Source organism: Helianthus annuus, chromosome 7 (assembly GCF_002127325.2).
Source record: "Helianthus annuus cultivar XRQ/B chromosome 7, HanXRQr2.0-SUNRISE, whole genome shotgun sequence".
NCBI lineage: Eukaryota > Viridiplantae > Streptophyta > Magnoliopsida > Asterales > Asteraceae > Helianthus > Helianthus annuus.
In genome coordinates this window covers 13,104,101-13,248,279 of record NC_035439.2, presented here as the reverse complement: position 1 = coordinate 13,248,279, position 144,179 = coordinate 13,104,101, and the positions used below count along the sequence as shown (strand labels likewise).

General features: G+C 38.0%; 3 protein-coding genes and 2 long non-coding RNA genes across 12 annotated transcripts; all 5 read right to left on the bottom strand.

The window, feature by feature from the left end:
- Positions 1–29,933: 29,933 nt before the first annotated feature.
- Positions 29,934–34,283, bottom strand: LOC110867781. 8 transcript variants are annotated; one of them, XR_002551889.2, is made up of 9 exons: positions 34,115–34,281; positions 33,758–33,860; positions 33,293–33,409; positions 33,164–33,213; positions 32,832–32,885; positions 32,553–32,732; positions 32,361–32,472; positions 31,171–32,015; positions 29,934–30,365 (listed from the first exon to the last, which is right to left on the bottom strand). It is a non-coding gene; the product is annotated as an uncharacterized LOC110867781 (long non-coding RNA). The 8 variants fall into 8 exon arrangements; XR_004862252.1 differs by having other exon boundaries at positions 31,171–31,240; positions 31,385–32,015; positions 32,553–33,213; positions 34,115–34,283; XR_002551886.2 differs by having other exon boundaries at positions 32,832–33,213; positions 34,115–34,282.
- Positions 34,284–47,766: 13,483 nt separating this feature from the next.
- LOC110867782 lies at positions 47,767–49,182 on the bottom strand. Its single transcript, XR_002551891.2, has 5 exons — positions 48,943–49,182; positions 48,806–48,849; positions 48,504–48,577; positions 48,218–48,389; positions 47,767–48,141 (listed from the first exon to the last, which is right to left on the bottom strand). It is a non-coding gene; the product is annotated as an uncharacterized LOC110867782 (long non-coding RNA).
- A 24,788-nt stretch (positions 49,183–73,970) lies between these two features.
- On the bottom strand, positions 73,971–74,431 carry LOC110866204. The gene is made up of 2 exons (XM_022115477.2): positions 74,137–74,431; positions 73,971–74,042 (listed from the first exon to the last, which is right to left on the bottom strand). The coding sequence occupies exons 1-2, from the start codon at positions 74,423–74,425 to the stop codon at positions 74,026–74,028; spliced, it is 306 nt and encodes a 101-aa protein (XP_021971169.2). The 5' UTR covers positions 74,426–74,431; the 3' UTR covers positions 73,971–74,025.
- A 20,684-nt stretch (positions 74,432–95,115) lies between these two features.
- LOC118480155 (uncharacterized mitochondrial protein AtMg00810-like) lies at positions 95,116–95,572 on the bottom strand. Its single transcript, XM_035974864.1, has 2 exons — positions 95,234–95,572; positions 95,116–95,127 (listed from the first exon to the last, which is right to left on the bottom strand). Exons 1-2 carry the CDS (start codon positions 95,570–95,572, stop codon positions 95,116–95,118), a joined length of 351 nt encoding a protein of 116 aa, XP_035830757.1.
- Positions 95,573–95,624: 52 nt separating this feature from the next.
- Positions 95,625–124,471, bottom strand: LOC118480154. Its single transcript, XM_035974863.1, has 8 exons — positions 124,213–124,471; positions 123,488–124,095; positions 99,329–99,786; positions 98,168–98,540; positions 97,341–97,817; positions 96,300–97,238; positions 96,111–96,233; positions 95,625–96,053 (listed from the first exon to the last, which is right to left on the bottom strand). Exons 1-8 carry the CDS (start codon positions 124,469–124,471, stop codon positions 95,625–95,627), a joined length of 3,666 nt encoding a protein of 1,221 aa, XP_035830756.1.
- Between the last annotated feature and the right edge of the window lie 19,708 nt (positions 124,472–144,179).

Below are 144,179 nucleotides of genomic sequence, written 5' to 3'. Positions count from 1 at the left end.
TGTGCCTATCTCGGTTGTTCAGTACTTTCGTGATAATAAAACAAGCAGACATTGATTTTGCCAAGATTGAAGGAAAGAATCTGGCCATAAGCGTTGTGGATTCTCAGCGTTATTCGAATCTAAGATTGAAGGAAAGAATCTGGCCATAACAATATACGACCCGTATACATCGTTCGTATACATTGTATACGATCGGTAAAAAAAAATTTACTGAGAGTATACGGCCGTATAAAACGTATACGGCCCGTATACATAGGGTAAAATCCTCTGTAATGTTTATATAGTGTGTGATTTGACCGGTCGTATTAAGTTATCTCCGTAAATGAAGAGAAATCAATTGTATTTTTTAGTTGCTTCTCTTGTTAAGTTTCTGAACTAACCGAAATCCACAAATTCCAAAAGTTTCTTCGTTTTTACACAACTGAAGGTTCAGTGCACGAAAAGTTTCTTACTCAACAACTTGTGAGTGGGAATATGGCTATGAATACGTGTCGGGTTCTGCTAGTTATTCGGAATGTTTCGAATCATCACAGAAGACGTGTCGGGTTCTGCTAGTTATTCGGAATGTTTCGAATCATAACAGAAGACGGATGCAGTTTGCAAATTCAATCTTCGTTGCTTCATTAAAATTACACCCTGTGTGAGCATTGGAAACCCGACAAACAGTCTTGACAACTGTGACAGCTTATCGTTGTTAACTATCAAAAGAATGCATACACAAATAGTTCTAGTGGACGAAGCAAAGAGACCGTTGTGTATCTGAATCAGGTTCTCAGACAACTCTCCTATATCAACACACTCTTCTCCAGATGATAATGGCTGATGGTTTTTCGTTGAGGAAACCAAACGTAGACGGAGATGATAGGCCTGGTAACCGGAAGAGAAATCAATTGTATTTTTTTTAGTTGCTTCTCTTGTTAAGTTTCTGATCCAACCGAAATCCACAAATTCCAACAGTTTCTTCGTAGATTTCGTACAGTTTCCAAACTCTTTCACTCATAGTTAATATTTCACTGTGGTGGATGCAAGCATAAAGTTAGAAAAATACTCAATAAGATTGGTGTTTTGGTAGGTTGAAAGAGGTGAATGGTCCTTGTTTTTCCATGTATGTGACAAAACAACGATCGTTCTAATCATCACAGAAGACGTGTCGGGTTCTTCTGCTAGTAGTATGAGTCTGAGTCCATTGTGGTTCGTGAACGTATTGTTGAAATCGTCCATCACTTAAGATAAAATGCTTTATATAGTGTGTGATTTGACCATTGTGGTTCGTGAATGTCTCGAATCATCACAGAAGACGTGTCGGGTTCTTGCAACTTAAATCCACAATCAACGTATACAGATGCAAGAGAATGACGAGTTATTTTCAGTTATTTCTGTTGATCCACAATCAACGTATACAGATGCTTTAAGAAGATCAACTAATTTTTCTTTTTCTACGCTACTTAATTTAGATGAAATAATTACAGGTAAATTACCATCTTTGTCTAGAAAAGCATATTCCAAACCTTTAGGAAGTTCTTTGAGCTCAATGGGTGGGTCTTTAGAAAACACCTTATTTTGTGGCTCATCTAGATCAAGAACCTTAAAAGTTTGTTCTATGGCGACCTCTTCTTCAACAAAGTGGTCATCTTCTTCAGTTGTATCGGGTGGCTCATCTTCATCTTCAAATAGGGGGTCATTATTGCCAAAAGGATATTTCATTGAACGCTCAAGATCTATGCTCCTTTTGAATGCCCCTAATTGAAGATGTAGATTGTTAAATTTCTGGTTTTTCAAAGCTTCATGAGTTTTCACAAAAGGTTTTCCCAAGACTAGAGGAGCGTCATCGAGGATGACAAAGTCGGTTGGAATAACCATTTGATTTGTTTGAACCAAGACATCCTCAACTACACCGATTGATTTTATTACCTTCCGATCGGATAGAAAAATGGGTATTTGAAGTGGAGAAAAATCACTAATACTTAATTTTTCAAAAATATAGTTAGGCATTATGTTAACACAAAGATCTTTATCAATGGTGATATTACTAATAAAGGAATTTTGAAAGAAACATGGAACCGGTGTGATGATAATTTCAAAAGGATCTTCTTTTATTAGCGAGGTTTGATTATTAGTTAACTTAACACTTATCATTTCCTCAATCTTAGTATTAGTGTTTAGCTCTTTTAAAAACTTAGCATGAGGGGTTACTAAACAATGATTTTCAAAAGAAGGTGACAAGAGACTAATTTCTTCAAAATTGGACTCTTCTTGTAATTTAACGTTATCGTCCTCACCTCTCTCGTCGTTTAACTCATGTGTCGGTTTTTCACTTTCTCGTTCTTCCATTTTTACATTTTCAACTATCTCTACGTTATTATTACAATTTAATTCTTCTCTTGCGCGGGACTCCTCTTCCCTTGCGCGAGATTCTTTTATGCAACGTTCGATAGTTTTAATGTGTTCTAATATCCTATTGGTCACTTCGGTGATAGAAAAAGGATTGGGATCCTCAAAGCTTGAATCCGGTTGTTCGATCCTTGGTTCCTCATAGCACCCATATGAAGTATATGGTTCACACCATTGTTCTTCATTGTAAGTATATGATGGATAAGGGTCGAAATTTTGTTCTTCATAGTACTCATATGAGGTGGGTTGTTCACGCCATGGTTCCTCATAATAAGTGTATGAAGGTGGTGGCTCATATGTTGACTCTTCAAAGTATGAGTATGAAGGCTCACACCTCGGTTCATCAAAATATGAGTATGAGGGAGAAGGTTCATACCTTTGGTCTTCATAGGATGTGTATGAAGTTGATGGCTCGTACCTGGGCTCCTCATAATGGTTGTATGAAGTGGATGGTTGAAACAAGTTACAATATTGTACCGAGTGCGGGTTTCCACAATTAGTGCAATAGTCTCATATAATCATCCTCCTCATAGGTGTAGTTGTAACCTCCTGAGTATTGATCCATAAGAATCACTCAGCAACTACAACTGAGTCTCGGGACCAGAAAACAAAAACAAAGACGGAAACAGAAGCTGGACACGGCCCCGTGTTGGGTGAACATGGCCACGTGTTCAGGGTCTGTATCTGGGCGTTTTAATTAAAGTTATTGGTCATGTTGGACACGGAGGCGTGTTCTGTGAGCACGGCCCCGTGTTCAGACTCTGTATCTGGGTATCTAACCAAAAAATATGCAGCACGGGGGCGTGTTCAGTGGACACGGCCCCGTGTTCAGGCTACTGTAAATGCAAACTAAACTAAAATGCAGAAAAATGTGCGCGCATTTTAAAAAGGTTTTGAAAAACTGATTAGGCCGTCGATTTTAAGCTTTCTTAAAATCCTTGTGTCCCCGGCAACGGCGCCAAAAACTTGATGTGCGTGAAGTGTGTTATATTTTAGATGTATATTTAAGCCCTTTTTTACACTTTTAGCCAAGTTTTAAATTTATAAAACACGATATTTACTAACACTAAACACACATATGGGCAAGTGCTGTCACACCCCAACCGATGGCGGAAACATCGGGATGAGACGAAGTGTGTATAGATTGCTAGAGACTTCATAACACTATGTGACAATATTTAATTAAATTCAAATTTCATTGCAAGTGCTAAATTATCATACAATATTCAAAACAAAATACAACATTGTTTCAACAAATAACATAACATTAAAAGATAAATAGATTAAAGGTGTGTATCTAGTCCACCCTAAACTTGTTTCATCATTCATCCATACTTCAATAATCAACCTGCAACATGTATTAAAATAGAGTTTCAATGCAAAAGCATGAGCGAGTATACAAGTTTGTTTACATAGCATAATAGAATAAAAGGCTCAAATCCAACATGATTCATAATATGTGAATTACTAGCATGCAATTTTGGCGTACACTATGATCAAACCCAAGAATCCAACACATAAAATAACCTAATCCCAATTGATAGCGGGATGGTAAATGTTTAACTTAACAATACCCCAAGTTTAACGGGCGGTGCGTAAATCCTATAGCGCTATAATTGTTAAGGTGGGCTAGCAAAGTTAATGAGCATATACGTTCCAAATCGTTCAAATAGAGCATACAAGAATCATAAGTAAAGCACAATAGTTTCACGTTTGTACAAGGATTGAGTATGTTTAGTTTAGTTTAAAGATGTTTGCATAATTATACATGTTGCATCCCAAAGTGTAAAGGGGAAAAAGGGATCGAGTATACTCATGGTTTACAAGTCTTGACTTGAAGGTCCGAGAGTAAGTTTGGAGTGGATTAAGTTGGAGCACCTAGCCCTTCTACACGGGGAAACATAGGTGTGTGAGTTTGGCGTTCAACGGAAGATTATAAATTTGGAGTTTAACATAACATAAAGTATGATATTAAAAGTAATCATCTTCAACTTATAACTCTTATATGACACTATGTAACCACTAGGGTTATATTGTATTTCATGGGTAGTACACCCATTAGAATCATATCTTAGATGATATCCTACTACTTTAACATATAAACACAAGTTTAACATTAAAGGTTCGAATGGGGGTATATATATTTAGGTTAAGTATTACGTATTATTTAGTCCAATAATTCATGTAGGAGGTAGAAGATTAGGATCTTCATTTAGGCACCTCGAGTTAACATGGATGTCATGTATCGGGTAGGAAGACAAGCTTCCATTTAGGAACCCCTTGAACGTTCACCACTTCACTTGATGTAAAGACAACCAAGGAGGGTCAAGAACTAGGATTAATACAAATATGTAAATAATCTAAACTAAGAGAAATCGTCAAATCATGTGAGGATTTTATGTTGGAGCAACCCAAGTTGTTCCACAATCACTCTACATCAAGATCTAAGCTCGAACATGACTTGTGGGTAAAATACCCTAATCAAAACAGAAAGTTATGAGGTTTAATCCTCTGATTTCAAGTGTCTCAACCTTGTTTTTAAGCTTAACCAACCATGAGATAGGTTGTAAGCATTGGGACATAGGTATGAGATGTGTTAGACACAAGTTGGATAAGTTTAAACAAAGATTTCATGAAAACAAAAACAATCAGTGGACTTTGGAGCCTTTTTGCCGGAGTTCCAGGGACTTATTTACTGTGAAAAACCCATGGAATCAAAGTTAAGGTCAAACCAAGCACATAGGAAAAAGAATGAGCAAAAACGGACAAGAAACGAGTGAGATATGCTCACTTTTGTGAAGATGCAACAATCTGCTCGAACCTTCTGAATTAACACGAATTTGGGACTGATTTGGAGGTTTGAGAGTGTTTAGAAAAGTGAAAATAGCTTGGATTAGGATTGGTATTTATAGGGAAAAAGTTAGGTTAAGTTTAGGTGAGTATTTAATGCCAAAATCGTGTTTAAAACTCAAAAAATGTCAAAATCGCGCTCAAACAGACCTGCTGGAGGGTCTGTTCGCGCTGATCAGGCTTGAGTGAGGGAGTGCTTAAGAATTAAATGTGCAGAATAGAAACCATGTGAAGGCAGTGGTGGAGTGGTGTGCGCGTGTGTATTTAAGCCGGGTGACCCGGGTTCGAGTCCTGGCATCCGCTTTTTATTGTTTTGATTTTTTAAAATAGTTTCAAAAATTGCAGAATCAGTCCCTGAAGTTTAGTTAACTGAATTAACTAGGTTTTAAACTCCACTAACTAGAATCCATTAACTAGTTTAAAATAATGTAAAAGAAAATTAACTTTGCAAATGATTAACTAATTAACTAAATAAATAAATAACTATTTTAATAATTAAAATAAAAAAAGAAAAAAAATGTTTCAACGGTAGTCTAATTCACGAAAATTTTCCGAGGTTTCAAAAATTAGGATCTAAAATTTAAAAACGAGTCGGATTTTGGGAATCAAATTTGACGGATGTTACAGTCTCCCCTACTTTAGGAGATTTCGTCCTCGAAATCTAAGAGGAAGATTTTTGAAAAGATGACATCTAAAGATTCAAAATAGAGTATAGATGAGACTTGATCATAATGTTTGTATAAGAAATTTGTTTTCATGAATGTGTCACATAGCATATAGTTTTCAAATAATTTCACATAGCGTAACATGAGTTTTCACATAGTGTAACATGTAAAATGAAAGTAACGTTCAAATATAAAGTTTAATTGAGAACAAAGAAGAGTTGGTAACTACGAAGAAGAGTTGGTCAACTAAGTGTGTTTACACGTAAGTAAGAATGGAAGATAGTTTAAAGCAAGGAAGTATTTTAGGTTTCGAATGTTTAAACAGACTTGATTACAAGCTGGGTTCGTATAAAAGACAAAGGATAACAGAGAATAGTGGGGGTATAAAAAGGGAACGATTGACTCTAATAGATGAATGTGAGTATAAGAATGCCATAAGCATCTGATAAACGAAAGTAGTGTGTTAAGAATGAGGTCTCGTCATGGATAATCGGATATAATGCGTTTGTGAGTTGTTTAAAGTTTGAATTAGGTCCAAAAGGTCTGCAAAACACTGAATTTCTCACGACACGTTTTACGAAAGTTTGGTAACATGGTGAAAACACTTATATATATAGGATGTACCAGCGGCGTATCCACCATGTTTCGACCATATTACGTCCGTTTCGTATTCGGTGTCATGTTACGTTCCGTGTCTTACCATTCGCAGTAGTACACTCTATGGTTCTCATACGCCCATCGCTATAATCCCGTGTGCACCCGCGATTATATTGATTGTCGCATGATCCGCATAGCTTGTACTAGTTGAGTATGAATCAGGGTATACATAAATTTTGAAAATAAAAATTGTATGTGTAGAGAAGTGTAGTATATAAGTGTGTTTGTGTTCCAAATAGTATAAGACCAACGCAAGCGAATCCCTCGTGTTTCATTTGCGTACAGGTGCGAGTGTATAAACTTTGTGTATAACTAAGGGCATGAGCATAGCATAAGTTTAAGTATGAATACGCATGTGAGTATAAACGTTAAACATCAGAATAAGAGCATGAGTATGAGTATAAATATAAGCATAAGCATAAATGTGTAAATATGCATATAAGTATAAATGTAAAATGCATGAGCACGAGTGTGAATTTGAATATAATATGAGTGTAATGGCATGAGCGTAAATATGAGTATAAATGTGAATATGTATATAATTGTAAACATAAGTGTATGAGTATAGATGTAAGTATAAACGTAAATTACATGAGCACGAATATAAGTGTAAACATAAGTGTATGCGTATAAATGTAAGTTCAAACGTAAATTGTATGAGTATAAATATGAACATGAATATAAGAGTAAACATAAGTGTGTAATTATGAATGAAAGGTGTGAGTAGGAACATAAGTGTAAACATGATTGTATAAGTATGAATAAAATGTATAGGTATGAATATAAGGGTAGACATAAGATGTATAAGTACGGATATGAATATGAGTGTAAGAAATAATGGTTTTGTATATGGTATTAATCGAAATATACGAATTTAAGCACGTAAAAGATTAAGAAGGTTCGAGTAAAAAGGAGAAGAAAACGAGTGGTATGCGTGTGATTGTTTGAGATATACACTAAAACATGTAAGATGATGTGCGTATATAGTTGTTTGAGCAAACTGTGAGGTTAAAATAGATTGAGTTGTCATGGAATGTAAAATCTAGTTTGTAAAAGTAAAGGGAGTATAAAACATCCATTGACTATGTGAATTTTACCTTGTAGACGAATGGGAATGCTACTATGGTTTTAGAAGGATTGATGTAGTTGAAAATCGTTGGTTTCTATGAAGTTTGCTTGCCCACGTGTTTAGAATTTAATTGACGTATCGAGTGAGGTTTTGAAAAGTTCTAGGGATTAATAAGTTTGTATTGTTTTAAGTAACTTTGCATAAGAAAAATTGAAGTTTAGAGATTCTTGTGAAAAATTTGTTCCTTAGAAAAAGGAATTTGGTACATGAACTTAGTGATTGTTGAAAAATGTTTCATTGGTTTTGAAAAGGAATTTTAGTAGATGATTAAATAATATTGGTAATATTTTATAGGTGTGTGCGAAAAAGTTGATTTGATTCTCAATTGAGAATAACAATCTCTAGTTTAATGGCGTGAGAGGAGCGTGTTTCAATGTTTACGTTGATTGGTGAATTTGTAGGCAACGGATTTATTAAACCGATTAGGCTGACAAGTAGTATTTCGTGAAATTTTTGAAATCAAGGAACACACGTTTATGGTAACATTTAAAATTTTTGTGTATGCGAGTGCTGTGAAAATAGATTATAGAATAAGAGGTACGTTTAAATAAATGAAGCATTTTGAAATACATGATAAATGATTTAGGTATAAACATGATCGTGTTTACGTAATATAGTCTATTAAAGAAAGTATTGGTAACGATCACCTAGGTAAGGGAATCACCCCAAATCCGTTGGTGAGGTCGTTGTAAGATGAGAAAAGAAGCGAAGTTAATCGTCAAGGTAAGGAAATCACTCCTATCTCGATGATATGTCTCTGCTCGTTGTTATGAAAGCGTAAATAAATTACGTGAAATTATGCATGCTAATAATGTATAATCGTGTGAAAGGTAAGAGTATGATGTTACGCAAAAATGAAATCTCGAAAAATTGTCCAAAATTGACAAAAATCGAAAATAATAAAGCGTAAGCTCGAATAAAACTTGGATGGTCCCAAACGGAACATTGACTAACCAAAGTGGTCGAAAGATCTTTTGAAATTAGGGAACATGCTTTGGCCTAATAGGTGGAATACTCTTACCCTTCCAGTTACTACATGTTCCCAATCCATCGAAAATTCGAGACTTGGCGGGATTTTCGAAAATCAAGGAGTGGAACTAGTCGACAAGGTGCGGGTTTCACCCCTAACTTGACGATTTCGTACCCTAAGTGTGGTTGGTACTCGTCGGGTCAAAATTTAATTTCGACACTTTGACGAGGGTCCACTAGAGTTTGAAATTCCCATTAAGATGTGGATTTCACTCCTAACTTAATGGTGAATTTCGTGCAAAAATAGAATCAAGCGGATGAGAGTCGTTTACCAAATTGTGGGTTTCACGCCTATTTTGGTAAACTCGTCTCGTTCGTATAAGATGAGTGTTGTCGGATTTAGAAGAATCAAACAAAAGCCTTAGAAAAACGTATGTTAAGAAAATAAACAAACAAGTAATAACACATAAGAAGCCTTGTCAGGAATAACACATAAGAATCAGATATTAAACAAGTGTCGACACATCATAAAACAAGTATTAACACATAATGAAACAAGTATTAACACATAAGGATGGCACGTCAAGTATAGTGCATAAAGTTAAGACGACATATGTACTTAAAAGTTTAAAGAGAATGGATAAGAAGCAAGTAAGTAGCATGCAAGTAGTTTCAAGTAAAACCTAAGAAATAAGGCTCTAAAACTATAGACTAGGTAAAAGCATTCCTACTTTTCCTAATTCCCTATAGTTATGGCTCTGATACCAATCTGTCACACCCCAACCGATGGCGGAAACATCGGGATGAGACGAAGTGTGTATAGATTGCTAGAGACTTCATAACACTATGTGACAATATTTAATTAAATTCAAATTTCATTGCAAGTGCTAAATTGTCATACAATATTCAAAACAAAATACAACCTTGTTTCAACAAATAACATAACATTAAAAGATAAATAGATTAAAGGTGTGTATCTAGTCCACCCTAAACTTGTTTCATCATTCATCCATAGTTCAATAATCAACCTGCAACATGTATTAAAATAGAGTTTCAATGCAAAAGCATGAGCGAGTATACAAGTTTGTTTACATAGCATAATAGAATAAAAGGCTCAAATCCAACATGATTCATAATATGTGAATTACTAGTATGCAATTTTGGCGTACACTATGATCAAACCCAAGAATCCAACGCATAAAATAACCTAATCCCAATTGATAGCGGGATGGTAAATGTTTAACTTAACAATACCCCAAGTTTAACGGGCGGTGCGTAAATCCTATAGCGCTATAATTGTTAAGGTGGGCTAGAAAAGTTAATGAGCATATACGTTCCAAATCGTTCAAATAGAGCATACAAGAATCATAAGTAAAGCACATTAGTTTCATGTTTGTACAAGGATTGAGTATGTTTAGTTTAGTTTAAAGATGTTTGCATAATTATACATGTTGCATCCCAAAGTGTAAAGGGGAAAAAGGGATCGAGTATACTCACGGTTTACAAGTCTTGACTTGAAGGTCCGAGAGTAAGTTTTGAGTGGATTAAGTTGGAGCACCTAGCCCTTCTACACGGGGAAACATAGGTGTGTGAGTTTGGCGTTCAACGGAAGATTATAAATTTGGAGTTTAACATAAAATAAAGTATGATATTAAAAATAATCATCTTCAACTTATAACTCTTATATGACACTATGTAACCACTAGGGTTATATTGTATTTCATGGGTAGTACACCCATTAGAATCATATCTAAGATGATATCCTACTACTTTAACATATAAACACAAGTTTAACATTAAAGGTTCGAATGGGGGTATATATATTTAGGTTAAGTATTACGTATTATTTAGTCCAATAATTCATGTAGGAGGTAGAAGATTAGGATCTTCGTTTAGGCACCTCGAGTTAACATGGATGTCATGTATGGGGTAGGAAGACACGCTTCCATTTAGGAACCCCTTGAACGTTCACCACTTCACTTGATGTAAAGACAACCAAGGAGGGTCAAGAACTAGGATTAATACAAATATGTAAATAATCTAAACTAAGAGAAATCGTCAAATCATGTGAGGATTTTATGTTGGAGCAACCCAGGTTGTTCCACAATCACTCTACATCAAGATCTCAGCTCGAACATGACTTGTGGGTAAAATACCCTAATCAAAACAGAAAGTTATGAGGTTTAATCCTCTGATTTCAAGTGTTTCAACCTTGTTTTTAAGCTTAACCAACCATGAGATAGGTTGTAAGCATTGGGACATAGGTATGAGATGTGTTAGACACAAGTTGGATAAGTTTAAACAAAGATTTCATGAAAACAAAAACAATCAGTGGACTTTGGAGCCTTTTTGCCGGAGTTCCAGGGACTTATTTACTGTGAAAAACCCATGGAATCAAAGTTAAGGTCAAACCAAGCACATAGGAAAAAGAATGAGCAAAAACGGACAAGAAACGAGTGAGATATGCTCACTTTTGTGAAGATGCAACAATCTGCTCGAACCTTCTGAATTAACACGAATTTGGGACTGATTTGGAGGTTTGAGAGTGTTTAGAAAAGTGAAAATAGCTTGGATTAGGATTGGTATTTATAGGGAAAAAGTTAGGTTAAGTTTAGGTGAGTATTTAATGCCAAAATCGTGTTTAAAACTCAAAAAATGTCAAAATCGCGCTCAAACAGACCTGCTGGAGGGTCTGTTCGCGCTGATCAGGCTTGAGTGAGGGAGTGCTTAAGAATTAAATGTGCAGAATAGAAACCATGTGAAGGCAGTGGTGGAGTGGTGTGCGCGTGTGTATTTAAGCCGGGTGACCCGGGTTCGAGTCCTGGCATCCTCTTTTATTGTTTTGATTTTTTAAAACAATTTCAAAAATTGCAGAATCAGTCCCTGAAGTTTAGTTAACTGAATTAACTAGGTTTTAAACTCCACTAACTAGAATCCATTAACTAGTTTAAAATAATGTAAAAGAAAATTAACTTTGCAAATGATTAACTAATTAACTAAATAAATAAATAACTATTTTAATAATTAAAATAAAAAAAGAAAAAAAATGTTTCAACGGTAGTCTAATTCACGAAAATTTTCCGAGGTTTCAAAAATTAGGATCTAAAATTTAAAAACGAGTCGGATTTTGGGAATCAAATTTGACGGATGTTACAAGTGCACCCATCGTGGACGTAGTATAGTGTTGGTAAGATACCGGGGTCGTCCAAGGACACAAGAGCTTTTAGTACCGGTTTATCCTCAACGTCTAATCAAATCAAAAATGTTAGAAAAGATTTTTAAACTAAGAAAATAAAAACTAACTAAATGCTAAAAAATAAAATAAAAATAAAAACAAATAGACAAGATGAATCACTTGGATCCGACTCGTGTATTAGTATAACCTTTGATTATTTTCGCACTTTTGCACTTGTTTAAGAGATTATCTTAGTTATTGTAGTAGGCCCCTCTTTTGAAAGATAATGAATTAAGTTATTAATGCAAATTATGGTAGGCCCCTCTTTTGGAGGTGACGTTACCCTCGACTAAGTAGTCTGAGTCAGCAGGGATAAAGTCCTAAATAGCCGTGTTATAGTATTAATAGTAGTTAACTTATGAGGGGGTCAAAGAGTTTGGATCCCCGCCATCCAATACCTATGGGTATTGAAGGAGATCCTACTAAATTTGACCCAGGTCCCTTGCAGGACCTCTAAACGCTGAACAAGGGCAAGACCATTACCAAACCGTTCCCTTAACCCCCGACCAGGTAGCCAACATACCTCCATATAGACCGTGGAGATATGAATGGTGAAAATCTTTTATTTTATATAGACAGTAAAATAATGCCAAGATACCACGGAGAAACGATATGGAAAGATCACCTTCAACATAAGCAACTAGTTATTAAAGTCATTAATACAAAACCAAATAAAAAGTGCAAAAGATTAAAAATAAAAAGTATTATACTAAACACTTGTCTTCACCAAGTGATGTAAGAGACTTAGGCAAACATGGCCTTGATTGTCAAGAACTCTTACGATCAATCTTGGATCCCGAGACGACTCACACACTCTATGATGGACAATGGATGATGGTGGTGGATGATGGTGTTGTGATGGTGGTGGGTGGTGGATGAAGTGTGAGAGAGGTGGTGTGCCAAGGGATGAGTTGCAATGAAACCAAGCACTCATATTTATAGGCTGAACAGAAGGCTGGGCACGGCCCCGTGTCCGCTGGACATGGCCCCGTGCCTGTCTAACACTCTCTCTCTTCATTAATTGTAATTCGCAATTACAATCAATGCGCCTGCTGTACTTTCGCCACGCCCCCGTGTTCACTGGGCACGGCCCCGTGGTGGGCAATAGAAGCTTCTATAGGTTTGTCTTTTCTGCTGCTTCTTGGGCACGGCCCCCTGCTGGCTGAGCACGGGGCGTGTTCAGTCTTCTGCCTTCTCTATTTTGCTTGGGAGGATGCTGTTGAGGGGTCGGGCAATCCACTTATGTTCCTTTTCTTGTATTTATGTTAGATTTAGCTGTCTTTTTGCTTCTTTTGTGAATTTGAGCTCATTTAATCCTGAAAATACAAAAGGAAGACAAAAACACTCTTTTTCCAACATTAGTACTTAAAAAGGGTTAGTTTTATGCCTCACTTGATGTAATTTATATGTTGCATTTTACACACATCAAATACCACCACACTTGAATTTTTGCTTGTCCTCAAGCAAAACTCTTTAATATGTGGCTTACTCTCCCAAATGGAATGGGTAGAAGAGAAGGTTTTGGCTTGTCATAGAGAGTCGGGAATCCAAGATCTTTTTGGTTTTATTTTTATTTATTTACAATCCTATTCGTTATGATTTATTTAGAACGTTTCATAGGATAAATTACTTATTTGGGCATAGCATGCCTTTTTAAAATTCCATTTATATACAAGTTCACATACCTCACGAGAGAAATCACTCACACTTGGCCGAAGGTGTATTTTTAGTGAATCACTAGAGAGCGGCGTGGAACTTACCCCTACCATAGGCTTGCCAAGCAATCAATCCTCCTCCTTTTTAACTTGTTACCTTTGTAAATATCAAGAGGACTTTTTGGGTAAAGGCTTGGGCTAAAGGTGGGTAGTTGGGTTAGTGGTTAGTAGAAAAGGGCGAAAAGCGTAAAAAGCGTCGGTTTTCGTAAAACATTTTGTTTTAGTGACTTTTTTTTAATGAAGTATTTCTTCAAACAAGCTTTTGTTTTACGAGCTTTGTTTCTAACTTCATAATTTTTCTTTTTAGTCACACGAAAACCGAGCTTGTTACTAAAATAAAGGGTAAAAATAAAAAGGGTTTTAGTGGGTAAAAGGGTTTTAGGGTAAAGAAATGAAAGGTTTAGGCTCAAAGGGGTTAACTAGGGGGAGTTTTTGGGTAGGTGAAAAGAAAAATGAAAATAATGGTTTTGAAAGAAAAAGGGTTAGTCCTAATGCGTCCATCATTTACTTACTTAGGTTTAAGTTGGTAAGGCCCGGGAATGAATCGTCGTGGCAAGTTCTAGAGTCGTAAGAACCAAGCGGCTATTCACACAAGAAACGAAAAATGAGCATTTAGTCTAAAGATGTGTATTTGTATGCTCAATAAAGGCTCAAAACTCACTTTTTGTGGGAATGGGTTTTTCTATGTGATCAAGTATATATAATCGAATTTTAACTAAGCTTGTCATGCCGTTTCATAATTTTCTGATGTTAGTTCTTTTTATCACGACACTATCGGTTGTAAACTTGTAAAAATATAACCTTTTTTAGAACTTGTTATTCCCAAATTAAACCAAGACAAGTAAAAAAAATTGAAAAGTTTTTGAAAAAATTTGGGGTGATTAGCGGTTCCAATAGAGTTTTGTGTAAGGCTTGTTATTAGGACTTGCAAAATTTCAAGGTTTAAGCATCCCCCCCACACTTAAATCACACATTGTCCTCAATGTGTCCGAAAAATAAATTTTTAGGTTGACTGAATGTGTAACATGGTGTTTAAAAGCAAAAATTAATGTTACTGGCAGTCTGGACACGGCCCCGTGTCCATTGGACACAACCCCGTGGTGAACTGCCAGTAATGAAAACGTACAGAAGGTGGCCACGGGGGCGTGTTGGCTAGACACGGCCCCGTGTCTGGCAAAAATCTGCAGGAAAGTAACCAAACAGCAGGTCTGGGAGGTGAGCACGGGGGCGTGTCGGTTGGACACGTCCCCGTGTGGACAGTCTGTAAGCCTGAAAAATAGGTTCCTTCCTCCGGTTTTTTCCATCCTGGCTTTATGAGTGCTAAGGCTTAGCACTCTAAGCCTCGGTTTGTACCTGTTTCATCACTAAATACCACACCAAGCAACACAAACATCCTACATTACCACAGTTAATTGTTCCAAGCATAAAGTAAAAGAAAAATAAAGCTAAAAATAAAAGTAGTCAAGGGAAATAAATTGTTCAACACTTGGCACGCAGGCCACAAACTGTTCGATAGATAAAGGGACTTTAACCATTGGGCTCGCCATCAACCTGCTCCTGCTCCGTCAACCCCCTAGTCCATGTCCTCATCGCTGTCATCACCTCCATCCCCATGACCCGCCATATACTCCCGGATGCTGCCGATATCGTCTTGTATATCGTTGATGTTTCGTTCGATAGCTCCGACCCGGTGGTATGTATTGTTGGCAAGGTTGTAGGCGTTCCTGGTACACATGAGGTTTTCCTGCAAAAGATCATGTAAGCTTTGAAAATTAGGAAAACCACCTCCTTGTGAGGAGGATTGACCCGGATCACCATGGGGTTGGTACTGGTAGTGAGGAGGTGGTGCGTGAAGAACTAGGGCCTCCTGCGGGTTCCATGCATAGCCTTGCGTCCTTTGGAAGCTCACTGACCCGTCTTCCGCCTCATAAAGTAAGTTCATGGCTCGGCAAATGTGATAGTCAACTCGTCCCGACCATGGGCTTCTCTCGAAGGATCTAGGGATTCGCGTGAAGTGCTTGAAGAGGCGGTACACCCATCCTCCAAAGAAGATAGGCGTTGGAGCACGAGCAAGGCGGTTGAGATGCATGTTTCGTAACAAGAGATATGGAACATCGAGAGGCTTTCGGTTGTGGATACAGTGAAGGACAACCAAATCTTTCAACCCTACAACGCCCGTACTATCGTGACGTTGGTTAAGAGAGTAGGCGAGGAGCCTGTGAATGTAGCGATACAGTGGGTCTCTCAGCTTGGTACTCTTGGTGCTGCTAGGGTTGTAGATTCCTTCTCCGATTTGGGCCCATGCGGCTTGACGTTCATTTTCATCCAAATCTCTTAATCCCCCGGTATTTCCCTCATTTCCCGATTCCTCTTCCCCGTACAGTCCCACTATAGCTCCAAACTGTGCCATAGAGATCGAGTACCTCGTCCCGCCACACCGAAATGCAACCCCTTCACTATCGAACGGGTCACACCTTGAAGTGAATGTAAAAGTACTATAGAACTCCATGGTGCATTGATGCACCGACCGAAGCCGAGTGTTCAACGCAACTGCTAGTGGTCCCGTAACGATGTTGTTGAATCGGTCTAGCTGGTTTACCAAGGTTAACAGGTCCGTGCATGCTTGTCTGGGTACTCTTCGGGCCTTGTTTGAAGTAACTCGTATCATGCCCTAGCATCGAGCTCACTTGCATTGAACCTTGTGAACTTTGCCATCTGAAAGAATACACCAAAAGTTAGCACGAAACAGTGAAATTCTGAAAGAAACTGCAAACAGTGGGCTGGACACGGCCCCGTAGCGGGCACGACCCCGTGTCCAGACGTCTGTAACCCGAAAACTTCATTTTTCGTCCCGGTCCCGTAAATCTGAAAATTTTTGGCCAAGTAAGTGCGGTTTCCCCCGAAAATGAAACCCCAAGTGCCGTTTTTCCCAAAACAACCCGTTTACCCTTTCAATTTCATCTTTTTCGGTTCAAAAACAAGGGTTTGAAGTTTTAGTGAGAAATCGGGCAAATCTATCAACAATTCAAGTGCACTTACTTCCCACTATACTAATCTAAACTAATACTAACAGATTACATCAAAAATTTTGGGTTTGATCCGGATGAACTTGAAGAACCCTAGATTTTTCCCCAAATTTGTGATGTTTTAACTACATGCAAGTAACTAATCTAACTACTAATGATGATAGAATCATACATTGATGTTGTTAAACGTGGAGGTAACGTCGGAAATCTGCGGAAAATCGCCTTGAACCAGAGCGTTTTCGGCAAAACGGGGCGTGTGGAATGAGGTAACTGTTATGAAATAAGGGTTTTATCCCGACAGTTGCGTCGACACGGCCCCGTGTCCAGCGGACACGGCCTCGTGCAGAGCAAAAGTTTTGAAAATGTTAATTTTTTTATGTGCTCTTGTGAGTGCCCCTTTTTCCGAAAACATGGTTAGAAGACTTACCGGTTTCGATGTATACTCTCTTGCTTGTAACATATCGGGTATGATGTGGTTGCTTTTCATTCGTTAACCGTTTGAAGCGAGATCTCCTCCTCTTCATCCTCAATGGATCCTCTGTAGAGTTTTAGCCGTTGGCCATTGACTTTAAATGGAATATCATTTCGAGCTTTAATTTCTACTGTACCATGAGGAAAAACATGGGTGACAGAAAAAGGTCCTGACCACCTAGATTTTAGTTTACCAGGAAATAATCGAAGTCGTGAATTAAACAACAGAACTTGGTCTCCTACTCGAAATTCATTAGGCTTAATATATTTATCGTGTAAATTTTTCATTCTTTCCTTATAAATTTCGGAGTTAGAGTATGCATAATTCCTTAATTCGTCTAATTCATTCATTTGACAGAATCGATTTTTACCTGCAGTTTCTAAGTCTAAGTTTACGCTTTTTATTGCCCAGTAGGCCCTGTGAGCTATTTCTACTGGCAAATGACAACTTTTTCCATAGACAAGCTTATATGGGGTTGTACCTATAGTGGTTTTATAAGCAGTTCGAAAAGCCCATAAAGCATCATCTAATTTATCAGCCCATTCCTTTTTGTTTAACCCTACGGTTTTTTCAAGTATTCGTTTTAAACCTTGGTTAGTCACTTCGGCTTGTCCATTTGTTTGAGGGTGATATGCTGTTGAGACCCGGTGATAGACCCCATACCTTGTTAAGATTTTTTCGAGTTGATGATTGCAAAAATGGGTACCCCTATCACTTATCAAAGCTTTTGGTGTTCCAAAACGAGAGAATAATTTTTTCAGAAATTTTACCACTACCCTTCCATCGTTCATTGGAAGAGCTTCGGCCTCTGCCCATTTAGACAAATAATCGACTGCCACAAGTATATATTTGTTTCCTTTTGACGGTGGGAAGGGTCCCATGAAATCGAGTCCCCACACATCAAAAATTTCACAAACGAGAATGCCATTTTGAGGCATTTCGTTTTTGGAAGAAATACTACCTGATCTTTGGCAAGCATCACATGCCTTTACAAGATCTTGTGCATCTTTGTAAATGGTTGGCCAATAAAATCCTGAATCAAATACCTATCGTGCGGTACTAGCGGCACCATGATGGCCTCCGTATGGACCTTCATGGCAATGACGGAGAATTCTTCGTGCTTCATTACCATGGACAGACCTTCGGATGAGTTGGTCGGCACACATTTTGAAAAGATAAGGGTCTTCCCAAAAGTAATGCTTTACATCAGCAATGAATTTCTTTCTTTGATGATGCGACCATCCTTTAGTGACTATACCGCTAGCTAAATAATTAGCATAGTCGGCATACCATGGTTCTTGTCTGCTCTCCATCATTTCCAAGGATTCTGTGGGAAATTTTTCGTTGATCTGCTCGTCCCTGGTTGCCTCCAAAGCTGGGTCTTCTAGGCGTGAAAGATGATCTGCAGCAGTGTTTTCTGCTCCTCGTTTGTCTTTAATTTCAATGTCGAACTCTTGGAGGAGTAGAATCCATCTGATCAAACGGGGTTTCGTGTCTTGTTTCTTGAAGAGGTATCGGATAGCTGCGTGATCTGTATAGACTACAGTTTTAGAAAGAACAAAGTAAGAACGGAATTTATCAAAAGCAAATACCACAGCTAGTAACTCTTTTTCTGTAGTTGTGTAATTTTCTTGTGCATCGTTAAGAGTTTTACTAGCATAATAAATTGGGTGGAAATGCTTCTCTTTTCGTTGTCCCAAGACTGCTCCAACAGCAAAGTCACTTGCATCACACATGATTTCAAAAGGAAATTTCCAATCAGGCGCTATCATGATAGGTGCATTGACTAGCATTTCCTTGAGGGTTAGAAACGCTTGATTGCATTCCTTGTCAAAGATGAAAGGTGCATCTTTTTCAAGTAATTTTGTTAGAGGTCTTGAAATTTTTGAAAAGTCCTTGATAAACCTTTTATAAAATCCGGCATGCCCTAAGAAACTTCTGATTGCCCTAACGGAGGATGGTGGAGGTAATCGAGAAATAGTTTCTATTTTTGCTCGATCAACTTCCATACCTTCGCTTGATATTTTATGACCGAGTACTATTCCCTCTGTTACCATGAAATGGCATTTTTCCCAGTTAAGGGCGAGGTTAGTTTCCTCACATCGGGATAGCATTCGTTCAAGGTTATCGAGGCATTGGTCATATGAGTCTCCAAAGATAGAAAAGTCGTCCATGAAGACTTCCATTGTCTTTTCTTTCATGTCATGGAAAATGGCTACCATACAACGTTGGAATGTTGCAGGTGCATTACATAGACCGAATGGCATGCGTCGATAGGCGAAAGTTCCGTAGGGGCATGTGAAAGTTGTCTTTTCTTAGTCTTCAGGTGCTATTGGGATTTGAAAGTAACCTGAAAAACCATCCAAGAAACAATAAAATTTATGACCGGATAGTCGTTCTAACATTTGATCAATGAAGGGCAAAGGAAAGTGGTATTTCCTTGTTGCTTCATTTAATCGTCTATAGTCTATACAAACTCTCCATCCTGTGACGGTTCTTGTCGGTATTAATTCATTCTTTTCATTAGTTATTACCGTCATACCTCCTTTCTTTGGGACTACTTGGACGGGACTTACCCATGGACTATCGGAGATAGGATAGATTAGTCCGGCGTCAAGTAGCTTGATGACTTCATTTTTAACCACTTCTTACACATTGGGATTTACTCTTCGTTGTGGTTGAATTACTGTTTTGTAGTCATCATTCATTAGAATTTTGTGCGTGCACATGGAAGGACTTATTCCTTTAATATCTACAAGCTTCCAAGCAATCGCATTTTTGTGTTTTTTAAGAAGATCAACTAATTTTTCTTTTTCTACGCTACTTAATTTAGATGAAATAATTACAGGTAAATTACCATCTTTGTCTAGAAAAGCATATTCCAAACCTTTAGGAAGTTCTTTGAGCTCAATGGGTGGGTCTTTAGAAGACACCTTATTTTGTGGCTCATCTAGATCAAGAACCTTAAAAGTTTGTTCTATGGCGACCTCTTCTTCAACAAAGTGGTCATCTTCTTCAGTTGTATCGGGTGGCTCATCTTCATCTTCAATTAGGGGGTCATTATTGCCAAAAGGATATTTCATTGAACGCTCAAGATCTATGCTCCTTTTGAATGCCCCTAATTGAAGAGGTAGATTGTTAAATTTCCGGTTTTTCAAAGCTTCATGAGTTTTCACAAAAGGTTTTCCCAAGACTAGAGGAGCGTCATCGAGGATGACAAAGTCGGTTGGAATAACCATTTGATTTGTTTGAACCAAGACATCCTCAACTACACCGATTGATTTTATTACCTTCCGATCGGATAGAAAAATGGGTATTTGAAGTGGAGAAAAATCACTAATACTTAATTTTTCAAAAATATAGTTAGGCATTATGTTAACACAAAGATCTTTATCAATTGTGATATTACTAATAAAGGAATTTTGAAAGAAACATGGAACCGGCGTGATGTTAATTTCAAAAGGATCTTCTTTTATTAGCGAGGTTTGATCATTAGTTAACTTAACACTTATCATTTCCTCAATCTTAGTATTAGTGTTTAGCTCTTTTAAAAACTTAGCATGAGGGGTTACTAAACAATGATTTTCAAAAGAAGGTGACAAGAGACTAATTTCTTCAAAATTGGACTCTTCTTGTAATTTAACGTTATCGTCCTCACCTCTCTCGTTGTTTAACTCATGTGTCGGTTTTTCACTTTCTCGTTCTTCCATTTTTACATTTTCAACTATCTCTACGTTATTATTACAATTTAATTCTTCTCTTGCGCGGGACTCCTCTTCCCTTGCGCGAGATTCTTTTATGCAACGTTCGATAGTTTTAATGTGTTCTAATATCCTATTGGTCACTTCGGTGATAGAAAAAGGATTGGGATCCTCAAAGCTTGAATCCGGTTGTTCGATCCTTGGTTCCTCATAGCACCCATATGAAGTAGATGGTTCACACCATTGTTCTTCATTGTAAGTATATGATGGATAAGGGTCGAAATTTTGTTCTTCATAGTACTCATATGAGGTGGGTTGTTCACGCCATGGTTCCTCATAATAAGTGTATGAAGGTGGTGGCTCATATGTTGACTCTTCAAAGTATGAGTATGAAGGCTCATACCTTGGTTCATCAAAATATGAGTATGAGGGAGAAGGTTCATACCTTTGGTCTTCATAGGATGTGTATGAAGTTGATGGCTCGTACCTGGGCTCCTCATAATGGTTGTATGAAGTGGATGGTTGAAACAAGTTACAATATTGTACCGAGTGCGGGTTTCCACAATTAGTGCAACAGTCTCTCATATAATCATCCTCCTCATAGGTGTAGTTGTAACCTCCTGAGTATTGATCTATAAGAATCACTCAGCAGACTACAACTGAGTCTCGGGACCAGAAAACATAAACAAAGACGGAAACAGAAGCTGGACACGGCCCCGTGTTGGGTGAACACGGCCCCGTGTTCAGGGTCTGTATCTGGGCGTTTTAATTAAAGTTACTGGTCACGTTGGACACGGAGGCGTGTTCAGTGAGCACGGCCCCGTGTTCAGACTCTGTATCTGGGTATCTAATCAAAAAATATGCAGCACGGGGGCGTGTTCAGTGGACACGACCCCGTGTTTAGGCTACTGTAAATACAAACTAAACTAAAATGCAGAAAAATGTGCGCGCGTTTTAAAAAGGTTTTGAAAAACTGATTAGGCCGTCGATTTTAAGCTTTCTTAAAATCCCTGTGTCCCCGGCAACGGCGCCAAAAACTTGATGTACGTGAAGTGTGTTATATTTTAGATGTATATTTAAGCCCTTTTTTACACTTTTAGCCAAGTTTTAAATTTATAAAACACGATATTTACTAACACTAAACACACATATGGGCAAGTGCACCCATCGTGGACGTAGTATAGTGTTGGTAAGATACCGAGGTCGTCCAAGGACACAAGAGCTTTTAGTACCGGTTTATCCTCAACGTCTAATCAAATCAAAAATGTTAGAAAAGATTTTTAAACTAAGAAAATAAAAACTAACTAAATGCTGAAAAATAAAATAAAAATAAAAACAAATAGACAAGATGAATCACTTGGATCCGACTCGTGTATTAGTATAACCTTTGATTATTTTCGCACTTTTGCACTTGTTTAAGAGATTATCTTAGTTATTGTAGTAGGCCCCTCTTTTGAAGGCGACGTTACCCTCAACCCAGTAGTTTGAGTCAGCAAGGATACAATCCTAAAGGGTCGGATTATTGAAAGATAATGAATTAAGTTATTAATGCAAATTATGGTAGGCCCCTCTTTTGGAGATGACGTTACCCTCGACTAAGTAGTCTGAGTCAGCAGGGATACAGTCCTAAATAGCCGGGTTATAGTATTAATAGTAGTTAAATTATGAGGGGGTCAAAGAGTTTGGATCCCCGCCATCCAATACCTATGGGTATTGAAGGAGATCATACTAAATTTGACGCAGGTCCCTTGCAGGACCTCTAAACGCTGAACAAGGGCAAGACCCTTACCAAACCGTTCCCTTAACCCCCGACCAGGTAGCCAACATACCTCCATATAGACCGTGGAGATATGAATGGTGAAAATCTTTTATTTTATATAGACAGTAAAATAATGTCAAGACACCACGGACAAACGATAAGGAAAGATCACCTTCAACATAAGCAACTAGTTATTAAAGTCATTAATACAAAACCAAATAAAAAGTGCAAAAGATTAAAAATAAAAAGTATTATACTAAACACTTGTCTTCACCAAGTGATGTAAGAGACTTAGGCAAACATGGCCTTGATTGTCAAGAACTCTTACGATCAATCTTGGATCCCGAGACGACTCACACACTCTATGATCGACAATGGATGATGGTGGTGGATGATGGTGTTGTGATGGTGGTGGGTGGTGGATGAAGTGTGAGAGAGGTGGTGTGCCAAGGGATGAGTTGCAATGAAACCAAGCACTCCTATTTATAGGCTGAACAGAAGGCTGGGCACGACCCCGTGTCCGCTGGACACGGCCCCGTGCCTGTCTGACACTCTCTCTCTTCATTAATTGTAATTCGCAATTACAATCAATGCGCCTGCTGTACTTTCGCCACGCCCCCGTGTTCACTGGGCACGGCCCCCGTGGGGGGCAATAGAAGCTTCTATAGGTTTGTCTTTTCTGCTGCTTCTTGGGCACGACCCCGTGCTGGCTGAGCACGGGGCGTGTTCAGTCTTCTGCCTTCTCTATTTTGCTTGGGAGGATGCTGTTGAGGGGTCGGGCAATCCACTTATGTTCCTTTTCTTGTATTTATGTTAGATTTAGCTGTCTTTTTGCTTCATTTGTGAATTTGAGCTCATTTAATCCTGAAAATACAAAAGGAAGACAAAAACACTCTTTTTTCCAACATAGTACTTAAAAAGGGTTAGTTTTATGCCTCATTTGATGTAATTTATATGTTGCATTTTACACACATCAGGTACCACTGTGAAAGTTGCATCAGGAAGCTCAACTTTAACGGACCGGTTATTCGACCAAGTAATCAATTGTATTTTTTAATTGATTCTCTTGTTAAGTTTTTCTGATCCAACCGAAATCCACAAATTCCAACAGTTACTTCGTTTTTACCGTCCGGTTTCCAAACTCTTTCACTCAAAGTTAATATTCACTGTGGTGGATGCAACCGACATGAACTTGTGTTGTAGAAACCGGTGATGAACTTGTGTTTTAGAAACCGGTGATGAACTTGTGCTGTAGAACCCGGTGATGAACTTGTGTTGCTTCATTAAAATTACAACACACGATAAATATTTCACAAAACAAGGACGGAATCAGGCGTTGGAAGGATTGTAGTAGTAGGACATTCGACCAAGTAATCAATTGTATTTTTTTTAGTTGATTCTCTTGTTAAGTTTTTCTGACCCAACCGAAATCCACAATAAGGATGTTGGGAATTAAACGCATGTACGTGACAAAACAAGGATCGTTCTAATAGATTAAAGAGAATAAAGCAAGGATGTTGTGAATTCTCATAAACATATATTCCTTTCATAACCTCCTCCTATAAATCAACCACAACTGACAAAGAGTCTGTATTAGAAACCATCCTATGTCTTTTACCAACCGAAGAGGCAGCAAGGACAGATAATACTTCATTTGTCGAGAAACCATACTGTCAAGAAACTAACATCTTTTACTCATAAACCCTTGAATCCCAACGCTTCTCTAAAAGAGCCTGTATTAGAAACCATCCTATGTCTTTTATCAACCGAAGAGGCAGCAAGGACAAATAATACTTCATTTGTCGAGAAACCATATTGTCAAGAAACTAACATCTTTTAATACTTCATTTGTAACCGTAAGGATGATGCAAATTTGTACGTAAAGATCTCTACACAAACTCTTCTACATCTTTTAACCAATTGTCCATCACTTAAGACCTTGAAAGATTTGTTGAAATCGAAGAAAAGAGTAACTAGCAGAAGACGTGTAAGGTTCTTCCAACAAACTGTGTATGTGCTTGTGCTGTAGAAACCGGGGATGAATTTGTGTATCTAAATCAGGTTCTCTGCCTTAGATCGGTCATTCCTTGTGATACATGAACGTTGTATTCTTGTCTTTCAGAAGAGTTGGTATTGAACCAAGAATACTTCAAACATTCTAAACCCTACTTGGAAACAAACCAACAAAATCTTCTACATCTTTTAACCAATTGTCCATCACTTAAGACCTTGAAACATTCACGAACCATAATGGACTCAGACTCATACTACTCACCCTCCCCTGAGGAAAAGTTTTCCCGACGACTCAAGACAAAGCAGTTGGTTTGGGTTCATATCACCCTGTGTAATCATTGCATTACATCCCCGTTGAAAACAAGTGATTAAAACGCTTCTCCTTACAACTCTCATCAAATGCCTCACCCTTCCTTTTATTACAGTCATACGACACGTTTTTTTTTTTTTTTTTTTTTTTTTTTGTTTTTCAGTCTTTGTTACTTGGGTAAAATCTAATTTCTTTTCATTCGGGCCGTATACAGTTATACGGCCCGTATACATTATTCGTTTCATTGTATACGACCAGGCAAATTATTTACACATGGTGTATACGGGCCGTATACAGTTATACGGCCGTATGGAATGAAAAAAAACTGACAAAGTCTGAAGGCACAGACTTTGTTAGTTTTATTTTATTATATACGGGCCGTATAACTGTATACGGCCCGTATACACCATGTGTAAATAAGTTTTTACCATGTATTAATATTAGGACCCATAAATAAATATCTAAAAATGAATTGTATTTCCCTGTATAATTTTTTATATTGAATCATTGTAAACAACATTAATACAGTTTTTTTTTTTTCTTATTATTTATGAATATATTTTTGTGCATAATCCATTTCTCTTTGTTAAGGTGTTTATAAAATTTTAAAACCGATCAAACTGTCAAAATCAAATCAAGTTGGTCGCTTGATTGAGATCTAATGGTTCAGTTCACAGTTCAATTTTAACAATTTAACAGTTTCATCTGATTTAATTTTGAAATTGCTTGTGTTAACCAAACCAACCACTTAACATTTCTTATATAATCATAGATTATCTTTATCATATAAAATTTTCAATAGCAATTAATGATTAAAAAAAACTTAGAAAAAATGTTTCAAATTAAAACTAAACTATTAAACTGCCAAATCGATAAAATGGCTATTTCAGTTTGTTGTTTCTCAAAACCGTAGTTAGTAATCCAGCTTACAATTTTTACCAAACCGATCAATTAGACCATTAACACCCCTAATCTTTTTCAATAATCATCCTCTCCTCAACAATTACTATCATGAGAAAGGACGCCAGCTAGTAATCTACAAGTCTTATGTTCTAAAAGGATTTTACATACTCGACATGCCTTTGAATTACTTGTGTATACGACTTTTTATTGCCTTGAATTACTTGTATATACGACTTTTTATTTGAATATATAGGATATTAATAATACTACATTTGGAAAATGTGAAAAAGGAGTTTAGGTACAACTTTAAAAAGAAGAAAGATTTATGAAAGAGAAAATTGGATCTTGTAGAATTACACCTACTTTGTCTTTAATACCAGAATGAGAAAGAAGCTAATTACTCTTATTATGTTGTAAACTAATGCCTAATGGGGCATTAGAACGCCCCTAGTATAATCTTTTTGGACGTTATACGAGTATGAAGAGGGAGAAACATTTTTAAAATAATGCCTAAAGAAGAGAAAAAAAATATGAAAAGTATTGAATGATATCGACATTAACCGATACACATTTTTAAAGGGCCTACTACGCATGGGGTAAAGGAATAAAATAATATTTAAAACTCTATAAATGAGCTTTACATGATTATACTTGTAGGGGAAGGTTCATTTGAGAAGAAAATTTAATTGAGAAGAAAAAGAACAAAGGGTAATTTTGTCAGACATTAAATAGTTTTTTCACTTATCTCATTTATTATCATTTTTTACTAATTAATTAGTCATAAAGACTATTATCCTTCACACTAACTTTTTTGCCTACACACATCAAAAGTTATCCTACATATTTCGAAATTCATCCTACACGTTTAAATTTATCCTACACAACTCGGAATTTATCCTACACAACTCGTAATTTATCTTACACTTTAAATTATTTTATTTTATTTTATTTTTTTGAAAAAATATATATTTTGAAGATAAGTAACAAAAAAATTGATGTATTAGCTATTAAACAGGAAGACTACAAATTAATGACCTATGTAAATTTACCATTGTACCCTTATAGTAACATTAAATACTTATATTAAATGAAGTAAGATAAAGCATTCTTATTGGTTGAAATTTGTTCTTTTTTATTCTTACAAAAAATTTCTTCTCATTTGAACTCTTCACTATACTTGTAATATGGCTATAAATTAATTATTGTAATTATTAATCTATAAAAGGGTTTAATCACATATAACTAACTAATTGACCATTTACATTTACATATAATAATATAGAGTAAGGTTTCAGTACAAATGAGTCTTAACATACAAATGCGTCTTAACGTAAGAAGCGAAAGAGAGATTTTTTTTTTCTTATCTTGTCAAGCATGTATTTTAGTCCCAATATATATATATATACACACACACACACACTAGTAGAGTAATTACGTTTGTACTCTAATAGAGTAATTAATTACTCTACTAAAGTAAATACATAATTATTACTCTACTGGCGGGGTGGTGGTTTAGTGGCAAACAATGGCGATGCTTGAGATTTCTAATCGGGGATCGAAAATGTATATACCCCAAATATTATATACGAAAACTACATACTCTCCAATAACAAGTGAAAAGTTGGAGGGTCGGCCGCCCCCTCCCGTCCCCACAAAGCTACGCTCTTGGTGGCAAAGGGAAAACCTTTAAACACATAGGGTTTGGGAGAGGGGGGAGGTCTTGAGCTCAACCCTAACAGATGACGGAAAATAAATAAATTACCTATTAAAAATTATAATTCTTACTCTACTAGAGTAAATATATAATTACTCTATTAGTGTAAATACACGATTTTTTTTTACTTTTTATTTTACATTTTGTAACTAAAGATCATGCTTAAGCAGATGAAAAAAAAAAAAAAAATCTTACTTCACTTCTTATATTAAAACTCATTTATATCTTAAGGCCATTTTGAATTTGATCTTTACACTAATAATATAAGTTAGTTTTTGTTCATCATACAACTATGTTAACAAGAAAATATGATTACTTTCAGTTGGTTTGCAATTACTCTTTAAGAAGGATAATATGATAGTTAAGTTGCAATTATATCTTTTGAAGAAGAAAAATATGAAAGTTAAGGCTAACGAGACTAGAACTTTTTATCACGTAATTTAAGTTTGGGTTAAGCGTGTTTGAATCGAGTTTTTTATGGCATAAAAACACAAGCTTAAATATATACGGAGCCACATTCAAACATATTTATATTTATATTTATTCTTACTAGTCTAAGTACCCGTGTAATACACGGGTGGCTAAACAACAAAAAAATTATACTTTAATACGTAAATACTTTATTACAGGTTCGTTCGAATATTATGATAAATAATATCTTATAAAAATTAATTAACGATTACATTTCTTAATAGATTTTAAGAAATATGAATAATTTGTTAGGATTATAGTGTGTCATGAGTTATCGATTTTAATCGCACGTCCCTAATACTAAGAACCAAAGTAGATATATATTATTTTGATTATAACAAAGAACCATGTAGTAATGATTTGAAACAGAGAAATACGCCAAATTATTTGATGTGGACAAAGCTGCTAATTGTCATCATCGTAAACTTGATACACAGTACGTTCACTATTATGAATTATCACCATCTCCTCCAAAACGTTTAAGTTTTGCTGTGTTAATTGTTGATCATCAAACTTATACAGTTCAATGAGTTCACGCGGGTTGAACATAATAATATGTTTTCGAGGTATGGATTCAAAGAACGTTATACGTTTATGATGATCTAATTTCTACGAAGGAAATAAATATATTGAATTATAACACTATCATGACTCATACCTAAACCTTACGTTGCAACCACCAGGCCAACACATCATTTGTTCAAAGTCTTATAATACCCACATGAACCAAGCTCAAAGGTTTTATTCTTGAATTAAATGCGCCTAAGTCCTTATTACTATAACTCCGCACCATAAATCAACGAAGCCTACACCAATGACCAATCAGCACCATAAATCATCACATTTCATGTTATTCCCTCCATTTAGAATCCTTACAAAAATAAATACCCAGTTTACATGCTTGTATACCTTGCCTTTCAAACCTAGTAGGATAGCAAGATGAATTACAGGTTTTCCAAGCGTTTAATCCCCTGATCGAGTGATCCCTTTATCCGCGACCATAATGTTTAATGGCCATCATAGCCTAAAAAATCCAGTCAAAAGTAAGGATCTCACTTATCCACAATATTCTATAATATATAAAGTAGAATAAAATAATAATACACATGGTAGTTATTCAAGGAGTGAAAACCCTACCCTTATCAAAGCAGCACCACATGAGTTGAGTGATAGTTGCCATATAAACATATGTGTGGAACAACTTAGTCTAACAATATAATTGCTTTGAATTTAGTTTAGCAATACTTGGAATTTAGTAAAGTTGGTCATTTTGACCCGTTTACTTAGAATGGCTCAAAGTCAACCAAAGTGGTACGTAATGCATAAAGCCCCACAAACTCCCATAAACTGTTGTTATAAAAAAAACAAACAAACTTAAATAGTTTAACTTATCGAATCATATCTAACATATTAATAAGTACAAAAATAATTAACTATCTTTAGCAAAGAGTACTTAATATCAAATAAACTTGAACTATTTCAACTCGAATAAAAATGTAATATATTTCCACCCGAACCCATTGTGATCAGTTATCCAATCTTCCCATTCATCTAATTAAGTAAACGAACTTACATAGATAGGCATAGTCACAATCATATTTAGATTGCATAGACCCATTATCTTAATAACCATCAAAGTGGCAGATGGCCTTAAATTTCTTCTCATAATAAAATATACTCCCTCCATCCCATTAAAAGTGTCCTATTTTGAATTTTCAAAGTCTTTATTTATAAACTTTGACCTTAAAAAATTTTGTTTGTGTTAGATAATAGTTGATGAAAGTTATATGATTTGAGTGTGTTTTACAAGTGTTTTTATCGGGTTAATTTTCATCAAGTTTTATATAACACAAAAAATATATAATTAAAGTCAAAGTTTATAAATAAAGACTTTGAAAATTCAAAATGTGACACTTTTAATGGGACGGATGTAGTACATATTAACATGATATGTGTTTTCAAATATGATTGAAGATGTAGTATATAGATGTAGTGAATTGGTCATGTTGTGTCGTAGGTCAAAATTGTTATTGGTACGCGATCTATGTTCCGGAACATCTACAGGTGCATTTATGGTTACGTTTCTTATGACGATTCAGTTGATGACGACTCGTTTAATTTAGCGCATTTTGAGGGTTGTGATTCCGAGGGTTCATGTTCTTCCTCTTGCTTCTCTGATGATGGTGACATAGCTTTTATCGGGCCGGGCTCTATTTTGGTTCGGGCTAGAGAACTCAAGATCTCATTCGTCAACTCGGTTTCTGATTTCTCTAGGGTGGATGAAGCGGGTTGGAATGCATCGATGCCAAACTTGCATTGCTTCTCAAATATCATCTGGAGGTATCTCCCTTGTTCTTCTATTCTCATCTGTAGATTCTTTTGAATCTGCATAAAAGATGGATGTTCATGTAGTAATGTTTGATTTGACATATTGGTCAAATGCCAAAAAAAAAAAAAAACTGATGTATGCTATTTTTGCTTAAACTTCTTGAAACATACTATAAATAGATTATGTTGGAAATATTCGAGTAAAATGTCGTTTGGGTCGCTGAGGTTTAGCCGGTTTTGCGACTTTTGTCCAAAGGTTTGTTTTTTCTACATCTGAATCCAAAAGGTTTGAAATCTTATCATTTTCATTCGGCTCGTTAACTCCGTCCATTTTTTCTCCTTTAAGTCATGGGTATTTTCTGTCTTTATTGTTAACTTAAAGGCCAATTCGGTCTTTTTCACTTTATGTAAAAAGACCGAATACCCCTGAAAAAAACTGAATTGCCCTTTAAGTTAACAAAAAAGACAGAAATACCCCCGACTTAATAGAGAAAAATAGATGGAGTTAACGGGCCAGATGAAAATGGCAAGATTTCAAACCTTATGGATTAAGATGCGGAAAAAAACAAACCTTTGGACTGAAGTTGCAAAACTGGCCAAACCTCAGGGGGGAAAATGACATTTTACTCTAAATATAAAATGGGAAATTTTGACCCGTTCACCCATTTCTTTGTAGCCAGTGTTTTTTTTACCTAATTGACTCTTAATAAAGCACAACCTTAGTTGACCCATTTGTAACTAAATGGGTCACAATTACCAATTTGTCATCTCTAATTCAACTTACTGATTATTGACATGAAAAAGAAAAACTGTAGAAAAAAAATAGTACCAGAAAGGAATCCCAAGTTATAAAAAAGTATACCTCAAGTTGCTCGTGTAGTCTTTTTTGAACTTCCACCTGTAGACGTAACGCTTAAGTCATCTCTGAACTCCTGTTGTATACGAAAGCTTGTTGACTTGTAAGCTTAATACAGTCATAAAAAAGTAACTGTAATAAACTACCTAACATAGTACATTAATGAGAGTAATCCTCAATTTCATGTGAATACATAAAGGTAAAGAAAAAACTAACTTACGTTTTCAAATCCAATGATGATAAATCATGCGTTAGGGGCCAGAAAGGTTAGAAAAAAAGACGTTTGGGGGGTAACCGATGTTAAAAAAAATTCTTTTTGGGGCTAAAAGGGTAAAAGTGATATAACCACAGGGGCCAAAATCGTAATTTACTCTAAAAAATACTTATATACATATGATAAAAATGAAATATTTTAAAATTAAATACATGTTATATCAAAGCAATATGTTCAAGGACAGTTATAAATACATGATCTAATTAGAAAGTTGCTCTTTGTAAGCAGAATACAAATATATGCTAAGATTAAAATTTTCGTTAATGAAAAGTTAATAAGTATAATAATTAATATAAATCTACAAATACGAAGTTTATCAAACCCATTTGTTAGCATTTGGAACGGGGGTCATCATCGAAGGAGGGTAAGATGTTCAGCTAACTCATGCAAGAGAAACTTAATGAAAATACTGGAATATGATGTGTCGCTTTTAGTTAGCCAAACATAAGAAAAACACCCCTGCTCCCATCTCCAAGGGTAAAATCACCAATATGAATCATGAAGCTGGGAATAATCTTGTAGAATGCACTTCCCTTGTAGTGAAGAGGCTTCCCGCTCTTTCTGATTACGTACTCCCCTGTCATGATTGGCAACAAACATAAAAAAATAAACACACATAATAAAATGGTGTTGATAAATATGCAGATTGTGATATGAAGTTAGAATATTGAGTGAATAAATAGTATTAGCATCTCTAAACAAAAGTCAAAACTTTTATGATATTAACAGAATACAAATTAGTAAAGAACAATCTTTCCTCAAAACAATTAAAAGAAAAGTTAGTGAATCCATACACCATCAAACTTGTTGTTTGGGAACTGTCTTTTCAAATAGACCAAATACAATTCTTTATCAAAATAAAGATATACATACATTTCACAACAATACGATTGCTAAAGACACATTAAAATTAGTTGTATACCTATTGATTATACGGTTGTGCCACTGCTATTAACATCAAAGAATAGTGGCAATCCACTTTCCAAAATATAAATACGCACACGGTTTGGTTGGTCCTAGACGGTTATCTGTACCTACAACATCAAAGAAAAAAATTACATCAATGAAAGTATTTCATATTATCGTTCAATTGAAGGAAGAATTGACTCGGTACCATCTTCCTTTCTCACATAACTTCACTGCCCACCAATCAATGAATAAATGGAATCTAACTTCATCATACTCTCATTGAGGAGAGGAATTGTGATGATAACTATGACGATCACGACGACTATGATGATCATCATGACCATGAAGATGGCGAGCCCTCTCCTTTAAGCAGTATCGTGAATAACTGTAACAGTTTTTTTTAAAGAAAAGAAACAAAGTTATTGCATAATTGTAGTAAACTATATGTTTTTGGAAGTAAAAAGTAGGATGCTTGCGAGTCAACATCGTTCGCTTTGCTAACAGATGAATCCCGACTCTTTTGGGAAGACTCAATCACCTGTTCAAGACATGTTATAGATTGATATAATGTGAAAATGATATATGAAATAAATAAGAACTTAAAGAAGTTTATGGCCAACGTGAAACAAAAATAACTTAAAGAAGCTTATTGGCCGATTGATGTGAAATTCGGTTGCCTCTGCCATGGGCTGCGAGGTACTCTTCATATGTTTGCGTAAACGCATGAATAGTGAGACCATCATAAACTACAGGTAATAAAATGTAAAATTGAACTAATGTGGGCATGCTTATACTAGTAAACAAAGAATAACATACCATATAAAGAATATCATCATCAGTAAGAACATTAGCATGTAGGCTTCTTTCTGCAGAAGTATATGCCATCCATCATATATGGAAGAACCATCTGTGATGATGTTTTAACAATCAAGTCTATAAACATACCCTTTTATATGATTCAGGGGACGATTCCATGGCGTCAATCGTCTTCAAAATGACTTGCAGAAATCCTTGATGTCCGAATAGATTTGAAATCCGCTTTGATGTCTCCAATCTAAAAATCTACAAAAATAATCTTAAAAAATTAGGAAATAACACAAAAAGCACCTAATTCATCATTTTTATCAAGTATACTTTTTTTTCTAAATGTATGTTTGAAGTATGAAGCATAGAACTGTTTAAAGAATTAAGTCTAGTGGTGTTACTTTGTTATTAGTTGTTCTTTTTTATATTTTCCACGGTTTCTTCTTCAAGAAAGACCCATCAAACCACAGCTTAACCCCAAACATACCAAATCAAACCATATTAAAAAAAAACAATATAAAAAAAACAAATTGTGCAAATGAAACCAAAAAACGTAAAAAATGATATTTCAATTGGGTAAAAACTAAAAATAACAAAGCAAATTACCAAATTGAGTATCTCTTCAACAGTTTCGAAGCCTTGTGTCCACATATTCTATAACAAAAAAAAATCATCAAAATGAAAGCTTTAAATGGTTGTTGTTGGTAACCTGCAAGCCATACAGATGCAACTTGTAATGTAAGTAATCATCAAGAAATAAAAATGTATTAAAAACATAATAAGCGCTAGATATGAACATCCTAATAAAATATAAAATATATATCATATATTAAAAAGTAAAAAACTTACCTTTGTGGCATAGCATAAACAGTTGAAGAAAAATCCATTACAAAGTAAAGGCAAGAAAATTATCTCTTCAAAATCAATGTTGTTAAGTAAATAATACGGAATTTGAAAGCTAACCTGAAGGATCTTGAATGTTCTATCTGAATAGAATGGTAGAGGAAGATTGGGATGCTTCTTGATTATAATTTTCTGATCAGAGACTATTAATTTGTTTGATATAAACAAAATCTGTAGCACATGGAGCGAGATAGTGATTAGCGTTAGGTAGATAAACTATTGAACACAATCAATAATTTACTGTATCTAATATTAAAAAGTTCAAATCATGAATATATCCAATACTGTTAGTGCACTACGTCTATTGACTTCGTCTTGTATCATGTAATATAATAGGATAGGATAGAATATCTTGTGCACGAGGTTCGAGAACTGAAAAGTGTTGGTTAAGCAAGGAGGTCCGCTTATATGGACATTGTCCATATAAGCGAACCACACACATCACATAGGTCTGCTCATATGACATGGTCACATAAGCGAACCACAAACACTATAAATAGTGCACTGGTTTGTTTCATTTGGCACGGATCTGAAAGTGTAACGAAGTGCTGCCAAATTGCTTCCAGGTTGTAAACATTGTCAAGAATCAATATAAGAAGCATTATATTTAGTTTGAGCGTCTGATTCACTGATTCCGCCTTTGAATTAGATAAACGACTCTTCTGATCGACTCATTCAGGGTCAACGACGATCCAACAAGTGGTATCAGAGCTCAGGAGGAAGAGTTTAGCTCAAATTGGATCCGTTTTCTGTCTTCTACACCTTCTTTTTCGATTTGGACAAGTTTCCACGGTTAAAATCGGACAAATTTTTCATAGAATGTGTGTTAGTGACTAATAACAAACCCTTGAAAGTTTCACATCATAATTCAAACTAAAAATGGACCAAATATCCTTCGATTGGAGATTCGCTCTTTTGGACAGTTGATAGGTCCGCTCGTGTGTTAACATAGATTCGCTCCAAAACATCTAGATCCGCTTCAGAGGTTCGCCTATTGTGTCACATTCAGACTAGTTTCGCTCAAAAGATTCGCTCGAACGGACACTTCCAGGTCCGCTCAAACATACATTGCCGGTCCGCTTATACGAACTGTTTCTGGTCCGCTTGAATAAACAGATTATAGTTCGCTTGAACAGACATTTACCAGATTCGCTCATCCGGTTATAACTTGGTCCGCTTATCCATACTTTAGTAGTTTCGCTTATTTGGTTAAACAGGAGGATCCGCCTATCTGTCCAATCAGTTTCGCTTATTCAGTTTAGTGGTGGTTCGCTCATTTGTCAAATTGTTTGTTTCGCTTATTCGGTCAAAGTGGTCCGCTTATTTGTCAAGTCTGGGTTTCGCTCGTTCGTTCAATCTGATTTCGTCCAAGTGTCAAGATCATTTCACGACAATCGAGTGTTATTGTATTTCAAATTACTTGATATTGTTTAAACTGATTAAGTTTGTTTGTTTGCTTCCAGGTCATTGAATTTCAGGTGATTCAAGATGTCAAACAATGGTGAAGAATTCTACAACACATTCTATAACGCGTTCACTTCCGGATCGTCAGATAGAAGATCTGAGTTGAAAGAATATTCGAGAGAAATTTCGGAGAATTTGAAGTTCGAAAACATGTATGGAAGTCAACAGAAGCCACCAAAGTTGATGAAAGTCGAAGACTATAATTGGTGGAAAAACAGGTTTGAAGGTTGGGTAAAAGCTTTCGTTCCTGAAAGCTGGTTAAAATTAGTGAGTGAATATAAAGCACCAGTGAAAGAAGGAGGAGAGTTAATAGATGAGAAAGATTTTATGGAAAAAGATATAAAAGAGGTTGTGACTGAATATAGAATGATAACGTTGATCAAACAGTCAGTGAGAGATGATATTATCTCGTTACTTGAACAAGAAAAAACTTCAAAGAGATTGTGGGAAGCATTATAGAAAAAGTGCGTTGGTAGTAATGAAATTGTTAAAAACAAAAAGAAATTGTTGCGTAAAGAGTTTGATGTGTTCAATTGCATGAAAAATGAATCTGTTTGTAAGATGATTGAGAGATTTGGATATCTGAAAATGGAGCTGGCCAGATATGAAATCTCATATCCTGAAGAAGAGATGGTGGATAAATTGTTTGATGCATTGCCCAATGATCAAGATTGGCAATATTTTGCTCTTATGCTAAAGAATACGATCAAGCCTGGTGATTTAAAGGTTGATTTGCTGATTGAAAGGCTTGAAAGCCATGAGTTGGAGATAAAAAGATCCAAAGTCAACAGTCCAGCTTATCAGCAGAATGTGGAACTTTACTACAGAGGAAATGCACCACAGGCTGATTCTCCAAAAACTGCGTTTTCTGCAGAAAGTTCAAATTCAGTGAACAATGAAAGTCTTCACAGTGGTTTTCACAGTGGATCTTCTTCAAACACTTCAGACCAATCTGCTTCAAAGAATCTATTCCAGTGTACTATCGCAGTTGATTTGAAGAATGGGCAGAACTTCAGCGAAGAATCGGCGAAACAACAGATGGTCTTCTTGGCATCTGTACTTGAATCGTATGAATGCCTCGTTGCAGCGAAGATTGGCAATACCAATTTGACGAAAGAAGATTATGATCAGCTAGACCCCGAGGATATGGAACTAATGGATATAAGATGGTGCATGGCCAGTGCGGTTCGTCGAGCACAGCGGTTCATGGAGATCACCGGGAGAAAGTCAATTGGGGGACCATCTACCAAACTGGGATTTGATAAATCCAAAGTGACATGCTTCAAATGCAAACAAAAAGGTCACTTCAAGCGCGAGTGCAGAAATGCGTATGCTGCGGATGATTCTGAGAACCCGTTCAACGAAGATTATTACAAGAAAGCGATTTACCATCAGAACAAGTCTGAGCCACCAAGATTGAAACAGCCGGAAGAAAAATCAAGGGCTCTTGCAGTTATATATGATGATGAAGGTTATGATTGGAGCAAAGAGGTTCTACCAGAAAAAGATGCAGTTGGATATGCATTTGTTGCAAATGATGATCATGATGCCTGGTGGAGAAGAGACAGTGCGAGATGGGAGATTAGAAAATTGAATGAACCATTTCAAGAAGCACAAAGAGCCAAGAGATGGAATGAAGAGTTGGAGTGTTACATGGATCCACAGGGTAATCCAGTAGTTGATCCGTCAAAAGTGGATTTTGATGCTGTAACCAATCTGTTTCCAAGTGAGGGAACTTTCAACACAAGAAGGCTTTCTGATAAAGGTTATCTACCAGATTTGATGAACAAGTTAAAGGAGGTTTTTGAAGCAAGTCTACCGAAGGTAGTAGAGATGAGAAAGAGAAAAGAAGAAGAATTGAAGAAGTTGATTGAAGAAGTGAAGGCTGATACGAAGACTGCTGCTGAAAAAGCACAGAAATCTGAAGAGAAAGGAAATGCTGAAGAGAAAGAAGGAAAAGAGGAGAAGGCAGTGGAAGATCAGAAAGCTGAGAAAGAAGATTTGGTGCTGAAAGAAAATGAGGTAAATAAATCTTCTGACTTATTAAATGTTGAGATTGTTGATAAAAATGAAAACAAGTGCAGGAATTGCATAGAAGTGTGCAAAGCCTGTACAAAAAAAGATGACATTATAAAAATAAAAGATAATGAAATGAATAAACTTGAAGATGTTTTAAAAATGAAATGTAAAGAAAGAATTGAAACAGAAGAAAGTTTAAAATTAAAAGTTGAGAAGTTAACACAGAAATGTCATGATTTTGAAGAAGAAAATAAGATTTTGAAAGAAAAATGTGCCGCAAAATGTGTTGACTGTGTTGAGAAAGAATCTAAATTTCAATGAGTTACAAAAACAATATGATTCTTTAAAATGGTCGAGTCAGAGAGTACAGGAAGCTTATGATACTTTGAAGAGCCAAGTCAAAAGTTTTGATCAAAGACTGTCTGAAACTTTAACAACAAAAGAAATGTATGAAAGAAAGTTTAAAGAAAAGCAAATTGAATTGAACAAGTGTGTTGATGAAATTGCTAATCTTAAACAAGTCTTGGCTGAAAAAGAAAAGATTGTTACAAAACTTCAAAGTTATCATAACTCTTCGTACATTCTCGAACGCATTTTCAATATCACACCGGATGACAAAGATACTAATAACTGTAAAAAGGGTATTGGTTCAGAATTTCATCAGGTACCGCCACCATTGAGAAACAATTATACTTTTTATGATGAAGAAAAGGTGGAAAAGGGTTTGAACATAGCTGACCAATTACCTGAAAGTATCGATGTGACTTACACCAAATCTGATGATGCTGATGATTCAGAGGTGGTAAGTAAGGTGGTTGATAGTGTTTTGAAAGATGAGTCTACAAAAGGTAAGTCTGAATCACAGGATGAAGATGAAGGAAATCTTTATGATGGATATCTGAAAGATACAGAATTCGAGAAGAATTTGAATGATGATTCAAAAGGATTGGTTTATACCATAATTGGATCGGACAAACTATTCTTAGATGTTATTTTCCCGATTCAGAATGTGATTTCAGAGAAAATTGACAAAGTTTTCAAGATGGTTGAAATTGAGAAATCTGAAATGTCGAAGTTTGCTGGTAAAGGTTACAAAGGTTCGTATAACAAACCTGGTTCTAAGAAGAAAAACATGAAGGCTGGTTTTGTGACAACTCGGACTTTAGACTTACTTTGTGTAACGACACGTGTTTATGAGAACGTTATTAATTGAATAACTATGTGATTATGTTATTATGTGCATGGTGCTATATGTTATGTGATTGTATTTATGTATGTTAAACGAGCCCAAACCGCACAACTTGATCCGATCGCACAACACTATACTCGAGCGCACAAGTCATTTGGGCCACACCTTGTACGCGGACCCATTAGGCAGCCGAGTAGGGCTCGGCCCACTCCCCACTCGCAAACACAAAACCAAGTGTAGGGATTTGATTTCATTGTTTTGCAAAACACATTAACACACACAAACCCTACTTGCTCTCTATCTCTCTCTCTCTCGTTTTGCTTGGAAACCCGACGGCACTCATTCAACCGATTCCTACATCTCGGTTAGTGTTTGTATTGTTTTGCTTATTGTATGATTACATGCTTAGACTTGAATGATTAGGATTGATGATTTGATGAACTATATGATCTAAGTATGTATGTTCTTGTAAATCGGCTATCATGAATTGATTTTATGTGATGATGATGTTATGATCTTAACGTAGAATCGGATGTATGAATATATATTCAGCTGTGATGTAATTACGTGTTAATCGGCTCACATGTATGGTTAATGTTCACAAGAATCGGATGGTATGATATAAATCAAATGGTAATCGTTGATGCATGAAAAACCAGTCGATGTGCTATATGTTCCGGGTTGAATGTGATGATGCATGTTAATGTAAATTGTTATGTTTTTAAGTGATGTTCATGTATGTTCCGGCTAGGGTTCATAAGGATTTGAGGATAAAAACCCATTTGATCGATAATATGTTGTATGATTTGTTGGAAACTGTTAATTGATTTGATAAACATGGAAACCAATTATGTTAATTGATTTGTGTAAATGCCTGTAACCGATCTGCATGAAATCAGGAAGATGGTTACGAGTTGATAGACTTAGCACGGTTGCGAGTCCAGTTGCGACTCGGAACCTCACACACAGCAGCACAACACGGGACCGAGGTTGCGAGTCCGGATTGCGACTCGAGACCACAGCAGCACGAGCCGCAACCACGGTTGCGAGTCATGTTGCGACTCGTAACTGGACCATGATGAGCCGAAACCACAGTTGCGACTCGTAATCTCATGTTGCGACTCGTAATCCCTTGTTGCGACTCGAGATCGCTGGTTGCGACTCGAGACCGGCTATGCACGTACACTGTTTTAGACCTACACTATCACGGGCCCAATTGATTGGGCCAAGTAATTGGACTTGTTTACATATCTGCTAATTGGACTGCTTATGTTAATTGGGTCGAGACCTTTATGTTGGACCTCTTATAAGTTGGGCCGGGTATAGTTCGGGCTTAGGCATTTGAATCGTACAAGTGGTGTACTTAACGTGCTGACTGTTTACGTGCATACGTGTTTGTTTTGATGTATACGTGCATTACTTGAACCGAACCTGACTTATGTGGTAACCCTGTTAGGACGTGGTTGACCACTGTTAGTTCAAGAGTCTTTTATTCGTGTATCTGCCGAGCAAACCAAGGTGAGTTCACACATCCAAGGCATGGGATTCCCGGGTGGGAATTGGGTTGGAATGATTTGATATGGAATGATTACTCGTACTTACGCAATCACTAGACTATAGACCATCGTCCTCAGGATAGTCAGGACACGTTACGTAAATCCTGCGTAACCCAGTAATTGCTAATTGTCTCCCGGGTCGGGAGGACACGTTACGTAAATCCTGCGTAACCCAATACCTTCTACTGTCTTCCGGGTCGGAAGGACACGCTGTGTAAATCCTGCGCAGCCCCCCACACGTACCACTGTCCTCGGGGAAGGGCACGTCACGTAAATCCTGCGTGACCCTGTACGTATTCCTGTTCTCGGGTTAAGAAGAACACATGGTTGGAAATAGTCTAGTAAGTACCATAATGGGAAGCCCCGTTATAAAGGATAAACGTGAGAATCCCTCACCAATAGAATATTCTTGCTTGGGAAGCCTTATTAGATGAACTTACGCATGATTATTACGAACTTACTTTCTGTGAACTCGCTCAACTAGTTGTTGATTATTTGCTGCATGCCTTGCAGGACCTTAGGTATTCTTGGAGCTTGCACAGGGAGGAGCAGGTCGTTGTGGGATATGGATCATGAACGATATTTGAACTTATAACTATTTTGGAGTTTACACTACTATGCTTCCGCTACTTAAACAATGTTTGGTTTTGAAACATCAATCATGTCATGATGAACTACCTTAATTACTTTTATTATCATTAAATGCTATGTTTGATATGATTGATGGCTTGATCCTGGTCATGTCACGCCTCCAAGCGGTGGTATTCCGCGTGTGGATTTTGGGGGTGTGATAGATGTGACACCCCAGGAAAATCAGTTTACCTAGCTTCCTCAGTGAGTGAATACCAAATTTCGGGACGAAATTTCCAATTAGTTGGGGATAATGTGACAACTCAGACTTTAGACTTACTTTGTGTAACGACACGTGTTTATGAGAACGTTATTAATTGAATAACTATGTGATTATGTTATTATGTGCATGGTGCTATATGTTATGTGATTGTATTTATGTATGTTAAACGAGCCCAAACCGCACAACTTGATCCGATCACACAACATTATACTCGAGCGCACAAGTCATTTGGGCCACACCTTGTACGCGGACCCATTAGGCAGCCGAGTAGGGCTCGGCCCACTCCCCACTCGCAAACACAAAACCAAGTGTAGGGATTTGATTTCATTGTTTTGCAAAACACATTAACACACACAAACCCTACTTGCTCTCTATCTCTCTCTCTCTCTCGTTTTGCTTGGAAACCCGACGGCACTCATTCAACCGATTCCTACATCTCGGTTAGTGTTTGTATTGTTTTGCTTATTGTATGATTACATGCTTAGACTTGAATGATTAGGATTGATGATTTGATGAACTATATGATCTAAGTATGTATGTTCTTGTAAATCGGCTATCATGAATTGATTTTATGTGATGATGATGTTATGATCTTAACGTAGAATCGGATGTATGAATATATATTCGGCTGTGATGTAATTACGTGTTAATCGGCTCACATGTATGGTTAATGTTCACAAGAATCGGATGGTATGATATAAATCAAATGGTAATCGTTGATGCATGAAAAACCAGTCGATGTGCTATATGTTCCGGGTTGAATGTGATGATGCATGTTAATGTAAATTGTTATGTTTTTAAGTGATGTTCATGTATGTTCCGGCTAGGGTTCATAAGGATTTGAGGATAAAAACCCATTTGATCGATAATATGTTGTATGATTTGTTGGAAACTGTTAATTGATTTGATAAACATGGAAACCAATTATGTTAATTGATTTGTGTAAATGCCTGTAACCGATCTGCATGAAATCAGGAAGATGGTTACGAGTTGATAGACTTAGCACGGTTGCGAGTCCAGTTGCGACTCGGAACCTCACACACAGCAGCACAACACGGGACCGAGGTTGCGAGTCCGGATTGCGACTCGAGACCACAGCAGCACGAGCCGCAACCACGGTTGCGAGTCATGTTGCGACTCGTAACTGGACCATGATGAGCCGAAACCACAGTTGCGACTCGTAATCTCATGTTGCGACTCGTAATCCCTTGTTGCGACTCGAGATCGCTGGTTGCGACTCGAGACCGGCTATGCACGTACACTGTTTTAGACCTACACTATCACGGGCCCAATTGATTGGGCCAAGTAATTGGACTTGTTTACATATCTGCTAATTGGACTGCTTATGTTAATTGGGCCGAGACCTTTATGTTGGACCTCTTATAAGTTGGGCCGGGTATAGTTCGGGCTTAGGCATTTGAATCGTACAAGTGGTGTACTTAACGTGCTGACTGTTTACGTGCATACGTGTTTGTTTTGATGTATACGTGCATTACTTGAACCGAACCTGACTTATGTGGTAACCCTGTTAGGACGTGGTTGACCACTGTTAGTTCAAGAGTCTTTTATTCGTGTATCTGCCGAGCAAACCAAGGTGAGTTCACACAGCCAAGGCATGGGATTCCCGGGTGGGAATTGGGTTGGAATGATTTGATATGGAATGATTACTCGTACTTACGCAATCACTAGACTATAGACCATCGTCCTCAGGATAGTCAGGACACGTTACGTAAATCCTGCGTAACCCAGTAATTGCCAATTGTCTCCCGGGTCGGGAGGACACGTTACGTAAATCCTGCGTAACCCAATACCTTCTACTGTCTTCCGGGTCAGAAGGACACGCTGTGTAAATCCTGCACAGCCCCCCACACGTGCCACTGTCCTCGGGGAAGGGCACGTCACGTAAATCCTGCGTGACCCTGTACGTATTCCTGTTCTCGGGTTAAGAAGAACACATGGTTGGAAATAGTCTAGTAAGTACCATAATGGGAAGCCCCGTTCTAAAGGATAAACGTGAGAATCCCTCACCAATAGAATATTCTTGCTTGGGAAGCCTTATTAGATGAACTTACGCATGATTATTACGAACTTACTTTCTGTGAACTCGCTCAACTAGTTGTTGATTATTTGCTGCATGCCTTGCAGGACCTTAGGTATTCTTGGAGCTTGCACAGGGAGGAGCAGGTCGTTGTGGGATATGGATCATGAACGATATTTGAACTTATAACTATTTTGGAGTTTACACTACTATGCTTCCGCTTCTTAAACAATGTTTGGTTTTGAAACATCAATCATGTCATGATGAACTACCTTAATTACTTTTATTATTATTAAATGCTATGTTTGATATGATTGATGGCTTGATCCTGGTCATGTCACGCCTCCAAGCGGTGGTATTCCGCGTGTGGATTTTGGGGGTGTGACAGGTTTGGGTTATAAGAAGAAACAAAGTCGAAACAGAACTAAAATACCAATTTGTCAGACCAAAATGAGTTTTATTCAAGGAAAAAGTTTCACAGAAGAGGAAAAACTCAAAATTGGACAACAGTCTAATGCAGAGTTTGAGGCTATGAAAAAGAAACAACATCAGGCCAAGGATGTGTCAAAGAAAGTGTGTTTTAAATGTGATCAAATAGGACATGTTGCACGAAAGTGTCCAAATCCAAAGCCTGCTGAGGTTAAAAAACAGACATCTGAAAGTGTGAAACCAAGGTCAACCAGATTTGATTCGAGACAAACTTGGAGGTATAATACAAACAAGTTTGCCTCAAATCAAAATTGGAAATCAAAACCGAACAGGTTCAATTCTAGACAGACCTGGAACTCTCACACACCCAGATTGAGAACAACACAGAGATGGAGAACATCTGTCGATATGACAAAACCTCAAGTGTTTTGGAAACCGAGTGTTGTTCAAAAACAGAAAATTGAAAAACAGACAAATTACAAACGAGGAACACCAACAAGTCAAACATGGTCTGTTAAGAAACATGTCAATTCGGTAAAAGACGATAAAGTTGAGATTAAAATTGATGATGTTTTTGAGAAAACTGACAGAAATTATCCAATTTTACATGGAAAAATTCATGTTCAATTACCTGAGTCTAAACAGGCTTGGGTTGCTTTGTTCAAATGATCAAATTGTTGATTGTGCAGGTGCTCAATGGTGCTGAAGATTGTGAGATTGTTGGTTGGAGCAGCCTGGCACAGCAAGATGTTGATGAACCCTGGTTTTGGTCAAATAGGGAGTTTGTATGTTGTTTTGTGTAATAACTGTATCGTTTGTTGTTAAGTTTGGTTGAATAAGTGTTGATAGACTACGCCGAAACCCTCACGGCTGAACAAGCATGATTACTGTCACAGATTGAAGCACGGTTTTCTAACTGTCAAAATCAATGGGTTGTAAATCATGGGGGTACTTGATAGTAGATTGTCTGCAAATCAGAGCACTTTAAGCAGAAAATGGATGGCGAGACAAAGCTATCAGTATCGGTTTGTCAAATTTTCTTTAATGATTTTGCATTTTAGGGGGAGAAAGATTGTCAGAAAATACAAAAACATTAGAAAATTTGAAAAAGCAAAAAACATGATAAAATTCAAAAATTTGAGTTTTGCGTAAAAGAGGAAATGATAGTACATCAGTAGACAGTTACAGTATGCTAAAGAATTGTAAAGAATTAATAGTGTTAAACAGTCTCACTGATGATATGCCGATAGGTTTTTATACACTTAGTAAACTTTTTCGGGATATAAACCTAAAATTCAAACTTGCTTATTTCGTGGGGAACACTACTTGAATATATAGGTAACCCCTGAAATCTCGTTTGAAAGGTCCCATATTCTGAGATACTAGGTCTTTATACTCAGTGATATCTGGGGTATTATTCCGGGACTTCTGCTGTATGGAAATACTGACCTAGTCCCCGAATAATACTTTCTGCAAATGCTTGAAACACAGCATCGCCCTCAGCAAGCTGATGAAACAATAAAATTGATAGTCGCTGCTGTTGTAACTAAAAGATCCTCTAAAGGGGACACACTAAAAGTCGAGCCGTCATCTCTTTGCTGAACGGAAGTTCTGACCTGAGCTCTCACGGTTTCGCATCTAACCCCTTACAGATATCATCTGTGGTATACTCACCTGTAAGACTGAATATCTGGGATTCTGGATACGGGAGTATATTCAAGAGGTGGAACACATGAATGAGTTTAAGTTCTTAAAACATCTAATCGTATCCCGAATCAGTTGAAATTTGTATGAAAATTTAAGTGGATCAGTATATCGACAATCTAAGTGAATTGTTTAATTCTTAACGTGTAACTAAGCTCAACGGTACTTGTAACTTGTCAAAAACTGATATGATCCTCTGTCGCATACTCAAAACAAAAATATTATTTGTAAATATGTTTGTACATATTTCTTTACTGCTTTATATTTTCAGAAAATACAAAAAGATTTTGATTTCTGCTTTATTTTCGATAAACCGATGTCTGAGTTGCTGAGTTTCAAAATCTGAGTAAGCTGATTGTGTTTCTGAAAATAAAACAAGTTCATTAATTTGAAACTTGAAATTTCTAGAAAAGTTCAAAAACAGTTTGTGATATCTCCAAGGTCATTAGTTTGGACTTGGATGATAAATTGTGAGGGAGTTGGATTCTTTAATGCTGCCATATCTGTTGAGTTGGTTGATAGGGGGAGTAGATTAGAGGATTTGATTGATGATTTTAAAATGTTGTTACTTATCATTTATATGAGTAATTGCAGGAAAAGATCCAGGCTACGATCCCAAAAGCAAAGTCTGGGGGGGAGTCTGATGACAAGCTGAAAGAGAGAATGAGCTTGTAGCTGGAAAGCTAGGTGCCGATCCCTAAAAGCACAGAAGCTTGACGAGAGGGGGAGCCAGCTGACGATGAAAAGTTGATGTTAGAGATAGTGTAGAGATCTTGGTGAAAAAGTCAAAGAGAGAAGATGATCAAAGAGAAAGATTGAAGGATACTTACATTGTTACAATCTGAATGGTCACTGAAGACTTCGTCAATATCCGAGGGGGAGTCTGTTAGTGCACTACGTCTATTGACTTCGTCTTGTATCATGTAATGTAGTGCACGAGGTTCGAGAACTGAAAAGTGTTGGTTAAGCAAGGAGGTCCGCTTATATGGACATTGTCCATATAAGCGAACCACACACATCACACAGGTCCGCTCATATGACATGGTCACATAAGCGAACCACAAACACTATAAATAGTGCACTGGTTTGTTTCATTTGGCACGGATCTGAAAGTGTAACGAAGTGCTGCCAAATTGCTTCCAGGTTGTAAACATTGTCAAGAATCAATATAAGAAGCATTATATTTAGTTTGAGCGTCTGATTCACTGATTCCGCCTTTGAATTAGATAAACGACTCTTCTGATCGACTCATTCAGGGTCAACGACGATCCAACAAATACAATCAACCGCACCATGATCAACGATTCTTACCTGGAAGATAATCTTCGGCGAGCTAATCCGAATCGTTATCGGTTTGAACATTTACGTATACTAATGAATTTGATATAAATTGATTGAAAATAGATAGGGTAATTTTACATCCACAGAGTTGTTTATATGATAAAGGTTTAAAGTCAGCAACTTATTAACGTTAACAGCACATCAATTTATGTAAGAAAATCAAAATTTGATTCAGGGTGTCATGTCTTTTAGAATTTATACATGTAGTGAGCAGCAATCTCAAAGTCAGGTTGCACTATCAAACTATATTCCAACAAAAATTATACCGACAATTCGGCAAAATAATAGTCTAAATCAACATCTTTTAATAAAACAATCCAAAGGGTGTATGTATCAAATATATACTTACAAATTTCAACTCATTTGAATCATCACATACACAGCATCATTCATTTCGTCTTCTTGGTAACAGATTTCCTATTTTCCCTTTTTAAAGAGGAAAACATACAACTTACAAGCACATATACCATTTTGTACTAATGTATGCAACTCGGCCAGAGCTCCTGGCTGCTTTTACCAATATAGACCGAAGTAAAAAAATATTGGTTCAGTTTATATAAACAATATGCCGGTCTTTGAAGATTGTCATCTTCCTTTATTCAAGTATATTTCACGGATTACAGTAAATCAGGCTCTGAAGTCTGAAGATCTATGCATCTGAACCACATATGACCAACAAATTATTTGTACATAAAATACATTTAGAAGCTCAAAAAGGATGGCTTTCTGCTACTCTTAAATGAGTAGAGGTGACAAAACGTGTGAGCCTGGTGACAGGTTAAAAGGGTAGGTTTGGTTGGGTTGATCCGTAAATATTTTTTTTCAGTTTTTGTTCTTTTTATAATAATATAAAGAGCGCCTATGTACTCTCAAAGCACATATCTGGCAATGATGTGGTTTTAAACACACAACCACAAATAATGGCGTGCTCGTGGAACCCCCATAAGTATGCTCGGGTAGAGGGGCCTGGGTAGTCCAACTACCTAAACAATTACAGGTGAGACCAAGCCTCTATGTGTTGAATCATATTGTATAAATGCATAACGTATAATTGGATCATGCAAAGATGAGTATGTTAGCGGCTAACTAATATAGCTTATGAAGTACCCAAGTTCATGGTTCAAGTAATACACCCAAGATTCGGTGTCACTTTTGGATCGATTGGGGCTCAAAACCGAACCAAACAACCCATGCAAACTACATAACATACTTCTTTTGTTTGAGAACCGAAACAACAAAATTGAGACACTATGATAGTTCCATCTTACAAAGTCACTGGCTAACACTTCCTTATTGTAAAAGCATCTATGAAGCACATAGCCTGAAATGTGCAATTGTAGTGTAGGTCTGAAAGAGTAGTTTAACCACAAAAAAGAAGACAAAGAAAGCACAAACATCCTTCCAGTCTTTTTCACACTTCATATAAGCTTTATAGAAGCGCTCAACTTCCTTATCAGTCCGTGGAGATCCTAACATGTCAGAAAGCTTCCTCTTCTGCCAAAAGACGTTAGTATCAGACATGGTCACTTTAATGAACATTTTTATATTACTTAAGTCAGTAAAAAAATACCTAAAACCTGATGGTAACAAAATACATAGAACATGCAACTTCCCATTCAGCTTGTTGCCTTTTCTGCAAGGGAGATATTATCTCGAATACGACCCATCCGATCTCACTCCCCTGTACTTCCCTTTAAACCCTTTCCAACCCAAACCGATTTCCACAAAGAACTCCTCCATAACTTTGTAATGTAAGTAATCATCAAGACATAAAAATGTATTAAAAACATAATAAGCGCTATTTCTGAACATCCTAATAAAAAGTATATCATATATTGAAAAAGTAAAAAACTTACCTTTGTGGCATAGCATAAACAGAAAGCCAAATCAATACCACCATCTGAAATCATAATGTGAAAAAATTGCATACCTGAAGACAAAAAGTAGGGTTTCAACCAAAAAAGGATCCAACTAAGGAAGAGGCAATAGAAAAAAAATCTCATGTCTGAGAGATTTAATTAGGGTTTTCAGATTCGTCTATTCAAATCCTTGAATGTAATTAGTTGCAAAAATCATAAGACAATGGAGTTGAAAATGAATAATCGAACCCCTATACTACAGAAACCAAAACCAAACAAACTAAAACAAATGTAATTACCGATTGAAGAAGAAGTTGAAATACCCAATTGCATCTCTCCCCTTCTACTTTTTTCCAACCATATACAAAACATGCGATTAACAAATTAGAGTACACAAAGAGGTAGAATATATGATGGATTCTTCTGAAACAGTTACCGATTGAAGAAGAATTTGAAATAACGAAACGCGCAGAGAGAAATCCAATGAGTTATTTTGTTGATTGTAGTTGATGCAAAACATTTAGGGTTTTCTATTGGAAATAAATTTGAGAAAGGAAACAATTGCATAATTTTGGAAAGGTTGAACTGATTGGAGAGAGATCGTGTGAAAGGAACAAAATGGCGGAGGAATGAGGAAAAGGAATTGCCGCTCAATTCACAATTCTCTGGCCAAAGACCATTGCCACATCATGGTCAAATGGTCAACATTATTTTGCTTTAATATAAGAGATAGATATACCCTACAAAGTAGATGGCATGGAATAGTGTTTCTCTCCCATTAGATGAGATGACAATGTTGGATGCCACATGGCATTCACCTGTTGGTTAAGCCAGTTTACGATTTTGCCTCGTTTGAATTTACAGTTTTACTATTGTCTTGATTTTTTCTTCCCAGTTAAATTATGATTTTGCCCTTACTTCAAATTTACACTTTTGCCATCGCTTTTGTTTTTTTCCCTTGTCAAATTACGATTTTGCCCCCGACGTAAAATTACAGTTATGCCATCGATTTAGATTTTTTAACAAAATTATGGTAGTGTTTTGTTTTAATTGGTTGACTCGGTGTAATTTTTATTTGTCCCAGAAGGCTGCCTGACACACGCTCATTTGTTCTGAAAAATACAATTTTTCCCCTAGTTTAAAATTATAGTGTTTTCATCGTTTACGTTTTTTATAGCAAAAGTATGGCAGTATTTTGTTTTAATTGGTTGACTCGATGTAATTTTTTTTGAGATCGTGTTATTAGTAGTATGTACAAGTAACCAAAACACAAACATATATGTTATGAGCGAGAAATATTCGGTTTAGTGCCCCACAACGCGGATCTATAAATATAAATAGATAATATTTATGCTCGATCTTACGTCAAAGTAGCTATATCAAATTTGATTAATAACAAGTTAAATCTCGGCTCAATTCAACCTGATTCGACTCATAGACATAAAACCCTAAAAATAAGTAGTTATGAGTTCCTCATCCATCAATTTAATGGTTTTTTTTTTTTTTGTTTTAGCATGTTCAATAGTTGTACAAAGAAAACTAAACTTTAATTAAAAAAAATATAGATTCACAAAGAAAACTATTATCTTTAATAAAAAAAATATAGATTCACAAATAAGTTTGGTATTACGTTTATTCTTTTTTCGTCTTAGTAGGTGAGTTGTCAATCTTAGTACCATATAACTAATACTCAAGTAGAAATAAATATCTTGTAATGTTAAGAAAATAATAAACCAAACAAATTTGATTGATTATATATTCAGTCATATATGTAGGGCTGTAAACGAATTAAACGTTCGGCGAACAGTTCGTGAACCGTTCGGTGGGAAGTTCGTTTGTGTTCGTTCGTTTATTAAACAAACGAACACGAACAAGAAATTTCGTTCGTTTAGTTAAATGAACAAACATGAACAGAGCTCGCGTTCGTTCATTTATGTTCGTGAACGTTCGGTAACGTGTTCGCTTGTGTTCGATAGTTCATTAGTGTTTTTAGTTTTTATTAAAAAATCAAAATTCTGACAAATTAAATATCTAATAAGTGTCATTGTATTATAAATTCTGTTCATGAACGATTGTTTGTGTTCGTTTGTTTCCATTTGTGTTCATGAACATTAGTTTGTGCTCATTTGTGTTCGTCAACGTTTGTTGCCAAAAATTAACAAACAAACACAAACGAATACAAACAAGTTCATTTCCTTAACAAATGAACACAAACATAAAATCACGTTCGATAAGTGTTCGTGAACGGTTCGCGAACATATATATTTTTTAACAAACGAACACAAACAAGATCTTGTTCATGTTCGTTCGGTTCGTTTACAGCCCTACATATATGTACAAAATGGGAATAGTTAGTCGTATTAGTGTCATATAGATACTAATTCGAAAAGACTTATATTTTGGTTCGTATTTGATGTATAAGACTAGGCGGTGTGTGGCTTGTTCCCGGCACGTTGAGTGTCGGCGAGGGCCGGCTACACCGCCCCCTCAGCCCCGGCCCATCCTCAACGTCCACCCACTGTTGCCTGTGATGGTCCTCAAACACACACACACACACACACACACACACACACACACACACACACATATATATATATATATATATATATATATATATATATATATATATATATATATATATATATATATATATATATATATATATATATATATATATATATATATTGAGGCACATCCTCACACCCTCGGTCCATCCTCTTTAGGCTCATCTCTACACCCGCTTACGTGGACGTCTACGTGACAGATCATCCTTTGAGAACTACCCTCCTCCACACCCCATAGTCTAAGAGTGGGAATGATATATGATCACTGTGGTGGGTAGAGGTGAGAACAAATCCGCTTTTGGATCCCAAACCAGTTTATAAAACCACTCTGAATCTGGTAGTGACGAAACCGGTCTCAATCCGATCCGATTCCAAAACCGGTCTCAATTCGATCCGATTCCCAACTTGAAATTGGCTTAAGAATGTGGCAAAAACGGAATTGAACTGGATTATTTCCATTATAAACATGTTTCAAATCCAAACTGATTTGAGCTGATTTGGTTTTGACTTCCGTTGACCAAACCCGAACCAATTTTAAATTAAATCCGGTTATGTGCCAGCTCTTAGTGGTATAATGAGTTTTCATGTGTATTTATAATTCATTCCGTATGAGTTTTAAGGAAAAAAAACTTAATCAAAAAGTCAAGAAGCCTTTTTATCAGACTTCCAAAACTATTCCGTATGAGTTTTAAGGAAAAAAAAAAACTTAATCAAAAAGTCAAGAAGCCTTTTTATCAGACTTCCAAAACTTTATCTAACGGCAAATTTTGACTTGAACTCAAAATTTGCCGTTAAATAAAGTTTTGGAAGTCTGATAAAAAGTCAAGAAGCCTTTTTATCAGACTTCCAAAACTTTATTTAACGGCAAATTTTGACTTGAACTCAAACCTCCCTCTTCAAAAGTATTTAAAGGTTTTGTCTTTACCAATGAACCACCATCTCATTGGTACTAGATTTCGATATTAACCTTGTTTCAATAATTTGTGAAAGAAGGTTTGGGTTTTTTTATCTGATTTCCTACTCATTTTAGTCTATACCTAACTGCTATTCCTTATTCTACCCTTTCGTACTCTAATTCTTACTCGTAGTTTCAGTATGTTATCCCAAAAGATCATTTCATAATGGGAATATGCCACAGAATAGTAATGAAGTTTTAGAAGTGTTCCAATTATGTCATTGATAAAATTTATTGTTCCAATTAGATCATTCTACTTTATTTTGGTGTTCTAATGCTAGAGATTTTACCTGAATAGCAGGTCATAGTCCTACATGACGTTTATTTAACTTTTTTTTTAAACATGATGACATGGAATAGAAAAAAAAGAAATATAATAAATCAACACAAAATCAAAACCCAAAAGGATCAAATATTACAAATTGTTGAAATTTTATCGTTAGTTGTTTATCTTCATTTATAACTTTTTAGATATTTTGAAAAAAAAATCACATTTTTAAATTTTTTTCGCATTTTTTTAACTTTTTTACAATAAAAAAAAAATTAAACCTATTTCGCATTTTTTTCTAATCCATTTGGCATTTATGTGCCATGTCAACAAATTTTTTAAATAAAAAACCTAAATAAATGCCATGTAGGATGGATGACCTTCTATTTAGGTAAAATATCTAGGATTGAAACATCAAATGAAACTTGAATGACCTAATTGGAACAAAAAAAATTATGAGTGACCTAATTAGAACACTCTTGAAACTTGGTTACTATTGTACAAAGTTAACCCTTTCATAATTCTTAAATCTTCATTGCAAGCTATTTAAAATTTTATTTATTCAACTCGTGTAAGATACTTTCTAATATGAATGTATAATTCAAGTACTCGCTCCTTATTACACGTATTTCTAGCATCTATTTACATTGGGTTTGTATTTCTTATCCGCGTAGTTTAATTAAAAATCACTCTTATATTTTGAAAAACTCGTATATCACAACCCCCATCTCTATCTTATGATTAAAAACACCCCATCTCATTCCTTATCTCTTTTTTTTTTTCCATTTACAAACACTCACAAACATATGGAGAATGAATATGTGGAAGAATAGAGCCTTAAAATTGGAGAATGGAAAGCAAGTCTCGAAATTTAATCCCCATTTTAAAGAAAGTGGTTGTGTGTCAAATTAGATGAAAATTCTAAACATTTTTTATTCAAATTATATGGATGGAGTTGATTTCACTACTAAAAAAAGAAGGATTACTAACGGCTAGACTTCGTCGGTAACTACCAGTGGTTACCGACAAAAGAATATAAAAAACAAATTAATAGTTTTTAAGTTGTTCGTCGGTATTCTGCCAATAACTACTGATAACTTACTGACGGATATTTTTCTAGCGGTCTATTCCAACAAATGCCAATGGATTTTCGATGAGTGTCAGGATGGGCAACTTTTACTTTCATCGTATTGTTGGGGGAATCATCAGCGATGGCCTATCGGCGGAGCAGTACTCAACAATCCGTTAGTTACATTTACAAATAACATTGATGTTCTACCAAGAATGGTAACTAAACCTCCCTTGTAGCATGGTGATGGTTGTTTATTTTCCCTTGACTTGGATACGAGGAACTATAATTGCTTTCAATTGTCCCCAACCAAACCTCTTTTTATGTTGTACCTCTTCGTCTATTTGGTGGCAGCTAAAATGTTGGAACTGAGAAGTTAACATACATATGTTCTACAGACGAAACGTGTTAAATTTTGAAACAATAGACACCAAGTGTTTAAGATGGAAGAAACTCAATTTTTGGATCGAACCTCAGAAACGTAAACTTCAGTATACTTTAAAAAAAATAACTACAAAAGTTTTAAAAATATGTGATTAAAAATATTTTAAATATTTTTTTAGGATAAAAAACAAAAATATAAAATTTGATTGTCAGATCACGTTTGTGTAATTGGAAATGTTTTATAGATTAGAAGAACAAGAAGGTAATTTGTGTAATTGGAAATGTTTTATAGATTAGAAAAACAAGAAGGAAATTTCAAATTTTAAATTAAAAAAACGTTAATATCACATCAAGGGTGTTTGATTAACCAATAGATTTTTTTTTTTGACAGGCTGATTAACCAATAGATGATCTATCGATTACTCGTTCCATTGTGAATTATCTTATCTTTAATTGTAATTCATTTGTTAAATATTCATTCCCTTTCTGTCGTTGTTACATTCTGATCAACAAGAAAGATTGTGTGTGACCAAAAACATGAGAGGAATTAGGGTGAGAGGGGCACTCCCCTGTTAGGGGAGTCCCCTCTCTTATGCAAACCCAATCAAGTTATGCCACATCAACTCCCTTCTTAAACTCCTCTCGCACCCCAATTTGATGGCGGCACTCCCCTCTTAGGAGAATTGTTCTTTTATTCAAAAAACAAAAAAAGAAGTTTTCATTGGTTGGAAAAAAGGGTGGCCCACCTTCTCTCTCCTTCCCTCTTCGGTGCCTCCTCCCCAAAATGGGCTTCCCGATTCAGCTCCCCGCCTGGATGGCGGCACCGCCCCGCTCGGTGGGGTTGGTCCCCGCACGGGGTTACCGAGGGTGCCCCGCTCCCCCTTACACCCAAAGGATTGCATGATTGTTTTGCTTTACTAAATATTTTCAGTTTTAGATTCTAGTCTGCTATTTCTATATACATAAAAAGCAAATATATGAGCATATTGGGAGAGATTAATATTAAATCTGGGTATAGAGAATCTGAGACATGAATACAAACAAGATTCATTAAGGGGGTGTTTGTTTTTTGTGAAAAGCTCTTCAGGGCCTTTTATGTCTGTCTCACGCAGACCATGCGTAGACGTTTGAGTCTGCAGTGTGTTTGTTTTCTCGAAGACCTTTCATTAAAAAATGTCTCCGTAACCGCTTTTTGGTACAGACTGTTGGGAATTAGTGTATCAAAAAATTAGCGGAAGCGGTTTATATAATTTACCAAAAGCCGATTATATAAATTTGATTTATTAATCCGATTAATAAATATTCCCAATCAGAATCAAGGTTATACACGCATAAACAAATAAACTGAATAAACAAACATAGAGAGTTTTAGTAATCAACCTTTGACGACTACACCGGAATTGTAACACGCGGGTTACAACGAATCCTCGCTAGTAGAAAGTTCACAACCGAGCACAAGATACCCGAGAGTAGAACCGGCCAAGAAGGAGGCGGCGGCGATGCTTGGTCGACGGCAAGATGATGGCGGCCAAGCTTAGGAGGGTGGCTAGGGTTTTGTGTTTTTATAAAAGTGTTTCTAGGGTTTCCACCTTAAACATCCTTTTATAAAACCCAATCTTACATTAAGGCCCTTTAAGATTATACAATTATAATCCTATTAATAGTAATCTAATTAATATTAAGTCCATCGGGTTTAAACTATTATTATTTCACAAATAATAATCTACCTACTCGTGAACATATACGATTCGTGTACCAACGTGTAACTCTTCGGATCGTACCGAGTTAGTTACGTTGACTTTAATTAAGGTCGGACATGCATATATCCAACAATCTCCCACTTGGACGATTTTAATTAAACAAGTCAACGTGTGCAGAGTTGGACGCCTAGCTGCATCGCACTGCTCTTAACACGGCATGACACTTTACAGTCGTCAACTAGTTCTTTGCGTTCAAGTAACACTTTACTTAACCAAATACTATAGCCCTGATAATTTTATCAATAAGTCCCTTCTGTATAGAACATTCGTTGATCATAAGACATGGATCATTCATTCTTATATAGTGATCAACCATTCTCTATTCTCGTCTTTAATCCAAAGTGGTCTAACGAACTACTTTTAGTCCGAGCGTGGCCACACGTTTATTCCAGTTTGAGTTAACGAGGGCGCCAGAATGTCTGAACTTCTAATCCTATAGAAGTACAGAATTCCATCAACATCATACAACTCCCACTTGACCTTGGATTCCTCCCAACACTACCCGGATTACTACCCATGTTTCAGAACAGTGTTAGATAACATCAAAGATTGCCCTTGATCAATGTAGTTTAATATGTGCCTAAGGAACATGGAGATCGTTTTGAAGCGAGTTACATCCAATATCATTCCCTAGTGATATCTGTGAATTTTGATTCTCAAACTCTTGAGTTATTCATCTCATGAATACAATCATCTCAATTCACAATAGTCTTACATTCAAATTCATTCCCATGTAATTTGATCGACTACGGATATTTTAGAATACGCTTATTCAAGGATATAAACATACAAATAACGAACACAGTTACAAAATAATTAAGTTTGCATTTAACCAATAAATCAAATAACTATTTTAATGTAACTGTTTTAGTTCAAAATTAAAACACCAATACTAACTACAGATCATGCCCACCGTCTAGCAAATCTAAGCCCTATTTTTCCAGCATGCTCCTCATGTTTAGCTTGAGGTAGAGGCTTAGTAAAGGGGTCAGCCAGATTTAGATCCGTATGAACTTTGCTTATTACGATCTCTCCACGCTCTATTATCTCTCTAATATAGTGGAATTTTCTGAGTATATGCCTTGTGGTTTGATGTGACCTTGGTTCCTTTGCAAGAGCAATGGCACCAGTATTGTCACATAGCATCTCGATTGGTTTCTTTATGCTAGGCACAACGTCGAGATCAGTAATGAACTTCTTCATCCAGGCAGCCTCCTTAGTAGCATCCGATGCAGTATTGTATTCTGATTCACAGGTGGATTGAGCAACCACACTTTGCTTCGAGATCTTCCAAGTAACAGTGTAGGATCGCGATCTGACCCGAATGAGTCGTTCAGAGGTGTTCTACTCTGTTTCAGGTGCGGAATAACAAGAAACACAGCTAGGAAAAGTTGATTCTTCACTTAATCTACTGATTGTATTGATATGACAACGATTACAGCTCAATCTTCACATCGGCAGCACTTCAGTATGGAAATCGTACAATCGATATATCTGATTTCGCTCAGGAGCCTATATATAGGGTCCTGATTTCGCCCCAATGACCACCATGACACATAAGCGAAATCACAATGACCAAATCAGCGAAATCACCTAACTAAGTCCCTATGAGCGAAATCAGCATCCAAGGCACATACACTCTCCTATTTTCTCGTAAATCGTGCCCTAATCTATACAATTCAATGTATGACCCGATACAAGACGAAGTCGACAGATGCATGCACCAACAAACTCCCCCTCAGATGTTGACGAGTCGACTATCGAGTCATGACAAAGCCGTGTCTTCACTTCTTCAGTCTTGATCAGTCTCTGGGCTTCTCTCTTTCTATCTTCTTCAACAGACTTCCCTTTAATAATATCTACTTGAATATCTTCAGACTCTCCCTCTCGATTTGCTGACATTTCTTTGTTCTTCAGCAACATCTGCATCAGGATCATTGTCTGGCTTTCACAGGTCCAAGATTGTTGCCTGGATTTAGCTTTGTCCACAGAATCCGGAACTTGGCACTTGCTCTGTTCACAATCTCTTCAGAAACGATCAGCCTGGCTCTTCAGAAGTCGGAAACCTGGCTTTCTTCAATCAGAGTCCTCAGATATCGTAACCTGGCTTTTGTTCAGCTTAGGTCTCAGGATTGAATTAACCTGGCTCAATATTAACCTGCAAAACCTCTACCTCAAAGTAAGATTTATATTTAACAGTTTAAGTATAAAAAATGCACCAACTGTCACACCCCCAATTTACCACCTAGGGTATGTCCCTACTGGAGGTGCAACGATCCAACAAAGAGCCACCAATCATATCAAACACAAATCATAATGTATTGAAATACCTAATTGAAATAAATATAACGTTTGAAAGTTTAACCAAAACCCCAAAGTATTGAGCGGAAGCATAAATGTGTAAATGTATCAACCCAAATCAAAGTGATTGTTTATTATGACCACAACCACTCCAGCAGCATCAGACAGCAAGCTCCCCAGTTCCTTCAGTAATTACCTACAAGCATGTAAACAAGTGTGTCAGACTACGCTGGTGAGTTCAAGGTTTGTGTTTGTTTACCAAGTTGCGTTACCAGTCATGTGAGTAAAACAGTTTACAAAACGATATGTTGTTTGTTGTTAAGATGTTTGATGTTTCGATGTTGCTCATGTTAGATACCCTAGGGAGTGTGCCCATAAGTATCCGGGGAGTGGGTACCCCTTAACGACCGATTGCTATGTTGCCTTCGTTAGATACCCTAGGGAGAGTGCCCATATGTATCCGAGGAGTGTGCCTCTAACAACCATAGCCATACCCAGATAATTAGTTCACGCCCGTCCTTACGGCCCGGTGTGAGGTTTCCCACCTAATAGCGCTATCAACTAATCACCCCCATTGCCCTCCAGGCAATAACCAAAACCGATTAAGTTGTTTACCCAATGTTTTCCCTTCCAAATGTTTACCCGTTGTCCCAAACCACCGGGACGCATGCTTGAGAAAAGTGCAGTGAACTCACCTTAGGGTGCTCGGATTGTCAAGTTACTTCTACGCGTTAAATATTAAGTCCGCTACACGTGACCTAATTGTATAGTAAACGTAAGTACACGTATGTGGGGTCATGCACTACCCTAGCGTTTCAAAACAGCTCCAAGTTTAAGTGAACCAAATTAACAAGTTGTCATACCATGGCACAAGAAAATAGTAATCACGTCAACAGATTAACAACTCACATAACAATTTCATGCACCTAATCTATGCATACTCAATTTATACACTACTTATACATAATACCCACATCAAATCGACCCAACCTGCAAGACAATCTTGATTACACATACACTGTTTTGTTAATACAAATGCGGCCCAAACATTTAATATACAATCCCCTCACATGGTGGCCCGATAGTTAAAACCAAATCAGCCGAGCCCAATAATCAGCCGAGCCCAATCCCATACCAGATACCCAACCCTCTTTTGCGTACAATCCAGTTTGTATTTTCATCCCCCACCACATTTACCAATGTGTCCAAATATCACATATCATAACAACCAATCCAAATCATATATTCGGTTACACACATAGGACCCACAACATCACTTTATGTCTTTTAATGCACACAAAAATACTTTTGTTAGTCAAGATCATACGTAACAATATCATCAATATTGCACCAGTAACATACATGGATAACCTACGATTTCTATGCACGCTAACCTCACGAAACCTTGTACACATAGCATATACATTTATTGGTATGATCAGTTTATCAAACCCTCAATCCAATTATCATTAATTGCCGCCAACATACATAATATTATAATCGACGCATTACACAAATTAATAGATCCCAACAGTTTTCTTGTTATTATGTATATTAGTTATGCCTCGATCGTAAACGAAATAGCCGAACACAACAGGTCTAATATCATTATTATTTACACAATACATGCATATACAATTAAGGTTTATAAGATTTCACATTAGTATTTCACATAAGCAAATACACAGCATCATCATACGTTCATTCATATGTATATACATAATTCGCTACATCAACCACAGTTATATATCAAGAAGCACAAAAGAATACAAGACAATGTCAGGTCAATTACGGAACCTCGGGTCGGTGCTGTTGTCGTTAGTAGCCGCTGGAAAAGCACAGCCGTTGCCACAGACGGCGGCGCCGCTGTCGTTGCTGCTGTAACAATCACCACCGTCTCTCTCTAGCCTTCTTTCACTCCGCTCCCCTCTCAATCTTTCTCTCTCTATTCTGATCTCACCAAATCAGACCGTAACCGGGTGTGCGTGCATACGAACAGAGGTGTTAAAAGGGTATGAGGAAGTAGTTTAGGGGGGTGCCTGCCGGTGTCACTGTCGGAACGACGGCCGGAGCTCCTCCGCTGCCGGATTTATTTGAGATATGGAGAAGAACGTGTGTAACCTAGGGAGAAGGGGATGTGCGTGTGCGAGTGGGTGGTTGTGGATGGAGAATAAACGGCCGGTGGAGTCGCCGGAGTCCGGTTTGTCGCCGGAAAAGTCTCATCGGAGGGAAGGGGTTTGTGGATGTCGGCTGAATGAAGATGAGGAGCATGTAGGGTTTATGTTTTGACTTTGAGTTTTTAATGAACAATAACAACAAGCATGCAACAATTAATAAACTTTGGGAGGGGGCGGTTCCTGTTGGCCGACATGGGCTCAAGCCCATGTAATTGGACCATCACAATAACATGTAAATGGTTGCCACAGTGGGCCGATGATATCAGATTTATCCAATGGGGCTAGGTGCAAAACGTAATATGTGATTTATCTAATTGTTGTAATTGAAATCCCTAAACCCATTAGAATTTAATGCAACATGTATTTGGTTAACATATAGTGTGGTGTAAGACGTATCCATGCAAGCTAGGGGTCGAGGAATCAAGAAATGCTAACCTTGAAAGTTCGGGTTGTCACATCATCCCCAACTTGAAAGAAATTTCGTCCCGAAATTTAGCTCGTAGTTACTGAGGAAGCTAGTTAGGTTGCATGGTTTCCTGGTTTTCCTGGGGTGTCACATCATCCCCAACTTGAAAGAATTTTCGTCCCGAAAATTGATCTAAAACAATGGCTTGAAGTGAGTTCCGACGAACTCGATCTATAGATACTTTACAACGCCTGGAGGGGGCTAATCTTGTGATCGGTGGAAATCATGGTATGGTTGTTAGCGTTTCGTTATATCAGTTGCCAATAAAAGAAACAGGGAATTAATGAGGTTCGTACAAAGAATCGAGCGAAACAGGGGTCCATTAAACATCCGAAGGATTTGGCCAGCAAATTTATTGTCTAGAAGTAATTTCCAGTAGTGGTGCATGGCGGCATGGCACAACAGGGAGGTTCGTTACATTGCGGTCGCGCGAGTGTATCATTTGTCCAATACAGAGTTTGGTGGGTAAAGATTAGTGTTGCAAAACGACAAACGCGTGTAACTGTGACTGCTTCACTTCCAGCGGCGATGACAAGTGAAAGTGATAAGGTTCGTCTACAGGGATGCGTGGGTATAGTTCTCCTAATCCCGTGTTCGTTCGGAAGTTCCATCTAGCGATGCCATCACATGGTTAGCTCTATTGAAACAAGGGTGCACTGGAGGCCCTTGTGATCGGTCTAATTGGTGCATTCGGTACCGTCCAAGTAATGCCTCTCACTTAAATCCAATGACCACGTCAAAACTTACAAGAATATCGAGGAGTAGGTCAATGTCGAACACTTGACCCATAAGATCAAGTTTACAACCAAAAAGAACATGAGAAGCTCCAATCGATTTACTATCAGTTAATTCTACTACATGCTTATTTACGAGAAAGGTGGGAGTCAGTCCTAACTGACAACTGAACCCTAAGGCACATAGCTCCAATCGAAACAAGAGTCAACTAAAACAGAAGCAGAAAAAGTCGGTTAATTCGGCCTGGGTCATAGCAATGTGGCCACGTCCACCACCTCGGCCTCCTCCACGTCCACTCATGGTTCTAATAAGAGAAGGGAACTATCTTAAGGGTCGAAACGAGGTAAAAGTCAAACATCACGTTGAAATATACTAACTATCAAGTTTACACAAATAGGGCAGAACCCTTCCCACGCTCGTTAAGCCTCACTGGGACTTGCATGCACCTCGCGTTATTATTACGTGTGCACCCATAATAATAAGGCGATTTGCATGCTTATCTCAGTGCCTCTTAACTTGCGCTAAAAGGTTCCCCACATTCAAATAGCAAGCGAAAGGTTTCACATGATCAAGAATGACAATAGTCGAAGGGTAGTGTCACACTAGCAGTTCACATAACAGGGGTTGGTAATGTAAGGGCTCATGCTGTTGTGCCAAGTGTGCGTTCACATGTAATGTTATACATAAGTGTACACTAGATATACTATGCAATAGTAAATGAGAAACGAACCTTGCAGTCTGGAGCTGAGTGTCATGGTCATCGTTTGGATCAATTCGGTTATAGTCTGGTTTTATGAAAACATTTTTAAAACCGAGTTCTCTATAACCAGTGGCTCTGATACCAAACTGTCACACCCCCAATTTACCACCTAGGGTATGTCCCTACTGGAGGTGCAACGATCCAACAAAGAGCCACCAATCATATCAAACACAAATCATAATGTATTGAAATACCTAATTGAAATAAATATAACGTTTGAAAGTTTAACCAAAACCCCAAAGTATTGAGCGGAAGCATAAATGTGTAAATGTATCAACCCAAATCAAAGTGATTGTTTATTATGACCACAACCACTCCAGCAGCATCAGACAGCAAGCTCCCCAGTTCCTTCAGTAATTACCTACAAGCATGTAAACAAGTGTGTCAGACTACGCTGGTGAGTTCAAGGTTTGTGTTTGTTTACCAAGTTGCGTTACCAGTCATGTGAGTAAAACAGTTTACAAAACGATATGTTGTTTGTTGTTAAGATGTTTGATGTTTCGATGTTGCTCATGTTAGATACCCTAGGGAGTGTGCCCATAAGTATCCGGGGAGTGGGTACCCCTTAACGACCGATTGCTATGTTGCCTTCGTTAGATACCCTAGGGAGAGTGCCCATATGTATCCGAGGAGTGTGCCTCTAACAACCATAGCCATACCCAGATAATTAGTTCACGCCCGTCCTTACGGCCCGGTGTGAGGTTTCCCACCTAATAGCGCTATCAACTAATCACCCCCATTGCCCTCCAGGCAATAACCAAAACCGATTAAGTTGTTTACCCAATGTTTTCCCTTCCAAATGTTTACCCGTTGTCCCAAACCACCGGGACGCATGCTTGAGAAAAGTGCAGTGAACTCACCTTAGGGTGCTCGGATTGTCAAGTTACTTCTACGCGTTAAATATTAAGTCCGCTACACGTGACCTAATTGTATAGTAAACGTAAGTACACGTATGTGGGGTCATGCACTACCCTAGCGTTTCAAAACAGCTCCAAGTTTAAGTGAACCAAATTAACAAGTTGTCATACCATGGCACAAGAAAATAGTAATCACGTCAACAGATTAACAACTCACATAACAATTTCATGCACCTAATCTATGCATACTCAATTTATACACTACTTATACATAATACCCACATCAAATCGACCCAACCTGCAAGACAATCTTGATTACACATACACTGTTTTGTTAATACAAATGCGGCCCAAACATTTAATATACAATCCCCTCACATGGTGGCCCGATAGTTAAAACCAAATCAGCCGAGCCCAATAATCAGCCGAGCCCAATCCCATACCAGATACCCAACCCTCTTTTGCGTACAATCCAGTTTGTATTTTCATCCCCCACCACATTTACCAATGTGTCCAAATATCACATATCATAACAACCAATCCAAATCATATATTCGGTTACACACATAGGACCCACAACATCACTTTATGTCTTTTAATGCACACAAAAATACTTTTGTTAGTCAAGATCATACGTAACAATATCATCAATATTGCACCAGTAACATACATGGATAACCTACGATTTCTATGCACGCTAACCTCACGAAACCTTGTACACATAGCATATACATTTATTGGTATGATCAGTTTATCAAACCCTCAATCCAATTATCATTAATTGCCGCCAACATACATAATATTATAATCGACGCATTACACAAATTAATAGATCCCAACAGTTTTCTTGTTATTATGTATATTAGTTATGCCTCGATCGTAAACGAAATAGCCGAACACAACAGGTCTAATATCATTATTATTTACACAATACATGCATATACAATTAAGGTTTATAAGATTTCACATTAGTATTTCACATAAGCAAATACACAGCATCATCATACGTTCATTCATATGTATATACATAATTCGCTACATCAACCACAGTTATATATCAAGAAGCACAAAAGAATACAAGACAATGTCAGGTCAATTACGGAACCTCGGGTCGGTGCTGTTGTCGTTAGTAGCCGCTGGAAAAGCACAGCCGTTGCCACAGACGGCGGCGCCGCTGTCGTTGCTGCTGTAACAATCACCACCGTCTCTCTCTAGCCTTCTTTCACTCCGCTCCCCTCTCAATCTTTCTCTCTCTATTCTGATCTCACCAAATCAGACCGTAACCGGGTGTGCGTGCATACGAACAGAGGTGTTAAAAGGGTATGAGGAAGTAGTTTAGGGGGGTGCCTGCCGGTGTCACTGTCGGAACGACGGCCGGAGCTCCTCCGCTGCCGGATTTATTTGAGATATGGAGAAGAACGTGTGTAACCTAGGGAGAAGGGGATGTGCGTGTGCGAGTGGGTGGTTGTGGATGGAGAATAAACGGCCGGTGGAGTCGCCGGAGTCCGGTTTGTCGCCGGAAAAGTCTCATCGGAGGGAAGGGGTTTGTGGATGTCGGCTGAATGAAGATGAGGAGCATGTAGGGTTTATGTTTTGACTTTGAGTTTTTAATGAACAATAACAACAAGCATGCAACAATTAATAAACTTTGGGAGGGGGCGGTTCCTGTTGGCCGACATGGGCTCAAGCCCATGTAATTGGACCATCACAATAACATGTAAATGGTTGCCACAGTGGGCCGATGATATCAGATTTATCCAATGGGGCTAGGTGCAAAACGTAATATGTGATTTATCTAATTTTTGTAATTGAAATCCCTAAACCCATTAGAATTTAATGCAACATGTATTTGGTTAACATATAGTGTGGTGTAAGACGTATCCATGCAAGCTAGGGGTCGAGGAATCAAGAAATGCTAACCTTGAAAGTTCGGGTTGTCACACCAACACTCTGAAATAATCAGACGACTCGCTCTCATAAACATATGCATCAACAATCACTCTCCCTCAGATCTCACACACATGATGAACCACTTGTTGATTTAGAAAACATATTTTGACACTCAAAACACACTCCCCCTCACAACAATGTCATCATGTTTAGCACTTTGAGACTTTGAAAATCAACTTTCCAACATCAGTTGTCGAATATCTTTTTGATTTTTTCAAAAATTTATGCTAAAACACACACAAAATCTTTTTTGGATTTTCTGAAAGAAAGTAAATGACATCAATTGTAGAAATAACAGAATGCACAAACTGAAATATTTACAGACAATATTTTTGTGAGTTTGCGTAAGAGGATCATATCAGTTTATGAAACATGTCACTAACACCGTTAAGCTGCATTACATTTTAAGCTCTAAACAATTCACCTAGATTGTCAGTATATTTGTCCACTTAAATTTTCACACAAACTTCATCTGATCCGAGATACGATGTTAATGTTTTAATGACTTGAACTTATCCGTGTGTCCCACTACTTGAATATACTCCCGTATCCAGATCCCAATATTCAGTCTTACAGGTGAGTATACCACAGATGATATCTGTCAGGGATTAGATGCGAGGGCCGTGAGAGCTCAGGTCGATACTTCCGTATACGCAAAGAGATGACGGCTTCGACTTTTCGGTGTGTCCCCTTTAGAGGATCTTTTGATTACAACAGCAGCGACTATCAATTTTATTGTTTCATCAGCTTGCTGAGGGCGAAGCTATGTTTCAGGCTTTTGCAGAAAGCATTATCCGGGGACTAGGTCAGTACTTCCATACAGCAGAAGTCCCGGGATAATACCCCAGATATCACTGAGCATAAAGACCTAGTATCTCAGAATAAGGGACCTTTCAAACAAGATTTCAGGGTTACCTATATATTCAAGAAATTGTTAACCCACAGAACAAGCAAGTTTGAAATTTAGTTTATATCTCGTCACAATTTACTAAATGTGTAAAAACCTACTGGCATATCCTCAGTGAGATTGTTTATTACATTTTAATCTTTCCAATTCTTTAGCATGCTGTGACAGTCCACTGATGTACTATCATTTCCTCTTTTTCACAGCAAAACTCATTTTTGATTTTATCATGTTTTTGGCTTTTTCAAATTTTCTAATGTTTTTGGATTTTCTGAAAAATTTCTACTCCCCCTAAAATGCAAACACATTAAAGAAAAATTTTGAAAACTCTAAGCTCTTGACCCACTTGCAAGAAAAAAATCAAAACAAACTGTACAGAAACCTTGACAACTGACATCGAATCGCATCAATTCGCCATCCACTAAGGCATAAACAATCTGAACTCCCCCTTTCACAAACCATTTTCTCATTTAGATTTCAAAACACTTAAGTTTGTTTTAATCAAAATGATTTTTCCGGAAAATGAGTTTGTTTTTATCACTTGTAGATTAACCACTTGTTAAAATCGGGGATATGGTTCATCATTTTGTCTTTTACGCATATGTAGTAAATCAAGTACAACTTAATGTCCCTGATTTACCATTTGCAGTTAAGCAACATCTGTACCACTTGTAAAAATACACACAATACTAACTGTAGGAACGTTACATCTACATAAACCATTTTACCAATCAGAGTGCTGATTCCTGCTTCGCACTTACCAACCTGGAAGCTCCGGCGTAGTCCTTCACCTGTAAAATTCAAACATTTTTCAAACTTTCATACAGATTAAAACATGAATGATGCCGATTCCTGATCCATGATAAAAACTTGGGATCTCCGGCATAGTCCTAAGACTTCAAGGGAAACAAACTTCCATCCAAGTCTTTTCAGACTTGATGGCTTTCAATTCTTGCGCAGTAGGGTTATAAGTTGCCTTTTTAGTTGCATAAAAGTCTTTAACCCCCTTTGCTTTCCCATTCAACATTTTCCCAAATATTTTCTTTACATTCCCATTGAATGTTTTCTCGACATCAAACTTAGTTTTCTCGTTATAAAATTGATTCGAGATGTCAACCTTTCCAACCTTCTGTTTAACTTCTTCAAATTTCAGTGATGGAAACTCATTATCATTTACTGAAATTTTTACCTCACCTTGTGGCTCCTCTGGCTTTGTGGAACCAGATTCATCGCCGACATTCACATCAACTTTCTTAACAACCCACACTTGGTTGTCATTCTCTTTCTTTTTCGAACACTCACCAACCTCATAAGTAGAATTTTTAAAAATTTTAAGTCTGTCGGTTGGTGGTTCAACATCAACAACTTTTTCCTTCAATTTGTTAGAAACTCCCTGTTTTGTCTTGGCGTTTTTCTGACAGTTCCATGCAATGTGACCAACTTCATTGCATCTGTAACAAGTTCGAGTTTCTCTTGGATATGACACTTCAGTTCCATTCTTTCTCTTCTCAGCTAGAAACTCCTGGTTTGACTGTCTCCAGAACGGTTTCTTCTGTTCATCTTCAGCACTCCCACCTGACACAAATTCTGTTTTTGTTTTAGAATTTTTCATATTTTTATGATTTTCTGGTGGAATAAAGCCAAGACCTTTCTTTTTGTAGCTACGATTTTGGTTTGGTTTCTTTTGAAAACCAGGACCAGAATTGTAACCCTTTTTCTTGTTTAAACGTTGTTAAACTCTTGAAGTGTATTTTTTAGATTTTCCAGTAAGATTTAAATCTTTTATTTCAGAAATATTAATTTCTGTCATTTTGAAAACCTTTTTGATCATGTCAAAACGAACACTTCTTATTGGAAACTCTTTGTCAGAGTATAATTTGTCAGAATCATTTAAAGTGTATGCGACTTCAAATGTTTCATCATCCAAATTTGCCTTTGATAATAAAAGTTCTTTACTATAAGACCGTTTAACCGATGAATTTGGACTGTTGACTGACGAATTTGACCCTCCAGACTCAGACTTTAACTCGGACTCCTCATCAGTATCCAACACCTGATCGACCACCTTTTTGATTAACTCAGACTCATGATCAGTGTTAGACGAGGTAAACGTGACGTCAATGTTTTCTGGTAATTCATCAGTTGTGTCGGTTTTTAGCTTTATATTGACTGCTTTTTCAAGTTGCTCCTCGTTTGGTTTTCTAGGAGAATACCCTTCCCAAATCGGAGGCGGACACTTGTTATAGCTAACAGTCGGTTTCTTACCAGTATCCTTTTCCTTCGTCTTTTCATCTTGAAAAGCTTCCATACCTGCAACAGTTGGGTAAATACGATCAATGAGATAATCAGAACTAGAATAACTTTGTAGTAAACGTCTAATTCTCTCATTCTCAATCTTTTCTGTCTCCAACTCTTGCTTCCACTTAGTACTCTCTTCGATGTAAAAGTTTATTGCTTTCTGCTTTGACATCATCACAGCATTCATCATCGTTAGTGCTTGTTCTCTTTCTGAATTTGTCTTTTGGAGACCAGTTATTGTTTTGTTCAAGACATCATAAGATTCTTTCACATAATTGAGGTTGAACAATAACTGCTCCTTCTTCTCATACTCAGCTATTATGTCATCTTTTGCTGCACATTCCTTGCATGCTTCCAAACACTTCGTGCAAGGCTTGACAACTTCAACAATCTTTTCAACTTCGATTGTTTTTACCAATTCAACCACTTTTTCTTCTTCAATCACCTTCACATCTTTAGCAATCTCCTCAGCCACACTTTCAACTTTCTCATTCTGAACAACATCTTCAGTTCTCATTTGTTGTTGTTCTTTAGCAGCTCTTTTCTTCTTCAATTTCTCCATGCGATCTGCAAAATAGAAATGAAAGCTTTCAGGAGAAAGATGTGATTTTGCAACATTAATATGTTTTTCCTCCTCATCATCACTACTGCTATCCTCAGTTGGTGACTGATCAAACTGTACAGATTTTTCAGAACTAGCATATGATAGACCAGAATCAGATGGTGTTTGATCAAAAACCACTTCTTTTTCTAAGCTAACATCATTTTGTACACTCTCATCTGAACTCTGTGAGTTTTCATCAGCACTTTCTGAATTTTCGTCAGATACAACAGACTCTTCACAGTCTCACCAATAGACTTCATCCACGTAGCAAACATGTCTGGTTCTCTGACAATTTTAGCGATGAAATCTTTGAATTCTCCTTTTTCATCAACGAACATATCCCAGCTGAAGCCTTCAGGTAGTCTTTCATCATCTTGATCGACTATACATGCTTTGCTTTCAGGTGATATGTAGTTGTTCCAATTGAAGTCTACCAAACACGCTCTCTTTGAATCCTCAATTTTCCTACCATGAGCCGTCTGTGAATCTTGTGATTGACCAACCTGCTGATAAATGGCTTTCCGGTAGTAATCATCTTTTCCAAATGGATTCTGAGCACCACTAGCTTCCATGTTCTTGCACTCTCGTTTGAAATGGCCTTTCTCCCTGCATCAAAAACAAGTAACTTTAGATTTATCAAAACCTAAAGTAGATACATGAGCATCAAGAAAGTCATTTCTCCCGGTAATTGTCTTGAATTTTTCAGCACGCCTAAGAACACTCGCTAGACACCATTTGATATCCATCAATTCCATCTCTTCGGCGTCTATTTGATCGTAATCCTCCTTTGTAAGCATAGGATTTCCGATCCGACCAGCCACTAGACCCTCATAAGATAACAACACAGAACCAAGTAGAGCTATGTGGTCTTTGGCAGTGTCTTCTGAAAAACTTTGACCTTCTGGAAGATTTAGAGCGATGCTGCACTGAATCACGTAACCATTTCTTGTCTTTGTGCTCTGAGACTGAAAGTTTGTATTTGACTCTTTAGGATTGACACTTGGAAATGATGAGAATCCACTGCTGCTTTTGTTTGAACCCTGATAAGCTTTTTCGGTTGAATCTCCAACACTAAATGCAGTTTGGAATTTTGGACTTCTCTCAGTTTCTGGAACTGTAACACTACCTTTGTAGTACATCTTTACGTCCTGTTGACCACTCGGACTGTTCATCCTAGCGATCTTCTGCTGTTCCAGATCCTGACTCTCGATCTTTTCAATAAACTGAGAAATCGTCAACCCATCATAAACACCTGTATTCTTCAGAATCATCAAATATGTTCCCCACTCTTTCTACGGTAATGCATCAGCAAGTTTGTCTACCCACTCTTCACGATCTTTGGTAATACTCAACATCGACATGGATCGCACTAGGTGGCAGTATCTCTCAATCAGTTTCTTCGTATCTTCACCCGGTAGACTGCTAAACAGATCAAATTCTTTCTTGAGCAACGCCTTCTTGCTCTTAATCATGTTTTCACTACCCTCAAACTTGACTTTAAGTGCATCCCGGATCGATTTTGCAGTTTTGTCATGCTGTAGCAATATGAAAATGTCTTCTTTGATGGCTTGTTGCAACAAACTGATCATCATCTTTTCTGCTTTATACATAACCCGTTCTTGATCTGTGAACTCTGATAACTCTTTAAGAACCTTCAAATCTGTTCGAGGCAGCACATATTTCTTCAGTATGCATTCCCAAGACCTAAGATGATTTGCCTGAACCCAGTTTTCGAATCTGTCTTTCCACCCATAGTATTCTTCAATACTCATCAATTTCGGGGGCTTTTGGGTGGTTCCCGTTTCATTTTCCAAACTCATAGCTTGTACAATGGCAGCTGGACCAGACGGTGTTGCAAACACGTTATAGAACTCGGTATCCATGATGACTTAGCACGTTTTTCAAAATCAGTGACTTATAAGCGAAATCAGGGGTTCTGGGTGTCCTTTTGAGCGAAATTAGGGTTTTGGAGACTCAAGAGCGAAATCTGATGTTCACAAGAGTGAAATTAGGGTTTTGGAGTTCACAAAAGCGAAATCAGGGTACTTGGGTTGACCTTGGAGCGAAATTAAACTTCACTTTGGAGCGAAACCTTGAAGTATGCAGCTAGGAGCGAAATTAGTCTGCTGTTTTGAGCGAAATACCAGAAAAAGTCCTCCAGGAGCGAAATCAGGGTACAGTTATGAGCGAAATCAGGATGTGTCCATATAAGCGAAATCAATTCGAAGGGTAATTTGGTACATTTTTAGTTCGTATTTCAATGTCAAACTCTCAGGGATTTGTCTATGTCCAATAATACACTGTCTGTGAAATTTTGAGCGAAATCGGACTGTTAAATCTTGATCTGGTGAAGAAAGAAGGTGTAGAAGTAAGAAAACAAGATGAAATCCAGCTAATCTCTGCAGAACTCCTCCTCCTGAGCTCTGATACCAATTGTAGGATCGCGATCTGACCCGAATGAGTCGTTCAGAGGTGTTCTACTCTGTTTCAGGTGCGGAATAACAAGAAACAAAGCTAGGAAAAGCTGATTCTTCACTTAATCTACTGATTGTATTGATATGACAACGATTACAGCTCAATCTTCACACCGGCAGCACTTCAGTATGGAAATCGTACAATCAATACATCTGATTTCGCTCAGGACCCTATATATAGGGTCCTGATTTCGCCCCAATGACCACCATGACACATAAGCGAAATCACAATGACCAAATCAGCGAAATCACCTAACTAAGTCCCTATGAGCGAAATCAGCATCCAAGGCACACACACTCTCCTATTTTCTCGTAAATCGTGCCCTAATCTATACAATTCAATGTATGACCCGATAAAAGACGAAGACAACAGATGCATGCACCAACAAATAGCCCCACCATTCAGAATGAAAACATATCCCGTCTGTGATCTTGAATCGTCACGATCAGTCTGGAAACTTGCATCAGTATAACACTTAACTGACAGCTCATCATCCAGTCCTCCCTATATTAAGAACATGTCCTTAGTCCTTCTTAAGTACTTAAGAATGTTCTTCACTGCAGCCCAGTGACTCTCTCCTGGATTCTGTTGATATCTACTCGTCATGCTAAGAGCATACGAGACATCAGGTCTAGTACATAACATGGCGTACATGATGGAACCGATAGTAGAAGCATATGGAACTCTTTCCATTTTCTTCTTTTCCTCTTTGGTCTTAGCACACTGCTCACCATTAAGAATGGTTCCATGTGCCATGGGCAAGAGCCCCCTTTTTGAGTCTTGCATTGAGAAGCGTCGTATGACCTTATCAATATATGTACTTTGACTTAAACCTAATAACCGCTTTGATCTATCTTTATAAATCTTTATTCCTAGAATATAAGCGGCTTCACCAAGATCTTTCATTGCGAAACATTTTCCCAACCAAGCCTTAACATCTTTTAGCATAGGGATATTGTTTCCAATGATTAGTATGTCATCTACATACAGAATTAGAAAAGTGATATAGCTCCCACTAGATTTCTTGTAAACACACGGTTCATCTTCGTTTTTAATGAAGCCAAACTCTTTAATTTTCTGATCAAAACGAAGATTCCAGCTGCGAGATGCTTGCTTCAATCCATAGATGGATTTATTTAGCTTGCACACCTTATTAGGATTATTTAGATTGACAAAACCTTCAGGTTGAACCATATAGACATCTTCAAGTAAGTGTCCATTAAGGAACACGGTCTTGACATACATTTGCCATATCTCATAGTCATAATATGCAGCAATGGCAAGTAGAATTCTAATAGACTTAAGCATGGCTACTGGCGAGAAAGTTTCCTCATAATCAATTCCTTGAGTGTGAGTGAACCCTTTTGCTACAAGCCTTGCTTTGTAGGTTTGCACATTTCCATCCATGTCGGTCTTCTTCTTGAAGATCCATTTGTTTCCTACAGTCCGACCTTCGGTAGGAAGATCAACCAAATCCCAGACTTGGTTATCATACATGGATTGCATCTCTGTATTCATGGCTTCTTGCCATTTCTTGGATTCTGAATCCAACATTGCAGCTTTGTAAGTAGCAGGTTCAGCTTCATCAATCATGAAGATATCGTCATACCTTTCAGGTGCACGACGATCCCTAATACTTCTTCGAACACTTGGTGTTTCTGTTGTTTCTTGAGTCCTCTCAGGCTCAACTTCAACAACTAGATCAGTTACTTCTAGTTCTGTCTGAATAACTGGTTCAGTCACTTGTGATTCTCGAATTTCTTCAAGATCCACATGGTTTTCTCCAATCTCTCGTGCCAGACTCTCTTCCTCCAAGAAAGTGCCTCTACGTTTAGTGAAAATCTTATTTTCAGTGGGATGGTAGAAAAGGTAACCGATCCTTTTAGCGTATCCGACAAAAACCACTTTTCCGGCTCTAGGATCTAGTTTATCCGAAGATTCTAGAGTGACATAAGCGTTACATCCCCAGACCTTGAGATAGGATACTTTTGGTTTCTTTCCATGCCATATCTCTTAAGGCGTTTTGTCAACCTTCTTCGTTGGAGCTATATTCACAAGTTTTGCGGCAGTTTCCAGAGCATAACTCCAAAAGGAGCGTGGGAGGGTTGTTCGACACATCATTGATCGAACCATATCTAATAGAGTTCGATTTCTCCGTTCAGACACACCATTATGTTGTGGCGTTCAAGGTGGAGTGAGCTGTGAAACTATTCCACAATCCTTTAGATGGTCGATGAACTCCTGACTAAGATATTCACCGCCTCGATCTCATCGAAGCATCTTAATAGTTCTATTTAGCTGATTCTCTACTTCGTTTTGGTACTCCTTGAACTTTTCAAATGTCTCATGTTTATGCTTCATAAGATAAACATAACCATATCTACTGAAATCATCAGTGAATGTAACAAAGTATCTTTCTCCATGTCTTGACATTGTTCTGAATGGACCACATACATCTGTATGTACAAGTCCCAACAGATCATTAGCTCTTTCTCCAACATTTGAAAAAGGTGCTTTTGTTAACTTTCCACTTAAGCATGATTCGCATTTGCCAAACGTTTCCGAACCCTTAGAATCTAAGATTCTTGCGGTTTTAAGTTGTTTAACACGGTTCTCGCTTATGTGACCAAGTCTACAATGCCACATATACGTATCGTTAAAGTCCAACTTATTACGTTTATGGGAGATGTTGCATAATATGTTATTGTTTTGGATTTCTATCTCATAGATTCCATTGTTTGGTTTTGCATCAAAGTAAAATACATCATTAAAATAAGCAGAAATAAATTCACCATTAAAATGATAATTGAAACCTTGTCCATGCAAAGCAAAAACTGAAACAATATTTATAGTAACACTAGGAATAAAATAAACATTGTTCAAAACAAGTTCTAAACCAGAAGGAAGTAAAAGAGCATATTCTCCAATCGCCTTCACAGCAACTCTTTGTCAATTGCCAACATGGACCTCCAAGTTACCTTGTTTCAGCTTCTTAATCTTTCTTAGTCCCTGCAAAGCATTACAAATGTGAAAACCACATCCTGTGTCAAACACCCATGTTTTGCCAAAAAAAAAAAAGAAAAGATTTCAATAACATATATACCTGAGGACTCTCCTCCTGAAGCCTTGGCTTGCTTCAGTTCAGCTAAATACTTAGCACAGTTCCTCTTCCAGTGCCCAATTTCATTACAATGAAAACACTTGGCATCCTTCTGAGGCTTCTTATTTGCAACTAATTTGCCTTTGCCCTGATTGCCCCTTTTCTTGGTGTTAGGTTTCTTAACATGACCCTCCTTGATCATCAGCACTGGTGCAGTCTTGTTGGGTATATTCACCTCAGCAGTTTTGAGCATCTGATGCAGCTCTGCAAGTGTCTTCTCCATCCCATTCATATTGTAGTTCATAGTGAACTGATCATATGACTTAGGCAATGTTGAGGATGATATCCCCAGCTAATTCATCACTCAAGGGGGATTCTAGACGAGCCAAGTGATCAACATATGCCTTCATTTTTAGCACATGAGCGCTAACTGATGTACCCTCTTGCATACGAGTGGTTATGAGTGATCTCATCACATCAAACCTCTCATGACGAGCCTTCTTTTGGAACATTTCAACCAGGTGCTCATTCATCTCATATGCCATCTTGTCATCCATGGTCCTTTGAAGTTCAGGAATCATGGATGCTAACATTAAACATGAGATTTTCATAGAGTCATCAAAGTGCTTTGCATAGTTTCTATATGCAACAGTTTGCTGATTGATGGGTTCATCAGGGACTGGCGTTTCAAGAACTTACAGTTTGTTCTCCGCCTTGAGAACAATTTTCAAGTTGCGGTGCCAGTCCATGAAGTTGGAGTGGTTCAGTTTGTCCTTCTCTAAGATGGACTTGAGAGAGAATTGGGTGGAATTGTTTTCAGTTGACATCTACAAGATTCAAAATTAATTAATTAGTATTTTATATTTTTAATATCTTAATTTAATTTTATGACCCAAAAACAAAATTTTAATTAAGATGAGATCCCGATTCATCATATGACAGTGAATTGGCTTAAGCACTATCCACTGGTATGATTATGTAGGTAAACAACGATTGTTAATTGTGTCCACTACACAACTCTCCATTTGGGGTTATTGCTTAAAACGATGTATGTTTAACCCCAACTATGTCCACTTGATGAACAAGCGATGTTTTGTCCTTTACTGTTAACTGTAACACTGGCCTATGTTACACAGGAAACGCGATGATTACCTTCGTTCATGATGGACGCCCAGATGCAGGGTATAGCACTAACATTTGGGTTCGATTTAGAATGAAGTGTCAACTCGTTAAGGGTGGCATAAAACATCAATTTAAAATTTGGGATTTATTTTAATATTTACCAAAAATAGTTTGAATAACTCGTAGCATGTGGCGAGTTACACAATAGTTTATAAAATCCGATTTTATATAATTCATGATAATAGAAACTCCTTTCCACGCTCGCACGATATAGTTTTAAATACCCTATTAAACTATGTCGGTCGTTTTATCGCGAATGATCTTGTTTTAAATATTAATAAAAACCTTTTATTAATTATACTTTTCAGTTTTATAAAACTTGTTTTAATAAAACCGTTGTCTTGATTGTGAAAATTTTATTTATTTTGGGTTATCTAGATTATTTACAATAAATAAAACACAACCACAAAACACAATAAAAAAAAACAAATCGAGCCCCTAATAGGTTGGTCGTTTCGTTTTAGCCAGAAATGAAACGAACTAGTCAAAAAGGGTTTCAAAAGCTAATTTTTGAAAGCTCCCACTTGACCCTCGATCTCTATCTTCATGGTACATGTTCGCCATTTATCTTGATCTTGATCTTGATCTTGTACTCGAAGGATTACAATAATAAATTTGAAAATACAATAAAACCAAATCTATTCTAATCCTATCTATTACATCAGATCCAATATCCGCAACAAAATACAAATAAAAAATACTATTACATCGGACCCAATATCCGAAAAAAAAATACAAATCAAAATAAAACCATAACCAACACAACCATGACAAAGGTCATAACCTAGGGCTCGATTCACATCACAATCCATAGACAACCAAAAGTTTTTGATCTTTTGTCAAAACAAATAATTTTTGACAAATAAAACATAGATCAAAATTGAAACTTTACCATCTATACGCGTGTTACCGTGGCTCTGATACCACTGTTGGGAATCAGTGTATCAAAATATTAGCGGAAGCGGTTTATATAATTTACTAAAAGCCGATTATATAAATTTGATTTATTATTCCGATTAATAAATATTCCCAATCAGGATCAAGGTTATACGCGCATAAACAAATAAACTGAATAAACAACCATAGAGGGTTTTAGTAATCAACCTTTGACGACTACACCGGAATTGTAACACGCGGGTTACAACGAATCCTCGCTAGTAGGAAGTTCACAACCGAGCACAAGATACCCGAGAGTAGAACCGGCCAAGAAGGAGGCGGCGGCGATGCTTGGTCGACGGCAAGAGGATGGCGGCCAAGCTTAGGAGGGTGGCTAGGGTTTTATGTTTTTATAAAGGCGTGTCTAGGGTTTCCACCTTAAACATCCTTTTATAAAACCCAATCTTACATTAAGGCCCTTTAAGATTATACAATTATAATCCTATTAATAATAATCTAATTAATATTAAGTCCCTCGAGTTTAAACTATTATTATTTGACAAATAATAATCTATCTACTCGTGAACATATACGATTCGTGTACCAACGTGTAACTCTTCGGATCGTACCGAGTTAGTTACGTTGACTTTAATTAAGGTCGGACATGCATATATCCAACACAGACATGGATCAAGGTCTTCTTGGGTCTGCAGACTCTCTTCTCCTCTACAAAACCCTAACACATCTCCACCCCTCTCCTCCACCCCCATCTTCTTAACTGCCGCCACCCACCCTCCCACCGGCGGTACCACCTCGTCACCCTCCCACCGTCCACCACCACCTCATCACCCTCCCTCTGGCGGCACCCTCCCACCTCACCAGCCGCTGCCACCTCTGTAACCATGAATTATGTAATTTACTCTTTATAAAAGGGGCGATGATGATGAATTTCTAGTTGTTTGAATAGATACAGTTGTGATTATTGTAGCCATGGAGGTTTTATCTTATCTGCACTGATCGTTTCTACAGATTTGAGCCTCATTCTCTCTTCAACAATTTTTTACCTTTATCTATTTTTTCTTGTTTATTAATGGATCTGATTCTTCTTGATCTTGTTGCTTTATATGGGTTTTGATCTATTTTTTAGTGTATTAGTTATTATTTATTTATTTTTGCTTTATATGGGTTTTCATCTATTTATTTGGTTATGATATTCATTGTAATAAAATGTTATTAGAATGATAAAATGGTAATTAGAATTTGTACGATGTTCAGCAGCTTGCAGAAGTTAAAAAAACAGTCTTTTTCTAGCAGACTGCAGAGGTTTGGTCCACCTCTTCTGCTACAGATGTCTGCAGATGTGGTCCGCAGGCTACATATATTTTACCTATGAAAAAACAAACAGCACCTAATTCTTTCTATCAATTTTTGTGAATGAATAAAAACATAACTTAGGGATATAAATACCGAAAACATTCTACGTCTACCAGGACTCTTACTTTTACTCATACTTATCCCTAAATAATTAGAAACTAAATCAAACTGATACTTAGGATAATTCAAATAATAATTATATACAAATAATTATTATTTTACTCGTTTAATCCTTCAACTTAAGATCTCCCTCAGAACACCCATTTGAGATCAATCGAACCTCCATGTTGATGTTGTAATTTTATCACTCCCTCTCAACATTAACTTCCATAAGTCTCCCTCTCAATCTTGACTCATTCTGTCTCGATCTACCACATCATCCTAAAGAGCTTGAGCTACACACGCTTCGCCTTGGGTGAAAAACGCCTCTTCACCTGGATTTCGATAGGTAGTCACAGACTGTGTGGCCCTTTTGATAGGACTTCAAGAGGCACTCGAACGCTTTTCAAGTAGCACTCCAAATATCCTTCAAATCCACTTTAATCGAACCAACTTGACAAATAACAGAACTCTATCAACCAGAAGAAGGGATAACTTGTCAACTGTCTTCAAGCGAATTGAATCAATGGGTTAACCAAGATCTGATCGAGATCTTTTACCACTACCTTTGATGAGTCTTTTTCGTTTGTTCAAGTTACTAAATTTTACTAAAGTTACTAAAGTTTACTAAATTACCCCGGCACACGGAGATTAACCATTCCGACACACGGTAATGACACATCATCATTGAAACCGAGAGAAGAGTAAACAATTTGAACTACCTTCAACTCAATGAACACCGAAACTAAGTTGACACACAACCTAAATGCAACCTTTTGTTTATCAATTACGATAACCACATGTCGATTCGTCTTTCGGTTGCTAAACGAATTCCTTAGCTTCCCACTATTTCGTTTCTTCCGCGACACCAACTAACCCAAACCGCCTGGCATCTGGCATTAACACCCACTGGCAGCTGTCATCATCACTGGTTTGCCATATAACCAATGTTGGTCCGCCTTTCATCACCCAACTTCAATGAATAATTCATCTTAGGGATGAGCAAATCCCGATCCCGTCCCGTTCCCAGAAATCCCGATCCCGAATTTCGCCAAAACTGGGTACCAATGCCGATACCGAAATATGTCGGTATGGTACGGTATCAGTATGGTATGGTATCGGTATGGTAGCGGTATTTGAAGGTAAAATTCAGTATTTTACCGATACCGTACCGAACTGGTACCGATCCCGAAAATACTGACACCGAAAATGCCAAAAAGTGAATGCCGTTTCCGGTACCGATAAAATTCGGTACGGTATTTTCGAGATCAGGATCTGTGACAACCCTCACCAAATTAGGTATCCGTACGACTTAATTAATATTTAATTACTGCTTAATTACTGTGCTTGCTTACAATTGTGAATAAACTGCTACTTAAATACTGATACATACACATACTTGCATCATACTTTATTAACTGTCACTCTATTATTTACATACAGAACTTTAGTGACAAACTTGATGCACAAAAGCACAGTAGCACAATGAACGGATAACCCAGTAAACGTGCTGACATAGCCAGCACCAGGCAGACACTGCCTCTAAGGCCTGTATGAGCCGGGAATAGTTTACTACACTAGTAGAGAGTGTAGGGAAGTGAGGATTGTAGAACTGCGTCACTAGGTATAAGTTATAGTGACCGGATGTGCCAAAAATATGATTTAGACACGAAATTCTGCACTTTAATATAAAATTCAGCATTTAAGCTAACTAATAAAGTGCAAAAACATGGGAAAATAATATTAGACACTTTCCAAAGTGTCGGGAATTCTTTGTGTCACTAAAAATAATATTAACGACACTTTAAATGCTTGTTAAGCACTTTAACGGATCAGTATCCAACCGAACAACCGGACATTACCCGGAACATAAAAATATTGTCATTGACACTGTTTTTCTTTTTCTGAGCCAGTTAGGGTCCCCGAATACCCTAACACCCGTTATAACTTACAACACACAATATACACTAATTAACCTACAAACTTAACATAACTAAACTTTGATTATCTAGTTGAAATCCAACCCAAACACCCCCCACATGAACCGATCGGTTCCCCCAAGGGAACCCCCTCCACTCATTTTTGAATATTATAATCTTACTTGCTAAATATCTTGAGAACATATGAACCTTTGGGTAATTAGGATAGATGGTCTATAAGTAGAACCATTAGACCTCATGTTCATTTCACCACAACAAAATTTCACAACTTACCTCTCTCTCCCTTCTCTTTGCTTACGGCCGAGAGCATTCACATCCATCCATCCAACATCAAGTTCTTGCTTAGCCATTTTACATACAAACATTGAAGCAAGGGATCACATAAGGAAGCTCGGTGCACTCGGGAACACAAGGACCTCTCTACATCGCTATTAACCACCCGTTTTTCGTCTAGATTCTTCCCTAGCCACGAGCTAGTAGTAAGTGACTCTAAACACCCTATTGATCTTGTCTAAAGTGGTTAATAAGAGATTTGTCGGATAAAAATCATGAACATACAAGATCAAAGTGTAGATCCCAAAACGTATCCGGATCACAATGGTTGGTTGTTTTAACCCATAACACCTATTGATTAGGTGTTTGAGATATGAAAAGTTAAGAAGACTCAAAGATGAAGGTGAAGCTAATGGATTAATGAATACAACAAGTGTTGTATTGAATCCAAACAATAAGATATAACAATAAACCACCTTGGATATCAGATTTGAGCACAAGATCAACACAAGAATGTAACAACACCAATATTCATTGAAGAGCCAAAAGCTTGAGTTTGTTACAAGGCATGGGCTATATATGGGGTGTTCCTGATCAGCCAGCAAATTTATCTACACTAGGTCAGGAACATTACTATTAGATAATTACAAAACAAGCCCTTGCACATTCTAATTAGCTACAAACTACTACTAAACTAATCCAGCACAAGTATCAACGATCTCAAAAGTTCTAACAATATCCCCCCTAGATCGTTGCATACTTGTCTTTTCATTCTTCAGTTGTGGCGGCTGGATTCTCAGTAGCTTGCTTCTCGGGCCCTGTTGGATTTTCTTCGTTAGTTGTTGTTTCTGGTGGTACCTCGGTCTCGGTTGATGCTTCCGGAGTTTCTTGAGTAATTGTAGCTTCACAAATTGGTTGGTCCTCCTTAGTGGCCTCATATGTGGATGAGGCCGGAGGTGGTGATTTGGTGGTGGGTTCAGTAGTAGAAGCAGAGGTTCCTTCCTTCTTTCGTTCGTGTTTCTTCTTCTTTCTTGCTTCCTTTTTCTTATCATCTTTTTCTTTCCTCTTCTCAATTTTATCAACCAAATCCAGCATATCTCTTTTCAACTTCCATGCTCGCTCCACCGCTCTCTGAAATAACGCAGCCTCTTCCAAATTTGCATTTCCGGCTCCTACATTTATACGGCTAGCGTTTAGTATTGTCAGATTTGAGAGCCCAAACATGAAGACATCCATCGGATCCAGAATATGGATATCCACGTTTTCATTTGACCTTATTACAGCTTCACCAGTCTTGCTGTCATAGAACCATTTCTTAAAATTAGTTAGAGCGACAGGAACTTCTTCTGGGAGCTTGATCCTCGTGACAACTTTTGCTGGGTTGATTACCCACTTCACTTTACCCTTTCCAGTTACTGGATCGATGGTTGTTTTTGACACTCTGCGTCTTGGACGCTGCAGAGCATGATTCGGGAAACCCTTGTTACATTCTTTGGCAATTATTCGCTCGAAATCCCTCCCGATTCCTCTTTCTTCATGGTGCAATATGTCTAGACGACCAAGTTCCCGTAGATCCCACCTAGGAAGTGTGAAAAGATCAAATCCGGTTTGGAAATACTGGATTACTCCACCACGTCTTTTCACCACGAACATTCCTCGAAGATTATCATACATCCAACTGATGATTTTATCAATAGCTTCAGTCTTTTCCATTGTTATAACTTGATAGAAATCCGGGAGTCGTTCTCTCTCCTTCTTGAACCATTCAGGGTGCTCAGGAGCGAATGTTTTTCCATTCTCTTGTTCATAGAGAACTTCGTCTTCAAGACCCCATTCAAGAAACTTTGCTGGCATATCATCCCGATCCACAACCTCTTCATCACTTTCGTTTCCCTTAGATACTTTGTCGACCGATTCCAAGCGCTTTTTCTTTGCTTCAGCCTCCTTTTCCTTTCGAGTATTTTCTTCTTCCACGAACCCCTCAAAATCAAAGATTTCTTCAAAGGAAAACATGGGTTTCACTTTCATTTTCTCACACATGTTTCGCATCATTCTATACATTTTCTCCAACCCTGCTTGCTGAAATCTGATGAACTTGGACTGTTTAGCCATGTATGCAGTCATTTCTTTGTTTTTCTTCCTCTGATCCTTGATCTTTTCCCTCAGAAGGTTCGTGTCGTTTACTTGATTCTTTAGCAAACAGATTTCTTTTGCAACTGACGGCCCGGTATCTTTGGTCAGCTTGTCGTAGAGTTCTTGAAAGGGACGAACCCTTTGTGGAGGTACTGGAGGCCTTGAAATCCTTGTTGGTTTTATAGGGGACACTTTGGAGGGGCCTTGACTTGCAGATGCTTCCTCGGGGTCTACAATCATTGCATCTACAAAATCATTCAACGATTGAACTTCCTCAGTCACTGTTCTTGGTCTTTCTGAGGCTGATATCTCTTTTCGCTTCAACTTCTTTTCTCTTTTCTCCTTTTCTTGCAAGGCGTGAATCGCTTTCAAATCTTTAATGTGCTGGCGTCGCTCTTCTAACTCGCCCGCCCTTATGCCTGCCTCCATAAACCGTTCAGTGCTTTCCGACGCCCTTTTCCTTTTGTGTGGTTCGTCTTCAGCTGCCTGTTTTTCTTTTCTTTTTCCTTTAGCGCGTTCTTCTTTTGAGGCTGCTTCGGCTTGAGCTTGAGTAGCTCGCTGTTGTTTTTCTCGAACAGCTTCTTTGTATTTTTTATAAGCTTCCTTGACTATTGGTAATCTCTCTGCTCGGTACATCCAATCATGCAACAACACCCATTCATTGGTCTTTATCTCAGTATACTGACGGCTAGTGGGCACGTGGAACTTGTAAACATTTCCATCGTTTGGAAGATCCTTGTGTTGGTCATTGATCAGCATCTGAACGAATCTTGGATACATCGCCCATGTAGCTCCACTTGCATTCTCAAGCATATAGTTGAATATTAAGCCAGAGAGATTGAACTTCTGATTAATACACAAATTTAGCATAGCTGCCGACCATTCTAAGTTCAAACCATCAAAACCACCCTTTCGGTGTGCCAAACTCATAGAAATGACATGAACAATGAATCTCCAGTCTCTGGTGAGTCCTCCTCTCTTAATTTCTTTCTTCTGACTGAAATCTCCAGCGTAGCCCATTCCTCGAAAGCTATCAAGAATGTAATCTTTGCTCATGCTTAACGGATCTTGATCATTGTCTAGCAGCTTCAGAACCTGACAGATCCTGTCTTCAGTCACTTCTACTCTTTTGTTGCGAACCGTTGACACTATCCCTCTTTTGTTGTTGATGGTTTCTGCTTTTGCGTTTTCCCAGAATTCTTGTATGTGAATGTTGTAAACCTTAACTGCTGTCTCCACAGCATAACCGATTCTGCTAGAACGCACCCATCTACTCACATCTTCAAAATCTAGAGGCACTTCGTCCAGGTTGATGCTTTGATTGTGTTTCAACGTTTTATCCCACTCGAGAATTTTCACCATATTGCACATGACACGTAAAACGAGGCAAGTTAGAACAGAGAATTTACACATGAAACTATGTACAAAATAGTATTTACAGATCTTATACACAATTAGATTAAATATGATATAACATGAATTAAAAAAAAAAGAAATTTGTCTTAATATCGCTGCCAGGTCAAGAGATATCTTTGCTGGTACTGGTTATCGAGATTGGACACTATATCATCAACATAGATTTATCATCGCTGACTAGTCTAAGTTCGCTAGCGAACATAGCGATGACAAGGTCTCATTTCGGAAACGACCTGCCAGCGAAGACACTAGACTATATCGCTACCCGGGCGATTTAGACTATGTGGCTGGATGCTCGAACTCGCGTTCGAGACTTTTGATCGTCGCTGTCATCGCTGATGAACCAAACCGATTAGTCACAGCATCTTCGCCAAGTTCGCTAGCAATCAGATTTAGCTTAGACTGTAACTCACTCAGATCATGTGCTAAATTCGCTAGCGAACATAGCGATGACAAGGTTACTTTTCCGGAAACGATCTACCAGCGAAGACAACAGACTAAATCGCTACACGAGCGAATTAGTCTATTTTGCTGGGTGCTCGAACTCGCGTTCGAGACTTTTGATCTTCCCTACTTAAGTTCGCTATCTTCGCTACATTCATCATTAAAATCGCTGGCACCATATTTTTCTTCAAAAACCCTTCTAAAACCCTTTAACTATTCAAGTTTTAATCGATCAATCATGAGTTTTGCACAAATCTGAACTTATGCAGTCATTTTTGTAACACCCCAAAAGTTGAATAATTAAATTTGTTAGTAGGTTACCATGTGTAATAAAATGAAATACAACAACTAAGTAAATAAACCTAGTTAAATACCTAATAATAAGTTAGGGAATGAAATTTGTGGCAACTATGATAGTATGGCAAACTTGAGGGGCTAAGATGACCAAAAAGGAAACTTAATATATTAAAACAAAAAAAAATCACACACACACAAGGTGTGTGTGTGCGTACGGTCGCACAAGAGAAAGGGGGAAGAAGGGGTAAACCCTAACCACAAGAAAATCCAGAAATTGAAGGTGTTATGGAGCAAGAATCGAATGCATGAACTTAGTTCCTCTTTAATCCATGTACATTGAACATAAGGTAAGTCAAATTATGAGTTTTTATGAGAGTTAATGAAGTGGGTTATGATCAAATCCACGAAATTGTATGAGATTTAGCATGAATATGTGTTAGAATCATCTTTGGAACATGGGTTAAGTATGGTTTTTGTTAATTTGATGATTTGGGGTGAAACCCGTTAGTTAGGGTGAAGATGATGACTAGAATCACCTCCTATGTCCAAGTCTTGTTGAATGATTGATGTATTAAGTGGGTATGATGAATTATTGTTAGATGAATTAGGAGGAATATGATGATGCTATGTTTAATGTTCATTTGGAATGATATATGATGATTAGTAGTAGGATTTGAAGGGTTATGTATGAGTTTAGAAGATTTATGTATGAATTAGTTGTACGTTATGCTTAAAAGGTGGTACACACACACCAAGCGTATGATAAGATGTATGTAGTGTCGCCCGTATAGTCGATTATGATGTTACGGGTATATGATGATAAGTCGATAGTTAAGTATGGTTAATAGTTGACTTTTGAAAGTCAACTAAGTATAAGAAACATGAATTGACTCGTTATCGTAAATGTAAGTTGATGGGAAGTCGTATCGTACATGTTATAGCAATCCGTGTTAAATGTAATGACATAATGAGTTACATGAGTTTAAACGTATACGGATATGATTATATGAGTTATGTTTGTTATAAATGATTAATGAAAGTTGAGTGTGAAATATGTGATTGATATGATTGTTATCATGTACGAATGCATATGCTAATAGGAGCGTGATCTTGATGAAAAGAGAGTATAGGAATCATGTCAAGACGGACTCAAGCATAAAAGGATAACGGGTCAAGAAAAGGCGAGGAATCAGATACGAGCACGGACGCATAAGGTAAGTGATTTCTGTAAATCACTTCTTAGTTTGATTAAGTAATATGGTGTTTTAATTAACTAAACATGATGTTGGAGGTCAAATATGTGACGTAGTCTTTCGTCGTAAATGATGGGATTAAAGTTGACCAAAATGCCCTTGATGGGTATTTTGGGCAAACGATCTTAAAATTAGTTCAGAATCAATTTATTCGATTAGTGTAATGTTTTGGTCAAGTATGAAAGTGAGGAGTATGGTTTCGTGAGCCAGAAACGTTTTAATGCGCAGTTACCCTTAACGGGTCAAAATAAGCTTTTGAGCGAAAATAGGTTAAGAGGATGCAAGGCATCCAAGGATTTAATCTTTATGATTGGTAATATTGAAATCATAAGGTTTCCGGAAAATTTGGGTCAAATAAACAGATTATGTTGATTAATGCACGAACGGGTCAAATAGTTAGAAAATAGTAATAAGTCGAATGCATGTAAGTTAAGAATTTCCTTAATCCGGAGGTAGGATTTTAAGTCCATATGGTAGAATGTGAATTTACAAGCATGTGGGAAGAAACGGGAGGTTAAACGGGTAAACGGTTCAAAAGTTACGCAAGTTTTAGCGTTTTCGGACATCGAAATGGATCTGCAGCGAAATGGCGCATGGTCGTGCGCTTGGCCGCATGGTCGTGCGATTTCGAGAAAATCATTGCACTAGCTTGTGCACTGGCAGTGCCCCCAACGTCGTAGGAACTGCACGGCCGTGCGGTTGGACGCATGGCTGTGCATCAGCTGCTAGTTCAGTATAATGTGCAGAATTCGTACAAAACAGTCCCGTAACCGAAAAGGAGTCCCGAATCGTATTCTAAACTTATTATAGAATGTTTATGGGATACGATGAGCGTGTATGCATACATATATGGAGTGAAATAAGTAGAAAGGCATAGGTAAATATAGGTGGGTGGCTGCTTGGCGAAAACTGTTCGTTTGCTCCGTTTTGTATCTGGAACTCGTTTTAAACGCGTTTCAAGTTACGTACGACTAATTAACCCACGTTTTTTTATAAGTTTAAGTGTATGAACATGTGTAGATAGGTATGGATGTATGTTTATAAGTATGTGAGCAAGTACGTGGTTATATGACGGTATGTATGAGAGTAGGCATGTATAAGTTTGAAAGGTGTACAAGTAGGGATGTATGTATGCATATATGTATAATGTCACGTATGTGCGTGATGATGTGGATATGGGTGTATGTAGATATGCATGTATTAACGTAGTGGTGTTTATATGTGGGTATGTACTTATGTACATAATTAACTATGTGTGAACATAGGAAAAATGTATAAGTATGTATAAATGTCGGTACGCATATGTTTCAATGAAATTGAGTACTAATGATATCAATAGCGTGTCTGGTGAATGAAGTATAACGCATGAATAGCAAGGATGCCTCACCATGGATTTTATGATTAGATGGAAAATCGGGATGTAAAAGAGTTAACGGAACGGAAAGTGAACGTGAATAGATCTTGTATGTTATAATGCGTACTAATGTTATAAACTTTAATGTGGTGAGCGCAGGTTGTACGAGTCATGAGGATCTTCAAGGATTAGAGATCGAGGATCGAGTCACAAGACAGATTGTACGGGAACGTTGGTGTTGAAATTTTAGAAAACCCATGTCATGTATTTAATTGTAAATGAGTCGGTTGATGACTTCATGTGAAAAAGTTGTGTTACAATGAAGTTTTAAGTAAGTCAAGGTAATTATAAGGAAAGAAATTTTATGGTACGCGTTTCCCTTGCGACTTTAGTCATTTACGAATTAAGGTGTTACAAGTTGGTATCAGAGCCCTGGTTTGAGGGAATCAAGTACGAGAAGGTAAGTACTTGAACTCAAACTTGTGTGCTCTTGAGATAAGAAACTCGTACAATCTAAGACTCGATCAAGATCCAAAGGTAAAGGCTAATGTAAGTATGTACTTATATATCCGTATAAAGAACTGACGGTTTTGTATGTGCAAGGTAAGCATAAGTGTTGGTAGAGGATGATCTGTGAATGCAGTCTAGGATGAATACTAAGGCAGGCAAAGAGGTAATAAGACAAATAGGCAGATGAGCCCAGGTACGTAAATTCAATATGTGGGTGTAAGAAATGGTAAAATTCATTTAGGGAAGGAAATTTTTTTTAAAATGAAAGACAATGATTTTATAGTAATGAAGTACTGGAAATGATACACGGGCCGAAACCTAAGCCTACGGACATAAGGTGACAATTACATGAAGGCACGAAACTACTATGTGGATTGTGTACTTGGCCAGTACATAAGAAACGTATGACGTTCGTGAGATCATGATAATTATTACAGGTATGTCCGTCAGAGTTGGGTAGCAGGCGGACGTGTGGGTGAAACGGGAAGTAAGACTCTCGGGAAATTGAGAGTACTATGAAAGAATGAAAAAAAAAACATGCCTGATAAGAATGAAGAATGTTGAATCCGTAATTAAGTACGGATCAACAAGATATGAATAATATGTTTGAATCCGTGAGACGGGTTCAAGGATGAATGGTATGAATGCAATGATTGAATCCTTAAGACGGATTCAAGGAATGAAAGGCATGAATGAAATGTTTGAATCCGCGAGACGGATTCAAAGAATGAAAGATGCGAATGCACTGCTTGAATCCGCGAGACGGATTGAAGGAATGAAAGGCATGAATGAAATGTTTGAATCCGTGAGACGGGTTCAAATGATGAAGGATGCGAATGCAATTTTTGAATCCGCAAGACGGATTCAAAACATGGAAGGTACGAAAGGTATGAATAATGCATTCGAATCCGTGAAACAGATTTAAGGTATAAAAGATGAAACTAGTCTATATAAGAAGTGTCGATAGTCTGACCGTGGTTGTGTCAAATGAGTCATATGGGTAAATGTAAAATAAATAAACAAAAGAATGATCGTAATGAGCATGTAGACCTAAGTTATAAAACAAAAGAAGGAAGTTTTTGAACAAGTTATGTGTTAAATGTGTTAGAAATCGACTCTTAGGAGTCAGAATGAATGACGGGCTATGACCCAGACAATGGTTTAAGTATGAACAAGAAGGGTAAGTTTGTTAAGAATACCAAAATTATATAATGAATGTCTTTGTAAGTAAGCATGAATGGAAGGAAGCACGAATGTGTACCTCAATGCATCTATGATAAGTAAGAAAGTTCAGTTTAACCTTAAAAGGTCAAACTGCAAAGGTTGACGAAATAAGTAACTAAAATGAAAGAATTGCGTGTAAGAAATGGAATGTAAGATATGTTATAGCATGTACGCAGGAAATATGTAAAAGAATTATAGGTGACTAATCACCTAGTAGAATCAGTATTTGAATGAGATATGCTAACCACCAATTTTGTAGGTGGTGATGTTAGAATTCGTAGTGTGATGAAACCAATTGAATTAGTGGAAGGATGTGCACGAGCGGAAGCACACTACGCGGATGAAGGAAATCTGGCCTGGTATGGCTAGTACTCGTGAAAAGATGGATAGATCTGGTTTACGGACCATTGAATTATGCAACGAAAATCGAGGTTAGTAAAATGTGTAATTCATGTTGGATAGGTATGAATTGGTAGGTTGAGAAAGACCTATTAAATGACTGAATAGGGTACGTATGGTATGGTATGGAAAGTTTAATTTCTTTTAACAATTGACATAAGAAGAAGAATGTCAATAAAAAGTAAATTTCAAAAGTTTGAGTGAGAAATTTTGAGTATTTATCACACTTTCGTATTATGAATTTGCATGACATGTTTACTTAGGTAGATCAAGTAATGCAGGAAGTGAAGGTTATAGTAACATAAAACGCATGAAGCGATTGAAGGCAACATAAAGGTATGCAAAGTACAAGTAACTGTGGAAAACGTAGAATGATGTTAACATGAGAGCTAGGCACGTAGTTGCGACTATGAAATAGTAGTTTTGTTGTGGTAACAAAACAATCATAAATATTATACAGTGCATGTAGAGAATGTAATTTAAAGAAATAAGATGAAGGTATTAGATCCGTTATGCACGGATCATATGAATGTATGTATGACTACAGGTGGAAGTAGTATGTATATTGACCCGTTATTAACAGGCTAAGGAAATGAGAATATGTGTAAAGACAAAGTATGAAAAGTGTGGACTTGTTAGAAAGAAGTCAATAATATGAATGGTTATGAAACGAGAATAGATAGTTACTTAGCATTATGACGTACCTATCGAAATTAAACATAGATGTGTATGTATAAATTACGGACTTAGATCGTATAGTCGACGAAGATAATATGAATGTTGAGATGAACAAAAAGGATATATAATGCACATGATATATGAGTATTGGAATGATAAATAAACCACTGGTTATGAAGCGCGGTAGAAACTAGAAATAATCAGTGAAAGTGACACTAATAAGAACTTTGAGGCAGGTTCTGGAAGATAGAAGGTCGTCATTAAATGGGGTCATGGTCTTGTTGATGGGCCGGGAAAGAAAAGATAGTTATGTTAGATGGAAGTGAGAAAGGTTTCGGGGACGAAACCTTCTTTAAGGGGGGTAGATTTGTAACACCCCAAAAGTTGAATAATTAAATTCGTTAGTAGGTTACCATGTGTAATAAAATGAAATACAACAACTAAGTAAATAAACCTAGTTAAATGCCTAATAATAAGTTAGGGAATGAAATTTGTGGCAACTATGATAGTATGGCAAACTTGAGGGGCTAAGATGACCAAAAAGGAAACTTAATATATTAATACAAAAAAAAAAATCACACACACACAAGGTGTGTGTGTGCGTACGGTCGCACAAGAGAAAGGGGGAAGAAGGGGTAAACCCTAACCACAAGAAAATCCAGAAATTGAAGGTGTTATGGAGCAAGAATCGAATGCATGAACTTAGTTCCTCTTTAATCCATGTACATTGAACATAAGGTAAGTCAAATTATGAGTTTTTATGAGAGTTAATGAAGTGGGTTATGATCAAATCCACGAAATTGTATGAGATTTAGCATGAATATGTGTTAGAATCATCTTTGGAACATGGGTTAAGTATGGTTTTCGTTAATTTGATGATTTGGGGTGAAACCCGTTAGTTAGGGTGAAGATGATGACTAGAATCACCTCCTATGTCCAAGTCTTATTGAATGATTGATGTATTAAGTGGGTATGATGAATTATTGTTAGATGAATTAGGAGGAATATGATGATGCTATGTTTAATGTTCATTTGGAATGATATATGATGATTAGTAGTAGGATTTGAAGGGTTATGTATGAGTTTAGAAGATTTATGTATGAATTAGTTGTACGTTATGCTTAAAAGGTGGTACACACACACCAAGCGTATGATAAGATGTATGTAGTGTCGCCCGTATAGTCGATTATGATGTTACGGGTATATGATGATAAGTCGATAGTTAAGTATGGTTAATAGTTGACTTTTGAAAGTCAACTAAGTATAAGAAACATGAATTGACTCGTTGTCGTACATGTAAGTTGATGGGAAGTCGTATCGTACATGTTATAGCAATCCGTGTTAAATGTAATGACATAATGAGTTACATGAGTTTAAACGTATACGGATATGATTATATGAGTTATGTTTGTTATAAATGATTAATGAAAGTTGAGTGTGAAATATGTGATTGATATGATTGTTATCATGTACGAATGCATATGCTAATAGGAGCGTGATCTTGATGAAAAGAGAGTATAGGAATCATGTCAAGACGGACTCAAGCATAAAAGGATAACGGGTCAAGAAAAGGCGAGGAATCAGATACGAGCACGGACGCATAAGGTAAGTGATTTCTGTAAATCACTTCTTAGTTTGATTAAGTAATATGGTGTTTTAATTAACTAAACATGATGTTGGAGGTCAAATATGTGACGTAGTCTTTCGTCGTAAATGATGGGATTAAAGTTGACCAAAATGCCCTTGATGGGTATTTTGGGCAAACGATCTTAAAATTAGTTCAGAATCAATTTATTCGATTAGTGTAATGTTTTGGTCAAGTATGAAAGTGAGGAGTATGGTTTCGTGAGTCAGAAACGTTTTAATGCGCAGTTACCCTTAACGGGTCAAAATAAGCTTTTGAGCGAAAATAGGTTAAGAGGATGCAAGGCATCCAAGGATTTAATCTTTATGATTGGTAATATTGAAATCATAAGGTTTCCGGAAAATTTGGGTCAAATAAACAGATTATGTTGATTAATGCACGAACGGGTCAAATAGTTAGAAAATAGTAATAAGTCGAATGCATGTAAGTTAAGAATTTCCTTAATCCAGAGGTAGGATTTTAAGTCCATATGGTAGAATGTGAATTTACAAGCATGTGGGAAGAAACGGGAGGTTAAACGGGTAAACGGTTCAAAAGTTACGCAAGTTTTAGTGTTTTCGGACATCGAAATGGATCTGCAGCGAAATGGCGCATGGTCGTGCGCTTGGCCGCATGGTTGTGCGATTTCGAGAAAATCATTGCACTAGCTTGTGCACTGCCAGTGCCCCCAACGTCGTAGGAACTGCACGGTCGTGCGGTTGGACGCATGGCTGTGCATCAGCTGCCAGTTCAGTATAATGTGCAGAATTCGTACAAAACAGTCCCGTAACCGAAAAGGAGTCCCGAATCGTATTCTAAACTTATTATAGAATGTTTATGGGATGCGATGAGCATGTATGCATACATATATGGAGCGAAATAAGTAGAAAGGCATAGGTAAATATAGGTGGGTGGCTGCTTGGCGAAAACTGTTCGTTTGCTCCGTTTTGTATCGGGAACTCGTTTTAAACGCGTTTCAAGTTACGTATGACTAATTAACCCACGTTTTTTTATAAGTTTAAGTGTATGAACATGTGTTGATAGGTATGGATGTATGTTTATAAGTATGTGAGCAAGTACGTGGTTATATGACGGTATGTATGAGAGTAGGCATGTATGAGTTTGAAAGGTGTACAAGTAGGGATGTGTGTATGCATATATGTATAATGTCACGTGTGTGCGTGATGATGTGGATATGGGTGTATGTAGATATGCATGTATTAACGTACTGGTGTTTATATGTGGGTATGTATTTATGTACATAATTAACTATGTGTGAACATAGGAAAAATGTATAAGTATGTATAAATGTCGGTACGCATATGTTTCAATGAAATTGAGTACTAATGATATCAATAGCGTGTTTGGTGAATGAAGTGTAACGCAGGAATAGCAAGGAGGCCTCACCATGGATTTTATGATTAGATGGAAAATGGGGATGTAAAAGAGTTAACGGAACGGAAAGTGAACGTGAATAGATCTTGTATGTTATAATGCGTACTAATGTTATAAACTTTAATGTGGTGAGCGCAGGTTGTACGAGTCATGAGGATCTTCAAGGATTAGAGATCGAGGATCGAGTCACAAGACAGATTGTACGGGAACGTTGGTGTTGAAATTTTAGAAAACCCATGTCATGTATTTAATTGTAAATGAGTCGGTTGATGACTTCATGTGAAAAAGTTGTGTTACAATGAAGTTTTAAGTAAGTCAAGGTAATTATAAGGAAAGAAATTTTATGGTACGCGTTTCCGTTGCGACTTTAGTCATTTACGAATTAGGGTATTACAATTTTAATGTCGGATTCACTTGGTTTTACACTAGTATCATCTAACATGACTTAACAGATTTGTTATAAAACAATAACAACCAAAACCCACACCAAAACCCACACAATGTTTGAATCCTTAACCATTGATCCGAATAAGGAAGACGTGAAATCGATAACAGAATGAACGATAAACTGTAACATACCTGATGATCTTGATTGAAAATAAATCTTGTGTTGATTTTATTTGAGTGTCCGTATATGCACTAGAGAGAAGATGAAAACCGATTTGTGAAGAGTTTGAAAAGTTTGAAAATGTAACCGACGGTAAAAAAAAATATCTATATATATACGAATTTTAATAACCAGCGAAATTATAATTTCGCTGGTATCTTAATTTCGCCGCCAAGTGTTAGATTTCAAACAATTTTAATTTCGCTCGTTGATTTCAAACTTTCTTGTAAAACGTGCCCATTTTTGTTTAAAATATTGTTTATTTCGAAATATTTACCATCTTGCTAAAAATTGGGCCATTTTGACTCTGAACTTCAAATTTCTTGCTTTGGGAGATTCCATTTAATGCAAATTTTCTTGAAATATCCGATGCTCATCGAACTTTCCTGCATAAGATCATATTGCCAACACTCGCCAAATTCTTAATATATTATTATTATTATTATTATTTTACTAACCAGGGCACAAGAAAAACTGCCAGTATGTTTGTCCACTTAATCCATGCATCCTTCTTTCAACATGCCTTCGGAGAGCGCTTTTATCATGTTTTCGGTAATATTGACAAGTCTTCGATGGCCCCCACACAAGCTATTGAGAATAGAATCATTACGCCCTCGTGAGTCCCACATCAGGACATACCCCCGCGATCAAGGTATGCACAAAGATTCCTCATAACGGGTGAGTATATTGGTTTCATTCTCTTCAACGATAGAATGGAGATCAGGTCTGTACTTTCGTACAACAGAGATCCCAAGAGCTATCGAGGGTTAAGATAGATAGTTCGGTGAACAGGTCAGTACCACCGTACAGCAGAGTTACCAAACTAATCTATCAAAGAATTTGGCCAAAGATGGCGCTTATTATGGATTTTTGGCCAAAAATGGCGCTTATTAGAAAGGGTTTGGCCTTTTTTTTTAAAGGCACTTATTATTAAAAGAATATCATAGCGTCTAGGTCAGCATGTATCTGGATGCAGCAGAAGAACAACTATGATATCCTCCGAATGAAATACCAATATAAAGACCCGAAATCTCAGACTTCGGCAATCTCTCAACGCAAGATTCAAGACCATTAAGCCATATGCCGCAACGTGTTACCCACTGAGATGCGTAATGCCTGAGAGAAGCCAGAATTCTTGTGTAGTCATTAAGTTTTGCTCCCTAACAGCAGTTTACTCATCGGTGTTGCTGAATCTACCAACACGTCGTTGCTTGGTACCCTGTTTTCCTTTTTGTTTTCTGTTTTTGCAAGAAATGACAAAGTGTTAGCAATTTTCTATCACTTCCTCTAGCAGGAGTCAAACATAAGCATTCGTTTTTGGATTTTCTGAATATATCCCCCCTAAAATCTTTATTTTCGTGAGTCCATTTGCCCGAAAATAAAATTTTAATAAGAAAATCTTTTTGGTGGACGACGTTTACCGATACTTGTTTTACTTTCAACAAACGTTATTTTTTTAACAACACAAGATTCATTTCCAGTCAAGGAAATTGACCATTTCCAACCAGTTACCAACTGGTTGAATCGGGTTTTATCGAATGCTTTCGTGAAGATGTCGGCTCGCTGCTGTGTTGTATCCACTGGCACCACTTGAATATATCCCTTTTCGTAAGCGTCTCGAATTGCATGAATTCGAATCTCGATGTGCTTTGTTCTTGAGTGGTGTATGGGATTCTTCACAATTCCTAGACACGCTTCATTGTCGATGAATATAGGAGTCTTCATGATGTTGATTCCATAATCCAACAACTGATTTTGTATCCAGAGAACTTATGAGCAGCAGCTGTAGGCCGCGGTGTACTCTGCTTGAGCGGTTGAGGTGGACACCGTTGTTTGCTTCTTGCTTTGCCATGAGATCAAACGATTTCCCAAGAATTGACATCCTCCTGATACAGACCTGCGATCTACTTTACAACCTGCATGATCACTGTCAGAATATGCAATAAGATCAAAATTACTATCTTTAGGATACCAAAGACCTAGTTTCGGAGTTCCTTTGAGATAGCGGAAGATGCGCTTTACAGCAATTTCATGGGATTCCTTGGGATTCGTCTGAAATCGAGCACAAAGACAGACTGCCCACATAATGTCCGGCCTGCTAGCCGTCAAGTACATCAGAGAACCGATCATCGAGCGATAAAAGGATTTGTTTACTGGTTTTCCTTGAGGATCTAGAGTGAGCTCTGTTTGCGAGGCGAACGGGGTGCTTGCAACTTTACAATCGTTCGTGTTGTACTTCTTGAGAATATCCCGAATGTACTTCGCCTGATGAATGAGAATCCCATCCTCCTTTTGCTTCACTTCTAGTCCTAAGAAGAAATTCAGCTCTCCCATCATGCTCATTTCGAATTTTGCCTTCATGACGGTCTCGAATTCTCTGCACAACGCCTCGTTAGTTGACCCGAAGATAATATCATCGACATAGATTTAAACCAGCATTACATCCTCCCCGATCTTTTTGGTAAAGAGAGTCATGTCGATCTTTCCCCTGGTGTATCCACATTCTAACAAGTATGTGGACAGAGTCTCGTACCAAGCACGTGGAGCTTGGTGAAGACCATAGAGCGCTTTGTCCAACTTGAAGTATCAAATGAGGGTCTTCGAACCCTGGTGGCTGATATACATACACTTCTTCCTTCACTTTCCCATAGAGAAAAGCACTCTTGACATCCATTTGAAAAACTTTGAAATTTCTATATGATGCATAAGCTAAGAATATTCTGATTGCTTCCAGTCGTGCAACTGGAGCGAATACTTCTTCGTAGTCAATCCCTTCTTCCTGACGAAAGCCCTGTACCACCAATCTGGACTTGTTCTTGATCACCACTCCACGATCATCCATCTTGTTACGGAAGACCCATTTTGTGCCAATTGGAAACTTTCCTTCAGGCAAATCTACTAGTTCCCAAACTTTAAGCTTTCTGAATTGAGACAGCTCTTCCTGCATGGCCTGGACCCAACTGGAGTCTTGAAGAAGAAGCACCGTTAGATCATCTTCTTGAGTTGGTTCATCCACATTCGCCTGTGAAGAAGAAGCACCGTTGTCTTGGGTGTTCTCAGGCGAAGTGTCACAAGTTGCTTCATTCACGGCCAGAATAGGGTCAGCAGATGATGGAGATAGACGGGTGGTAAACGGAGTTAAACCAATGTCAGATGAGTCAAACAATGGTTCAACTTGCGTGTCTTCATCAGACTCAGTTTCTGGAGCTACATCCGGAATTTCAAAGGTGTTAAAAATCACACCCACATCATAGAACCAGTCAGGAGTACTTCCGGTGTTGGTGTAGTTTCCTTCTTGAAAATCGACGTAGTAGGATTCAATTACCATCTTTGTTCTTTTGTTGTAAACACGGTAGGCCTTCTGTGTGGATGAATACCCCATGATGTAGCAGATATCACCCACAGCTTCAAATTTGATGAGATTTTCCTGAGTGTTAAGAAGGGTGCACGAACAGCCAAACGGTCTGAAGAAGTCAATGAGCGGCTTTCTTTTGAAAAGAAGTTCGTATGCAGTCTTTCCATGTGGTTTTACAATCAGTACCCTGTTTAGAACGTAGCATGCCGTATTTACTGCTTCTGCCCAGAAGATGATTGGAAGCTTTGAGTCCACCAGCATGGTTCGTGCAGCTTCGATCAACGTTCTATTCTTGCGTTCAGCAACTCCATTTTGTTGGGGAGTTCTGGCTGCACTGTATTGGAGATGAATTCCCTTTTCAGCACAGAAGGATATGAAGGTCTGATTTTTGAACTCGGACCCATTGTCACTTCTGATCGACTTCACTTTCAATTTGGTCACATTTTCAATCAGCGGGATGAATGTTTTGAGGACTTCAGCTGTCTCGCTTTTTGCTTCAAGAAAATAGACCCATGAAAACCGAGAGAAATCATCTGTGACAACCAAATAGTAAGAGCTTTTAGCAAGGCTTTTAACACTGATTGGACCAAAAAGATCCATATGCAACAATTGAAGTGGTGCAGATATCGTATTCACTGCTTTGGACTTGTGCGGTTTCTTATGCTGCTTTCCCTGGGCGCATGCAATACATTTTTCAGAAAATGGAAATTCTTTAATTGGAAGACCTCTAACTAAGTTTAACTTAGAGAGTTTGTTCATATTTTTGAAATTAACATGCCCCAATCGTCTATGCCAAAGCAGTGACTCCGATTCTGAAGCCTTAGAGATTAAGCAGGTCAAGTTGTCATTTGTCTTGGCATTTTTCATGTTGAGCACGTATGTGTTGTTTTCTCTTGGAGCAGTGAGCATGATCATTTCTGCAGGAACAACATAACCGGGCTTTAGGAACAAGCATTCCATGTCATTGAAAAGCACCGATATTCCTTTATCGCAGACTTGTGAGACACTCATGAGGTTGTAGCACAGCTCCGGAACATAGTTGACATTCTCTAGCGTGAGGACTTCAGACACCACATCTCCTACTCCAACAATCTTTCCTCCCTTCTCGTCTCCAGCGAAAGATACAAAATCACCATCAATAAAGCGAAAGTTCTTCAGAAGTTCCTTCAATCCTGTCATGTGTCTTGAACATCCGCTGTCGACGTGCCAGATGTATTCCATAAGCATTCGGAGCCATTTCTGGCGTTTATTCTGATATACACAAATATACAAATATACAAATTAGTTTGATTTGGGAACCCAGATTTGCTTCATTTCGAATCTATCGTGGTTTTGACCCACTTTGACCTCTTTTTGTTTCAAAAAATAGGCAGTTGACTCAACCAGATTTTTAACAGACTTCTTAAGATAATTTAATTGATATGTGACGTTTGTAAGAAAATCATGCTCTGGTTTAGAAACTTCTTGGTTTTACAATGTTTCGTTGTATGTCCTAAATGACCACAGCGAAAGCATCTTTTATGTCTGGGTCTTTTGGTGTTAGAAGATGATGTATGTGATGAGAGTCTTGAGCTTTCTGCTTTCTTCATTTTCTTGTCCACTCTGCTTTCATCTTCTGAATGTTCTTCATCACTGTCTGAATCGAATGAGCTTTCAGACATGTTGTCCTCGCTTGAGCTTTGCTCTTCACTTGCTTCGTAACTTGACTCATTGTAGCTTCGATCTTTGTTTGCACTTTTTGAGTCTTGGTCTTCAATGGTTTCATAACTTGAACATTCGAAGCTTTCATCACTAGCTGTTTGATCTTCACTTGAACTTTCTGACCTTTGCTCGTCTTCTGTGGTAGTGATGCTTGAATCTTCATTGTCTTGGTCTTTAGTGATACTCCTTTCTGATTCTGTCATACCTGTTCTGGAAGGAATAAATTCGGGAATTTCCTCGGTGCGGAATTTTCCAAAGCTATCCTTTTTAATTCTGGCACAAATACAGGAGATTCACAAGCAACTTTATCATCACAACACGCATAATTTAAATCATGACATTCAGACACATAATGTTCACGATCACGGGTCTCAAATGTAGGCACATGGCCCTTACAGTCATCCGAAGATTTAAATTTAGGCACTTGGCCATTACAGTCATCCATCCTACTTAAATTATTACATTCATCCTTAACATTGTTTTTCTTAGAACAATTCCAGACGAACCAGTTAATGGTGGAATAACTGTCGCCTGAATATCCGATTCCTATTTTTGACCCGCCGCAGTCTCCATCCTCATCGCACACATCTTCTTTACACTCAATGGGATCTGCATTACTTTTAGAATAGTTAGCGGTTGTCTCATTTTCATAAAACTCATTTTGTTCAACAGAGGCCTTTTCATTTATGAGATCATTTTCGGGATGGGGAGTCGGCATAGGCACATAGTTTTTGCTATGTGGTGGAAAGAAGAGTTTTCTTTCATTTCCGTGCCTATCCTTATACCCAATCCTGTCTTTCACAAACGTTGGTCGTTGGCAGTTTTTAATGTCAGTAAAGGCCTTTTGACTGACATTCCATTTATCTATTATAATTTGAAGTTTATTCTTTTCGTTCAAAGCTTTTTCTAATCTTTCTGTAAGATCATTAATGATAAAATCTTTTCTAAACACAAATTCTTTAAGAGTTTGCATTTCAGCCAAAGTTGAGTTCAACTTTCTCTGATATGCAGCCTCGTTCTGTTTAAGCTTGTTGTTAAATTTTAAAGCTTTGTCTTTTTGCCTTTCAAATTCTAGGTTTAAGAACTTGTAATGTGCCACGACATCAACGCATGCAGGTGAGCATAATTTCTCTTTGAAACTAAGTGGAATACTGTTTACCAAGTCCTTGTCAGCCTTTTCCTTTGATGAATCTGCTTTCATGGCTACTGCTGGGACCTTATCCTTTCCTTTCTCAGATGTCTCTTTCGAAACATGCTTCTCTGCTTGACCACACTTCTCTTCTTTGTCAGGCTCCACTGAAGTCAGAATGCTTTTCAATCCCTTGTCAGCAGCATTGTCTCCTGTCGGAATTCCAACTGTCTGCTTCTCAAACTGCCTTGATGAGGAATCACCTGAGATCTTGGCCATCAGGGCTTTGTTAACTTGCTCCTTTGCTTCAGTGATTTCTTCACTCCAATCGTAGTCTTCAACGACTAAAGCTTTTGGGGTGCTAGGAGACGCATTGTGTGACAACTCGAACTTTAGACTTACTTGGATGTAACGTTACGTGCCTATATGATACTTTGAGTTAATGAATGTTTTGTTTATGTGCATTATGTGTAACGTGGATTGCATGATTGTATGTATGTATGTATTGAACCGCACAACACTAGGCAACCCGAACCACACAACATTCACGCTCGCACAAGCCTTTGGGCCGTTTTGCTTGTATTCGGGACTCATAGGCAGGCCGGTATGGGTTACGGCCCACTACTCTTAATCGTGTAAACCCCATAGTTGGGGATAGAGGATTCTCATTTGGCATAAAACACAAGAACACACAAAACCCTAGGCGATTTCCTCTCTATCTCTCTCGTTTGCTCGGAACCGACGGCAAGACCTTTTCCCTACTCGGATCACCTCTGCTTCTTCTCTAATCGGTTAGTATGTTTGATTATGTTCCTGTATGATTCGTGTGGTATTGTTTGTGTTCTTGCTAATCGTTTGTTTACCGTATGAGTGTAATCGGATGAGATATGTTATTAAGATAAACTGATTTGATATTGCTATGCTGAGTATGCGAGATGGTGATGTTTGAGTGTTGTTAATGTTCAAATCGGCTCATATGTTTTAGAATTGCATGATGATAAACTAGGGCTAATCCGATTAGGGTTCATGTAATCGGTGATAATAAGATGCATGGTTATTGATGATGATGCTTGCAAAATCAGTCAATGTGTTATATGTTCCGGGGTGAATGTGATGATGCATGTTCATGAAAATTGTTATGTTTTTAAGTAATGTTCATGTATGCTAAGATTAGGGTTCATGAGAATTAGTGTTGCAATTGTTCTATTTGATCGACATATTGTTAATTGAATTGTGGGTTTGGTGTTAATTGATAATTGTTGTATAAAGAAACTGTTGATTGAAAGGATAAGTATGGAAACCATTTAAATTAGTTGTAACCGATTGCTTGTTATCCGGATATGTAAAACCAATCGCACAACTAGGCTGAATCACACAAGCCCACTCGCATAAACTGGTCCGATCACACAAGCTGATCCAGTCGCACAAGGCCTCTCGGTCGCACAAGATCCCCTTGGATCGCACAAGCTGTGATGTTGGGCCGGACGTACAGTTTGGGCCGTACAAGCCCACACTGACCGCACAACATATCCCCAGTCGCACAAGAGGCCCTGATCGCACAAGGGTCTCCCGACGCACAAGCTCACACTAACCGCACAAGTTGACTGTTTCGTTATTTGGGCCGTACATGTTAAAATGGTTATTTGATTGTTTGGGCCGGATGAAATGTTGGGCTGGGCTACTTTAGATCGCACAACATAAACCGGATCGCACAAGGCACGCATGTACTATTTAATTTGGGCCGAGTATGTTAATGGATTGTTTAAACTGTATGATGGGCCGGGTATAGATTGGGCTTATATCTCTAGTCGCACAAGACTGTTATGTGTTTGGTGTATTGGGCTGATATGCTATTGGATTGTATATTATTGATGGGCCGGGTAGTTTTGGGCTTACTTGTTTAAACCGTACAAGTTGTATGTATTGCTTAACTGTCAAACGTTGCCATGATTTATACGTGATAGTAACGTGTTAACTTATGTGACGCATACGTGTTTTACCTTAGTCAAAACCTGACTCGTGTGGTAACCCTGTTAGGAAGAGGTTGACCATCTTAGTTCAAGAACCTTTTATTGTGTATCTGCCGAGCAAACCAAGGTGAGTTCACACAGCCAAGGCATGGGATTCCCGGGTTGGGAATTGGGTTGGATATGTTGGATATGGAATGATTACTCGTACTTACGCAATCACTAGACTATAGACCATCGTCCTCAGGATAGTCAGGACACTTACGTAAAACCTACGTAAACTAGTATCTACCATTGTCTCCCGGGTCGGGAGGACACTTACGTAAATCCTACGTAAACTAATACCTACTACTGTCTTCCGGGTCGGAAGGACACTTACGTAAATCCTGCGTAAACCCCTCGCGTACCACTGTCCTCGGGGAAGGGCACTCACGTAAATCCTGCGTGACCTTGTACGTATTCCTGTTCTCGGATTAAGAAGAACACATGGTTGCAAATAGTCTAGTAAGTACATAATGGGAATCCCCCATTGTTAAGGATAAATGTGAGAATCCCTCACCAATAGTATATACTTGTATGGGAAGCCCCCACTAGATGAACATACATATTACTGTTACGAACTTACTTGCTGTGAACTCGCTCAACTAGTTTGTTGATTATTTGCTGCATGCCTTGCAGGGGCTTAGGTACTTTATGGAGCTTGCACAGGGAGGAGCAGGTCGTTGTGGGCAAAGGATCGTGAATGCTATTTGAACACTTATGATGTTTCACATATTATTAGTTATGTTTGGGTTTACTTAAATGCTTCCGCTATACTTAACTATATTACATGTTCAATATGATTGGTGGTTAAGATCCTGGTCATGTCACGCCTCCAAGCGGTGGTACTCCGCGGGTGGATTTTGGGGGTGTGACAGATTGGTATCAGAGCCATTGGTTATAGAGAACTTGGTTTTAATATGGGAAAACGTTTTTATTAAAACCAGACTATAACCAGAACAGTGCTCTCAACGATCCACAACGACGCTTCGCTCCACGTGCAAGACTCGACATCCTAGGTAATAAGGTTTATGTTTATTACCTGCTTGCTAGAATTGCTTAGAACTTTGTTTAGAACTTTGCTCGCATTACGCTTAGATACACATGACTTTATTACATGAGAACACCTACGTGCTTACGCTCTTCTGTCATCGCCCTACTCGCGAACCACTCTCACTTACGTCACTTTTTACTATGAAGATCATGTCTGGACGAATCAACATGACTCAAGCCCAGCTAGAGGCTCTCGTTCAAGCTCAAGTTGTTGCGGCACTTGCAGCTGCTCAAGCAGGTAGTATATCCTGTAGTCATAACTTACGCTAGGATCTTTAGATCCTACATTCCTAAACTAGCCCTTGTATCTAAACTTCGCCCTATTCGTACACAATAGGTCAACCAGCGCAGCAAGTTTGCACCTTTAAGAACTTCATGGACTGTCGTCCAAGTACCTTTAGTGGCACTGAAGGAGCAGTTGGACTCCTCCACTGGTTCGAGAAGCTAGAGTCAGTTTTCGAAATGTGTGAATGCCCTGAGGCTCGCAGGGTAAAATACGCCACTGGCACGCTAGAAGGAATAGCACTAACTTGGTGGAACGCCCAAGTTCAGATCTTAGGGTTGGCAGCTGCTAACGCCACACCCTGGAACGACTTCAAGGAACTCATTAAGAGGGAATACTGCACTCGTGATGACATCCACAAGTTGGAGAACGAGCTTTATCACTTGAAAATGACGGGGTCAGAGATTGAAGCCTATACAAAAAGGTCAAACGAACTGGCCATTCTATGTCCAACTATGGTGGACCCTCCAGTGAAGCGCATTGAGTTGTATCTCCAGGGACTTGCGCCAGAGATCCAGAGCCACGTTACGTCGGCTAACCTCGATAACATCCAAGACATTCAGCGTCTTGCTCATCGCCTCACGGATCAGGCGGTGGATCAAAACAAGTTACCCAAACGCATCAGTGCTACCACTTCAGCCGCTACTCCCACTACACCCAGTGACAACAAAAGAAAGTGGGATGGGGATTCAAGCAAAGGTTCAGCATCCGTTCAGTCTCAAGCTCAGCAACAGAAGACTGACCACTACCAGAGTCCTGGTCAGCAATCCTCTGGTGGTCCTAGACAGAAAAGGTATCATGGGTTTCACCCCAAGTGTCACAACTGCAACAGACATCACAGCGGCCAGTGCAACAAGGGTCATTATCAAAGATGTCTCAAGATGGGTCACAAGGCCAAAGACTGTAGGAGCCCACGGCCTGCAAATCAGGACCAGCAACCGCAACAACCAGCTCCACAGAACCCACAGCAGCAGCAGCCACAGCGTGGAAACCGGGGATGTTTCCAGTGTGGAGCAGAAGGTCATTACAAACGCGATTGTCCTCAATTGAACCAGAACCAGAACCAAAACAATAACCAGGGCAACGGGAACAACAACAACAACGGGGGAAACAACAACAACAATGGCAACGAGGCGAGAGGTCGAGCTTTCGTGTTAGGACGAGGAGACGCAATGAACAATATTTGAACTTATAACTTGTTTTGGGTTTTCATTATTATGTTTCCGCTACTCAAACAAAGTTTAGTTTGAACATCAATCGTATTGGGTTTTATGAATTATTTTAACTGCTACACTTTATGTTTGATATGATGGATGGTTTGATATTATTGAACGCACCTATCGTATTTATGGACCTTATGAATAGGGTGTGCAAACCCTACCTAGACAAGTTCGTCATAGTAGTCATCGACGACATTCTGATCTACTCCAAGAGTCAGGAGGAGCAAGAGCAGCATCTACGCCTTATTTTGGAACTCCTACGGAAGGAACAGCTATACGCTAAGTTTTCGAAATGCGACTTCTGGCTTCGTGAAGTCCACTCCTTAGGCCACGTAGTGAACAAGGATGGGATCCATGTCGATCCATCCAAGGAAGACTCGATCAGAAACTGGCCTGCACCACGTACGCCAACGGAAATACGCCAATTCTTGGGTTTGGCGGGTTACTATAGACGGTTTATTAAAGACTTTTCGAAGATTGCTCAGCCGCTTACGTTACTGACACAGAAGGGTGTCACCTATCGTTGGGGAGACCCCCAGGAAACTGCTTTTCAGCACCTAAAGGATAGGCTTTGCGGCGCACCTATTCTCTCATTGCCAGAGGACACGGACAATTTCGTAGTATATTGTGACGCATCCATTCAGGGTCTTGGATGTGTGTTAATGCAGTGTGACAAGGTTATTGCTTACGCTTCACGCCAACTTAAGATTCATGAACGGAACTACACGACGCACAATTTAGAGCTGGGAGCTGTTGTTTTCGCGCTTAGGATATGGCGACACTACCTGTACGGTACCAGGTGCACGATTTACACCGATCACAGGAGTCTCGAGCATATTCTTAAGCAGAAGGATTTGAACATGCGTCAACGGCGATGGGTTGAGTTACTGAACGATTACGAATGCGCTATCAAGTACCATCCAGGCAAGGCCAATGTTGTGGCTGATGCCCTCAGCCGGAAAGACACATTACCTCGGCGCGTGCGAGCGCTACAGCTTATGATTCAGTCTAGCCTTCCTGCACAGATACGAGATGCTCAGGCAGAAGCATTGAAGCCCGAAAACGTCAAGGCTGAAGCCTTACGCGGCTCACGACAACGAATGGAACAGAAGGCAGACGGCGCCTACTATGTAACGGGGCGTATTTGGGTCCCACTTTATGGCGGTCTACGCGAACTTGTAATGGATGAAGCTCACAAGTCTCGCTACTCGGTACATCCAGGGTCGGGTAAGATGTACCACGACATCAGAACTACTTATTGGTGGCCTAGCATGAAGGCCCACATCGCTACGTACGTTGGAAAATGCTTGACCTGTGCGAGAGTCAAGGTCGAATACCAGAAACCAGCGGGCCTACTTCAGCAGCCTAAGATACCTCAATGGAAATGGGAAGAAATTTCCATGGATTTCGTTACAGGCCTACCTAGATCCCAGCGTGGGAATGATACTATATGGGTGATCGTGGATCGACTCACCAAGTCTGCACACTTCCTACCTATAAAGGAAACGGATAAGTTCTCCACTCTCGCAGACATCTATCTCAAAGAAGTTGTTTCGAGGCACGGGGTGCCCACATCCATCATTTCGGATCGCGATGCACGATTCACGTCAGAACTATGGCAAGCGATGCACAAATCTTTCGGCTCACGGTTAGACATGAGCACAGCATATCATCCTCAGACGGATGGGCAATCTGAGCGAACGATTCAAACTCTTGAAGACATGCTTCGGGCATGCGTTATCGATTTCGGCAACGGCTGGGAAAAGCACCTCCCTTTGGTGGAGTTCTCATACAATAATAGTTATCACACCAGCATTCAAGCCGCTCCATTCGAGGCATTGTACGGACGTAAATGCCGGTCACCTCTCTGTTGGGCAGAGGTGGGGGATAGTCAGATTACGGGTCCAGAGATTGTAGTGGACGCCACAGAAAAGATTGCACAGATACGACAACGCATGGCGGCAGCACGCGACCGTCAGAAAGCCTACGCGGACAAGCGTAGAAAGCCTTTGGAATTTCAGGTCGGGGACCGGGTTTTACTTAAAGTCTCACCCTGGAAGGGTGTGGTTCGTTTTGGCAAACGGGGCAAACTAAATCCGCGGTATGTCGGACCATTCGAGATCATAGAAAAGATTGGCAAAGTAGCATACAAGCTAAACCTATCAGCTGAACTCGGGGCAGTTCACAATGTCTTTCACGTGTTGAATCTGAAGAAGTGCCTATCAGATGAAACCCTCATCATTCCTTTCAAGGAACTCACTATCGACGAGCGGTTGCAGTTCGTCGAGGAACCAGTTGAAATCACGGACCGGGATGTGAAGGTCCTCAAAAACAAGAGAATCCCTCTTGTTCGAGTACGTTGGAACTCCAAACGTGGCCCAGAGTACACCTGGGAACGCGAAGACAGGATGACAGAAAAGTACCCCCAGTTATTCGGAACCAATGCAACCACTGCTGAGGCTGAAGCTACTACTTCGGAATTTCGGGACGAAATTCCAGATCAACGGGGGGAGGACGTGACACCCCAGGAAAATCAGTGAACAATACAGTTTACCTAGCTTCCTCAGTGAGTGCATACCAAATTTCGGGACGAAATTTCCAATTAGTTGGGGATAATGTGACAACTCGAACTTTAGACTTACTTGGATGTAACGTTACGTGCCTATATGATACTTTGAGTTAATGAATGTTTTGTTTATGTGCATTATGTGTAACGTGGATTGCATGATTGTATGTATGTATGTATTGAACCGCACAACACTAGGCAACCCGAACCACACAACATTCACGCTCGCACAAGCCTTTGGGCCGTTTTGCTTGTATTCGGGACTCATAGGCAGGCCGGTATGGGTTACGGCCCACTACTCTTAATCGTGTAAACCCCATAGTTGGGGATAGAGGATTCTCATTTGGCATAAAACACAAGAACACACAAAACCCTAGGCGATTTCCTCTCTATCTCTCTCGTTTGCTCGGAACCGACGGCAAGACCTTTTCCCTACTCGGATCACCTCTGCTTCTTCTCTAATCGGTTAGTATGTTTGATTATGTTCCTGTATGATTCGTGTGGTATTGTTTGTGTTCTTGCTAATCGTTTGTTTACCGTATGAGTGTAATCGGATGAGATATGTTATTAAGATAAACTGATTTGATATTGCTATGCTGAGTATGCGAGATGGTGATGTTTGAGTGTTGTTAATGTTCAAATCGGCTCATATGTTTTAGAATTGCATGATGATAAACTAGGGCTAATCCGATTAGGGTTCATGTAATCGGTGATAATAAGATGCATGGTTATTGATGATGATGCTTGCAAAATCAGTCAATGTGTTATATGTTCCGGGGTGAATGTGATGATGCATGTTCATGAAAATTGTTATGTTTTTAAGTGATGTTCATGTATGCTAAGATTAGGGTTCATGAGAATTAGTGTTGCAATTGTTCTATTTGATCGACATATTGTTAATTGAATTGTGGGTTTGGTGTTAATTGATAATTGTTGTATAAAGAAACTGTTGATTAAAAGGATAAGTATGGAAACCATTTAAATTAGTTGTAACCGATTGCTTGTTATCCGGATATGTAAAACCAATCGCACAACTAGGCTGAATCACACAAGCCCACTCGCACAAACTGGTCCGATCACACAAGCTGATCCAGTCGCACAAGGCCTCTCTGTCGTACAAGATCCCCTTGGATCGCACAAGCTGTGATGTTGGGCCGGACGTACAGTTTGGGCCGTACAAGCCCACACTGACCGCACAACATATCCCCAGTCGCACAAGAGGCCCTGATCGCACAAGGGTCTCCCGACGCACAAGCTCACACTAACCGCACAAGTTGACTGTTTCGTTATTTGGGCCGCACATGTTAAAATGGTTATTTGATTGTTTGGGTCGGATGAAATGTTGGGCTGGGCTACTTTAGATCGCACAACATAAACCGGATCGCACAAGGCACGCATGTACTATTTAATTTGGGCCGAGTATGTTAATGGATTGTTTAAACTGTATGATGGGCCGGGTATAGATTGGGCTTATATCTCTAGTCGCACAAGACTGTTATGTGTTTGGTGTATTGGGCCGATATGCTATTGGATTGTATATTATTGATGGGCCGGGTAGTTTTGGGCTTACTTGTTTAAACCGTACAAGTTGTATGTATTGCTTAACTGTCAAACGTTGCCATGATTTATACGTGATAGTAACGTGTTAACTTATGTGACGCATACGTGTTTTACCTTAGTCAAAACCTGACTCGTGTGGTAACCCTGTTAGGAAGAGGTTGACCATCTTAGTTCAAGAACCTTTTATTGTGTATCTGCCGAGCAAACCAAGGTGAGTTCACACAGCCAAGGCATGGGATTCCCGGGTTGGGAATTGGGTTGGATATGTTGGATATGGAATGATTACTCGTACTTACGCAATCACTAGACTATAGACCATCGTCCTCAGGATAGTCAGGACACTTACGTAAAACCTACGTAAACTAGTATCTACCATTGTCTCCCGGGTCGAGAGGACACTTACGTAAATCCTACGTAAACTAATACCTACTACTGTCTTCCGGGTCGGAATGTAACACCTCGAATTTTTGTGTCCAATGATGTGTTAACACGTGTCATTTGATTACACGTGGCATCCATAATAAATAAAGGACTAATTTTGACAAACCTTGAAAGTATATAAATTCGAGGGTTATAAATGTCAACAAGGGTAAATATACTGTATAGTAACCCTAAATAAATGCTTGTACCTTCAAACGAATAAATCATAATTTGAACGGAAGCGAAACGCGGAAGAAAGTGAGAGATTACGAACTACAGGGGTTAACTGTGTCAACATGTTTAAAATTACCTCTGAGTGACCCTTTAACGTTCCCAAGGCTTCGTAACAGTATTATACGCTCACTAGAATATACTGTATAAATTCCGCAAAGTTCCGTTCTACAATAAAAGAGTTATACTCAAATTCGTACGAGAAGGGTTAAAAGCGTCAATTATGAAAGTTAAGGCTTTCTGAATAATTAATAAATAAACCGGGGACTTATTAATGCGGGTGAATAACACGAGGCCCCTATCGGTAAATAACCGAGGGCTAAACCGCAAAGTTACCCCTTCAAAACCGAAAGGTCAGGTAAATCATTACGAAAGATTTCGTTATTAATGGCCAGATTCTGTAATCATAACAAAAGATTTAAAAATTCTGAAATCTTAACCTCTCGCGACCCGCGTGAAGGTTATGTTTAAGTTGAGGCGGGCCGCGAGCCACCTCAATTACGCATCTGATTTATTAAACTCAGGCGACCCGCGTTATAGTGCATGGGAACTCCCATGCGGGCCGCGTAAAGTGCCCAGATGCAGAATGTTGATGTTTTCTTGACTTTTGGAGCCTTGAACGATCAATAACCAACAAATGGGGCATGGGCACCCTACACTTGACCCATAACACTTAGGGGACACCTACCATCACCTCTGGTCTGATTGTAAGTGTTGTAATGATCATGTTTGCTTGGCATTGGCTATAAATAGCATGCCTTAAGCTCATAACAATTCACACAACTCAAACTCACATCTTTGATCATCCTAAGTGCTCTCAAGTCCTCATCTCTGCTCCATAAGCAAGAACACAACCTCTGTAAGTGATCTAACCCTTTGTGGTTCCACATTTCCTTAGTAAATGGCTAAGAACCAAACCGTCGTAACTACGGTTTGACTTTACAATAAATCAGTAATGGTTCAGTCTTATGACGAATCAAAAGTGGTTATGAGTTGGTATTTATGTGGGTAATAAACCTCTAAAATGGTTCCCCCTGATCACCACTCTAACTATGTCAAATGTCGAGTCAAACGTGCGGTTAAAAAGTCAACAGAAAGCTACTTTAGCGATTTATGCATAATCTGTAATGTATATGTTATGGAACCTGTTTTGACAATCATAAAACATGATAATAAGTATATAAACCTGTTTGCGCTCGTTTGAATCGATCATTTACTATATTGAACCGGTTCGGAGCCGAAAGTCGCAAAAGTTTGACTTTTGCTTTGACTTCAGTTCTGACCCGTTTTAGTGAGGTATAAATATACCTTAGGACTCTCTTAGGACCAGGTCACATGTTGGTATAAACCTCTGTGGTCGGTTCATGAGTTATCCGAGTCTTTTGCGCAATTCCGTCATTCGCCTAAAAGTTGACCGTAACGGCCTTTTAAAATTAAAACGAGTATTTCGGACACGTGAACGGAACAAAACCTTGCTTATTAAATTATAAGCATGTCCTTAAAGTTTCACGTCAATCCGAGGTCTAGAATGAGAGTTATGCTAAAAAGCGCACTTTTAAGAAAGTTTTGTAATTAACGGCGCGATTAGCATAACGCCCATCTAACCCAAGTTTTCGTCACCAAAACTTTTACCCACTGTGGTAAAATAATATTTTGGGAATTTTAAAGATTTTTAATAATTTTTACCTTGCTCATAACCTGCGGTTATGGCTATGGTTCGGTAAATACCGAATACGCCCTTTTTGGCCAAAACGGGAGTTCTACAAGGTCTTTTGACCCGATTCCAATTGCCACTGGTTTTAAATAATAAATAAAGTATTTTAAGCTTTATAAGCTGTTCGGGAAATTCAGATTTCCTGTAGAACTCGAAAAGCCCTTTTAAAGTCTTTAAAATGACCGAAAAGCCCCTACGGGGCATAATATAAACTTAAACTCGTTACGGGCATTACGGAAGGTATCCTACTAATACCAAAATACTTTTAAGGCATATTGACTTAGGAAATAAGCGTAGGACACTTATGGTTAACCGTTTCGCCTATTTGCGCACACGGTACGGCTCATGGAACTAGTTTTCGTGCAATAGCCGATATGGGTCAAATTATATTATTTGAACCCCAAAATCCAGAGTATGAACTATAAACCCATATAAAACAAGTCACTGAACTTGTTGGGTCCAAATCATACTCCATTCTCGGTTTTCGCCTTTTCGTGCGAATTAACCATATCTATGTATCGGAATCAACCGGTTTAAGCTACGGCTAATATAAGGACCGTTAGGATTCTAAGAGGTTAATTAAAACCTTCGTTCCAGATTAGGAGCCCCAGTAAAAGCTATCGGTGACTTGATCTAAATTAAGGATTTATACTTGCAAAGGTAAATACTTTAACTTATTTCCCCTATATGGGCTTGGGTTACGGTATATTAATACCGCTTGATTGAGCATTATATAATTCCATCGCTTAGGTGGTTAATTGATTAAATATGATCGGCTCATTTAAACAGTTTTGTTGCTTATAAGCCTTTGGGGGGTTTAATGACCGTTGTCCCGGATATCCTTGGCATCATTTTACGAAATGGCCATGACCATCGACATCCCGGTGCAGGCGTACACCCGGTATAAAGTGTCGACATTAAAAATTAAAAGACGTAGCCGTTGGTTTTTATACTACGGTTTTATGCAAACGTGGTGTGTCTATAAATCTTTAACCCGGCACGACCCGGGCTACTGAACGCATAAAAGAACATGTAAAACGTTCACGAGATCATTATGAATTTTCCCAAGTTATAAAGAGTTTGTGCCTTGTGCATTCAAATCAATTTTAATAAACATTTTCAAATGTGTCAGTTGAATGTATTTACCAGTGTAAACTGACGTATTTTCCCCAAAAAGATTAAGTGCAGGTACCTAAACGAAAATTGGCTGGTATTAGCTCCCTAGCGTCGTGATAAGTCTCGCAAGCTTGATTGCAGTATCTGATGGAACAATACTTTATGTTTATTTACGATCCACTATGGATATATTCAACCCCTGTAATACATTTTGATATTACAATTAGAGGTTGAAATTTATATATTTATCTTATGCTTCCGCTGTGCATTATATAATTGTGTGGTTTGACTATTTTGTTGCCAACATCGTCACGGTAATCCCCCACCGGGCCCACCGGTGAGACACGTGGAAATCGGGGTGTGACAGGTTGGTATCAGAGCCAACATTGAGTGAATTAAACACTATCCTATTGTGTTAAATCTCAATGACACAATTGCACATACTTGAGTCTAGACAAGAACTTAGGACAAATTCGGATTATTACTCCTTTTTGTCTTTATTTTCGATTCGATTTTTAATAAGTTTTGGAGCAGGAAAATGCCACCTGTTATATTCCGAGGAAGAGGAAGGGGAAGAAGAGGCCGAGGAGAAATCGTGACACATCACGATAACGAGGCTGGACCATCTGGTACAAGACATCCTTCGATGACAAGGAGCGAAGAGCCACAACGACGAAGAGATCTTTACGAACCCGTGAGGCATTCCACTTCGCACAGCTCGACGCCATCCTACCGGCACTCCTTTGGGCCAGATTCAGAAAATGATCCCAATAACCCACAACCTTCCTTCATACCTCTACAACGTTCGGTATGGCACCGGAATTACGACGACCCTACTCCCTACTACATAGGTCAGTTCAATCCGGCTGACTACATACAGGAACCTTCAGGTTTTGTTCCACTAGGGCCACAAGACCACTTTTCGGAAGATCCCAAGGAGGAAGATGAGGATCCTACTGAACCAGCTCGTGGTACGCCCACGCATCCGATAGAAGTTTCTGATGGGTCATCCTTCCATGGAACGCCCTATCAAGGACCTGACAGTTTCCAAGCGATGTTTGACCGACATGAATGGTACTACACGCCATCTCGACAGACATCTCAACCACCGAGACATCCACAGGATCCCTCTGAGGATTCACGCTTTGGGGCAGTTACGCCACCACCTCCGCCACCGGCACAACCAGTAATACCTGATCCGCCAAGGCGTAGGAGGACAAATGCTCGTATGTCTACACGAGGAGGAGGGGGTATCCACTTCAGCACTCCTCGACATTCTAGTAGTAGCCATTATCCGCCACTACAAGAAGAAGGACCTTCAAGTCCTATACAGGAGGCGAACTCCGCACCAGCTGCACGAAATTCGCCGCCATTTGGGTATGACCAACCCATACCTGCTTATACGGGTCCGACGGCTTACAACCCGTTCGAACCGTCACAAGCACAATACAACTACGGCTATGAGCGCGACCCCTATGTGGTATCGGCAAGATATAATGCGCGCTACCCTGACGGAGCACATGGAAACATGGGACCACCAGACTACTCAGCTCATGGGTACCCAATACCTCCCAGACCTCCAGTTCCGCAGCAAGCGCCGCAACCACGTTTCTCTCCTCCTGAACAGGAAGAAATACTCCATCGACTAGATCGTGTGGAGAGAGAGTTCGAGGAAGAAAAGAAAAGCCACCGAGGATTTCTCAAAGGCTTGGCGAATCTACTAAAGGGCAAAAAGAAGAAACGTGACCATTAGCCCTTAATAGTTGTACGAATGTAATTTCTACTTTAAAATAAGTCCCTGTGTGGACAACTTATCGTAATTCAGTCCCTACGTGGACTTATCTTTAGTCCTTGCATGGACACCTACCTCGTATTAGTCCCTGCGTGGGCTTGTCACTTATTTTAAAACCTCTATGGAGGTATGTACTATTTGAAAGACCCGTTTAGGGCAATATGTAATTGTATTTGAGATTATGGAATGTATGTTATGAGTTTTGCTTTAATATATATAAAATAAATCAAAACCATTCCTTTTATATTAATCTGCCTAAGTAAAGAATCTTAAAAGGTGAAACCTAGCTTGGTGTCTTTTAGATCCAGTCATGATGGTACGACCTAATTGAAAAGATTCTGATTCTCTGTTAACCTCTGTACGCATGTTAACATTCATGGCAGATGTGATTCGTTAAAATCACGCACGTCATTCTTATACAATAATCCTTTAAGGATTTCAAAACCCAACTAAATGATTTATAAATCGTGGGTTAAATCACCAATAAAGGTGATCAGTATTATAAAGACATCCATTAGTGATGCAGTGCCTACGGGCTAGTATTATAAAAAAAACATCCATTAGTGATGTAGTGCCTACGGGCCAACCTTATTAAACACATCCATTTGAGATGTAGTGCCTACGGGCCAGTATTATAAAGACATCCATTAGTGATGCAGTGCCTACGGGCCAGTATTATAAAGACATCCATTAGTGATGCAGTGCCTACGGGCCAGTATTATAAAGACATCCATTAGTGATGCAGTGCCTACGGGCCAGTATTATAAAAACATCCATTAGTGATGTAGTGCCTACGGGCCAACCTTATTAAACACATCCATTTGAGATGTAGTGCCTACGGGCCAATATTATTAAAACATCCATTAGAGATGTAGTGCCTACGGGCCAACCATATTAAAACATCCATTAGTGATGTAGTGCCTACGGGCCAACCATATCAAAACATCCATTAGAGATGTAGTGCCTACGGGCCAACTATATTTAAACATCCATTAGAGGTGTAGTGCCTATGGGCCATAATAATTGTCTTATAACGACAAAAGACAGTGGTAGTCTATGACTCCCTGACAGAAAGAGATAAAAGAACTACGGTTCAAATCTCTATGCCTTTGATTCTCTGAAATCTCGGCTAATATTATAAAACATCATCATGATTAGGCTTTATGCCGCCAATATTATCTATATAGCTGAAATAGGATATATTCAGATCCTAATATGTAATGAATAAATGAGTTAACCAAATATGGTCTCTGTACCATGGTTGACGAATTGTCATAAAAGACAATCATATAACAATCTCCTAAATAAAATTTTGTTATCTTCTGTAACAGATTCAAGTTACGATGGCGGATCCCAATGGAGAGAACAGCCACACGAATGAAGATGACTATGACAATGCGTCAGTGCATTTGACAGGCGCACAACTGAAGGCTCTGATTGACAATGCTGTTCAAGCAGCTATTGATCGTCAACATACTGAGTCCCAAGGCAGAACCGTGTCAAAACCACCCTCTAAACCAAAGACACACTCCAAACCACCCTCTGAACCCAAGAAAGATGACGACAAACATTCGTCTACTGAGCACAGCGTTCATCGCAATAGAGAATATACTGATGCGTCGAGTGCTAAGGGTTGCACCTACAAATACTTTGTATCATGTAAGCCCCGTGAATTTACAGGGGAGAAAGGTGCGGTTGACTGTATCACCTGGCTAGACGAGATGGACACGATAGTGGACATCAGCGGGTGCGCTGAGAGGGACGTGGTTAAGTTTGTGTCCCAGTCATTCAAGGGCGAGGCCCTGGCGTGGTGGAGAGCTCTGGTGCAGGCTTCAGGTAAGTCTGCCTTATACAAAATATCATGGGGGGAGTTTATTGCCCTCATAAAAGAAAACTACTGCCCTCAGCACGAGGTCGAGAAGATTGAGGCGGATTTTGTCTCACTAGTGATGACAAACCTGGATTGTCAAGCATATCTGACAAGTTTTAACACTATGTCACGTCTGGTGCCATATCTTGTGACACCGGAACCTAGAAGGATTGCCCGTTTCATTGGGGGCTTAGAGCCGGCGATCAAGGCCAGTGTGAAGGCCTCTAGGCCGACGACCTTCAGGTCAGTTACTGACCTCTCCTTGTCTCTTACACTTGATGCTGTCCGTCTGAGGGCACAAAGGAGCAAGGAGGCTGAAAAGCGAAAACGTGAGGATGATACCTCACGAAAGTCTGGGAAAAAGCACCGTGGAAACGGTGAGGGCAAGAGAGGGTCGGAGGCAAAGAAGGAGGGTCAAGCTGATGGAAGACCTCACTGCAAGGTCTGCAAGAAACCTCACTCCGGGAAGTGTAGGTTTGCGTCTGGTTCACAGTCGCAACAAAAGACTTCATCTTGTGGGCTATGCAAGTCCAAGGATCACAAGACCGTGGAGTGCAAAAAGATAAAGGATGCAACCTGCTATGGTTGTAACGAAAAGGGGCACATAAAGAGTAATTGCCCGAAGTATGCCAAGAAGGCGGAAGAGACTAAGAAGTCAAATGCGAGAGTTTTTCGCATGGATGCAAAGGAAGCGGTCAGGGACGACAATCTGCTTACAGGTACTTTTCTCGTAAATAATATATTTGCAAGGGTACTATTTGATTCTGGCGCTGATAAGTCCTTTGTAGACCAGAAATTTTGCCAACTACTAAATATGCCTATCAAAACCCTTGACGTGAAATACGAAGTAGAGTTAGCAGACGGCACGATAGAAACCGTCTCTACTGTTCTAGAAGGATGTGAAATGTCCATTAGGAACCATTCTTTTCCTTTATCTCTACTTCCTTTCAAATTAGCGGGTTTTGACATCGTGCTAGGCATGGACTGGTTATCCCGTAATCAGGCCCAAATCATTTACGGCAAAAGGCATATAGTGCTAAAGACTCCGAGTGGTGAATCGCTTACCATTCGAGGAGATACGCAGTACGGATTGCCCGAAGACGTATCTATGCTGAAAGCTTCTAGGTGTTTGAACAGAGGCTGTGTAATTTACATGGCTCAGGTTATAATTGAAGAACCTAAGCCGAAGATAGAGGATCTTCCTGTCATTTCTGAATACCCCGAGGTTTTTCCTGAAGAACTACCTGGTTTGCCACCAGATAGACAAGTGGAGTTCAGAATTGACATCATTCCTGGAGCGGCTCCGATAGCAAGAGCACCTTACAGATTAGCTCCGACGGAAATGAAAGAACTGAGGACCCAGTTGGATGAACTACTGGCGAAAGGTTTTATCAGACCTAGTTCATCTCCCTGGGGAGCTCCTGTCCTATTTGTAAAGAAGAAGGACGGATTGATGCGGTTGTGCATCGACTATAGAGAGCTGAATAAAGTTACCATAAAGAACAGATATCCTTTGCCAAGGATTGATGATCTGTTCGATCAGCTGCAAGGAGCGAGCTACTTCTCAAAAATCGACTTAAGGTCGGGTTATCATCAACTAAGGGTCAGAAATGAAGATGTACACAAGACTGCATTTAGGACTCGCTATGGTCATTACGAGTTCCTAGTGATGCCTTTTGGGCTCACAAATGCACCGGCTGCGTTCATGGATCTCATGAACCGCGTTTGCAAGCCGTACTTGGACAAATTCGTCATAGTCTTCATCGACGATATCCTTATATATTCCAAGAACCAAGCTGACCACGAGAAGCACCTCCGTTGCATTCTCGAATTACTACAACGTGAGAAACTCTACGCCAAATTCTCGAAATGTGAATTCTGGCTACGAGAAGTTCAGTTTTTAGGACACGTTGTGAGTGAGCGTGGTATCCAAGTAGATCCCGCTAAGGTAGAGGCAGTCATGAACTGGCAAGAGCCAAAGACGCCTACCGAAATTCGTAGTTTCCTGGGATTGGCAGGATACTACCGGAGGTTTATTGAGAACTTTTCAAGGATTGCTGCACCCTTGACTTCTTTGACCAAGAAGAAAGAAAAGTACATTTGGGGCCCAAAGCAGCAAGAGTCCTTTGAAATACTGAAGCAGAAGCTAAGCAACGCACCTGTGTTAACCTTACCTGAGGGTACAGATGAATTCGTAGTTTACTGCGATGCATCACACACAGGCATGGGGTGTGTGCTTATGCAGAAGGGCAAGGTGATTGCCTATGCTTCAAGGCAATTAAAGGTGCATGAAAAGAATTACACCACCCATGATTTGGAGATGGGTGCCGTTGTATTTGCACTAAAGTTATGGAGACATTACCTTTATGGTATTAAATTTGTGATTTATTCTGATCACAAAAGCCTCCAGCACCTGTTCAACCAGAAGGAGTTGAACATGAGACAGCGCCGTTGGATGGAAACCCTGAATGATTATGACTGTGAAATCAGGTACCATCCCGGCAAGGCGAATGTAGTCGCCGATGCCTTAAGCAGAAAAGAAAGGGTAAAACCCATTCGAATCAATGCCAAGAGCATTGAGGTTAAAAATAATTTGATGGAAAGGATATTAGCTGCGCAGCGTGAGGCTGTGTTGGAAACTAATTATCCTAATGAAAAGCTGGGAGTAACTGAGGAGCAGTTGACTCTTAGTAAGGATGGAATTCTTAGGCTGAACGGACGTATATGGGTTCCGATTTATGGAGGACTACGAGATGTTGTTCTCCAGGAAGCCCATAGTTCCAAATACTCAGTCCATCCTGGTGCTGACAAAATGTACCAAGACTTAAAGGCAAATTATTGGTGGATAGGCTTGAAAAAGTCTGTAGCCGCCCACGTAGCAAAGTGTTTGACTTGTGCTCAAGTCAAGGCCGAGCACCAAAAGCCGTCTGGCTTGCTACAACAGCCTGAACTTCCCGAGTGGAAGTGGGAATGCGTAACTATGGACTTCATAACCAAGTTACCCAAAACCAGGAAAGGAAATGATACAATATGGGTCATAGTCGATAGGCTAACTAAATCAGCTCATTTTCTACCCATCAAGGAGACGTATAGCTCCGATATGTTAGCCCAACTTTATGTTGATAAGATTGTAGCCTTACACGGCATACCTGTGTCTATTATCTCCGACAGGGATACTAGATACACATCTCATTTCTGGAAAAGTTTCCAGCAATCTTTGGGCACGCGTTTAAATTTTAGTACGGCTTACCATCCACAGACGGACGGTCAAAGTGAGCGTACTATTCAAACGCTAGAAGACATGCTTCGTGCATGCGCGATCGATCTAGGTGGTAACTGGGATAAAAACCTACCCCTAATCGAATTCTCCTACAATAATAGCTACCACACCAGCATAAAGGCTGCGCCTTTCAAGGCATTATATGGTAGGAAATGCAGATCGCCTGTTTGTTGGGCGGAAGTAGGAGAGGTCCAATTATCGGGACCAGAGATTGTTTTCCAGACGACGGACAAGATTGTCCAGATCCGGGAACGTCTCAAGGCTGCCCGCGATAGGCAGAAGAGCTACGCTGATCCAAAGCGTAAGGATTTTCACTTCGAAGTGGGTGAAAAGGTATTACTTAAGGTGTCACCCTGGAAGGGGGTGATGCGTTTCGGCAAGAAGGGCAAACTGAGTCCGAGATACATAGGACCATTTGAGGTCATTGAACGGGTCGGATCAGTTGCCTATAAGTTGAACTTGCCTGAAGAGCTCAATGGAATTCACAATGTGTTCCACATCTGCAATCTCAAAAAGTGCTTCGCCGACGAATCGTTGGTGATTCCACACACAGATGTGCATATAGATGAGAGCTTAAAGTTTATAGAAAAACCTTTGTCGATTGAGGATCGACAGGTGAAGAAGCTTCGCAGAAAGCACGTACCGATTGTAAAAGTCAAATGGGATGCTCGTAGAGGTCCTGAATATACGTGGGAAGTCGAAGCTACAATGAAAGAAAAGTACCCCTATTTGTTTGAGTAAATCTCGGGTCGAGATTTATTTTAAGGGGGTGAGGATGTAACACCTCGAATTTTTGTGTCCAATGATGTGTTAACACGTGTCATTTGATTACACGTGGCATCCATAATAAATAAAGGACTAATTTTGACAAACCTTGAAAGTATATAAATTCGAGGGTTATAAATGTCAACAAGGGTAAATATACTGTATAGTAACCCTAAATAAATGCTTGTACCTTCAAACGAATAAATCATAATTTGAACGGAAGCGAAACGCGGAAGAAAGTGAGAGATTACGAACTACAGGGGTTAACTGTGTCAACATGTTTAAAATTACCTCTGAGTGACCCTTTAACGTTCCCAAGGCTTCGTAACAGTATTATACGCTCACTAGAATATACTGTATAAATTCCGCAAAGTTCCGTTCTACAATAAAAGAGTTATACTCAAATTCGTACGAGAAGGGTTAAAAGCGTCAATTATGAAAGTTAAGGCTTTCTGAATAATTAATAAATAAACCGGGGACTTATTAATGCGGGTGAATAACACGAGGCCCCTATCGGTAAATAACCGAGGGCTAAACCGCAAAGTTACCCCTTCAAAACCGAAAGGTCAGGTAAATCATTACGAAAGATTTCGTTATTAATGGCCAGATTCTGTAATCATAACAAAAGATTTAAAAATTCTGAAATCTTAACCTCTCGCGACCCGCGTGAAGGTTATGTTTAAGTTGAGGCGGGCCGCGAGCCACCTCAATTACGCATCTGATTTATTAAACTCAGGCGACCCGCGTTATAGTGCATGGGAACTCCCATGCGGGCCGCGTAAAGTGCCCAGATGCAGAATGTTGATGTTTTCTTGACTTTTGGAGCCTTGAACGATCAATAACCAACAAATGGGGCATGGGCACCCTACACTTGACCCATAACACTTAGGGGACACCTACCATCACCTCTGGTCTGATTGTAAGTGTTGTAATGATCATGTTTGCTTGGCATTGGCTATAAATAGCATGCCTTAAGCTCATAACAATTCACACAACTCAAACTCACATCTTTGATCATCCTAAGTGCTCTCAAGTCCTCATCTCTGCTCCATAAGCAAGAACACAACCTCTGTAAGTGATCTAACCCTTTGTGGTTCCACATTTCCTTAGTAAATGGCTAAGAACCAAACCGTCGTAACTACGGTTTGACTTTACAATAAATCAGTAATGGTTCAGTCTTATGACGAATCAAAAGTGGTTATGAGTTGGTATTTATGTGGGTAATAAACCTCTAAAATGGTTCCCCCTGATCACCACTCTAACTATGTCAAATGTCGAGTCAAACGTGCGGTTAAAAAGTCAACAGAAAGCTACTTTAGCGATTTATGCATAATCTGTAATGTATATGTTATGGAACCTGTTTTGACAATCATAAAACATGATAATAAGTATATAAACCTGTTTGCGCTCGTTTGAATCGATCATTTACTATATTGAACCGGTTCGGAGCCGAAAGTCGCAAAAGTTTGACTTTTGCTTTGACTTCAGTTCTGACCCGTTTTAGTGAGGTATAAATATACCTTAGGACTCTCTTAGGACCAGGTCACATGTTGGTATAAACCTCTGTGGTCGGTTCATGAGTTATCCGAGTCTTTTGCGCAATTCCGTCATTCGCCTAAAAGTTGACCGTAACGGCCTTTTAAAATTAAAACGAGTATTTCGGACACGTGAACGGACCAAAACCTTGCTTATTAAATTATAAGCATGTCCTTAAAGTTTCACGTCAATCCGAGGTCTAGAATGAGAGTTATGCTAAAAAGCGCACTTTTAAGAAAGTTTTGTAATTAACGGCGCGATTAGCATAACGCCCATCTAACCCAAGTTTTCGTCACCAAAACTTTTACCCACTGTGGTAAAATAATATTTTGGGAATTTTAAAGATTTTTAATAATTTTTACCTTGCTCATAACCTGCGGTTATGGCTATGGTTCGGTAAATACCGAATACGCCCTTTTTGGCCAAAACGGGAGTTCTACAAGGTCTTTTGACCCGATTCCAATTGCCACTGGTTTTAAATAATAAATAAAGTATTTTAAGCTTTATAAGCTGTTCGGGAAATTCAGATTTCCTGTAGAACTCGAAAAGCCCTTTTAAAGTCTTTAAAATGACCGAAAAGCCCCTACGGGGCATAATATAAACTTAAACTCGTTACGGGCATTACGGAAGGTATCCTACTAATACCAAAATACTTTTAAGGCATATTGACTTAGGAAATAAGCATAGGACACTTATGGTTAACCGTTTCACCTATTTGCGCACACGGTACGGCTCATGGAACTAGTTTTCGTGCACTAGCCGATATGGGTCAAATTATATTATTTGAACCCCAAAATCCAGAGTATGAACTATAAACCCATATAAAACAAGTCATGAACTTGTTGGGTCCAAATCATACTCCATTCTCGGTTTTCGCCTTTTCGTGCGAATTAACCATATCTATGTATCGGAATCAACCGGTTTAAGCTACGGCTAATATAAGGACCGTTAGGATTCTAAGAGGTTAATTAAAACCTTCGTTCCAGATTAGGAGCCCCAGTAAAAGCTATCGGTGACTTGATCTAAATTAAGGATTTATACTTGCAAAGGTAAATACTTTAACTTATTTCCCCTATATGGGCTTGGGTTACGGTATATTAATACCGCTTGATTGAGCATTATATAATTCCATCGCTTAGGTGGTTAATTGATTAAATATGATCGGCTCATTTAAACAGTTTTGTTGCTTATAAGCCTTTGGGGGGTTTAATGACCGTTGTCCCGGATATCCTTGGCATCATTTTACGAAATGGCCACGACCATCGACATCCCGGTGTAGGCGTACACCCGGTATAAAGTGTCGACATTAAAAACTAAAAGACGTAGCCGTTGGTTTTTATACTACGGTTTTACGCAAACGTGGTGTGTCTATAAATCTTTAACCCGGCACGACCCGGGCTACTGAACGCATAAAAGAACATGTAAAACGTTCACGAGATCATTATGGATTTTCCCAAGTTATAAAGAGTTTGTGCCTTGTGCATTCAAATCAATTTTAATAAACATTTTCAAATGTGTCAGTTGAATGTATTTACCAGTGTAAACTGACGTATTTTCCCCAAAAAGATTAAGTGCAGGTACCTAAACGAAAATTGGCTGGTATTAGCTCCCTAGCGTCGTGATAAGTCTCGCAAGCTTGATTGCAGTATCTGATGGAACAATACTTTATGTTTATTTACGATCCACTATGGATATATTCAACCCCTTTAATACATTTTGATATTACAATTAGAGGTTGAAATTTATATATTTATCTTATGCTTCCGCTGTGCATTATATAATTGTGTGGTTTGACTATTTTGTTGCCAACATCGTCACGGTAATCCCCCACCGGGCCCACCGGTGAGACACGTGGAAATCGGGGTGTGACACGGAAGGACACTTACGTAAATCCTGCGTAAACCCCTCGCGTACCACTGTCCTCGGGGAAGGGCACTCACGTAAATCCTGCGTGACCTTGTACGTATTCCTGTTCTCGGATTAAGAAGAACACATGGTTGAAAATAGTCTAGTAAGTACATAATGGGAATCCCCCATTGTTAAGGATAAATGTGAGAATCCCTCACCAATAGTATATACTTGTATGGGAAGCCCCCACTAGATGAACATACATATTACTGTTACGAACTTACTTGTTGTGAACTCGCTCAACTAGTTTGTTGATTATTTGCTGCATGCTTTGCAGGGGCTTAGGTACTTTATGGAGCTTGCACAGGGAGGAGCAGGTCGTTGTGGGCAAAGGATCGTGAATGCTATTTGAACACTTATGATGTTTCACATATTATTAGTTATGTTTGGGTTTACTTAAATGCTTCCGCTATACTTAACTATATTACATGTTCAATATGATTGGTGGTTAAGATCCTGGTCATGTCACGCCTCCAAGCGGTGGTACTCCGCGGGTGGATTTTGGGGGTGTGACACATTGTTCTTGTTCTCTTCAACTGTGATTTGCTTTACAGCAGGAGTGGTTTCACTGTTTCCTTCTTTCAACAGAGGACAATCGCGCTTGAAATGTCCTAGTTTTTTGCAGTTGTAGCACCTCAGCTTAGATTTGTCAAAGCCATCTTTTCCAAGACCCAAACGCTTGCCTGTCTTGTCTTGAAATTTCTTTAACCTCAAAGTGATCATGGCCATTTGCCATTTCAGATCCATTTCCTCCATATCATCTGGATCAACCTGATACATGTCTTCAGCAGTGAACATCTCCTTTTTCAGTTCCCCAGACATTAGGGCTTCATAGCTGCTCAGGAATGTGTTGAAGAGTGCCACGTTTTCAGTGGACACTTTCAACGCTTGAGTGTCAACAGTGATAGTCTTCTCAACAAGTTGTGGGGCTTTTGATGCGCTTGCAGAAGAGTTCGCGTAGATTAAGTCAGAAGCTTGTGGAGTAATGCCCCCTGAAGCAAGAAATGCCACATTCTTCAATCCAGCTGAGGTTTGAGTTGACTTTGATTGATATCCAGCAGTGTTCATCTCTCTTTTGTTGACATCCATTTCAAAGGCTCTTAGGGTGTTGATCAGATCAGAAAGAGTGACAGGATTTGGATTGTTGAGGAAATCCTTCTTGATCATCATGCATTGTAGGCTCCATTCCTTGGGAAGTGAATCTAGTAGCTTCTTTATTGCAGCACGATTTGTGACAGGATTTCCCGCCTTCTTCATTTTGGTCATCATGTTCAGAAAGCGACTGATGTGGTCAGAAAGACTTTCTCCACGAACTCCACAAAACATGTCGTATTGTTTCTGCACCATATCTCTCTTGCTTTCGATCAGTTCTTCATTTCCTTCATAGTACTCAATCAATGCATTCCAGAGTGCATTTGCAGTTCGGTGTTCCTCAAACATGTTGCAGTCGTTGGTTGATAGAGCCATGGTTAGAGCAGCGTGAGCACGACGATCACGTTGGATAAGAGCCTTATCTTCATCAGTGAAGGTAGTAGCATCATTGTTAGCAACTACTGCATCTCCTCGAACTACCGTTGGAATATGGGGTCCAGCGGTGACAGAGAGCCACAGATTGTAGTCCGTGTACTCGAAGAACGATTGAATGCGAGTTTTCCAAGTGCTAAAGTCTTCAGCTCCTTTAAACTTTTGTGGACGAGTGGTGGTTCCAGTCTCAAGTTCCGCTTGAGCAATTGGACTTAGTTGATTCAACGACATCTTAGCTTGTTTTAGACAAATTTGAGCTGATCAGACGTTAAATTCGCTGAAGAGTCACAGAAAACCAGTAATAAACTTAATTTCGCCGATGACCGAAGACACTTGAACAGCTTCACTGACTGATCCTCGACCTTCGCTAGCATTTTTGGGCCGTCCTGCACGAGCGATCACGGTAATTTCGCTGACAAAACAGAACACAGACAATAGTTAGGTTAATTCCGCCGATAACCGTAATAAGAACGCTGTGGTTCAATATCACAGTTCTCGAAGTCGCCTTCGATAAGTTCGCTCAAGGGATACTAGACACTATTTCGCTTAAGGTCAGTAATTTCGCTCGAATGATGATCGGCGAAATTAGCGATTCTGCGATGTATTTCTCAGCAATTTGATCTAATTCGCTGTATTCAAAGCTATGTTCGCTATCTTCAAAAATGATTTTGTTATATTCAAAAATAATTTCGCCACATTCAAAAATTCTTCGCTGGCTTCAAACTAACTTCGCTGAACAGAGGGTTTAACACGAACTTAAACCCTCTAATCACCCAAAAACAGCTCAAAAACCATGTTTTGATACATCAAAATGTCCAAAATGACTCCCTAATCATGTATTAACAACAACCTATCGACTAACCACACCAAATCAATCCATTTGAGGTCCAAAAATTTTAAAACTTTGAAACTTTTGAAAAACCTTCAAAACTATGAAAAATCTTAACAAAAACACAACAACCAAGAGCACTAAGGCTCTGATACCAAATTGTATATCCCAAAACGTATCTGGATCACAGTGGTTGGTTGTTTTAACCCATAACACCTATTGATTAGGTGTTTGAGATATGAAAAGTTAAGAAGACTCAAAGATGAAGGTGAAGCTAAAGGATTAATGAATACAACAAGTGTTGTATTGAATCCAAACAATAAGATATAACAATAAACCACCTTGGATATCAGATTTGAGCACAAGATCAACACAAGAATGTAACAACACCAATATTCATTGAAGAGCCAAAAGCTTGAGTTTGTTACAAGGCATGGGCTATATATAGGGTGTTCCTGATCAGCCAGCAAATTTATAAATTTGCTGGAATCTTATCTACACTAGGTCAGGAACATTACTATTAGATAATTACAAAACAAGCCCTTGCACATTCTAATTAGCTACAAACTACTACTAAACTAATCCAGCACAAGTATCAACGATCTCAAAAGTTCTAACACAAAGTTTAAAGTCTACTAAAAATGATAAACATGGTGGTTAATGAATGAATATTAGTGTAAAACTCTTGGATCTTGTTTTGTTATGATTATTTTATGTTGGTTGATGTTAGTAGTAGTTCGGATCGTCATCTAACCCGGCTAGGTCATGTTCATAGAACATGAACTAGTGTATGTTAAAGTATGAACAGGACTAGATGATGAACACTACTACATATGAACATGAACTTGTGTAAAAGTGATTTTTCTTATATAATGAAGTTCTAAACTAGTAGATCTAAAGATCTACAAGTGGTATTTTTGAAGAACCAAGTGTAAAATGAAATCATGTTTAGAAGCCGGATCTTTCTTAAAACAAAGGTGATTTTGTGAACACACAAGTGTGTAGACACTTGTGTAACGAAAGGTTTTAACAAAGAATTATTTTTGTAATATTTGACCTAGAAGTTGTAAAAATGTATTTTCTTCAAGAATAAAGATCACAAGAAACCGACTTTATTTATAAAGATAGAAAGATCTACTACAAATATTGGAAGGTTACTACACACTTTTACATAACCCACAAGTTCATGTGTTTGCGATTTATGTCTATTTTGACTAGTTGATGGTTTGAGTATTGTTTGTTGTTGATTGAGAAAATTGTTGATTGGATTTTGAAAAGAAAATGATACGCTAGAAAGCGTGGCCACCTCCAGTTACAGAGGAAATTCTGGTGAAATTTTTCAGAAATATAACACTTGGAAAATATTATTACAGCAAGTGTTATGAATATATTTTTAACTTGTTTTCCCAAATAAATTTCGCCTTGATTTTATTACAAAACTTCTAAGTGTCGGAGGTGGGATTTTCACAAATAAAACTTGCTAAAATATATATTTAGAATATGTATTTTTCATAATAGCACTTGTGTAATTTTTATGATTATTTTGTGAACTACATAAATATTATTTTTAGAGTAAAAATAATATTACTGAAATACACTGAAAAGTAACAACTCCAAAATAATACGAACGCCTTCATAATATTTAAGTTACACCGGTATTATTATTATTACCACCTGAACTTTAACTGTAACTTAAGTATTTTCAGAAAATACTCTTAAACGCGTATTTTCACAAAAGTATTATTTTGGAAAATCATACGGAATAAAATATAATATTTTTGGGAAAAATATTTATATTTTGGAGAAAGAATTAAAATATATTTTAAGTGAGACTTAATAATATATTTTAAAGATACATAAACGCACATGTATGAAAACACCCATCCTTGGGAAGGAATATATTTACCAAATAATTACAAAGTGTAATCACGAAATAGTTGTCTAACTATTTCCCAAAAACTTAAACCTTAAGCTAAGGCACGGCCGTCCGTCTAATAGAAGTTAGTACGTGTAGGTCGTCGCACAGCAGGTTGACGGGAGATTCTAGTTAGAGACGCACTTTGGTGAGTTCATGTCCCCCTTTTCTCTTAACTGTTTTCAGTTTTCCTAAACTGCGGGGGTGAAATACATGTTACTATGATTACGAGTACTTCTACACATGGTATGATTAGCGTAAGGAGGGTTACTACTTAGATCATGTGAGTGGGTAGGCGGGAACTGAAGGCCATTAATCCTCAGTGTAGGACCGAGGGACAGTAGCGGTAGATCTATCTGGGTGTAGCGAGCCCAGCCCCAGGCCCAACAGAACGGACCTCGGGGTGACTTTGTGCCCGACGCAAAAATCTGCTAGGTTTGAGTCTTCCTACTGCACTTCACACATATCAATGGCCTTGCAAACCATTTGTGATCTCTTTATTTCCTTATTTGCTACATACCAGGGTTTTTATACTTACAAAGGTTTTACTTACTCACTACACATGAACTCGCTCAACAATTTTTGTTGATTTTTCCAACTTACATGTATTTCAGGGAACTAAGGATCTGGCACGGTATGCTACGTTTCCACGCTGCGTTAGAGTTATGGGATCATCCTCGTTTAGGGATTGCGACTTTTACCTGGACGAGTCGCAAGTCTTAAACGGTGTTTAATTTATGATGTGGTTGCGTCTTAAGAACAATGTTTTTATTTTGTAGTATTGTAAACTCGATGCATGTGTCTGCATTTCAAAACAATGTTGTGGTATTTTGTTTTTAAGACTTTAATTAATGGATGATTCTGCATGGTTTTACTTTCATATAGCTTTGTTGTGATTAAGCTATGGTATTAAGAAGTCACACCAAATTAACCCACGCTTCCGCAAAGCCAGGGTGTGACAGGATCGGTACAGAACGAGAACGGGATCGATATTTGATACCAAATGGTCTATCTCTAATTCATCTTTTGTCCATATGCATGCATCAATATCATGTGATTACAACATATCCACGTGACCTATCCATACAACCATCTTCATGCAATGCCTAAACAAATTGATACCCTTATTTTTCCTAACATCACATATGCCACTCTTTAACCATTATATTTGACCATAATACCAAATTCACTTTTTCACATGAATCAAACGTCACTGACTTTTTAGGATTTTCTCTTCCATATGACCTATTTAGTAGCATCCATATTGGTTTCTATCTTCATTAAATTAAATATGGGAACTTTCTATCTTCAATAAATAGGGGACTAAACTTTCCTTCGTTGGGGACTCTCTTTCGCTTCTCGCCTTTTTACTGCCATTGCAGCCCAGCGAGGGGCTGCTCCCCTTCTCGGTAAACGACTTTCAAAACCGTGGCTCTGATACCACTTGTTCTGGGTAGAAGATCTGAGAGATGAATACAAACGAGATTCACTAAGGTGCTGTTTGTTTTTTCTGCGGGAAAAGGTCTGCAGTCTGCGGACCACATCTGCAGGCATCTGCAGAAGAAGAGGTGGACCAAATGTCTGCAGTCTGCAAGGAGAAGAGGGTTTGATTTTTTACTTCTACAAAACCCTTTCTCACACACACAACACACACACTGGTCTCTCTCTCTCCTCCCTCGATCTCTCTCTCTGCCCTCATCTACCACCACCACCGTCACCACTACACCACCGTCACCACTACACCACAGCCACCACCGTCACCACTCTTCTCTCTCTCTGCCCTCATCTACCACCACCACCGTCACCACTACACCACCGCCACCACCGTCACCACTACACCACCGCCACCACCGTTACCACTACACCACAGCCACCACCGTCACCACTCTTCTCTCTCTCTGCCCTCATCTACCGCCGTCGCAACCACCACCACCACAGAACACCCACCCCTGTCGAAACCACCACCACCACCAGTGAACACCCACCCCCGTCGCAACCACCACTACCACCATAGAACACTCCTCTCTCTCTCTCTCTCTCTGCGATGAAGATGATGGTGGATTTGGAGGTTTCGATTTGGGGGTTTTATTTGCAGATGAAGGCAGAGAGAGAGAGATCGAGGGAGGAGAGAGAGATCGTGGATTTGGGGGTTTCGATTTGGGGATTGACAGTGACGATGGTGGTGGGTTTTAACGGCGGAGGAGAGAGAGGGTGTCGGAGATGGAGGTGTTCTTGATTCTGTTGATTTGAGGGTGTCGAAGGAACATGAACAGGGGTTTATGGTGTTCGTTGATTCTGTTGATTTGTGGAGGTGGTGGCGGAGCAGGGGTGGGAGGTGCTGGCGGAGTGGAGGTGGGCGGCGGAGGTGGAGGTGGTGGCAGAGGAGGTGGTGTCTGGAGGGAGAAGAGGAGAAGGTGAGAAGAGGTGAGCAGACCATAGAAGACATGGGTCAATATCTGTGCCAAGAAGAGGTCTCGCAGACCTTTTTTAATGAAAGGTCTGCGAGAAAACAAACAAGCTGCAGCACTTAAACGTCTGCGCGCGTCTGCGCGACGCAGACATAAGTGGCCAGAAGTGCTTCGGGCCAAAAAACAAACACCACCTAATTCTTTCTACCAATTTTTTTGTGAATGAATAAAAATACATGACATAAGGAATATAAACACCCAAAACATTCTACTCCTACCAGGACTCTTACTTTTACTCATACTTATCCCTAAACAATTAGAAACTAAAGCAAACTAATACTTAGGATAATTAAGGGCTCTTACTTTTACTCATACTTAGCCCTAAACAATTAGAAACTAAATCAAACTAATACTTAGGATAATTCAAATAATAATTATATACAAATAATTATTATTTTACTCGTTTAATCCTTCGACTTAAGATCTCCTTCAGAACGCCCCTTTGAGATCAACCGAACCTCCATGTTGATGTTGTAACTTTATCAATTAAGTCATTGAGTTTATGCTTGATCAAGAATAGAGCAAAAAAATGGTGGTATAATCACCCATGTTTTTCGGGATTAATCTCATGCTATGAATGTTGAAGACACTGATAATCCTTTAATTTCGGATGAAATCAAGAAATTATAATAATTTTTTTTTAATAACGTTTCCATATAATCACCCATGTTTTTATAACTTAGGGGTTGTTTGGCTCCTCCTGAATGGTTAAGTGCTGAATTAGTAAGGCATCTGAACTATTAAAAGCCAATATAATGCTTAACCATTCAGAGGCAAATGTCTGACCAATTAAGATTATAGGTCTTAACCATTCAGACTCAGTATAATGCTTAACCATTCTGAGACAAATGTCTGAACCATTCAGACATCTGCTTCCAAAACAAACAGTCTGAACCATTAAGTGTTGAACTAGTAAGAGGTCTGAACCATTAAGAGCTTAACAAACAACCCCTTAGTTATTATTAGAATGTTTTTTTCTTTTCACATTTAGCTCCTCCTACTTGTTAAGTTTAAAAGGAATAATGAGTTTAAATAATCTTAACTATTGTTAATCGGTCGTCACCAGTCCCAACTACACCACTTTCAATCCTAATTATTAATATATTGACCTCTAATTGACCCTGAATAATGAAATGCTAACACCGTTAATTGTCAATCGTAGGAAAAACGTTTTTGGTCAGAAAAATGTTTCTAAAGGTTTTATCTAAGTTACAAATATGTTTGGGACGAAAATTTTGAGTTTTTTGGCCAAAAAGGAGTTTTCCGAGGACCTCAAATTCGGGCTTTTACTTGAAAAATGTTCCTAAAGGTCTGATCTAAGGTTACAAAGATGTTTAGGACAAAAAGGTTGAGTTTTCTGCCCAAAAAGTGTTGGAAATTTAGTGAAAATGAGTTTTTCACTAAATATTTTGGACATCAATAATGTTTATATATGTGTTGTATAAATAATTATTTATGGGTTTGTGTTCAAACTATGTCCAAATAGAGCTAAGATGAATGAGATATCGAAGCTTGAAGTTGTATGTTTGGAACAAACAAAGATGAATAATATGGATTAGTTTTGTCAACTTGTCCCACATAGGTGGGATGACAAAACTTAAAGTGGTATATAAGAAGGAGCACTCCTTGAAAGGCAAACACTAGTGGGGACCCAAAGGGTGCATCGCACCTGCGCACATGCACGCGTGACGTGGGCTATAAGCCCAATGTGGTGCACTTTGAACTTCACACACCACCATTGTATTTTCGCCCATGAGCGCGTGGTCAGATAATGGCGGGTCCGCTTATGGTGCACCTTTGGGTGGCGTAGGCGAATGCTATGGCATGGCACATGTCGATGCGGCTCGAGCTCCTTAGGGCGCGCGAGTGTGAATGGCGCATGACCAGGTGACGTCCTAGTATGCGTAGCGGCATCCGCATGGCGCAAGGCTATGTGTCCGCGCGGGTTCTAGTGTGGTGTGCGCGTATAGCCTACGCGCACGCGCGACCAGGAAAAACTGGTCAACCACGAGTGAATGGTCTCAACTCATTTAATTCTGTCATGAATGCAAATGAGCGTTTCGAGTTGACCATTTTAATCCATTTGATTGAACTTTAATATTGTTTGTTACAATATTAAATATCTTGTTTAGTACAAGATTAATGAGAAATTAAACCCTATTCATTACAAGGTTTATTATCTTGTTTAATGGGGTTGTCTAAGCCTTCTTTGTGTGGATATAAAATGAGCATGGAAGTTCATTTTGAAGACAGACGAAAAGTCCCACACACGCATAGAAGTCCTACGGTTCCAAAGAAATTTAGAGAAGAGTATTCTCTAAATTATTTCTCAACTTCATCTTTGTTTCATGGAAATTTAGAGAAGAGCTTTCTCTAAATTGTTTTTAGACAACTTAATTTTTCTATGTTAAGAACACCATGTTACCCGGTGTAACCTCGAGCATGAGTGCCATCTCCGGCAGTACAACTACTGCTTCGGTTGTTGTACCCTGGGAGACAGAACCGTCTGAGAGGAGGCGCGGAATCTGTTTTAAGGGAAGCGTGTTGAACACGTGCCTCAACCAAAACCGTCAACGATATTTTACTTGTCTTGTAGTGGAGTCTCAGCCAAGAAGGATTGCACAAGAAGGTGTGGTTGAAGTTCTTCCAAAGACATCGACTTGAATCATGATTGGTACAATTAAATTGTATGTACATTTGTTTATTTAGTTTATGTAACCGGTATTGTACTAGAAAAATTTCCCACAAATAACGAGAGTCTCGTTATTATATATTTTGTAATATATTTTATTGAAAACGTGAACCTAGTTCCTACAATCTTAAAACAGACTTTCGTGAAGATTGTTGCTACAATCTTAAATCCCTTCTCTTCGAGGATTTAGGTTCACGAAAGTTAAATTATTTAATGGGATTTTTTTTAAAATCTTGTAAATATTTTTTTTTGGGGAATATATATGTAGTACAAACGAGTCGGATTAATTTTATGATTGGAGTACAATCTTTAATCTGAATACCGTGTTACAAAAACGAACGTTTTGATTCAACTTTGGAGTTCATGGTTTTTGTTCGTGTTTAGATAAAACCGAACCATATACAAAATAATATGTATTTCAATAGGTTGTGAAATACTAAATTTTCTAATAAGCATATTAGAAAAATTATTTTATAACCCTTTAGAAAAGTGTTTGTAACGTTTAATATATTTTTAATAAGCTTTTAGTAACCATAATTGACATATTAATGTTGGTTTTAAAATTATTGAAATATATTTATTTTCTAATTAGCATATTAGAAAATAATTATTTTATAAAATAACTAGTTTTAATATTTTCTAACGAGCGTGTTAGAAACGTTGTTGAAAGAATAACGACATTAAAACTTTTTATCTCTAACGAGCGTGTTAGAATTGTATAGAATGATTAGTTTTAATATCATCTTTTATATCTAATGAGCATGCTAGATACGATGATTGTGTAAAACTAACGTGTTAAAAGACGATTAGATTTTCTAACGAGCGTGCTATAAAATATACGTTTAGATTTTCTAACGACCATGTTAGAAAATATTATTATTTCAAATAATTACCGATGAGCGTGTTGGAGACAATTATTTTGGATAATAAACCTTGTAACGGTTTCGTCTAAACTTTTAAATTTCTAACGAGTGAGTTAGAAACGGATTTTTTCCACATATGTTTAAACGACTTTTATTTGTTTATTTCTAATGAGCGTATTAGAAATAGTTTATAATTTTGTTTTATAAACTTCGAAACAAATTTTGTAATCGAATATTTCTAACAAGCGTGTTAGAAACGATTTAAAGAGTTTGATAGTTGCTTATTTTCTAACGAGCGTGTTAGAAACGATTAAATGACTTTGTCAATTGTTTATTTCTAACAAGCGGGTTAGAAAACGTTTATTTTATATAAACTAAAAACGGCTTATGGCAATAAATAATCGTCTAATTTTCTAATGGGCATATTAAAATTAGTTTATCTTATAACCAACTATTTTAACGATTTGCAATCGTTAATTTCTAACGAGCGGGTTAGAACCGGGTTAACTATGATAAACTATTTAAGATGATTTGTAATCATTTTATATATTTTCTAACGAGCGTGTTAGAAAAGATTTGTGTTTATTTCTAACGAGCATGTTAGAAAACGTTTATTTAAATAAACAAAAAGGGAATAAATGTATTTGTTTTATTTCTAACAAGCGCGTTAGAAGCGATTTACTTTATAAAAACCGAATATTTCGAATGTTTGTTCAACTTTTAAATTCCAATTAGCATATTAGAATTGGTTATCATACAAACCACTCATTTTAACGATTGGTAATCATTATTGTCAAACAGCGGTTAGAAATGGTTTGAATATGATAAACTAATTATTAAAACGATGTGTATTCGTTTTATTTTCAAACGAGCGAGTTTGAAATTGTTTTATTTAATAAACTATTATAAGGTTTTGATTTGTAATCAAAACATAAATATATAGTTTATTTTTAAAACACTTGCAAAAACGAGAATGTTTTGAATGAATAAAACATGTCTTTGCGAAGTATAAGTGATTCGATACTTCCACGAGAAGTATAACGTCTTGAACCATATAATAGTCTTGGAGAGACTATTTTGTGAAAAACAACTCGATGTTGTTAAAGACATAATAAGTTGCTTAACTACTTGCGAGTAGTTAATTGTAAACAACTTTATACTTTGGAAAACTTGTGATTATTCAAGTTTAGAGTTCCAAGATGAGGGAGTATCTCAAAACATGACACCGAACGAAATAATTGCGTTTATTTTGGACAAAAGTGTTGAAGATAATAACACTTTGGCATTTGATGTTTAGACATCTTTAGTGTATCCGTTTTACTTGTGTCCACTTTTATTTTATTATAAATGAGTTTATTTCACATAAACAAATGGTTTAAATATAATAAAAAATAAATATTTATTTTGGACTACTAATAATTTGTCAAAAGGATATACATTTTGGTACTAAGTGTAAAACGTAATTTACACAAACACAACGAGCGGGTTGTGATCATGACTTATGTAATAAGTCACAAATCAAACATCAAATGCATAACGGCGTCATGAGAAACGTGGTGAATGGTTTGAGATGACATGCACGAAAACAAGATATGTCATCTAATGTTGAGAGCATCAACATGGAAATGCACATGTAAGTTTTCAAAGAATACAACATATGAAAGAAATATATGTTATTATTGTAAATGATTTTAATAAATTTAGCAAATTTATTAACGCAAATTTACAATAGTGATGGACTTGTAGATGCTTCTACCACCATCAATGTTGTTTAAACTATGTTGAGGCTTGGTCCTCAATTTGGGAGAGTATCCCAATACATGGTATTAATGAAACAACAACGTAAATGTATATATCACTATAGGCATACGTGAATGCTTTGTTGTTGAGAGTCAATCTAATTGGCTATATCTCAAGACTCAAGTGATTTTATACAAAGATTTTTCATCAAAGTGACTTGGATTAAGACTTACGTTTAAGTTTTTAGGAAGTCAATGGTGAAGCCTTGGAGATAAAAGGGAAACGAGTTATGACCCTAATGGATGAAGTTAACTATGGTTTTGAGGCCTTCCTAAAACCGATGGTTTTGGAATGGTGAAATAAAATTTCATTATTGTGTCTAAACTAAGAAACGAATGTTCGGAAGAGATAGTGCGTTATCTCTTAAGGATGTGAAGAATCGGAATGATGCATCTTCTGTTCACATGCTAGAGTATTGTGGTCTAAAGCATGCTAGACTAATACTTGTTAATTTATATGCTCGACGGAGATTAAATTAACTTTAAACATTCAAAATATGTGATGACACAAGAACGAATTTTTTGCTAAACAAAACTATAAATATAACTTCATTAAAATGCAAGCAATGTGGGGGGAGGAACCATTTAAGAAACAAACCCTTTAGGGTATGAAGAAATGGTAGTTGAGAAGTTTTCTCAAACTCGAAATGAAAGGGAGAACCTTTCATCACCCCATTTGTATGTTATCCAATTACACTTAAATGTGGGGGTGACTTGCATTTGAATGTGGAAATGGGAGTTGAGAAGTTTTATCAAACTCGAAATGAAAGGGAGAACCTTTCATCGCCCCATTTGGATGCTATCCAGTTACACTTAAATGTGGGGGTGACTTGCATGTATTGAAACGCATGACCAAGTGGAGTACACAATGGTTATATGGAGTCAATCTAGATTGGACTCGAATGGCAATTGGTTAGATTCAAAATCTAGTAAGATGTCAGTCATAACACACCAAAGGCATGGTGAAAACGTGTCTAGCCATGAATTGAATTTCATGTCATTCTAAAGACAAGTTACATAACTGGATCTAGGTTGAGATCACGAGTTATAAGTCTTATGAATCGACTAAAAGGCAAAAGTGACTGGCGAGTCAAGAACACGTTAGAAAAACTGATCTAAACTGAAAATTATTATTGTTGACTTAGCAAAGTCAACAAATAATTTTAGATCCAACAACCAGTGGGTTGATAAGAGATCAAGTTGTAGAATGAGACTAAAGCCCATGAAAAAGGGACATGAGGGAAACCTAACCTAGTTGACTGGAGATCCCAAGATCTAGGTTCAATAGGCCAACTTAATCATGAACCGAAGGGTAGTCACTGTGGGGGCATAGCTAATATATATATGTTTATGTATAAGCTAGTGTGTGTGTTCATATATCCCCCTAAAACTATAAAAGGGTGTTTAAATACGTCCTATTCCATTCCTATAATATTCAGTGACATTGTTGTGAGGCTAAGCATAATATATGGCTAATTGATTTGTGGAAATCATAGTAAGCCATAATGCTTTTAATGATTCAAAGGAATCACCTATGTGAGAGAGAAGTAGGGTCGCTTCGAATGGCATTGTGGGGTGCGCAATCCTAGAGCTCTCGCAGAACCAGGCTAGTGTTCCAGGACCATAATAGGACACGATAATGAGGGGATGGCCCGGCTAGGGAAAGTATTGTGTGAATATATATTGTCGTTTACACAAATGGGGGGTTGTTCAAGGACATCACGTCTACAAAACCCTAGTAGGCTAAGTAAGCTTCACAAAGGAAGGTTCAAAGGCAAAACCTATCGATCCTGCAATACTCGACTGTCGAGGTTTCATCGGGGAATTTTGTGTGTTTATCGATCTCCATTCATGTGGGGGATTGTTGGAAATTTAGTGAAAATAAGTTTTTCACTAAATATTTTGGACATCAATAATATTTATATATGTGTTATATAAATAATTATTTATGGGTTTGTGTTCAAACTATGTCCAAATAGAGCTAAGATGAATGAGATATCGAAGCTTGAAGTTGTATGTTTGGAACAAACAAAGATGAATAATATGGATTAGTTTTGTCAACTTGTCCCACATAGCGGGGTTGACAAAACTTAAAGTGGTATATAAGGAGGAGCACTCCTTGAAAGGCAAACACTAGTGGGGACCCAAAGGGTGCATCGCACCTGCGCACATGCGTGCGTGACGTGGGCTATAAGCCCAATGTGGCGCACTTTGAACTTCACACACCACCTTTGTATTTTTGCCCATGAGTGCGTGGTCAGATAATGGCGGGTCCGCTTATGGCGCACCTTTGGGTGGCGTAGGCGAATGCTATGGCATGGCACATGTCGATGCGGCGCGAGCTCCTTAGGGCGCGCGAGTGTGAATGGTGCATGACCAGGTGGCGTCCTGGTATGCGTAGCGGCATCCGCATGGCGCAAGGCTATGTGTCCACGCGGGTTCTAGTGTGGTGCGCGCGTATAGCCTACGCGCACACGCGACCAGGAAAAACCGGTCAACCACGAGTGCATGGTCTCAACTCATTTAATTCTGTCATGAATGAAAATGAGCGTTTCGAGTTGACCATTTTAATCCATTTGATTGAACTTTAATATTGTCTGTTACAATATTAAATATCTTGTTTAGTACAAGATTAATGAGAAGTTAAACCCTATTCATTACAAGGTTTATTATCTTGTTTAATGGGGTTGACTAAGCCTTCTTTGTGTGGATATAAATGAACATGGAAGTTCATTTTGAAGACAGATGAAAAGTCCCACACACGCATAGAAGTCCTACGGTTCCAAAGAAATTTGGAGAAGAGTATTCTCTAAATTATTTCTCAACTTCATCTTTGTTTCATGGAAATTTAGAGAAGAGCTTTCTCTAAATTGTTTTTACACAACTTAATTTTTCTATGTTAAGAACACCATGTTACCCGGTGTAACCTCGGGCACGAGTGCCATCTCCGACAGTACAACTACTGCTTCGGTTGTTGTACCCTGGGAGATAGAACCGTCTAAGAGAAGGCGCGGAATCTGTTTTAAGGGAAGCGTGTTGAACACGTGCCTCAACCAAAACCGTCAACGATATTTTGCTTGTCTTGTAGTGGAGTCTCAGCCAAGAAGGATTGCACAAGAAGGTGCGGTTGAAGTTCTTCCAAAGACATCGACTTGAATCATGATTGGTACAATTAAATTGTATTTACATTTGTTTATTTAGTTTATGTAACCGGTATTGTACTAGAAGAATTTCCCACAAATAACGAGAGTCTCGTTATTATATATTTTGTAATATATTTTATTGAAAACGTGAACCTAGTTCCTACAAAAAGGAGTGTTCCAGCTAAAATAATGTTTTTCTGGGGACCTTAATAATTGGGGCTTTTACTAGAAAAAAGGTTCCTAGGGTCCAATCTAAGGTTTCAAAGAAGTTTTGGACAAAAAAGTTGAGTTTTTCGGCCCAAAACTTTTTTCCGGCAACTAATGGCGTTAGGGTTCCATTGGAGTCCAATGTGTTAATAGTTGGGACTGCTAGTGGTGATTTTTGTTGTTAAGACTTAGGACCGGTTGTCACACCCCTTTCTAAGGCGAAAGCACGAGGTGTGATCCTGAAAGGTTCTCATTGCATACGATAAGTAAACATGCTACATGAATGTAAAACAACCCCACATTGCCATTAATAGTTAATATTCAAAACAAAAGTTAGGTTTAAAGTTTACAACACACAAAAGATAACTGTTTGAAAAGTCTACAACATTATTTCAAAAACAAATATCAAGGTTTTGTTCATTATATCTCCACAAGGAAGCGGGATATAACAAACAAATCCTACAAAAGTGGCAGTGGAGCCTCGACACAAAATAACTTGAAACACAGACGACATCCTTGAGCAAAGAGACCGCACGTACATCCACTTAGTTCCCTGAAATACATGTAAGTTTTTAAAAATCGTCAACATAAGTTGGTGTGAATTCATGCAGTTTTGTGTAAAACATTTAAGTATTTATTGTAAGAATCATGATATGCCGTTGTACTTGAAAAAGTATTCTGTAGATGTAAGGAAATCGAGATCGCTAATGGTTTGCAAGGCCATTAACATATGTAACGACATAGGAAGCATCCAAACCATAGGAATTTTACTTGTCGGTTCACGACTAGAGACACAAAAGCACTCTCGGTAACAAAGTGGCCGAGAGTGTGGCTGCCTGAAACCCATTAGATCTAACATTTTGTTTCGCGCTCTAAGTATCACGTTGATTAATGGTGCTTAAGTCTCACCCTATTCGTGACATGATCTATAGTATCATTCCTTAGTTTTGTTTCTACATACCACAGTACATGTATTTTCCCCAAGTTTAAGAAAGAAGAAAATGTTTAAAAGTGGGGACATGAACTCACTGTTTTGCGTATCTTGCGTCATAAACTTCACCAGCTTTGTCATGTAGGCGTCGCAGCCTATAAGTATTCTCTGTGCGTTAATCACTAGACTTCTAACACACTATGTACAAATCACCATCTTAAGTTTATGTATTTGTTTGGTGTATGTTCATCACTCGTGAGGGTCGTGTCCTTGTTTGTCGGGTCTCGCCCGTTTGTCTCGTCTCCTTAATTTGTATTTGATATTGTTCACTTGTGAATATATATTTTACTTCCCAAAAATATATATTTGTTTATGTGATAGGTGAAGATCAATAAGTGTTAAAAATAAATTATATTTTTAACTTATCCAAAATATGTTACTTATATTATTTTTTGAAAATAAATATAAGTATTTTGTTAAATAATAGTTCCAATATTATTTTTGTACAAATATACTTAGGAAAGTATACTTATATTTTTATGTAAATACTTGTGTATTTTACACTACTTGCCAAAAATCAATACTTTGATTTTTAATACTTTCCGGAATTATATTTCTTAAAAATAATATATTTTTAAGACTTGTGTGAAATATATATATTTTGTTATGCTTTTAAAATATATATATTTATTTTTGTTATTTTCTGATTTTTGTATAATTCTCATTACTTGGTAATAGTTATATATATATATATATTTGTCCAAATATATATTTATGTCCAAAATTGTCCATTACTTGTCCAAGTCTAAAATGTGGTAAGGAATATATTTAAATAAATATATTTTCTTGTATTTGTCCATATACCCTTTCATGAGTTATTTGTATGAGTATTCTTGGGTATTTGTTATGTGTATTTTGTTGGTTATAGTCCTCGGGAGTATTTAGTGTATTTTCATGTTCCTAATACACTACTACATATAATACACATAATATACCCTTAGCACAAAATTTGGTGATCACTAAATATATATATATATATATATATATATATATATTTCCTAAAAAATATACATACTTAATATTGATTTTAACTTGAAAAAATCCTTATTTCTTAGCTTGTAATTTTGTACAAAAAATAGGAAACCTTGAAAAATATTTTTAGGTGAATTTTTGGGGAATAAGTTTCACCAAAACTTATATTTTTCTAAGTGTCAAAATTTTATAAAAATTTTGACATAGTTTCCCCTAAAAATGGAGGTTTCACATGTTTTCAAAACATGTGTTTATTTTCTTTTCATCATCAAAATCAATTTTCAACCAATTTCACAAACAACATATACTAAAATCACCATGAGAAACCTTATGGTGAACTTGGTTTTTGTTAAAAATGTGTAGTCTTTTAGATCTACACTTTACATACAAGGATCTTTCAAAAACAAGTGTTCTTGTTAACTTTTAACAAACTTTTTATGAAACTTTAACTTACTAACTAAACCATCCATGAGTTTTAGGGTTTCAAAGCCTTGAAAAACATATTCTAAAACCATTTTTATGCTTATTTAAAAGATCTTTATGTTCATCATCAAGTTTCATCATGGATCTTTCAAGATCCATGCTTAACATACTTGAATCTTTCACAAGTAAGCTTCTTGATGAACTTTTTATAAACTTTTCATGGAGTTTAGTTTTATAAGTTAACCATACTTAAACTTAGTCACTTCAAGAACACAAGAACATACTTTACAAAACATTTTTCATGTTTACATAAAGGTTTCTCAAGTTCATCTTCAAGTTTAACCATGGATCTTTCAAGATCCATGCTTAAACTTGTTAGATCTAAGCTTCTAACAAGCTTTAACATGATGGATCTAAACATAAACACAAGATTCAATAACAACAACTTCATCACATACATCAAACATCACTAAAACACTTGTTTTCTTTAGATTATGTTAGATCTTCATATCTTCATCCTTTAAAGTTTAGTTTCTTAGATGGTGTAACTTGTACATAACACTAACATGAAGTATATTAGAGTTTAGCATGCTTACTACTAGCTCTAGTGGCTAGGAAAGTGGCACAACCAAGAAGAAGATGAAGAATGATGAAAATGAGAGGTTAAAAGCTCCTTAGCAAGGTCCTTCCACTTTCTTTGCTTGAAACCTTCCTTAAACACCTTCTAGCATCTTTGTATAACCTTCTTGATTATGAGTGAAAGATGGTGATGTATGTAGTTGTGGGTGTGGCCGTGAGGTAGAAGAAGAGAGGAGAGAAAGATGGTGAAATTTGAAAGTGATAAGATAATGTTCATGATCATTTAGACAAGTCTTTATAATCTCCAACATTACATTATCCACGTGTTTAAGTGTTGGATATCTTGGATACATTAAGCAATATTTTAATGGGGAAGTAGTGGGGCCTCTTTTGGGGCCGATTACATAAAGGGGGGGGGGGTTAAGTGTAAGTTTTGGAACTTTGAAGGTTATAAGTGTAAATTAGAATGTTTATGTAATATTAAGTGTGTTTATGTGTTTTTATGATTTTTAAGGTGTTTTATCACCGTAACTAGCTTTATATCAGAAAAACAATAATTCTAGTCTAGTTTTGATGTTTTTGGTAGTGTCCGGTTATTCGTCCGGTTATTGGTTCGTTAAAGTGCTAAATTGCGTAGTTTTACACGGCATGAAGTACCTTTTGTGATAGTTTTCATTCCCGATACTTTACAAGTTATTCTGGACACTAAAACACAATGTGTGCATGTTATTTTATGGTTTAAATGCTGTTTTTGCTGTTTTTCTACAGAATTCTGCACTTATAGTGCATTTCAGGTACTTTTTAGTGTCTTTTTTAGCTTCCGGAACGTGTATATGTTTACCCTTGTTCCTACACTTGGGTTTTAATGTATTCTTGATGCTGGACCTACATCTATGCCATAAATCTATTGTCTGATTGTATTCTGCAGAAGTGTTGATACAGCTTGTCTTACTGGTGAGTTCACTAGTCTTTTTGACGCAACGCTTAATGTAATGCACAATGTGATATTTGAAGTATAAAACATGCATGAATTTGTATGTAAAGCAAGTAAGCACATAATGTTGACGTCTAAGCACATAATTACAGGAAATAAATAACTAATAAAATAGTACGGAAATTACCGGTTTTATGACAGTTGTCACACCAGTGGCAGCCAATTAACAATAGTTGAAATTATTTAAATTCATTATTCCAATTTCAAAAAAGAAGGTAAACAACAATCAAGATTGATCATATATGTTTCATTTATGTCACTACTAATTAAAGTTTTAATTATGTATAGTGGTTTAACTAAACAATGAAAAGTTCATGTCACACGGGCCATGAAGCTTTCACTAACTAAACCACTAAAAGTGTGTAGTGGATTAATGCCCCCCCCCCCCTCCCCCTGAAACCATCCTTATCTCAAATGCTCACTCCCCCTTCACGCTCGTTAATACCCAACCCCCTGCGTATGCCCCTCTTGACAACCCCTTTCTTTTTTACCTCAACCGCTAAACTCCAAACCCGACCTAGAACCCAGCCATACAACCCGATCGTGATACTGTTTAGAATGTGATCAAATGAGTGCTCTCACTTCCAAACGACATATGATGATGGAGATGATAGTGCATTACTCCCTAAACGTTTAAAATTCCACCATAAGTAAGAAATTAATTATGATATTATATCACCATTAAAAACATTTCAAGAACATAAATGGTTATTCTATTCGGTGAAATTAGCTTATTAAACTAGTACCATACGAATCCTTATATCCTTTGTTGAAAAATACTTTTTAATAAATTATGAGATAAAACCAAGTTATATCTTTTTTGAAAAATACTTTATAATAAATTATGAGATAAAACCAAGTTTCTGAAAGGCTCATTCTATTTACACCCCTCCTTTTTACTAATTACACCCCCTCCGTATAAAAACATCACATCCATCAATCACCTACTTTTATTTTTAGTCTTTTTTGTCTTTTTGTTGTCTTTTTTTTATTCTTTTATTTAATTATTAGTTATTTATTATTTGTTTATTATTTATCTAGTTATTATTATTATTATTATTATTATTATCATCATTATCATTATTATTATTATTATTATTACTATTATTAGTAGTAATGATATATTATTTATTATTAGTTTTTATTGTTATAATTTATCAAATTATATTTATTATCTTTTTAACTTTTCTGAATGCTATGATGAAGCATAAGTAGATTATTCTTTGAACAAGTAAATTTATGCAGCTCTTTGAATAGCTTTCTCGAGTATATCTTAAAGAAACTGAAGTGAATGCACCGATAATATGAGAATTATGAAACTGAAGTGAATGCACCGATAAGCTTGAGTAGTTACAAAAATTATGCAACTCTTTGCAATTCTTTGAATTAGTTTTGGTGGAAATGCACCAATAATATGACCTAAAGACAACAAACTACTTGCACCAATAATATGACCTGCGCATGATTGTTTCTTTGAATTAGTTTCGTTGCCATCATTTTCATTATTATATTATGCTACTATAAAATTACCATATGCTTTCTAGAATTTTCTTTCCTTAGTTAATGTGAGATCTTGGTGATAAATCGTGAATCACAAAGTGATAGTATATTTATTTAAAAAAATCTAGGAATTGTAATTTTTTTTTTGAAAGATTAACTTTATTAAAAAAAACGGCCTAACTCATTGTTTGTGCCGGTAATTGGATGCTCTCCTTTTTACCTAAAAAGGTAAAAAAATAAAAAGATGTCTAGCATAAAAAAACTAAAAAGGTAAAAAAAAATAAAAAGTTTAAGGCTTAAGGCTTAAGGCTTAAGTAATAAGCTTAATAATAATAATAATAATAATAATAATAATAATAATAATGATTCATTACTAATAACAAAAAGACCAAAAAAAACAATAAAATATAAATAAAAAAGACAACAAAAAGACAAAAAAGACTAAAAACAAAAAGCAAATGATTAATGGATGTGATGTTTTTAATAGGGGGGTGTAATTAGTAAAAACAAAAATGCTTGGTATTCAAATAGTGTATGTCAGTAGGTGGCTTTACAATTATTAAA

What these genes read in the sequence shown, in the direction of transcription:
- LOC118480154 (XM_035974863.1), bottom strand. Translation starts at nt 124,471, where the DNA reads ATGTCGTTGAATCAACTAAGTCCAATTGCTCAAGCGGAACTTGAGACT. An exon ending in AGATAAGGCTCTTATCCAAC is followed by an intron (nt 124,096 to 124,212) that starts GTGATCGTCGTG and finishes AGTACTATGAAG; the next exon opens with GAAATGAAGAACTGATCGAA. An exon ending in CTGCTGACCCTATTCTGGCC is followed by an intron (nt 96,234 to 96,299) that starts GTGAATGAAGCA and finishes TCTTCTTCACAG; the next exon opens with GCGAATGTGGATGAACCAAC.
- LOC110866204 (XM_022115477.2), bottom strand. Translation starts at nt 74,425, where the DNA reads ATGAATGGGATGGAGAAGACACTTGCAGAGCTGCATCAGATGCTCAAA.
- LOC118480155 (XM_035974864.1), bottom strand. Translation starts at nt 95,572, where the DNA reads ATGAAGGCAAAATTCGAAATGAGCATGATGGGAGAGCTGAATTTCTTC.